The 123702-nt window shown below is 40.4% G+C and overlaps 1 protein-coding gene and 1 non-coding gene across 13 annotated transcripts; both read right to left on the bottom strand.

The window, feature by feature from the left end:
- Nucleotides 1–2801: 2801 nt before the first annotated feature.
- On the bottom strand, nucleotides 2802–120048 carry RHOBTB1 (Rho related BTB domain containing 1). 12 transcript variants are annotated; one of them, XM_041749967.1, is made up of 14 exons: nucleotides 119903–120048; nucleotides 105822–105923; nucleotides 64760–64810; nucleotides 62032–62224; nucleotides 60361–60492; nucleotides 40655–40856; nucleotides 40204–40307; nucleotides 23413–23598; nucleotides 19334–20313; nucleotides 17590–17708; nucleotides 11558–11708; nucleotides 8436–8524; nucleotides 5533–5638; nucleotides 2802–5009 (listed from the first exon to the last, which is right to left on the bottom strand). In XM_041749967.1, exons 6-14 carry the CDS (start codon nucleotides 40844–40846, stop codon nucleotides 4840–4842), a joined length of 2097 nt encoding a protein of 698 aa, XP_041605901.1. In that variant the 5' UTR covers nucleotides 40847–40856; nucleotides 60361–60492; nucleotides 62032–62224; nucleotides 64760–64810; nucleotides 105822–105923; nucleotides 119903–120048; the 3' UTR covers nucleotides 2802–4839. The 12 variants fall into 12 exon arrangements, with proteins under 12 accessions (XP_041605901.1, XP_041605902.1, XP_041605896.1 ...); XM_041749968.1 differs by lacking the exon at nucleotides 62032–62224; XM_041749962.1 differs by lacking the exons at nucleotides 105822–105923; nucleotides 119903–120048 and adding an exon at nucleotides 66808–67045.
- Nucleotides 20405–20595, bottom strand: LOC121488571. The gene has a single exon (XR_005987183.1). It is a non-coding gene; the product is annotated as a U2 spliceosomal RNA (small nuclear RNA).
- Nucleotides 120049–123702: the final 3654 nt, after the last annotated feature.

The following is a 123702-nucleotide window of genomic DNA, read 5'->3' as shown; positions in this document are numbered from 1 at the left end:
GCCTGAGATCGGGACTTGAGCTGAAACCAAGAGTGAGTCGCTTAACCCACTTTGCCACCCTGGAGCCCCCAGGGAGCCTTGGTTTAAAACAACAGTTCCGGGGATCCCTGGGTGGCGCAGCGGTTTGGCGCCTGCCTTTGGCCCAGGGCGCGATCCTGGAGACCCGGGATCGAATCCCACATCAGGCTCCCGGCGCATGGAGCCTGCTTCTCCCTCTGCCTGTGTCTCTGCCTCTCTCTCTTTCTCTCTGTATGACTATCATAAATAAATAAAATTAAAAAAAAAATAAAAAAAATAAAACAACAGTTCCTCAGGGAAGAGCAGGATTTAAGGTTGTGGCGGTTTCTCACTGGCTGCAAGTGGGAGGTTACTGCGCCTGTTGCTGGGGCAGAGAGGGATCTTCCTTGCTTTTCTTAAAAGTGGGAGAGGAAATTCCCATGTGAAAAGTGTCCTCTCTTACCAAGATAATTCTATTGTTTGTGTAGGCTGCAGATTGGTACGTGCGTGAGAGCGCCCCCTTCAAGGCTTCCCCTACTCCATTTCAAATGGTTTCCTTTATTTTCACAGTGGGTATCCAAGCAGAGAGATGTGAATCAAGTTCTCTCCTCACTGATTGCTGCAAAATCTAACCATTCTGGTCTCTGAGACTGAGAATGTATTCAGACTCAAAGAATTCAAATACTCTTTCCATGGGACCACATTTGGGCACCACCCATTACATCTGCATTCCACTGGCTATCGTGTCACCAAGATGTTGTGTCACTAGAAATTTCAGTGAGAAACAGGAGAGATTGCTGACAAGTCGCATCATGTCTCCTACCGTTGTTTCTACCACTTTCATGTCTGTGAATGTACAACTACATGATTGATTGGTTTTCACCCAAGAGTTACTGCTCCTACGTTATTTCCATATTTTGTAGACTATGGTCTGATGGTATCTAACTGATGAGGTGCCTGCACAGGAACCCAGTGAAAAACCATGCACCAAATTGCTTAAGTAAAAATACCCTGATTTAAAGACACTATCAGCACGAGAGAATTTTCTAATCTAGCCAGCTTTTCCAGAAGTGCTGCTTTTACAGGTCACCAGTGCCTTTTCTTGTTGCATACATACATCACCTGCTTTTTTTTTTTTTTTTTTTTAAAGTAGGCTCCATGCTGGCAGCCCAACACAGGGCTTGAACTCAAGGCCCTGAGATCAAGACTTGGGCCAAAATCAAGAGTCGGATGCTTGGCCAACTGAGCTACCCTGGGGCCCCTACATTGCCAGTTTAAGATTTTATTTATTTATTTGATCGGGGGAATGGCAGAGGGAGAAGGAGAAGCAGGCTCCCCACTGAGCAAGAGGCTCGACAGACAACGATGATGTGGGATGATGGAATCATGACCAGAGCCCAAGGTAGATGCTTAACCAACTGAGCCACTCAGGTGCTTCCATTGCCTGCTTTCTAATCGGAAATTCAAGAGAGTAAAGTCTTCATCTGAAAATAAATTAAGTCATGAGAGATGGAGTAATCTCAGAATTTAGCATTTTGGAAGAAAGAGAGTACTCTGTATCTCAGAGTGCTTAATGAAACTTCTATGGCTTTGGTCAGTCGCCTTTCTTACTTTTCTTTCTGTTTTTAAATTATCCTTAGCTTTTTCTTTTCTTTGTTGTGCTGCTTCTTCCTTACTTATACATATAACACAAACACATTCTCCTTGGATAACTTTTAACTCTATGTTTTTTATGCAATGGTCATATTCTTTTAGAAAAGAGGACTTATTGATACTTGTCTAGTAGTGTCCAATTAGGACATTTGATTAAAGAAATACCCAATTAAGAGAAAGCCCGGTAAATCTTTAGCTTGCAGAAAAGCATTCAATTCAGAAATGCTGCACTCATAAAATACTTCCCAAACTTAGGATTCATTTCATTTTATCCTCTGACTAGTAGAAGTGAATGTCACAGTGATGAAATTCAACCATACAGTGAAAGCAAGTGTGAAAAAAAATTCTTAGAAACATTGGATTCTTGCTTATGAATCTCCATAAAGAAAATACTTGAGTTACCTTGAAACCGTAGGATTTATGCTTTTTTATCCTTTGTATAATGCCAGTGTAGGCTCTTGAAATCTTTGATGATTTGCAAGGCATTGCCATGGGAGAAACTTAGACCAGTGCTTTCTTTAGGTAAGACTCCACTCGTACGCATTATGTAACCTGTGCCATGATCTGGACCACTCATTTCTGAAAGGCCTGGGGAGTTGTTGGAAATCTCACTGTCTTTTCTCAATTATTTTCTATAGTTGTCAACCCCCTTCCATGGAGTTACAGGGAATATGCCTCCCAGAAGAGTGCCCCTATGACATCTCATCAGATGTCAATCTTGGTCCAGAGATTGTTCACAGATTTTCCCAAAGGCTTTCTTAGACCTGCTTCTAAAGAAAAGATTGGTCTACATGATCTTCATGAATTACAATGCAATCTTTCACTAAATTTCTGCCAGAATTGTCCAAAACCAAGATTATAATAAGCCCGTCAGGCTATGGACACCATTTGTATTTTTTTCCAGTGCTCTACTGGATCTAGTGATATAACTGTATTATCCAAGAGGAAAGAGCCAGATCCCACATCTACATGGTGGCATTGGAAACTCTGCTGACAGTATAGAAAACAGAGAGGACAGTCATTCAAGGTGCCTTGTTATGGAAGCACATGGATCCCCCATGACCAGCACCTTTAAAGTTTTGATAGTTTTCAGAAAAAGCTATGAAAATCACACACACGACATTTTGGTAGTCCTTAAAAAAAAGGAGGCATTTTATAGCTAAACAATTTTATTGGCTTTTTGTGAAATAAAAAACACGAAACAAACCACCATAGTTAAAGGCCATAATCAGCATCAACCAAATGAACCAGCCACTTGGTTACAGTAGCTGATAACAAACACTAGTGGATATTATTGCTTATACCCCAGGTTCATTTATGTGTCCATTATGTTTTGGCAAGATTACAATCACGTGGGAACTTTGGTTGTATAAATTCAACTCTGACCACTCACTAAAAACTCAACTTCTATCATTTTAGGATGGGATATATGTCAATTCTTCCTGAGTCTTGACATTTATCCTCTCATTCTGTCTCCTTTCTCCTCCTGTTAATGATTTACAACACTATGGACCAAAACTTAAGGTAGATGCATTTACAACCATCCATTTCTACTCTACTGCGCCCTCTCCTTTGCCAAGAGGCTGTGAATGCATTTCTGAGCCTCTCCAAAATCTTGGATCTGGTGTATATCCACTGCCAGTAATAAATGTCCATCTGTAATCTGGATAGATTTTCAAATGCGTATGGTTGTCAATAGTGGGGTTTGGACTCAACTGTCTCTTTTCCAACTTTCGAAAGCTAGAAAAAAAAATCAACAGCCTTTAGCATCCCCTGTTGACCTCCCAACAAAATCAGCCCCTGCCCCCGCCACACCACATCCCACAGCAGGTATGGAGCTGTGGCCTTAAAATGCCCCGTATGAGTGCTGTAGCATTTTAATGTGTAGAGAAGCAAGGGCTGCCTGCCTCTCTGAAGCTCCCCTGCTCAATACTTTCCGTTTTAACACTGAAAACTCAGAACAACAAAGGGTCAAGACTAACAATAGCACCATTTCCTAGACTCTTGGAATAAGGTTCCTGTCTGCGTTGGAGAATGCAGGGACCCCAGACGACCCAGCCTCCAGCATTACGCCTTCACAGGCCCCGCTGACCTTCGGCAGGGGTGGGTGGTCTGCCTCAGCCTGCTTCTACAGTGGCATGAATTTTCCCTGGGAAGAGTTAAAAATGCGTGTCTTACAAAGTGAAGTTGGCTGCAGGTAAGAGACCTGAGAAGCCTGTTTCCGTGGGTGAGATGTGACAAGCCTGCCGATGATTGGGACAAAGTCTGGGGATCCCTTCCCTTGCCCATCTCAGTTCAAGTCATTGAAGAATCTGCACGCAGAAGCATGGCAAGACCCAGGGACACCGGGAGACGCAAAGCCTCACACAGCAACTCAGACACTGGTGCTCTGAGGGCGTCTCGTGTGTTCGGGTCCCCCGGTGGGTTTGCCCTGGATACTGCTGGGATTTAATAAGCCCTTCTAATGATTATAAAGATTATCCTTTTGAATCTGGACATTTTAAACAACAGAAGACTTGATATCACTATATTTTACATGGCACATATAACCATATAATTACTAGCACTTACACGGCAAATATTGTAAATACACAGTCTTGGAGCTGACTTGGTAATTACACCAGTGTTATTCGGCAGAACAAAGATTAAACACTCTCTAACTTGCGCTTGGGGGAATTTCATTCCAACCCTGCACTTCACAACGAGAGGATAACCCTCTCATTATGTAATAATGCCTGGTGGTCATGTGGGCAAAGAGAATCACAGGGCGACTTCATGGTTAATTTGTGGCCTGTAAAATAAAGTAATACACAGTATTTTCATTTCAACAAAATACAAGAGACCATATAAAAATATTTTCCAATTTGGAATTTGAAACATGAAAGCTGGATTTTTTTTGTCTTCCTTTGTATAAAAAGAAACGAAGTGACGGACTAAAGTTTATTAAGCCTTCTAACAAAAAACATACATATAAGTTTAAGGAATGCTGTGAGTGTCAGCTTCCCTTTTTTGTCCAGGCTCATAGATGGGGAGCTTGTGCTTTGATCCCAACAAGGAGAAATGCACGAAAGTGGAGGAAGATCAGTGCCTGAAACCTGAACTACAACTTATCTCTAATAATAAGACTAATTTTACAGTAGTGCTTTTAACAAGTGGTGCGTCAGATTACTCATTTTTATCTCTTCCTCCTCAGGCGACTGCTGGAGACGAATTCCAGAAGCACCACTTTCGTCTCGAGTGATGTTTGTTTAGTGCAATGTCTTCCTTCTCCCGTTCTCTTTTCACTCGCTGGTAGTGGTCTTCTTCCTTCAGGTACCACACGGGGGGCCAGCGGTGCCGCTCAAAGTACTCCTGGTTGTCTGGTGAAGGAAAGATGCAGATGGTAACACCCGTCATTCGTGGATTGCTTCTACATTCTAGGTTCTGTGCCCAGCTGCTTCTGGTATCTGCTCTTGGACACCCTGTCCTGACAACCCAGCGTGGAGGGATTAGGGTAGGGGTAGAACCATTTGCAGATTGCAACGCTCCACTTTTGAGAGTTAGAATCACTTGCTAGAAGTAGCTGTGCACAGAGTACCTGAGCCCACGACCACTCGATTTCAGAGTGTGAGCTTGCCTTCGGCATGCCTCCTCGGATAAGGGTGAGCTCAGTGTGCCCTGTGGCAGGGAACCCTGAACCCCACTCCACCCAATCCTCCAGCTATGAAGCTCTTCAAAAAGAGAACCCCAAACCCACAATTCTTTGGGTCATGCCTAGGCGTGTGACCACAAGCCTATTTTCCCTGAGCTGCCTGCTGCCCACGGACCTGCTCAAGGGCACAGAGGGTCAATGCTTCGTTCAGAGGCCATGAGAACAAGACAGCTGGGAACCCACAGTCTCACCTGCGGACTTCGATTTGATCTCCTTGCGGAACTTGGAACAAACACTGTTGTAGTTGGTGCAGATGTGGTGCAAACACCAGGCGGCCAACTGGTGGGCGTTGTGGAACTACAGGGAAGTGACCAAAAGGGAGTCAGACTCCTGCTTTCTAAAGGGGGGCCACCGAGAAACAGTAAGCCACCGTTGGGGTGACAGAGATAAAGGGCCCGCGTGACTGATTCCATCAACCTCTTGTTTTGACTACACTGTTTTGACTTTGGCTGTGGCCCCGACCCCAGCCAAATATAGCGTTTGGCACACCTCTTCCTTACCCCTGTGACAGGTGCACCCAAAATACTCACTGTATCAAATCAGGAACTGAAAACACTCCTTGCCTCCCAGCCTCCCCCCGCACTGGCCCACTAGTGATAAATGACCGTGGCCTTTGGAAGGTGCCAGCCGGCAGCAGAGCAGCGACACTGACTCTGGTTAAGGGAGCCTCGGCCACAGAGCACTCCGTGTCGCATGTCAGAGCTCGGCTTGCGGAGGCCAAGGATCTGAAAGAGGAGACTGCAGACCGTATGACCGTCCGCGTACCTGTCCTTCGGTTACATAAGAGCGGGTGGTGTGGGCAGGGTGGCAGGGACCCGATGCTCCACAACATCTCCTTTCTGAGCAGATGCTCAGGGAGGTGGCAGCTGAGGCAGCCGTGACCAAAACAGACTTGGTGCTCAAAATTCAACAGTCACGTCCCATTCCTCCCCAAATTTGGCAAGTCTTCCCCCACCCCACACTCTGTCCTGTCCTTCTCAGACATCCATTCAGTGTGTTGGTCCTGAGGTTTCTTTGATCAGGTGGAACCCTGATACCTCACAGGCTGCTTCCTTTGGGGCCCACATCTCTGCTGAACAAAGGCCCATATAAAAGCTGAAGTCCTCAGAAAAAAACTCAAGAAGTTCTGAGAATTGCAACCTCGACATTATAGACAATTTTTACTGATCCTTTCAATCTCTCTCTTTCTCTCTCCTTTAAAGAGTTTATTTACTCATGAGAAGTGTTTCTTCAGAGAGAGGCAGAGACACAGGCAGAGGGAGAAGCAGCCTCCCCATGAGGAGCTCAATGTGGGACTTGATACCAGGACCCCAGGATCATGACCTGAGCCAAAGGCAGCCGCTCAACCACTGAGCCACCCAGGTGCCCCACTTCCAATTTCTCTTGATATCAGATTTCTTTCTGAAAGTAAGATTAGGGCATTGGTGTCCTGGAGTTGGCTTGTACCTGCCCAAGAGAGTCAACTGTGCACATATCTTCCCTACTCTGAGGTCAGCAATTTTATGATGTTAAAACTGGTCAGACAGGGGTATTTATACCATGAAACTGGAAAATGCAACAGATCAGGGTGCCACTGTCCCCAACCTGATTGTTAACTAAGCCCAGCATGCCACTAGGCTAAGGTCTAATGAATGAGCTAAGACATGGGAGGCTCCATCTTAAACTCTTCCTGCCAAGGCTTGTCAGGGCAGGGACCCAGAGCAAACAGACACAACTGCAAATCATTGCCTCAAGTAGACTGGCCATATATGCAATTCTGGGTCATTTGCTTTTCTCCAGGAGGAATACTTATGGAGAGAGCACAAGTCATGAACTGGGCCCCAGACCTGTTTTGAAAGACCTCAAATTCCAAATGTGGACAACCAACTTTGATGGGGCCTTTTGCTGATCCTACTGCAATAGGTGTTCTTTGTTGTTGGTTTTCACTGTAACCTCTGTTAAGGTGTTTTTCACACTAGATTTTAATAATGTTTGTTTCTATTTCTCTCACTGTCTATGATTGCCCCAAGGGCAGAGAATCTGCCATTTATAACCATGTGTCCTTTTGTCTAGCACAGTGCTGGATGTGTGGGGAGAAAACCACAAATACTTGTTGCACAGTAAGTCAAAAAGAGCAGGTTGCTATAAAGTCCTCTTCAGCCTTTTCCCCTTTTGAATCCGAGCCATTCCTATGGCCATGGGTGGAATGGCAACAGGGCCTACTACTTGCCTCCCTCCTCTCTCTGGAACTGAGAAAGATCCATTTAAATCACCGGATCTAAGACTTAGTAAACCACAGCCCTCGCAGAGAGAGAGAACAAAGACAAACCCAGTGGGCTGGAGAGAGAACTGAAGAATTTTTTCTTCATTCCTTCCCTCCATTCACCCAATGAGGGTGTCACCTCATTGTCATGGAGTCTATGTCAGGGACGAAGTAAGCATCCTGCACCCATGAGAGGGCTTCTACTCTTCCCTGCTCTTTCTTGAACATTCTCTCCCACTTGATTCTCAAAATAATCTGTAAGGTTGTCAGGACCTGGGTTATCATCTCCATTCTCTACAGCTAAGGAAGCTGCGGCAGAGCTTAGCTTTGTGCCTTGAGTAAAGTTATTCGTGACAACGCTGAGGCTGGATCTTGGGGCCTCTCTGGAACAGTGCAAGGGTGTGCCGCGATTATGGAATCACAATATTGATATTAACAAATACTGATTTTGGAAAAGCCCAAGAGAGCTGCAGTGAGATGGAGGGTATTACAGAGCTTCGTGGAGTTCTAGAAACTGTCTGATCTTGGCCAATATGTGTCCAAGAATTCAAACAAGGAGAGACAAAACCTTCCCCTATCATGCCCCACGTTGTTCTCCCACATGTGAAGCTGGTGCCTCGGGGGACAATGGGGCTGGCGTGGGGTAGGGTCCTTGTTGTTTTCTCAAACGAAGCCCAGCAGGGTGAATGGTGCATGAAACGTGAAACTCTCAGATCTTCTCAGTGTACACAGGGCCCTCTGTGACTCAGTGGTGACATCTTTATTTAGACAGATGCAACAGCGGAATGTTTTATCAGCATTAAATGAACTGGTTGAACACATTTAAAAGGTGAAAGGCAAATTGTTACAGACCTGGGCCAGTTCCAAATACGAGAGCACTTCCCCATCAATGCCCACACCACTCATCGCAGCCTTGGTCAGCTCCTGAACAGCATACTGCTCTAGGGAAGAGAGAGAGAACAGGAGAAAGTTGAACCATATCCTTGTAAGCCAGACCTCTCACCTAGAGAGACTGGTCTGGAACCACCTAAGAGGGGAGGAATATGGGAGCCAGCTCTGGCCGCCATCTGAACTGAACTCAGAGCCCATTGTGATGGGTGGCCTTTCAGCATGGAAAGTTCTGGTCACTGGCCATTGAACCAATGACTCTGGGACACTTGCTCACACTTTTGAAATAGCCAGAGCCCTCTAGATCCTTACTGTCTAGTACAGGAGCTATAGGCCACATGAGCTGATTGAAACTTCACTTAAAATTAAATAAAATTAAAAATTCATGCCCTCAGCCACATTAGTCACACTGAAGTGCTCAACAGTCTCATGTGTATTGGGCAACACAGACACAGAACATTTCCATCATTGCAGAAAGTTCTATTGGATGGTGCTGCTCCAGACCGTCCAGTGCCTTCCTAGAGTCCTCGAAATTCCTTAGTCTCTTCTTGTTTGACAGTTTGCCCACTCATCACTCCAATTCTCAATAATCTCTGACAGTGGAAGGACTGAGTAACAGATGAATGAATCCATATGGGGAATTACAAATGTGAATACAGATGTCTTTCTCAACAGCTGCAGATGGGTAACATATTGTTCAGCCTCTTAGATTCTAGAAACTGGGGGAACTTCAACCAGAAGTAACAAAAATCTAGTTGGGAGGGCCACTTCTGCCTGGGAGCTGTGTCCAAGGCTCCTAAGCTGAACTTAAACTGTGGTTCTGAGACTGAGTGGTCTCTTGCCTCTGTGTGGGCTGTCTCCGCTTCTAGGATTGACATCTGTGGGGACAGGCTAGGCCCACATTCCTACCTCCTTGAGATCAAGGCACTCTTTTCACCTCTAGCATTGAATCTGTTGTTCTAATCCAGTACATTGTCCCAGTCCTGCTGACCTTCTTCTGGTCTACGCACCTGCTAGTCAGCACGCCTCTATCTGGTCAATACGATATCTAGATTTAATGGTTTCTTTGGCACAGCTTTCATCAGCTGGATTGACAAAGAACTATTTGGAACCACATTTTCCAAAGAAGTCATTGGGCTTCTTAATTTTAGGTAACAACTTTTCTTGTTATTCATTTAACACTTTGGCTTGCAAAAATCACCCCAGAAACTGATTTTTAAAAACTATGTTCTGGGCAGCCCCGGTGGCGCAGCGGTTTAGTGCTGCCTGCAGCCCGGGGTGTGATCCTGGAGACCCCAGATCGAGTCCCGCATCGGGCTCCCTGCATGGTGCCTGCCTCTCTCTCTGCCTGTGTCTCTGCCTCTCTCTCTCTAGCTGTGTCTCTATGAATAAATAAATAAAATCTTAAAAAAAAAAACTATGTTCTGATTAAAAACTATGTTCTGAATACTCTATACTTACCAAACACTATAAATAATTAAAGGGATCAGCTTAGGCAGCTGCATATTAATCACAGTAGTAACAATAGCACTTAATAACAAAAGGAAACATACATAGAGGTCTGTAGGTGACAAAAGGACCTCTCCTTGGTTCAGTTCCTTTCACAAAGTCAGTCTCATGTTTTTATCACCATATTTAATATTTAAACAAAAATGGCACTGAGTTCAATCACAAACCTTGTTCAACAGATTTGGCTCCAAATTGTTTCTATTAAAAAAAAATCAAATTCATCCTCTCAAAGGATAAATACTTGTACAAGCTGGATAGACCAATGGATCAGAACCCATACTTCTGAAAAAAGGAACTGCCCATCACGGCCTCTTAGAGTTAACATTTAAAAAGCTGTTTACTCTTCTGGATCTGTGACTTCGGGTGTTTTGGTTAGTAGCATTTTTAAAAAAGTCCATAGCAATGCTTCAATGATCTCTTTCTATCCAATGGGGGAAGAGGTAAGGCAAGAAGAGGACTTTGAGCTCCAGTTGGATGAGTGTAGTAGAAACCTGGAGTCCAGAGAAATACCTTTTTTTCTAAAGACACTGCCAAAAGGTCAAGTGCAGATATGACCAGTTGGTTTGTTCAAACATTCATTTTCATTTACTTAATGATTCAACAGTTACTTATTGGGAAGCTAATATGCTCACTTTTCCGTGTGCTGGGGACAGGTAGGCCAATGCACAAAACTGGCACTACTTCTGCTTTCACGGTTAACAGGGGTCAGATAATGCAGTGACAAACACGCAGACTGCTAACTGACCCCTCTGGTAAATGAAGGTGAAGTTTTATATTTAAGAAAAAAGTATGTGAATACACATATCCTATTTAGACCTGTTTCAGCTTAACCACTGAACAAATCCAGAAATGATGCATAAGATTTTGGGAAGTGAAGCCAAGTCCCCCTTTTTTTTCTGTCTCCCAAAATGCTCTTGACAATGTCAGAACATTTTCTAAAATAGCTTTAAAAAAACCACTTACATAATGCTTACTAGGTGCCAGACACTGTTCTGAGAACTTTATATATATCTTAACTCCTTAATCTTTGTAACAACTCTACGGTAGAATAACATGATCCCCATTCTAAAGAGAGAGAGAGAGCAGAGACAGAGTGGTTAAGTGTGAAGTCATCCAGCCAGTAAATGGTGGAGTTGGGATGTGAACCTGAGCAATCTGGTTCTGTAGCCTATATTCTTAACCACTGCCTCCTACTGTGTCTTTCTTGAAGACTGGGCCCGAGCACACATTATGGGGATAATATGGACATAATAGTTTTATTTTAAATTCCATGGCCCACAAATGAGGCAGAGTGCATAGACAGAGCATGGGTCTCAAGGGCAGGGGTCATGCATTACTCATCTTGATAACTGCATCCTCCTACAGGGCCTACCACAAAGTAGGTGCTTAAGAAATATTTGTGGAACTGAATTGGGTTGTCTGATACATTTGATCAATTCATATCACCCTGCACAAGACATCCTCTATTGGGTGATAAAAAATTATTTTTTATTTCCTGGAAATGTTATTTTTGTTTAAATGTGATTTTGATAAATTTGACAGTCAGGCAGTGCATGGTCCTGAGTCGTCAGACTTACCTGCAAGGGCAACCAAGTGTGGCAGGCAAAATCTATTTGCCAAGGCAATTAATTCCAGTGGGTCCAGGTCCAAGTTAGGTGACAACTGCTTGGTATAAAGATAATCCAATACTGCTTGCATTGACATCTTGTTTATGTTCGGGAGATATACCTGAAATGTTATTTGAAAAGCTAAGTTCTGCAGAAGAAAGCAGTGGGTACATTTTCAAGCTATCCTGCTTATAAATATCCCAACCATACGATTTGATATTGGCGAGTCTGGGACACCTGCTCTGAGGCTGTACGTAGAAGTCATTCGCTATTTACTGCTTTAAACATAACCGTTTGATTTGTAGATGACAAAAGAGTGGGGCTGCCTGACAAAGCCTGATTTGGAATTTTTAAATGGCTATTTGGACTTATAAATCAGACAAATGGGCTGTAAATGTATGATGACATTATGGGCTCTCCTTGCCAAGTACCTTCTAATACTCTATTGTGGGGAAAGAAATCTCCTGGGCAATATGACAGGTGTTGGGGGGAGCTGCAAACCCCACTGTTGCTGACACACGATAGAGCCCTGCTCTCTAAGATGTCAAAACAGAGGATGAGCAACCACCTCAGTTGCCACACTGACTGGCTTGATTCCAACGTTCTACCAATATATGCAAACACAAGATACACACTTCATTATTTTTCCTATGGTTGTGCCATAGATTCCAAATTTTTGGAATATTATCAGGTTATCAGTAGATTCTGAGAAGCCAAAGAAATCTTTACCTGTGGGGGAACAGTTGGTTGGGTATGATAAACTCTCCTTTATAGGATTTACCTAATCTTGAGACCTCCTGAGCACTTGTAGATCTTGCCAATATTGATACATGCTGGAGTTCCCTAGAGCCAGGGATGGATCAATGAGGATGTGCACAGATTAGCAGCACACGGACTCAAACTAACCCCACAAGATGGGCCCTTGTATAGTACAGAACAGTATCGTTGCCATTGACTACTGGGATGATGATGGTGATACGGTAACCTGAATGGAAGGCCTATATACAAGGTACTGTGCTAAGCTTCCCACACACATTATCTAATCTGATCCTTACATTCTCCCTAAGAGGAAAAACTATTATATTTGCCATTTTACACATAAGGAAATTGAGATTCATGGAGGGTAAGTCCCATATTCAAGGTCATAGAGCCAGTAAGTGGCTGGGATTTGGACCTAAGGAGTATAATTCTAAGGTCTATGCTCAGAATCGCTGTGCAATACAAGAAACCCTTCATGGCAAGGAAGCAGAGGTTTGGGTCACAGTACAATAAAGTACCATATTTCACTAACAGTTTTTAAGAATTAGATTTCTAAGCACAAAAGAATGAACAGTTATTAACTTCCTATTTCTGGTACTTAATAAACCTCCATACACCATATAAAGATAATTATGTATTATATTTGATTAATTCTGTATCACACATGATTATATCTATATTATATATCTAATCTTTCTCATTACATATATATTATTACCTCCACAATCTACATGGGGTTCATGGCCAAGGCATTCTAGTGTCATGGTTCCAGAATCATTTAAGCTATAACAATCTATATCATCCTCCTGCACAGCCACCAGCCACCTCAGAAAGAATATCCTTTCTTTTTTTAAAAAAAGATTTTATTTATTTATTCATGAGAGAGAGAGAGAGAGAGAGAGAGAGAGAGAGGGAGGGAGGGAGGGAGACATAGGCAGAAGGAGAAGCAGGCTCTTTGCAGGGAGCCCGATATGGGACTCATTTCCGGACTCCGGCATCATGACCTGAACCAAAGGCAGACCCTCAACTGCTAAGCCACCCAGGTGACCCAGAATATCATTTCAGATAGAGATTTCTATTAATGTATCAAAGGGAAGGCCTCCAAACCATCCTAGAAATAGTAAGAAAATCACATACCCACCTCCTTTCAGACATAGTCAATGAAAACAATTATGATTTGGTAAATAAGCTGCATGGGTTATTACCATCAAGGATTTAACAACTGTCATCATTTCAAGTTTCTAGCATGACCTTGACAATAGACAGAACTTGGCAAGTAGAAACTCTTACTGATATTATTTTAAAATAAAGAAGCCATAGTAGTATAATTAATTGCTAATCCAGTGAATCTAATATCAGTTATACTTGCGTATATGCTTACATATGTATATGCTTACATATACATAGATTTATCTTATACAGATCATGATTGAGTTAGTAAAATTTTCTAGATAATTGGAGGTTAAGTTCTGAAACTTCAAAATTTGGAACATTTTGATAGTGAAAGCATATATATTTTACAAAGTTGTAAGTGCTAGTGATCATAAATATAAAATATCCCAGAGCTTTCTGTGAACACCTGCTCTCTCAGCTATGGGGATATCTGCTGTTTTGGAAAATAATGGCTTGGCTGACAAGGCCAGAGGCTGGTGCAGGCCCAGGGGCTTGTCACTAAAATGAGTGTGACCTTTGGCAAATCATTTACCCTCCCTGACCCTCAGTGTCTTCATCTGTTAAATGGTGTGTGCGGTGGGGGATTTGGAAGAGGTGATACCTACAGCTTTTTCTTCTTCACTAAGACTCTGGAGTTTGAAGATATTAGCATTTTTTGGTAAGAGTATGTTCTAAGTCATGGTAAAATGAACATCCTAAGTGAAAAGAAATTATTTCTGGCAGCAAAATGACAGACTCCTGTAAGCAGCCTTGCCCCAATACTTCTAATGTCTTTGGAGTGTTCTGATGTTTGTAATCCTTCATGACTTACTCTTTCCATCTTGTGTAACATGATGCTAACAGTTTTTTGAAGGACAGCTTTCCTGGGTAAATAATGCTAGGGGACCTTTACAGTGAATGAGAATAAATGAATACCACATTCAGAACCTGCACCTTTTCTCTCATTTTCTTTTTAAAGTCTGTTTCTGTGATTTCAATGTTATGTGTAACAATGGAGAGACGTTTCATAGAACTTTGAAAAATAATATAAATAAAGCTACATAAGAGATAGAATTAAGAATTGGCATCCTACCTGCTGGATTGAGCTTAAAAGAAAAGTCAGCAAAGAGAATATAATGCTATCCTAAACAACGTTCCATATTCCAGTTTCGTTGGTTTAAAATTTTAATTGTGAAGATCAGCTCAGACTATTAGGCTTATAATTAGAGACGGTCTCATAGAGAATGAGAAAGTATTTCAGATCCAGAGCATTGCTTACTACAACCCAGGCATGCATTTTTAATGAACCACTTGCTGAGTACCTCTGGGGAGAGAATTATGCTTACTGCTACATTAAAAGTAATGAGAAAAATATAAGTAAGATACAATGGCTTCTTAAATGACAAAAAAATGTTAAAGTAACATCAATGTATATTTTATTCCTTATTTAGATATGCATGAGAATTCTATTAATGCAAAAAAAAAAAGGGCTGAATTTTGAGGGGAAGTCAGATTTTCACAGGATAGTAAAGAGTTAACAGATGCCCTAGAAAGGACAGATCCCAAGTGCTAATACAAGCCGTTTCAGTCATGGAATATTTACTGAGCATTTAACTGATGTTCCTCCCCACCCCCCATGACCCCTCTAACCACACTTTGCTAGTTTAGGAAGGGAACTGGGGGCTTTTTAACTTAGGGTTTTCAGAGGACAAAGATTTTTAATCCCTCATGGAAAGAATTTAACAAGAATTCTTCAGGACAACAGTCACCAATATTTCTTGAGCTTTGTATGTTCCAAGCAGCAAATTCTATGTTTACACATGTACTCTCATGACTTATCTGCCCTTTGAAGAAGGTTCTCTCATTATCCCCATGTTACAGAGGAGGAGACAAGGTTGGAGAGGATCAGTTGCTTGCTCAAGGTCAAGCCAAGACTAGGGTTCATAACAACATAACCCTTAAGTCTACATGGGAAATCCAGAGAAGGGGCAGGCAGGGGCACACATGTCAACAGCTCATGGCATTCTTGATACATTGGCTAAAGGAATTTGGCATAGACCTTTGGTTGCTTGGGTTCCCTGGTCTCTGTCTTCTAAGCTGGGTAGAACCTCTCCATACCCATGAAGCCTTAGCTACAGCTCTAATGCCCTAGCCTTTCTAGGGGGAGTGCTAAACAGGTGGCCTCTCCAGGAGAGGCTGTTAACCATATATGTGTGCATTCACATTCGCTGCCAAGTTTTTGTTTTGGTCACCTCTCCTGCACATTTTAATCTGGAGACGATTACGGTCCATTCTGGGAAGGGATAAAGGGGATTAGCATTTGTGAGGTCAGCTCTGACAGTGTCCCTTTGTGCCTGGGTTCCTGACCTTGATCAACTTCTCTGCTGGTTAACGGCAAAGCACTTGCTGCACAATGAGCACACATTTCAGTGAGCTGGAAAAATAAGGGAAGCAAGCTTCCAGGCCCTTTATCTCTGGAGATTACTCAAGTAAGTGAAATGCCATTTGGATGAAGTTTTATTAGTCAGTGGCTTCCCCAAAATTTCTCGGAAGTAAGAGTGAAAGAGTAATAACACTACTAACATCAAAATAAGACGAATGGAGGCTACATTTACTTAATGCTCATGGGGTGATTTGCAAGTATTGACCTTTACACCTCACTACCACACTGTGGGTTATTATCATGCTTTCCAGATAGGCAGACTGGAGCTCAGAAATGTGGTTGCTTGCCCAAGACCACACAGCTTGGAAGTGGAGGACTTGGGACTTGAGCCCCACATCCTTCACTGGGCAGCTTCCACTGTGTAGGCAGCTGTAGTCTCAGTGACACAGCGGCGCTGAAACCCGTCTGATGGCACAGGAACGAATTCGTTAGTTACAGCAGAGAACCTCCTGATTCATAAAGGCTGGTAGACACCAAGAGAGGTCATCGGAATAATTCTAACACTTTTTGCCTCACACAGCAGCCAGCCTTTTGCTGGGGGTTGGTTTAGGAGCAGCTGCAGTTTGTTCTGGAAGCAGGAGGTGGCCTAGTGACCTGCTCTGCCCCAGCCTTCCCTGCTTGTGACTCTGCTTCCCTACTTGGGGATGCAAATGCAGGCTCCTGGGTCACAATGGGAGTGCTCAGATTTCTGGTGTGAGTGCCCCTTTCGAAAAGTTAGCTATTGTTTTATTTCTTTTAAAAGTGTGGAGAGATGCTGAGATATGCAAAACAAAGCTCTTAGGACAATAAACTTGATGGGGTGTCCCCGCGGTTTTTTTTTAAAAAAAGATGGTTAAAAAATACTTTCGAAACTCAACAAAAATGCTTGCTCTTCTAGACTAAAGTTAGAAGTGCTTGATTGGAATTTATCTTTCTTTTCCAACCGAGTTTGTAAAAAAGATGAACATGTAGGGTCTTCAAGATACTGCTCACTCTGCTCTAAGAATATCCTTCCTCTGGAGACAGGGCCAGTGTCGGAGAAGTGGCTCAGTGGCTTCCACTAGACTTAAGAGAGGAGTGTTCAGAGGAGTGATCATTTGCTCCATTACTGTTTCCTTCCAGGTAACAAACCCTTGGAGGAGGCAAGTCAGGGCAGAGCCTCATCGAGTGTTATAGCTCAAGGAGACCATCAGCGCGTCCCTGTCCCTGACCGGGCAGGGCAGAGGGGAAGACTGCAGCCAAGGATGTGGCTTCTTAAGGTCATTGTCTGGGCAGGGGCTCAGCTGAGCCCAGGACTTCCATGATTGAAGAAGCTTCTGGAAGTTTCTGGAAGACAGATTCTGCCCCTATTGTATATGATTTTGATAGTATCTCCCTTGGTGACATTTGTTAAAAGGTAGAGCTGATCCTGTTTTACAAATGAAAACAGTGAGCAACAGTCAACAGCTCCTTGTAACTGCAAAATTAAGAGGCACTTGATGGGATGAGCACGGGGTGATATGCTATATGTTGGCAAATTGAACTCCAATAAAAAAAAAAAAGAGGCTAACTGACACTTTAGCACTGCCTAAGGAACTCGTTCATGGAAACAGTTGAAGAACTGAAGTCATCTAATTAAACACACACACGTTCATGAAGATACCACTTAGGCTTTTCAGAAGGCACATACCTCGCTGTTGGCGCTTTCCACAAATGAGCCCCCAAACATGGCAGCCATCCACCTGCAGCTACAGATCAGCAACGGTTTGTGGGCGCTGATGGCTCCATCATCCAACCTAAATGTCACATCTGCCCAAGGATTGAGGAAACATAACCGTGAGCCAGCTCGGCTGAGTCTGCCTTGTTCATCAACCTACATCTCATGCTCCTCTCTTCTGTATCTTTCCTTCGTGATTTTGTATCAACCTCCACCTCTGGAACTGCCAATTCCTTCTATGCCATCCAAGGATCAAGGGGTAAACATTTAAAATTGCACCTAAGATCCCAGCACAAATTCTCTGAACCATACAGTAACACAAAGGAAAGGAATATTTTTCTTTCTCCATACTCTGAAAAATTTCAAACATAATAAAAACAGTGGAAGAAATAGTACATTGTTAGTATTTTGCCTCATTTGCTTTAGCTTTATGTGTATGTGTGCATTTGTGTGTAGTGAATACGTGTGCATATGTATATATACATGTATATTTGGATATATATATATATTTGTGTAGACATTTTTAAACAGCATTACACTTCAAACTATCAAGAGTTTTCTAAAAATAAGAGCATTCTTCTAGATAATCATTATCACGTCTAAGAAAATTAGCAATGATTCCCTAATATCATCCAATATCTAGTTCATATTCAAAATTTTCCAGTTATCTCTAAATTGTATTTAGTTTTTTTTTTTTAATAGACAATCCACTTGAAGCTCCACACTGTATTTGGTCATTATGCCTCTGCATTAAGGGGAAGGTGATTCAATTCATTTCCTTTAAGGTCTATTGTTTAATTTACTGCAGGTTTGTAACACTGCTTTTCATTAGCTTTCAGGATGGCTTCTGTTTCATGATGGTCAACGTTTCAAGTAAGTATTATTTATAAACTTTAAAATTATTGAACAGACTCAGTAACTGATGACTAAATGTATAGTACTAAATGTGTATTATCATGACAGGCATTATGAAAGATAAAGGATGAAAGAGAAGTGTCCACATAAGTGTCCACAAAGTCAGAAAGTTAAATTTTTACAATGAAATACACACACGCACACACACACACACACACAAAGTCAATTGCAGAAGTTAGTAAAAGTCTGTAAAGCAATTATGTGAAGATGCTGTGGGTAGCGGACAACATCGTTATCAAGGACAAAGAAGAGGAGAGGAAAATATAGAAGAGCAGGGTAAGGGAGTGTGGGAAAGAAAAGGAGGGGAGGTGGACAAATGAGGCACTCCTGATAGCAGGAGAGTTGCCAAAATCACCTCAAGGATTTCCAGGCCAAAGCGTCAGTGGAGAGAGTAGACTTGGTCAGGGAAAGGACCCTGAAAGGGAATTGTGAGCATCAAGCCAACTGGCTCTGGTGCTGGCTCTGGCTCAGGGGTCGTGTGGCCTAGCTATGAGAAGCACTGGTGCTTTAGAGGGGAGCTTGCGTGCAAATCCTGGCTCTACCGTTTACTACCTATATAACCCGGGGCAAGTTACCTAACCTCTCTGTCCTTCAGTTTCCCCATCTGCAAAACGGAAAAACATCTAGCTCTTAAATCTGATGAGAATTAAATAGGTGGATATGTGCAAGCTAGAGGGGTACATGAAAAAAATAAGCATTTATACATGTTAGTGATGGTTATTCTCTCCCCTACTCATGTATGGCTAATGTTTGATGAAACAAGACCAAAGGGATCGATGCCTTTACCATTGGACCCACTTACCTGAGAATGTCCCTTTGCTGAGACACTCTTTTATCCGATTGGCCTTCCTGACGTGAAATGCTTTGGTAATCTCCTGGTTCATGAAGGCTTCCTTGTTCATGATGTTTTCCACCATCATCCTCAGATCAAACATCTCTAGAAGCTCTGCAATCTGAGCCAGGCCCACCAAATCCTTCTCCTTCTCATCCAGTTGTCCCGTATAAAGGAACTGGAGCAGGGTCCGGAAAGGGCCTGGCTGGACGGATGAGTCCATTCTGACCACGGTGATGGGGCTCAGCCGCTTCGAGACGGGATTGACTTGCATCTCCTTGTGCATGTCAAGGAACCCCTTGCTCCAGCCTGACAAAGTCTGCGTCTCTGGAATTGAGCTCTCAGCTTCCAGCCCCAGACTCTCCTGTTGGGACAGGCTCTGGCTCGAGGACTTCCACTGACTGGTCTGAAGTGTCCTTGGGGCACCTTCCTCCCTTTCCTCGTCCGGGTTAAGGCTCAATGCCTGCCCCTGGAAATCCCGGCTCTGCTTCTCTTTCTCACCAGCTCCTTCACTCGAATTTGGGGTTTCTTCACATTCCATTAAAAAAAGATCATAAAATTTGGAAGAGGAGGTAGCGAGGTAAATTCGATGTGCAAAGATGTGCTCCTGGTCCTGAAGGATGAACAGGACATCGGCACACAGAGGATTGTCCAGTAAACAGGCAGCTTCGCTCGTCCCCGTGGAGGGACATTCTGGAACTTTGATGACTGGTGGAGGGGCTTTTGGAGGTAGGAATGGTGCCTGAAGTAAAGGTTTCTGAACTTTCTTTAGGTGAGATTTCCAGAACTGCAGGTGTCGGCGAGAAATCAGCGCTGCTCGGATTGCATTGTCAAACACATCCTTGATGCCGAACTGGTCAAATACGCTTGTCTCATAGTACGGTATGCCGAGTTCCTTGGCAACCTCTCGGCCTTTTTCTGGGGGCAGAATATCCCCTCTCTTTATGGGCCTAGAATAGAGGATTTAAAAAATTATAATCAGCCTCATTTTATTTTATTTTATTTTATTTTATTTTATTTTATTTTATTTTTTTTTGTGGGTGGGGGTGCACCGTTCCGGGAAGTACTGCAATACCAGGTCGATGCGCGGAGTGGATGGAGCAAGCTCCTATTCCATCTCCCTGCTCCAAAAATCCATTTAATATGTTGTCCTCGGATAGAGGATGTATCCGATACTAAACTGATAAGAACAGATACTACACTTGATCTTAGCCAAAAGGCCGGGAATCAATAATCAGCCTCATCTTAGGGAAAAAATGGCAATGAGGGCCTATCAAAGTACCTGACTGAACTGTACCTTTAAAGTCCTAAGCATAGTTTAAAAAATTTTTATTTGAAGATTTTTATTTATTTATTTATTTGAGAGAGAGAGATGGAGTACGAGCTGGGTGGGGAGGAGCAGGGGGAGAAGCGCACCCCCCATGAGAGGGGAGGCTCCATCCCAGGACCCCGGGATCATGACCTGAGTTGAAGGCAGGTGTTTTACCAACTAAGCCACCAGGTGCCCCTCTATGCAGGCTTTTAAAAAGGCTCTTGCAAAACCTATCAACCTTAAGTCTTCCAAATCTAAAGGATTTCGGCCTGCAGGAAAAGAATGCTTTCAGCAGTAATTACAATAACTGAAGTATCAGCCATTTACTAGCTATATGGTCCTGGGCACATTACTTAAACTCTTTAAGCCTCAGTTTTCCTATCTGCAAAATAGGAATAATAATAAATATCCACATTTTAAAGGGCTCCTGGGTAGTTGAAACGAGACAATATGCTTAGCATGGGACCTGGCCCACAGTAAGCAGCTAACAAATATCAGCCGTTCCCACAATTACCACCATCACCACCTTCATCTTTGTCACCAACACCTTATGCTTACATTTTGCTTTATAACTTTGTGACGAATCCATATGCTTTTTCTCATTTGAGCCTCACAATAACTCTACAGGTGTGATTTTTCATTCCACCTTTGGAAGAAACTGAGGGGGTTTAAAAGGCTTGCCTGAGGTTACATTTGCAAGTTGCCGAGAGGCCTGTCAAACAATTAGGGTCTAGAATCCCCTAGTTCTAGACTGGTTAAATGGTCCACATCCAACAGCCCATTAGGTCCCTTCCATCACATCTGTGAGCCTCCTTTCACATCTAACTGCTTCTCTTCTCTTCCATGTCTGCAGTCTTACCCTCATCCTCTTTTGCTTGGACTAGTGCATTAGCCTATCTGTCTTTAGACTCTGCACATTTTAGCTCACAGAGCTCACTGCTGCATGGAAAATCCTTACATAACACAAGTATGACTTTAGGCTGGGATTCTTTTTAAAGATTTCCTCTGGATCCACGAAGCCCATGGAACAGTCTATGACCTTTAGGCTGGCACACAAGGCCCATTACAATCTAATCAAACCCAAGGAGGCCAAACCTTTGGACGCAGTGTTAAGCAGAAGAGTGCCATGACTATAGCGTAACATGGTAAAAGACAGATTCTGGAATATAAACAAGATGTGATTTGTTGTTCTCCTCCTCACAGACACAATCCCTTCTGTAGATTAGCTCTGAGATTTCATGAAGGAGGCGGTATTTGAGCTAAGCCTTGAAGAGTTTCACCACTTAGTGATTTTCAAGTCAGTCCCAGGAACCAGGAGCACAAAATGCCTGGAAGAGCCAACCTGGAAGTTCAGCCTTTCTCTCTGCACACCCTTCTGCTTTTTCCTTGCCTTCCCTCCAGGTCTCCAAGTACAAATTCTAACCAGTCTTATATTTCTCCTAAGACCAGTCTTCCAGAGCCCTAACTCTCCTCCAGCCTTCCACATGCCTGTGGTTGTGAGGCCCCACTATCTTAGCCTATTCTTTCCCACAGAAAGTTCTGGATGCCAGGGGCAGTCTCTCTTTCACCATGAGCCTCCCTGTGTGGCTTCTAATATGCAATGCCTAGTCTACACATTTAATAGGACTGTGAAAATTCAGTTTTCAGAAAATTTATCTGAAATGCATCAAGAACATCAGAAATTGTCAAAAGAAAGTATCATTTGCTTTTGCTGTGAGTGTAAAAAGTAAAAGTTGTCTCTACAAAATTTTTGTGATAAGCCTATTAGGCAAACATCAAAGGAAGGTATTAATATCAACATTTTTGGGAAACCCATGCTCTTCAGCAAAAATTTTAGTAAAACATAAAATATATATAAAACTATTTTTTATGAAGGGAATATGGAGGGGGCATGAGATTTTTTAAAAAGATTTTATTTATTCATGAGAAACAGAGAGAGAGAGGCAGAGACATAGCAGAGGGAGAAGTAAGTTCCGTGTGGGGACCCTGATGTGGGACTCAATCCCTGAATTCCAAGATCACAACGTAAGCCAAAGGCAGACGCTCAACCACTGAGCCACCCAGGCATGCTGGGGGCACAGGTTTTTAAAAACTCTTATTTCCCCCTCAAATTGATACCCACATTTTCTACAGAGTCAAACAAATCCTTAAAGGTGATTTTTAAACTTGTGACCCTTTAAAAACATAACTAATAGAGACATTTATAAAACAGTGTTGCTGTTTTGCAACTATGGGTCCATAGGATTTTTAAAAACTAGACACTGGCGTTTTGGGAATGAAATATTCTCAGAGGTTGGACTGAGGAAAATGAGAAGACTAGGATGTGTTTATTTGTATGAACCTGATATTGCTGGGGCCAGGAACTGTGGCTAACCCATCTCAAATGTTCATTAACTTTATTATAATAATCATAATTTCAAGAATGACATTATAAGGAGTAACCAATATTTTGCTCAGTGTTTTACTAATTTCAAGGCACTTCTATTCATACCATGTCACAGCGGAGGAATTCGCTTCCGGCACTGGCCAACCATTTTACAAAAATGGGTTCCTTACCTAAGAGGGGATGGGACAGCTACCATGAAAAGGGTCAGGATTAACAAGCTAACTTAAAGCACATGGCTGATTGATGGCATCCCAGAACCACTGAAGAGCACAACCTGAGGCTACAGAGACATCTGTTACCTCTGAATTTGAATTTGGCAAGCACAGCAAAATACTGAGTCCCTTGGCTTACCTCGCTAAAGGGCGTCTGGCTCGATTAACAGCTTCAAGATCAGCATAGCGGAGATCTAGCTGGCAGCCAACTAGAACAACAGGTGTGCGAGGGCAAAAGTGCTTGATTTCTTGATACCACATGGTTTTCACATGATTTAGGGAATTGGGATTAGCGATCGAAAAACAGAGGACCACAACGTCAGACCTAAAAGGAAATCACAAAAGAAGCTGGATTGCCTTAAAACTTTTTTTTCTTTTATCATTATGGTTCCTCCCCTCCCCCATCCATCTAAGGCTATACCATGTCACAATAAAAAAACAAAACAAAACAAAACAAAACACGGGTATTAAAATACATCTCGGAGTCATGCAAACAGCCTGAGAAGCCCCCACATTCCAGCACCAACACAGCCTGAATTTGTTTTCAAACTGCACTGCAGAACACCTATGTATTGAAGTTTCCAATGATGTTATTTTACAAGATAGATGATTACCCAAACTTGATTCAGTCCTGAAGCCACAACATGCTGAACTATTTCTGTTTGTCACAAGAAATAGTTTCAAGATAAAGTAAAACAATAAAACTACCTTTTATCAGTTTAAACGTAAAGGCAATGATGACTCAAACCCAATGAGATAAAGCAAACAGTTTAAACATTACTGAAAACATAACAAGTATTTGCTGTACAGGGTCAGCAAATACACAGAAGGATTTCTGCCCTTCTTCCCACTTCAGTATACATGTAGAGAGCACAACCACTTATCTGTTTCTGAAAAGAAAATGTCCTGAATTTGCAGGGATTTTGACTCTCTACTAGGTAGATGGCAAGAAGGTCGTATTTAACAGAAAGCCAGCAAGAGTCAGGTGGATGACTAATAAGAGAATGTTGGAAGCAGATTTCTCAAATGTTACATATGACACACAGCAGGTAAGTGGAGAAAAGAAAAAAGTACTTTATAGTCAATTTTGACATAAGGATCTTCTATTTTTATACAATAACTTACCATTCTAGGAGCCAAAGAACCGTTTTACAAAACAGTTGTTCAATTATGGTGTTTGACAGCTGCTAAATGGTATCTTTAATAAGAATTACAAGCCAATCATTCTAGGTCAAAATATGCTGAATGGTGACTTTGAAAACATTGAGGCAGAAGAACATAAAGAATAGGAAAAATTATGCCCAAGGATTCAAGACTATCTTGCAGCTAAATTCAGAAATAAACTCTTACAATATTATTAGATGTTAATTTATTGCCTTTATTGTTTATGTAATGAGAAGAATCAAGTCGATGAATCAAAACACCTTCTTTTTAAATCATTAATGAGCTTTCCCCCCTACATATCAATGAAGACAAACAAATATATCCAGGCAACCATAAAATTTCTAAAAATAATCATTTGCAATGCAGAAAACTGCAGGGTGCTTACATTAAATGTAATTCACAAGTTGAGTCTTTAAATTTATATCCCAGAAAAACTGCACCAGACCACAGCAAATAGAGGGGAAAATCCTGAGATTAAAATATTTACAAATTATAAAAGAGGACCTAGGACTCAGAGTAGATGAATGTATTAATCTGCATGTTTAGAATGTCCTTGAAATAGATATTATCAGAGATTCGTAGACACTGGAAAATAGATTATGTGTAAAAATATGCATAAATATATAAATGAAAGGGAAGCATGCCTTGTCTTCGGGATTCTGATTTAGTTAGTGGAATATTCTGTGCACAGCCTTACTTCTAATCAGCATAAATAACGGTGCCCAGGAAAGCCAAGAATGCTTTGAATTTTACATTTTTTAGGAGCTGAGTTTTCTATTATTCATAATCCTATTTATATAGGATATCTGATGCAGCTCCGCTCTAAGCTTCATCCTGATCATAAAACAAAGCCACCATGAATTTTGGCACAGTGAGATTAACATGGCAATCTGTGAGGTTCAATATTATAGAGGAAGAATTGAGGAAATGTATCCAGCACGTAAATGTGAGATAGCATGTATATGCATAAAATTGTTCTAATTGGTGCCTATTTCCATATTGAAGCACATGGCTATAAAGGAAATATTCTCAGAGCTTAATTTATATGACAGACATGTAGCTAAATGTCAATTCTGTTATCTAATTTTATGATACAGCATGTGAGGTTTTGAAATCAGAGCTGGCTCGGTTGCCAAGGTTACCGTGATAACACTCATGCCACTGAACACATACTAGTTACTATTCAGCTGACCTGTAAACAAGTACAGACAGGACCTTGGGGGTTGGAAAAAATGGAATCTCTTGATGGTAGTAGCATAATGCCATCACACAATACAGGTCCGGAGGGCCCAACCTCTAACTGTGTCGCATCAATATCTCAATGCATGAAATGCTGTTGGGAAACTAGAAAAATAATTCAGTGTTCTGTAAATATTTTGCCTCAAAAGGATGACAGTTAAAGAAAGAGAAGAGGCTGTATTGAGAGCAATACTACCTCTGAGGCTAGAATAACGTATTGAGTCAAAATTCTATTTGTATTTTCCTTTTATTAATGCTCATTTAGGGGCTCTGAGAGTGCCTCTCCATTGGTTTACACTGAAAGCAGCTAAAAATTAAGATCATATTTGACCTCCCAACTTGCTTCACTGTCTTCGGTTTAACCTTGTTGTTCTAAATACAAATGCAAGTGAAGGAAACATGATATACAAATTATGGAGAATCCCATTTTTCGGTCCTACCCTAAAAATATAGTACTCTAACCCTGATTCTAACCAAAAGGCTGGGAATCAATGGATGTAGTGACGGATGCTGTTTTGATACATTTCTCCTTTTCCCAATATTCCTTTCTAATCCCTAATTCTCCACACAGCAGGATCCTCTGCAATATAAACACCTTTACAATCAAGTGACTATTCTGAGAACGCCCTGTATTCCCTCTCGGATTTTGAGCTGCTTTTTTTTTTTTTTTTTTCCTATCTAGTCAAGGAAGGCACAAGACCTGCAGCTAAGAATATCTCCGGCTCTAGGCAGAATTCCAAGGAACTAGAGATATTAAATAACTTTTAATCAAAACATTCATTCCTGTGTGGAGACTGTTCAGTGTCTGACACAAGCTCGTGTTTAAAAATGCCATTCCTATGAAAGATAAAAAGGAAAAGGCAGGTTCTTGCATTTCCACTTCTGTGGCTCTGTTACATTTTTTTTTTTTTAACTCCGAAGAGTTGAGTTTAAAAATAATTGGGAGGGGGAGGTGTGATGAGGTCGTTCTCACATACTATGCAGCAGGGTTAGCCTAGAAATGACCTCAGGGTTCCTATTTCAGCTGTAAAAAGAATCTGGTAGGGTTTAAATGGCGTCCTACAGCTATTTGGAGTAGAAAGAACAAGAATTTGAGAATGCAGAAGCAAATCACAGAGTGGTCAAAACTCTGAACGCCAGAACTTCGAATATTGAGAAGGGGTAGGAAGAGGTTTAGATTTTTTTTTTTTTTGGACCCGGAGAAGTGGCTTTTTAAAAGAAAGCCAGTATTACAAAGGATTTATGAGTGCAAGGTCTCAGTTGCTTGCCTATGGAATGTTTATTTTGGGGAGAAAAATGTAATTTCTTTTCCTTAAGGGGAAGATATTAATATAAACATTTCTCTAGGGTACAAACACATCAAATAATGCCAGTGGAGTAATATTTTGAGTAGTTGAGTCAAAAAGAATCCACGGTCAATCTCTGTGTTGAAACAATTGGGAATCTCACTTCACAGAGAGGTGGGAGGTGGGGAGGGGATCAGAGAGAGCCCAAGTCCTCCCAAAATGCTGGAGTTGATAAAGCCAACCTCAGCTGTATTAGTTTTTCTTTAGATATTAAACAAATGACAGCATGTTTTTTTCAGTTATCTTTCAAGGAGACCACGGGCCAAAGACAGCATGTAAAAAATTGGCAAAGGTATTTGGATAGTATAAGGAGTGTGTGCAAAGTTGGGGCCAATCTTTGTTGAAGGATGAAAGAAAAAAAGATCTGAAAACAGTGCATCTTACCCACATATCTTAGCTCAAGCAAGACTTGAAACAGCAAAAGTCATACAAGTTCCCAAGGCCTCTGTAATGTCTACAGTGAAATAGAGCCAACGTGGTGGGGAATGGTCAGACGAGCAACCAGAAGGTAGACTGCTTTTCTGACGTGAAATACCAAATTCATCCTTTGAAGAAGTGGTTGAAAAGGGTAGAGGGCAATTGTGACACTGTGTTGTTAAGAATGGACTTCCCAAGTTCTTTCCTGTCACAGAAGTGCCCTCATCCTTCTTGGTTTATCTTGCCTTTTCTGGTGCCATTCATCCTGCCACCACCGTCCAGCTAAGGAGCTGCGTGAGGGTCTTGCATTTCCTTTACCTGAGAGCCCAACACTAGGCAAAACTCATGGACCCTAGTGAAGGTTCGTGGTTCCAGCTGGTCCTCCAGATAGCTGTGAGTGGGACTGCTGAATGCCCTTCTGCCATGGGCCAATTCTTGCTTTGTCTCTTGCTGACTAACACTTGGTGACCCATAGTAAACCAATGGTTTCATTGTCTTAAGTTTCACTTGGAAGTATCTCCTTATTAACATACCCTTTAAAGCCTTTTGTTCTATGGTAGGATCCTATCTCTTTACACATCAGTACTGCCTACCACTTCATTTTTTTTTTTAGTAGAGACTCCTATATCCTTCATACTGGTAGAGATCATGATCACATTTTTTAAAGATTTTATTTATTTATTCATGAGAAACACACACAGAGAGAAAGAGAGAGGCAGAGACACAGGCAGAGGGAGAAGCAGGCTCCATGCAGGGAGCCCTATGTGGGACTCAATCCTGGGTCTCCAGGATCACACCCTGGGTTGAATGCGGCGCTAAACCGCTGAGCCACCTGGGCTGCCCAAACCGCTGAGCCACTCGGGCTGCCCTCATGATCACATTTTAATGGGCTTCTTTCCTTTGTCAGTGTACACAGGTTCCCTTCTGGCAAAGACTCAAGTAGGAGACTCTGACCTCCCCCTTTGAGGCTTCAAGCTTCCTTCTCCCATTATAACCTATGTAGGTTCTTTACAGAAACATTTTCAAAACCATTCATGTCAACAACACACCTTTCATGCATATAGTCTGACAGCGCTATGCAAACAGATCAAAACAGCACAAAACAGCTGGGAGCATGGCAGAAAAAGGGAATGTGTAACATGTGGCTTTGGAAAATTTTAGTAGGGAAGCAGCCCGGTGTGTATGAGATGCAGAGGGAGTTGTCAGTGATCGGTGAACATAACCATTGGGAGATGAATGGCTCTGTAAGCTCATACTCATGGAAGATGGAGAGGTCTGTAGGGGAGCGCCTGGCAGGGGGTCTGGGGCGAGCAGGGCAGTACCATGCAGTGCCCTGGATGTGAGCAGAGAAATCAAGTCAATACTTTACCAATAGCAGTGAGGCTTCTTAAGTACAGATGTTATGTGGGGAAAACTGTCAAAACACCCTGCAATATATCCAGATTTGGGAGTGATTAGCATGCGCAACTATTTCTTCCAAGCCCGTAACTGCATGTTTAGTAGGAAGCAACATTTTAAACCAGTCTTCCCCCACCCTCCAAAACTGAGGCCAAAGCAGTGCTCACTCTTATGTGCAGGAAAGCCGTATCAACATCCCACCAATGGCACCAAACCCTGAGATAGATAAAACTTGAGTCTTAAAAAATGGTTGGTTCTTCTATCATGATACAAATATCATGGAGGACCTTGGTCCTGCCATAGAAGGTTGTGGGTTATCATCCAATAGGAACTGGCTGTTTTTCATTCAACTCACCCCATTTTCTATACTTAGCACTCTATGGTCCCTGTAATATACTCTTCCATCTCTCACAATCATCAGAAAAAGTTGAATGCATGTGAAATCGGGTGAAGCACAAGTAATTTATTAGAAGAAATAGCTTAAGCAACCTTATTTAACTCCTGGTCAATGACAGCAGGAAGCATTGACATAAAGAAGGCTTGCTGAACAGGAGGAGGAGAAATTGTGGTAATAAATTCCCTCCTAACACCATCTCTCATCCTCATTCCTCTTTGGCTTTTCCTGAAGCTAAATGACAGAGGAACTTCCTGCACTGTTCACTTTTTCTTCTGAGAGCAACACTAGCTGTAGATAGAAGAAAGCCTCCCTATCAGCTTGAATGCCAGATTGAAGGTCTCTGGGATTAACCTCCCTGACTCTTCTGAAACAAATGTAATTAGCAAGATCATTCCACCCCAACAGGAAAAGGAGTTTACCCAGACCGCTTGGCAATCCTCTTTGAATCTAGGTACAAGGACTTGTCAAGTCACTTATCCAATAGTAATAAGCGATCATTCAATCATTTCTTCCAGCAATATTAACTGATAATGTACTATGTATTGGGTACTCTCCTAGACATTGAGATATAGCAATTAATTAAAGATACAAATCACTGTCCTTGTGCCTGTTTTGTATTCTAGTGGAGAACAGAGACAATAAGCAAGAATATGTAAACTATGTAGTGGGTTAGGTACTGACAAGTGCCAAACAAGGAATATAGCTGGAAAGGGCGACAGAAATATTAGGGACAGAAGATGCTTTTGGAATGAGGTGACCAGGGAGAAGGGAAGTGAGGGAGCTAACATGCTATGTGGGGGGAGAAGGGAAGTGAGGGAGCTAAGATGCTGCTATCTGGGGGTGACATGGGGGTGGGGAACACTGTGGAAAAGGAAACAGCTGGTGCAAAGGCCCTGAGGCAGGAAGTTTCCCTGAGGGGGAGGCGATGGGTGAAAAAGCAGGAGCTGAGCTCAGGGAGGCAAAAGTGGACCAAGGTAGGAGGGCCTCATGGGATCTGGTTCTTACTCTGAACAAACATTAGGGGGTTTTGAGCAGAATGACAAGATATAAACCTTGTTTAAACAGGACTGCCTCACTGCTATAATGAGAAATGACTAAATGGTGTGTGTGTGGGGGAAATGTCAGGGGGAAGATGCAGAAGGATGGGACCAATGAAAAGGTAATCCCAGGAGAGATGATATGACTTTAACCTAGGAGCAGCGTAGGTGGCGAGAAGTGGCCACATTCCATATATATATATGTATGGGGTGGGGTGGGGGGAGCCAGCAGGATTTGCTCATGGACCGAGTGTGGGACATGACCAAGAGGTATCAAGAATGATGTCAGAGTGTTTGCCCTGAGCAAGTCTGTCTTCCCTGCTCCTGGTGCTGACGTGTGGAGTTGAGCATTTCTAACACCGAATTGTAATTATTTATATTGTTGACTTCCCCACTGTACCATAAGTTTCATTTATCAGGGCTTCTGTCCCCTTCCTATTGTGTGCCACACAGTGCTTGTGACAAAAGAAGCCCCTGATGACTGTGTATCAAAAAAAAAAAAAAAAAAAAAAAAAAAAAAAAAAAAGGCCTTATAGATACTGAAGGATAAAGGGCATAGATGTACATGTGTCTGTAGTCCTAAAGTCTAAAAGAAATGAGTTTAGGCCTAAATTAAGTCAGTTCAGGAATATGTTAGGGTTTTAATAAGGAGTGAAAACAGTATGTGAGCTATTATATTTCTTCAGACAATTACTGCTGAAAGGCATATAATATCTCTGGTATACAGCAGAGAATAACCAGTTAATATACATTTTTTAATTATTGGAATTTATCTAAAAAATCCATTTACCCCATCTAATTGGATACTTTCATAACACCAAGATAAAATGGATTAATGATCTCTTCATGGAACCAGATTATCTCTAGGAGCAAAGGAAGTGGAGAGAAACAGGCAGGTTACTTTCGGGAAGTAACACAGAATTAAGGCTGAAGGGAGTAAGTACCCTCCATATCACAGGTCATCTTATTTTTTATTTTTTGTTTTTTAAAGATTTTATTTATTCATTTGAAAGAGAGAGAGCATGCATGAGCAGGGGGAGGGGCAGAGGGAGAGGGAGAAGCAGAGTACCTGCTGAGCAGGAGGCCTGATGCAGGGCTGGTTGATCCCAGGACCTCAGGATCATGACCTGAGCTGAAGTCAGACACATAACCATCAGAGCCACCCAGGCACCCTGACCATCATGTTTTTTTAAAAAACATGGCAAAAACTAAAAAAATTTTAAAAACCCCAAACCCCCCAAAACAAAACAACCCCCCCCCCAAGTAAAGTAGAAAGATAGCCAAGGTGATAAGTTGAAAAGACTATTTGCTAATTTTCTTTATCTTTCTATAATTCAGCACTCTGTCCTTCTGACTATATTCTCTAGCCTGGGGGCATAGGGGGGTTTCCAGGGAGAGAAGAAAGTGGTGGAATGGTTTTGGACACCTAATGAAAGGCCAAAATTCAAATTGTTGATAAGAGTAAATGTCCTGTGAACCTTGCGTACCAATTATTGTCAAACACGACTGTGGGTTCCAAAGTCACCAAGGATGTGTCTTGCACGTTGCAGCTAATAAGAATGGCGGAACATTCTCATCAAGGGAGGTTTTCCTTTTGGCTTCCCAGCTTGTGTCCTTTATTGAAACGTTAACTGCTGAAAGCTAGCGATAGAATTATCCCCTGAAGACACTGCAGAATTACTCCACAGTCTCTTTCTTCTTACCACTTAATTTAAAAGGGAAAAACTGCACTGGCTGAAATATATTTCTTCATCACAACCTTCCAGTATAAAAACACCACAAACTGATGAAAAGTCAATGCACTTAGCTATTACTTGACCCAACTTGTCAAGCTTGCAGCTATTAAGCAGTAATAGAAAAAAAAAAAGGTAAAAAGAAGGCACAATGCAAGACATCAATAGATTGAACAATGCATATGTCCCTTACTCTCTCTACCCATGTCAGTGGCCTCATTATTTATGTTTCTATGGCACCTTGTGGGACATCAATGCTTTTCTGGCCTGAATCACGAGGGACTGTCTTTCCTAGCCATGTGACCAGTGTTTGGGCAGCAGCCAGCCTCCTTCCAGGTCCTGGAGCATGAGTGACCCCAGCCATCAATCCAAGACCTGTTGCTATCTCATTTGGCACTGCTGTTTCACAAGGACAAATTCATCCTGGGGACAGGGCTGGGTTGGATAAAGAAATCCCAGTTTTCTGGCGTTTTGTCTTCTGGTCACAATACAAGATGGACCAGTTCAGAGCAGGAAGGACAGTGTGGGACAGCAGGCCGAGGGTGGCACAGAGCATGGCTTATTTTCTGTGTGCCCGATGATATCACTGCAATCCTATGCTGATTGTTTTGGTGCAGAATCTATACATTTCCACCACATTTAAGTGTTTGAATCATTTGTATGCATTTAGTCTAATGCATTTTTGTTCATCTGTTTTGAGTAAGCCCAAAGCAGTAATAATGCACCTTCAATTTTTCTACTTAATGCCCTCGTCTTTGGGCAAATGGACTTAAAGTGAGCAAATATGTATATAGATATATCTATATACATATTTTATAAAATATATTTATAATATAAATAAATAATTATGTATATTACAAAATGATTCGTGTAAAGATCTTGAAATGACACCCAGAAAAGAAACAACCTACAATGGGAAAACTGTTAGTATGAATACAAGTTATCTTCTGTTTAAGAATACTCATTCAACCAAGGCTTTTTGAAAAGAACTTACAAACCTAAAAATCTGAGGGGAAGAGGTTGTATTGGGGATGTGGCTCAGAGTACCTCCTTTTTTTTCTGGCTTTTTCTCCTTTTTCTCCTGGCTTTACAGCACATCTTTTCATATGCTAATTCATTAAGGAGAGCCTAGGTACCAGTGTTTTCCATCCTTACCACCCTCATGGTGGTACTTGATTTATGATTACTATAAAAAAGTGCAAATATAAAATTCAATCTAGTAGAATAGTTTGGAGTTTCGTTACAGTGATATTTCCTTGTAAATGCCTTAGAAGATCCTGCCATGTATAAGACTGATTGATTATATACATTATAATTGTTAGTCAGCTAACATTTATTAAGCTCTTCTCATGTTCCAGGACCTTGGCATTGGAGAGTAAACATAAAATTCCTGTTCTACAGATACTAGGAATAACAGCATATGGGCAACAGAAGAAGATGATGAAGGAGCCCATTTTCAAACAGTGTGAGCATCGCTACGGTAGAGATTTGCCAAAGTGCCTGTGGAACATAAAGGAGAGACATTTCACCTGGATTCTAAAAGTGACAGGGAGGGGGAGAGAGTATGGAGGGAACTTCTGGGAGTTTGTGACTCTTGTTCTAAATTCTTAGAATAGTCATGGTAATTAACTAGGTAAAGAATAGGTGGGTGGGGGTGTAATTTCTATGTGGATGTAGTGTGTGTTTGTGGGCCTACAGGCTACAGAGAATGCAGAACTGAAAAGAGTCTGTTGTGTCTGGAGCAAGACCTGAGGCTGGACAGGCAGGCTGGGACTCAGTCCAGGGAAACCAAGCGGGGTGGAACCTCGAACCTAACAGGCAGCGACCTAAACCAGGGAAAGGACACCCCTAGCCCACCTCTGCACCCAATTCTCAGCCAGGGTGACTGCTTACAAAATGGACAAGGTCATTTGTATACTCCCACAGGTTATCACTGTACTCTCCAGTTCCAGAAGGAACCAACTACAAAAGCCCACATTGTTACTATTTGAGGGAGAAACAGGGAAACAGAAAACTTTCAGGGAACATGGTGTCCTCTATTCAGCTGTCACAGGGCACCTGGTCCAATGTATCTTCCCTGAAAAAGATACAAACATAACCACAGCCAAAGACACAGGCCTCTTGGTCAGACTGATGCACACAGCTGAGGGAAGGGGAGTTAGCATGATTTGGGGAAAATCTGATAGTGTTCCATCACTGAGCTTTGAGATTCTAGAGCCATTCCATTTCTCACAGTCATCTCTTCAGGAACTGGTCCCATTTTTTTCCTCCTAAGTTCACACAAATGATTTGTATTTTCAATAGGAATTAACTTTAAGTTCTTTAAATAATTAAAACATATGTTGTCTACCATGCACATTTCATAAATTACTTTGCCCATAAAATACCTTCATTAAAAAAAATACTTGAGGTATACCATTTAAATCCAATAAACCTTGTAGACTTAAAGGGTCCAGTCTGATTAGTTCTAACATCCATGTGCACCCCAATACTATCATACTATCATCCCAATCAAAGCAACAAACATTTCCATCACCTCCAAAGTTTCCTTGTGTCCCTTGGTAATCCATTTGTCCCCCTCCCTCTTCTTTCCCAGGCAACCAGTGATCTACTTTCTGTCACCATGGATTGCATTTTCCAGAATTTTATAAATGGAATCACACAGTCTGTGCACCTTCCCTCTGCTTTCATTCACTCAAGAGCTCTGTCTCTAATCTTAAAGATTAGATTCTTCCCTTTTGGCTGAGGTTCAGTAAACAGCATCATAATCATGATGATTCCATGACAGTGTGTAACAAAGCATGGCTTGTGGACCACCTGCTTTATAATTATCCAGGGACTGGCTAAAATTTCCTGCTTTACCTCTCCCTAAAACTCTGACATCAGAATAACCACCATGGGCAGGCATTCTCAAACCTGTAGTTTAGTCTAACTTCTTGGGGAACAGCTATTCCTGATCCTTGGTCTAGCTAGCTCTTCTCTCCTTCCAAGTCTTTCTACCTGTTTTTTTTTTCTTTCTTTCTTTTCTTTCTTTTATCTTTAAGTGGGATGTTTGGGTTACTTTTCCATGTATTATGTGCATTGTAAACTTTTGTCCTTATGCTGCTTTGCTACCTATTTCTCAAGTCCACCATTGGGGCCAGGACTTAGGTGAAGAGAATACTGAGAGTGAGTAGGGACTCTTTTATCTCTGATGCAAAATTCAGCGAGGTGCCAAAAAATTGCAAACCAGATGCCTACTTTATTTTTCAAAGAATGAATAAGGCAAAAAAAAATCTGTGAACAAAATGTCAAAATTTTAAATAAAGTCAGGACCAGTCACAGTGCCATGCTGAGCCTTACTGAACTTGAAAGAAAAAATCAGTGATCCTATCTTTTAAGAGTTATTACTATTTTTATTTTATGTCCAAGGTGAGAGCTCGTTGCCTTAGCCTAGTCTTGGCCCAGGCTCACCTCTGCTTGATAGATTTCCCTGTCCAACAGGCTTTTTGCTGTCCTGAAATCATCATTAGAATGTTACTTCTGGCCCAGCGTTTATAACGTGCTGTGGACAAGAAGAGCTAATTCAAAGCACTCTATGTAGACCCATTAGATGCTTCCTACTTTTCCCCTTTCCATTAACCACAAGTACAGACAATCCTAGACAAAGACAAAACACTGGTCGCTCACAGTCGTGAATTTTTAAAAGAGCCTCAACCGACCATTCAAAATGGAATGTATTCGTGGTAAATCTGATTACATCTGCCTTCAACGTGGAACTAGACCTATCTCACCTAAACAGACACACAGAAACCATAGCTCTGATTAATGTTATCATTTAAAACATGTACTGTACCTCCCATAGGAGCTAACAACATTTGAGAAAAATCAATGTGGAAGAATAATCTGTATTAATAAATGAGTTCAAACTGAGCAGAAAATATGTCTAGAAACGGTGGGGTATGAGGGTAAGGTTCCGGAGACTTTAGTTAAATGTTTAGGGGAAAGCATGCCATGGAGAGTACTCATGGCTCCCACTCACTTTCAAAAAGTTCACTTGGATGTATTGTGTTTACTGAAAGTCAAGCACTTGTGTTTAGCTAAAGAATGAAGCCATTTGTTATGTATTAAAGAACTTAAGGGCCACAATGGCACACGAGAGCTGGTGACAGATGGGGAATGCTGGTCTTCACTGTCCACATAGAACAGCGTAAGAATCAGACTGGACCAGGAATAAATTCAAGGTAAGTTTGTCATCAGTCATCATTTCCAGCCATAACAGCATGGTAGAAAGGGAAGTTATCGGCTCTGGAGTCAGAGAACTAAAGGAAAAGTTCACTTCTAGTCTTTCCTAGCTGCCTGACCTTGGCCCCTTTCTGCGCCTGTTTGCTCAAATGTGAATGAGCCTACTTTGCAGGGTCACCACAAGAATGAAATGGTAGAGCATCGGGCACAGGCCTGGCTCATAGGAAGCCTTGATCAAACTGTAGCTGTTATCACCACCTCCAGCACTGTAGGCTGTATGACGTATTTGAAGGTTATCTGATCCGGAGACAGATCAACGGTGGAGGTTTTCAAGGAATCAACGAAATTTGTAGTTATTTATGTGTGGTGTGACTATAGGAGAGGGGCAGAGGGCCCAGATGTCCTGTGGGAAGCAGAGCCCATCCTCTCTGTCTGCATTCTTCGTGCCAGGTATGTAGCCTCGAACATTTCATTCTTATAATGGCCCTGGGGAAAAATATCTGGAGCCATAGCCCTTTAAAAAGAGGCAGTCTACTTGCCAAAAAAGAGCAGTTAATCACAGTCACGGTTACTAGGTACAGTTTTGTTCTTGATATTTTAAAAGACCCAGAAAAGAGCTTCAAAGGTTCATCCAAAGTGGACAGAAAGTAGGTGGTGGGAAGGAAGGCTAGAAGGAATTGGAGTCATTCACTCCAGGCAAGAGACGGTTTGACAGATGCCAGATGTGTTAAGTGTTAGGATGCTCACACTGCTCTGCTACCTCTTCTCTCCACTGAATAATAGAAGGACTCCTATGCTCAATGTTTTTCCTTGGATGGATGATTTCCCTTCCTGAAGCAAAGGGGTCAACCAGGTGACCTTGTGAGATCTCTTTTAAGCCTTTGCACAAATACGGAAGAGCAAAGAGACACCCGGCTCATCGATGCGGGGGTGGGTTCCAGCTGCCTCTGTGTAAAGTGAGGTTGAGGGAGCTTGGCACAGAAGAACGGGTAGGAGCCAGGAGTCAGGCAGAGGTGGGTTTGACTCTGCCTCTGAAACTCACTCTTGGAGAAGTTATGGTAGTAAAAGAACTCAACTCTGTCCTCAGCTGTAGCTGGAGATAATCTCTGCCTTCTAGGGTTCCTGAAAGGATTAACTGAAATAATGTTGGCAAAGCACCTAATATTTTGACTGGCACATGTAAGCCTTTGATAAATTGGAGCTGTTATTCTGGTTGGTTAAAAAAATGGGTTGAAAAAAATAATGCCCTTCGGCTTATAGTTATATCATGCTAGGATAGTTACAAATTCAGGTAGGCAGACCAACACCATGTTGGCCCACAGGATCCATGCTGCCAAGTAGAGCCTGTCCATTCCAGAGGATGTTTGAGGGGACACCTTAGTAACTACCCTGGTGCTAAGAAGCAGAGGACGCTGAAGACAAGGTCTTAGGCATCTTCCTAGGACTCTGGTTTCGATCACTCTCATCGCAAGAATCAAAGGAATTATTTTAAAGAGATTCCAAATACATTTCCTACATTTCCAGGTCTAAGTAATATACCATGTCCTACTGACTTGTCATTCACATCAAACGCAGTAAAAACATTCATCAAAAAGCAGGTTTGCAAACCAAACTGATTGTCAAAAATGTAATTAGGATTTTTTTCCTTCACGAATGGTACAAAGCTAAAAATGGAAGTCACAAAGAAGTTAGCCAGCACTTGCAAAGCAGTGAAATACAGTGACCAGCACGCTATACCAAGTAAAAGGAACTCCTTTTATGATCAGACTCTTCTACAAAATGTAATTTCTTGGTGCTACATCAGTGTGTAATTACATATTTAGTGTTACAGAAAGATGCTGGAGGCTGAGAGAGAACAGCTCTGGTTTCTGTTCTTGACCCGTGGTGGGGTCTGTGGCAGGACGCCTGCAGGCTGTGGAGAACCAGAGAAGACAGAGGAAACACAAGGTACAAACAAGCACAGAAACTGAGGCCCATGGAGAGCTCAACCAGAAACACAGGAGTGTTTCCTGAAGCCCCTCTGTGTCACAAGGAGAATCGAACTTGGCTTGAAAAACGCATCCTGTTTCCATCAAAAGGGGAACAGGATAGAGCTGATAGAACCAAACACCATAGACAGGAGAGTAGAACAATGCAAGTTGAACTGATGGAGTCGCATGAACGAGCAGCTTATTTTTGTTGGGAGTGAACAAACACAGGCATGCCACGTTGTAAAATGACTCCAGATACATCAGGGAGCTGGCTGGACGAGGCCTAGTGGAGGTGCCTGTCAACGTGAGATCTATGCAGGCCATCGTGCCATGAAATCAGTCCCAAGCAGGAATCTCAAACAATGGAGCAGCCCTTATATAACCAAAAGATAAGAGTTACATTATGGGGCCAAGTGAAAACTCGTTCTCTTAACTGCATAAAATTCAAGTGGCAACAAGCCTTTGAGCTGGTTACACAGTCCGTAGCTGTTAAACCCAAGCACCTAAGTAAGTTCACCACCAGGTCCATTGTTTTCAGAGAGCTTTTTAAAAGTGAGGATACAAAATGTCCACAGAAATCTATTGCATCCATCCTTACTTTGCTTGAAGTCATCATTTTATGACGCTTTCTTACAACCGTAGATGTTATAAATCCGACTGCATGGTACTTACATACATGGTACTTTATCACAATTTTGGGTAAATGTGGAATAATAGGGTAAAAGAAAAAAATAAAAATGGCATCAAACAGAAGAATCAAGAACACCACAGAAAGAAAAGAAATGATAAAACAGGAAGTTCGAGGAGAAGAAAAATATCTACAACGCTGTATATTAATTAGCCTCAAAATCCTCATTACCAAGGGGACATTAAAAGCAATGTTTACTTGTCATATGCCTCTCTCTGAGTCCCTATGAACAAACTGGTCTAAATGGCAGATTCTTTCAGTGAGTAACTTCTCAGGAATGGGACAAACCCTTTCCTCAAGTTTATGCAGTATTTTAGACCATGTGGACAAATGCCAATAAAAGTCCATTCAGAGCCCTCAGAGAGCTACCACCTTGAAGAAAGAGAGGTACCTTTAGAAATGCTTATCTCAGTATGGAGGAGGAACTCATGGGATGGAGTATCTAATCCAATCCTGTGAGGCAGCATGACATTCGATGTTAACAGGGGGCAACTTATCCACGACATCTAAATCTAAACTTAAGATGAAATGTGTTCATTTACAATTAAGGGGTAAGAACATCTCCTCCTTATCTGGATTTTGATAGCTTATAATACATTCACCAAAAGAGATCTTAAGTTACGGTGACAAAAAGAAGTTGCTAAATATTTTAAGGCACTTTGACATGTTCCTAATCATATCGGTGTCCTTCTAGATTTACTACAGGGATTTCACCGGATTTTTTCCTTCTTCTGGGTTTTTAGTTGATTTTTCATGTAAAATAGACATTAGCACTTTGGTTCATTTTGGAAATGTGCCTCATGAAGGATTTCAGAGATATTTTTCTTTCTTTTTAAAAACGACCTTCAAATAAAAATAATAGACTTTTCAGATAACAAAGCCCAAAGCAAATAACATCATACTCTGCTAATATGGTCATGAAAAGACCAAAGAGACCTTCTGAAGTGGAGTGGGCAAGTGCTAAAATAACTTAAAACATTCTAGCAAAACGTAAATAAAGTACCATTCAGGAAAACAGCAATCAAAGCAGCCCAGGGCTAGAGAGCACACCAGAATTCTCCAAAATCTTCCCAAGTTAACTAACAGTCATTGTTTTAAAGGAGGGACTCCTAGGAGGGACCTAGTGTCAAGGCAGACTGCTTTTTTTGACATCAGAAAATACCATTATTTCCCCTTTTTTTCTTAAACGCAGCTGCAGAACCCAACACGTTTCAAGGCCATATGATGGGACTTTCTTTCGTTGATTATGAAGCAGCTGCCGGTTTTGGAAAGGAAATTGTACTCAAGCTTAACTGCACTGAACTGGTCTTGGTTTACCTGCCATATGCAAAACGCCTGTCTTTGTGATGATCTCCAAAAGTGTCCCAAAGCCTGAGAGAGACGCTCACTTCATCAACAACATCCCGGGAACGCTCCAGGACCTGCAGGAGAGACAGGGCATTCCTGCTCAGTGACATTCAGAGGCTCCTCAGGAAAAAGACACTCAGCACCTTCAACCCCACTTGTTCCACATGCATTTAGTTTTCTCCTTCCCTCTAACAGGACTTGAGCTAAGTCCTAATTCTCTTCCTGGAATCACATGACTCAAACCCTCCTCATTCAGGACACTGCACCCCTCCTCCCAAGTGTGCATTTTGCTTTTGTTTTCTTTTGTGGCAGTGAAAACACCAGCTTCATTTTGTGTGCACAAATCACCCCTACCCCCTTTTGAAATCAGACTGGCAATAGCAGTGATGTGCCCTTGGAAGTGAAACTCAGCCCATCTTACCTCCTGGCACACTCGGTACTGGTCAATCGCCCACACGGTAGGCACATGGGTAGCCAGCAGCTGATACTGCGTTAGCGTCGTATTACACGCTCTGGCACAGATCAAGCGTGTCTTCCCCACGGCGTTGTCTCCCACGACCACACACTTGATGGTTTCAACGTTCGGTCTTTCGTAGTCCATGTCAGTGTCCATTTATAAAACTCTGTAAGAAGAGAGCGACAGAGCAATCAAGGACGGGAGGGGTCCAGGCCCTTCTTTGCAGGTACCCAAGCATAAGCAAGAAGTTTGGAAGTTCATACGAAACCTAATTCAAAGTCAAGTTTTCTATTTATGCCTCACACAAGTACAAAAACATCGCCGGACTGTTATTTTGACCCCAAACGGTTTATTCCGGTTAACATGTTATTTTCTCCTTGGTTTTCTCTAAACACAACCTGCCTACTGAAAATCCATCCAGGCAAGTCAGGACTGCTGGCACACATTTAGAGCTCACTAGCTACTCGTGTCGACCCACTAAAGAGACTGGTCAACTGCAGGTTTAACTTAGACATTGGGGCGTAAGCAATATTAGCGTCCCTGACAATATTAGCATCCACACCATCACAGTCTTCCACTGACTCAGTATCTCCCATTGAAAAGCAGTTTACTGTAGGTTCTACGCTATCATGGTGACCTAGAGGAGGATCCAAAGTGCAAGCAGAAAGGATTACTTGGCTTTAAAGAAGAGTAAACTGTAAAATTGAATTTTGATACATTCATAAAATTTATATTTCTTCATCTATTTTTATTAAACAAATTCATAAAAACAGTATCCTCAAGTGGGGCACCATAAAGCAATATATTTTTGAATTCCCTTTCTCTCTGTGTTTTCATCAAGAAGTCTGGAGCATATGGCAAAAAATGATTTTACTGGGATGGGAAAGCTAGTTTGGAATCCTCCTGAAACCATCAAAAAAGGTTTAAGAGGGTTTGAATGAAGGGTCAAAAGGAAGAGAGAAAGCTGCTGCCAGTACTGTCTGCCCCCCCTTCCCTGACCCCACCCAACGGCAGTGACCTCCAGAAATGCAAAGCAGAGTGCTTCCCCGCAGCAGCTGGATGGGTGACCAACCATGTAAGACTTTTAAGATTTTAATGAATTATAATTGCTATTTCAAGGAAGTCTATTGTTAAACGAAGAAAACGGGTTAGATGGTCAGTTTTCTAAAAGATTTATTTATTATTTTAGAGAGAAACAAAGAGCTTGTGTGTGAGCAGGGGAGGAGCAGAGGGAGAGAAGCAGACTCCCTGCTGAGTGTGGAGCCCAATGGGGGACTTGATCTCAGGACCCTGAGATCATGACCTGAGCTGACATCAAGAGTCAGAAGCTTAACTGACTGAGCTACCCAGGCACCCCTGGATGGTCACTTTTAACAAGTTGACAGTGATTTTAATGGCCATAATGGTCAAGAAACTGTCCAGAGTAGGGCTTCATACATAACTGGGATTCAGAAAGTGTTTAAATCACCTGATTTGAGAAAACTGATAATTTGGATAATATGAGATTAAAGAATATATAGAGAGAGACAGAAAGAAGATTATTAAATAGAATGAGTGCCTTTTCCCAGTTAGGACCACCTGAACACGAGATTGTCTCCTGTAACACCATCACAGGAGGTGTTAAACCTGAGGCTAGAGACTATTTGGCAAGAATTGAGTGAAATGATTCAAAGAACAGATGTGTGGTGAGGTTAGGATCTGGTCTGTGGTTCGAATGCTGCAGAGAGGCTTAAAATAGATACCTGTTCCCCACCTAGCAAATGCAGACTCTGAAGGTGCTGGGTGGAGAAAGAGGCTTAAGAAAAAAACCTTCAATTCTGATGATCATCCAGGTGAAGTGAGATGATTCCTCAAATTGATCTCTTCAAAATCTGGCCTGTGGTTTACTAGTTCCTGATTTCATCATATAATGTGGAATTAAGCCTGACTTTGGCATTAGATCAGTGGTCCTTAAATATCTGCCAGAGAACATTTAGCAAAGTCTGGTTGTCACAATGGGGTTGGAGGAGTGCTACTGGCTTCTAGTGGGCAGAGGCCAGAGATGCTTTGAAACACACTACAGTACAAGGGACAGCCTCCATGACAAAGAATAATCTGGCCCCAAATGTCATAGCGCTGAGGTTGAGAAATCCCTGCCTTACAGGGGATGTGGGTTTGAATCCTGGTCTCCCCATTTTCCAGCCCTTTGCCATTGGGCAAGATATTTGCATATTTAGCCTCAGCTTCCTCATCTGTTAAATGGGAACTCTAGTACCAGTCTCCTCAAGTAGTGAGGGCTAGGTGAACTGATGTACCTGACATAAGGATGACCCCAAAGATGCTAATCATGAGGGTGAAGGCCAACACTTTGAATTGACAACAAAAATGAGTTCAGGTGAAAGACCAGAATTAGATGCAAAATCATAAACCTAATAACCACAGACATCTATTAAGAAAGGATACATTTTTAGTAGAGCAGTTAAAGAGTAATTCATTGAAAAACAAAGAATGTTTAGTACAAGATGGAGCATAGCTGATATTATGCAAAGAAGGCATTAAAAGTTCTAGGTGGGAGTTGGACGTTGTTAGCTAAATGACAATGCAGTTGGGAAGGTAGGTTAAAAATATTTTTCTAGGGTATTTCTCGGTTCTAGAATAAACATGGTAACACTTGTTATTGATAAGAAACTTGATATGTTTTTGGTGATACTACTATGGGGTACCCTGTGTCAGAAAAACAGGATCTGTTTACAGCCCCACAACTCTGGAGGTGGAGTATTTTGATTGTCCTAAGTGGTGGAAAACCCTTCTCTTTTTTTTTTATTTGTTTTTTTTTTTTTTTTTAAGATTTTATTTGTTTATTCACAAGAGACACACAGAGAGAGAGAGAGGCAGAGACACAGGCAGAGGGAGAAGCAGGCTCCATACAGGGAGCCTGATGTGGGACTCGATCCCGGGACTCCAGGATCATGCCCTGGCCCGAAGGCAGGCTCTAAACCGGCTGAGCCACCCAGGGATCCCCTGAAAACCCTTCTCTTTTGGAAGCAAATTTTATCTTTTTAGGTAGATAAAAGTCATAGGGAGCCAGTCCTTAAAACTTGAGGGCATGTTTGGAAATAGACACACAAAAAAATGTATGGTTGGTTTTCTTGTTGGCTTGCAACCTACCTTGGAAAGCAGCCTCCCAAAAGGAATCCCCCAAATAATTTAAATCATGGCAGCAACGGTGGCATAGCTGTGTAGCTTTCACAGAAGACTACTTTGAAGGGGATAAAAGCCTTCGGTTTGATATGAAGACTATGATTACAAAAATATCATTACTTATTTATAGACACATCTCATGAGTAGTCCTAAAAAGAATTTGTGTGTCAAAGGTGAGAATAACATCCGTGGATCCTCTAATCTTTAGCAATCGGCTCAAAACCGAAGTGGCTGCCAAAGGTGCTGAGCCTTGCAGAAAAGGGACGACAAGTAAGGGAAATAAAAGGCAGGGCTGAATTCAACACTCGTAGCCCAGTTCACCCACTTGAGAGATGGAAGTTCCAGGAAGGGTTTTCTGGATTTCCAAAAGCTGAAAAATCTCAACTTTGGGGTAGAGATTTTATTCTGTGGTAATCTAAAAATACATCTACACGTGTATTGTGAACTGATTATCTGCTACACATAAACAAACATGAAATTACGGTAATTATAAAAGTATGCAATTTTGTCCTTCTTTACTTGTTATGGGCTCTAATTTATTCATATCTAGCACTCTTATGGTTGAATGAGCTCTGAGGACCATCTGCTTAATGATTATTTGGTTTCTGATTTTTATTTACCTAGAATGAGAGCAATAAATATTATTCATTTAACACTGTTACTAAATTTCACCACTATGGTGGATACGCATTTGTCTTTAGGTATCTATCTGAGGAGACAAAGAAAATAATAAAAGAAAAAGTCAGAAAGGACTGACATTGGTAACCTGTTACTATGGCAACTTTGTAATCTTACTCAAAACTGACATGAACATCATTTCATACATTCACTGAATCCTCAGGACATGGATGCTGACCATTAAGTGCTGAAGAATGTATCAGCACATTCTGGACGTCAGAAGTGGGACATTTATTTAAGACTGGCAAAGTGAACAGGACAATGTGGGGGTGTGGTTGGGAAGTGAGGACTTGGTGAGTGGCGTAGGGTGGCTGACCCCTGGGGACTGGGGCCACCATCCACCGGCTGCTTAGAGACTGTGGTTGTCCAATCACCCCACATGCCCATGCCACGATTACTGTCATCTTCTGGACTACAGGTCCCTGCTCCCTGTCACCACCAAGTCAGCCTTCCTGCTGTGTCCACAGGGTGATGGATGCATCTGACACTCTAGCCTCACAGACCCTCCACCTCTTTGGCACCAATGACCTTCCCCACACACTACTTGAGCCCTGCATACTTTTGGTCACGTGCTGGATTCTGTCAGCCAGAAACATTTTACCTTGGAAATCGTGTGTTTCAAAATCCTTCTCTCAAAGTAAAAACTCCTGTATCTTCACAGCCTGTCACGACAGCAACTCTCATCAGGAGATGGAATCTATTTCCCTTCATCTTGAATTTGAGCTAGCCTTGTGACTGTGTGGCCCAATCCCAAAGAATGTGGTGGTGATGTTGTGTGAGTTCCAGAGTCGGGGCTTCCAGAAGCCCTGCAGCTCCACCCTCACGCTACTGGAATGCTATCCTGAGGCTGTCATGTAAGGAAGCTGGCCTAGCCTAGCAGAGGAATGGAATTCACAGTGAGAATAATTGAGGTCGCCTTGCCTATGGCTTCACCGCATGCCATATAGAGGGCTACTTGAATCCTCTAGCCCAGACAACTCTCCAGCTGAATGAAGCTTTTTGAGTGAGCCCAGGTGAGGAATCCCCTAGCCAATCTCCAAATTTATGATTATTGTTTTAAACCACCAAGTTTTGGGATGATTTGTTATGCATCAGTAATTAACGGAAACACATCCATTATAGGGGAAAAATGGGAAAAATGGGAAAAATCACCAAATCTTGACTCCTCCTATTTTTAAAAAAATATCAGATTATAGGTCCCTTTTGGGTGGATGATCTTTCCTACCTAGGGTTGATGGATCATGCCAACTTTCTCCTCACCATCATCTTCCACACCTTTATTGTGTGTGTGGTAGGCAAAATAATGTCCCTCAAAGATTTTCATGTCCTAGTCTTTGGGATCTGCAAATATGTTCTGTTACATGACATGGAGGAAATAGAGTAGCAGATGAAATTAAGCTGCTAATTGGCTGACTTTTGTATAAGGAGGTCATTCTGGATTGTGTGGGTAGGTCCAATGCAATCACTCAGGTTCTTTCACGTGGAAGAAAGAGGTAAAGATCAGAGTGTGAGAAATATATGAAGATGCTACACTGCTGGCTTTTGAAGGTGAAGGCAAGGGCCATGAACCAAGGAATGCAAGTGACCTCTAGGCATTGGAAAAGGAAAGAAGACATATTTTCTCCTAGAGCCTCCAGAAGGAATGCAGCCTACCAATATCTTCATTTTAGTCCAAAGAAGCTCATTTTAGACTTTTAACCAACAGAACTATAAGATTATTTGCTTTAAGCTACAAAATTTTTGGTAATTTTTAAGAAAGGTTTTATTTATTTATTTTACAGAGAGAAAGAGAGAGAGAGAGAGAGTGCGGGCGCATGGGCACAATCAGGGGGAGGAGGGAAGGGAAGGAAAAGAATCCCAAGCAGACTGCTCGCTGAGAGCAGAGCCCAACTCAGGCTGGAAGTGGGGCTTGATCTCATAACCCTGAGATTGTGACCTGAGCCGAAATGAAGAGTCAGATGCTTAACACTGAGCCATTCAGGCACCCCAAATTTTCGGTAACTTTTTACAACAGCAACAGCATGCTTTTGCCACACAAAATGGCCTCCTAAATTCTAAATGTTGTTTGCTACCTCAGTGCCTTTACACAGACTATTCCCCAGCCAAGTCTCTACCATTCCTTGTCTGCCTGGCAAATTCTGTTCATTGCTTAAAACCTTATTCAGATCTTACCTCCTCCAAAAAAGTCTTCCTATTTGCCCTGCCTCCACAAAGACTATTTACTTACTTCCTCCTCTGTTTCATAAATGGTTCTAGTAGGATCAATCACAATCAGAAATACCCATATAGACTCAATTTTTTTCTATATTAGCAAACTATAGAATGGTGGTTTGTGAAATTTTTGTTTTTCCTGTGGCTATACCTTCAAAGTGGTCATCTCATGCCCTTAATGAATCATCACGTATTTCTGAGGTACTACTATGTGTCAAAGTGCTTGGAATATAAGCACATACCATGCCCTGCTTCTGTAAAGCTTTTTTTGACTATTCACTCAGGTCCACAGGTCCCCCAATTTATTTGTGACTCTCTTCTAGGGACAGTCATAAGCCAAACAGTGACATAGCCAAATGTGAGCCTAGCTGCCCTGGTCTCCTGTTCAAATCATTTCTCTTCCCAGGGTGGTACTCTCTTCCCACCTTCATTCCTTGAGATGATGGCCTTCCTGATGTCCTGTTCCTCTCTGAAGATACAGGCTCTTAGAAAGTGTCAGGCACAGCCACTATGGCTCAATCACACTATGGCTAGATGACCATCAGAGTCTTGTCTCCATAATTCAGTAATTGTGAGGCACTGTGGCTGAGGAAGTGCATGATATTCTTGTTTCCCCTGGATAGGTGCACTTTAGTACAGAGATTCTTTGAGTCCAAGTGAGTGTGTAAGTCTCTTCTACTATGGGAAATTCAGATATCAGGAAGGGTGGGCAGGGAAGGCTTATCACTTGTCTATGACATCTTACTAGGCATCTTCTTTTTTTTTTTTTTTTTTTTTAACTAGGCATCTTCTAATTCAAATCACCCCACCACTGGAATATGCCATCTCTAACCATCCCCTGCGTTGTGTTTCTTGTTACGTTTGCTATTTGAATCAAAGCATGTGAACAGTCTGCTTAAAGACAAAACTCTAAGGCCCAAAGAGAGGCCTTTGTACTTTCAGTTCCATTCAATTGTTCATAGATGGTTTGAACAATGCATTGCACTGCCGCTAAATTTTCTGGTCCTTTAGAAAAGCATGTAATCTGAACTTTAAGAAATAATTTAACCTGGTCGCTAAAAAATACTAGTGGAACAAATTTTAGTGTATTTGAAGAGTGAGCTCAGAAAGAAAAACTGGGAATTTTATATTGACAGAAACAAGAGAGAAATGTTAAGAGTTGCATAATAACCATAGCCAACAGCCAAGTTTCGACTGTGCAGATTTCATTATCCTGAGCTCTTAATCACCAGTCCTAGGCAGGCAGGAGCTGCTCTGTGCATAATATAAACATCTCAGCTGGAATGGAGAGTGGGTCCAGATCTGGGAAGAGACCATCAGGGTTGGGCTGCACTTCCCTAAATCAGAAGTTTACAGAAATGTATCTCCAGGATAAAATTGCCTTTCATTGTTCAATCAACAATATTTTTTTTCACCTGAGAGTTTTGATTAAAACAGAGAGGAAAAGTGTCTGAGTGACAGAAAGGACAGTGAATATAAGCCCAGGAATACAGATCATACAGAGGTACTTTTTAAAACATCCACTCATTATTCTCACCAGAGCCCTGTGATAATGGAGACCTATGCAAGATCACACTTTTCAATTTTTAAAAAAAAGCTCAATGTCAGTGGGGGAGGTGAGCCAGGATTAGAAATAAACTTGCTATATAGCCATTGTTCTTAATAAATGCTGCCCCAGTTGAAAAACAAAGAACAGATAAAAAAATCTTAGCTTAAAAGATGCATAAAAATTCAAGATAGTTTTAAAAACCACCACAAGAAAACTATGTGCTACATTCTAGACATACTGGTTGACTTTTATCTATAAATTTCCAGGTGATGTCTCCTTTGGTGGCTTGACTCATCACTCTGCTCAGATGTCCTTTCTCATGCCCCCTGATCTTCCACTGAAATTGTTCTGCATCTTTAGGACTCAGACAGGTTTAATTAAAGAAATAATAGTCTCAGCACCTAGTGCCAGGCCTACTGTACTGGTGTACGGTGGTAAGCAAGCCAGGTGTGGTTCTTGCTCACTTGGACCTCGCAGTCAGGTGGGGAGAAACAGGTAGATGTAGTCATAAACTTGATTGAATTTCCTTGAAGAAAAGCAAAAGGGTTATGAGAGAAAATAATGGGTGGGAGGTCTGCAGGAAAGACAAGGAAGGGAGACCTCTTTGAGGACGCCCAAGTTTCTTGATATCTGAAGAAGGAACAGGGTCCAGTCATGTGCTGGGAAAGAAGCAGGCCTGAAAAAGCTGGTGCCAGAGGAGCTGGAGACAGGAAGGTTAGAAAGGAGGCAGGGGTCACATCACACACAGTCTTGTAGGCCAAGCAGGGAACTGGGGTTTTATTCTAAATGCAATGAGAAGCCACTGTGACATTGCAGGCAGAGGAGTAACAAGTTCTGATTTGCTTTTTAGAAGCATCACTGATACCACTGAGACTGCTGTGTGGGGAGCAGAAGCATCCTAACCGATGCGCCCAGGTTCTCGGCGGGGGTGTGGGGGGTGTTGGGGAGGGGAGGATGCTTGGACCAGGAATCAGCAGAGATGGAGCAAAGTAGACAGACACAAGTTACGTTTTGGAAAAAGATGCACTTAAAACATTATTCCTTTATACCACCTCCTAGGGTATTTACCAAATTTTGATTTGTAGTATTGACAATTATGCTTATTTTCTTCTACCTCACTAAGATTATACATTTTTGACAACAGAGACTGTTAATTCACCTTTAAACCCTCAAGTCTTTTCAATGCCTTGGCCATATGTGGTTTTCAATTAATATTTATTCAACAGGATATAAAAGTACAGCCATTCCACCTTCCTCAGGAAACCTTCCACCTGGATCTGGCAGTGAACTTGCACTCAGCTATCTCTGGTGACTGATCACTAAGCCTGTGGCCTCGAGAGCAGCAGCATGTGGCTAAGCCCGCAGTCAGTGAGAGGAACACCTTGAGGGACATCTGTGTGGCCCATCATGAGAGCGGTATTTGACAGATGGCATCACACCAGCCGTGGCTCCCCATCAGGAAGAGCATCAGTAACCATGGGAACCACCAGGGACCAAGGTCCAGGCCCCTCCACCAAATGATAAGGCAAGGGGGCAGGAGGGAGTCCCAATATAAGCAGGCAGGAGCTTACAGCTGAAATTGATTCAGGAAAAAAAAAAAGGGAATATGATTATTTATTGTGCACTAGTGCCTAGAGCCAATTTATGAATCTTTATAATATTTACATTATAAGAGTCTCATAAAATTCCCACCAACTTTTGGACTTTAACATCCTCATTCAAGGGATTTCTAACTCTTTTGGTGAGGTCACTAATTGGCTGGGAAAGAAGGGAAAAATGGAGGCACACGTACCCACTCCCTATGGAGAAGGATTTATCATCAAAATGAAAGTGAATCTGGAATGAGGAAATTCAATCTCTGCTAAAAGACATCACAAGAGCCAATTAGTTGGACTTGAAGGAAGGACAGCATTGGAAGATTACATGCCTTGGATTCCCTGCTACATGGTCTCGCTGAAATTAACCTTATTCTCCACGAATTAGCAGACCCCATGACAGTACCAGAATATGGATAAAGAGTAACCATATATTAGAACTGGAAAGATTTCTGCCACATTCACTTCCATGGAGCCAACTGAGAAAGTCACTGAAGCCCAGCAGACTGCCCATGTTCACAGGGAAAAGAGCTGGGCTGGGAGGTAAGCAGGATGTCTATGGTCTGGAGTAATGGGAGCTGGCTTGACTTGGGACCGAGATGGGAGAAGCGGGCTGTGGAGCCCCTGGAAAGCCATAAGGCACCTGGTGTGCTGTCCTCAGAAAGGAGTGATCCCAGGGATTGACCCCTTACTGAAGACAAGCCAGGTAGACAGCACTGAGCAGGGGAAAGACTCATTTTGTTTTTCTTCCGCTAGCCTGCTTAACTAGACGGTTTCAATTTCAATGCTGCTACAGAAGTGATGGATCTTGTGAATGTGCGAGGGATGGGGCAGGAGTACAATCGCTAAGGCTGACCACTGGTACATCTTGGCGGTGATACCCCTCACTATTGTTCTTATGTCAAAGCTCCACAGTTCCCTGGGCCTGTACACTACTGAAGGGTGTGGCCTATCCACTCTGGAACTGGGTGGGTTCATTACAGAGCCCCAATCTGGTCTCCAACAGAACCCTGGAGATGCAAGCATCAGATATAATTCAGCCCTCGGCCACCAGAAATCTGTCTCTAGATGGATGAAGTAAACAGAGGACCATTTAACATATGATCTATTAAAAACCCTGACATGTAGAAAAGGACAAGCTGTTTAGCTAAAGACTTAGAAGAAAGGTCTTCTAGTTAAGTAGATGTGCTATAAGAAATAGCAAAAGAAAAAAGTTTTTAAAAAATATCTGAACCATGTAGTTGATCCTGCAAAAGAAGATAACGCAGTTGTGTAAACTTACAGCAGATGAAGCTCTAAGTAGGCAATAAGACCAGATAAGTAAAGGCCACGTATACATGAGAAACAAGATCGCCAAAGTAAAAGTCATACTGGCAACAGTAAATAGCCTTGAAGATGTAGTAAATTGGATTAGTGAGGCACAGGCAAAACATGAGGAACTCTAAGGACAGAAGGAAGGCCATCTGAAAATGATGTCATGGAAGATGAGGAGGAGGCTGACAGTAGATACGCAATCCCCTGGATGCTATGGCTTCTGGGGGGAACTCAGGGAGTAAAGTGCGGCTGAGTAGACCAAATTGCCCCAATACAAAAAGGAGGATGGGGCGGGGAGAAGAAGGAGAAAGTAAGAAGATGACTATACATGTCTCTATTTTTCAGTAAAATGTTTAAATATCGATGCCAGAGAAACTGTAATAATAATCCTGCAAACACCTAAGCAAAACATCCTCTAAGACTAATGGCCAAAAAACATTTTTTTATAAAGAAATAATAATATGAATGACCACACACTTCACCAATACACTACTTTAAGACAAGAGAAAAACACGTAGCCTTCACAGAAAAAGGACATAATAACAAGTTTCTGAATTTGGTCAAATTGTTATTTATGTAAAAGGATCATAAAGCTATTTTTAGATATCAAAGACTCAGGGAGCAAAAACTCAGATTTCTTTAAGGAATTAAACTGCTCAAAGATACTTGACAAAACACCCAGAGATAATTCAAAATTAAAAAAAAAAAAAAAAAAAAGAGGGTATTTCAGTTTAAAAGGACTATGGAAACCAAAGCCAACTGAAAATATAAAACTAGCCTTCAATGTTATTTTGATTTTGGTTTCAAAATGGCATAGAAAAATTATCTGTAAATGATAATTTGGAAGGTAAAAAAGAGGGCAATTCATAAAATCATTACAGTAATAACGAACCTTCACAAACCAAATGCATACCTCTATAAGGAGAAACTAATGAAAATAACTGACATGTATGAGATAAAAAATCAGAATCAACATCAGATTAAGAAAGCAAAAACGGGTGGGGATCCCTGGGTGGCTCAGTGGTTTAACGCCTGCCTTTGGCTCAGGGCGTGATCCTGGAGACCCGGGACGAGTCCCACGTCTGGTTCCCTGCATGGAGCCTACTTCTCCCTCTGCCTATGTCTCTGCCTCTCTCTCTCTGTCTCTCATGAATAAATAAATAATCTTAGAAAAAAAAAAAAGAAAGCAAAAATGGAAAACAACACGTGGAGGCCTTGGATAGCATAAAAAGTAGTGATAAATGAACAGATCCCACATAAAAAAAAAAAAAAAAAAAAACCTGAGAAGAGAGTGCACTTTCTTTTCAAGTGTTCTTGGCACACTTACAGAGGTTGACTAACCCACCAGAAGGACAAAAATCCCCCAAAGCAGAAGTTGTATCAACTAAATTCCCTAACCACAAAAAGATAAATGAAAAAGTTAAAAGGAAAGGTTTTATTAACAACAATAGCAACAAAAAACCTCAACCACTCGGAAATTTTTAAAAATATTTTCTGATATATCCACCTAAAGAAATGACTTCATAAACAGAAAATGTTTTAAAAGCAAATATATTTATCACATCTTTATTAAGAGTAAGAAAAAAAATGAAAACCACTCAAATCTATGACAAATGAGGGAATAATTAAGGCCTTGCTAACTGATCTTGGGCCAATTACTTAATCTCTCTAAACTTCTATTTCCTTATCTGTAAACTGGGGATAATTGCCTCCCTGGATGTGTTGTTGTAAAGATTAAATTAGATAATGCTTGTAAAGTATTTTAATCACTATACCTCCCATCAAGAGAATGTCCAACAAGTCTTCTCTATTAAGATTGTAATTATTTAAAATCATGTTTATGTTGAGTTTGCAATCATATGGAGAAGTGCTAATGTTACACTATCATGGGGAAAGTGCAGGATAGCAATCTAAAAAACAGTTGATGGGGATCCCTGGGTGGCGCAGCGGTTTGGCGCCAGCCTTTGGCCCAGGGCGCGATCCTGGAGACCCGGGATCGAATCCCACGTCGGGCTCCCGGTGCATGGAGCCTGCTTCTCCCTCTGCCTGTGTCTCTGCCTCTCTGGCTCTCTGTGACTATCATAAATAAATAAAAATTAAAAAAAAAATTAAAAAAAAATAAAAAACAGTTGATGAAAACTATATAAAATAAGCAAATACATGCAAGTCAAATAGAATTGGGCCTCCTTGTTCTTTCACTCTAAGTACCATCTAAGCACAGTGACACAGCTAAAAGAAACATGAATGTGACTTTTAGAAAGCCAAGAAAAAACGTGGGTACTTAAGATTAACAGAGGGATGTGATTACCATGACCTTTCAGGCATCTTGCAGCAAAACTCCTGACAGGGCTGGCTATGGCTCTCTGCTTCTTTCACTTCTATCTCCATCATTATTCCCCTCCATCATCTAAGTGGATCTCCCGTGGACCCACCCTTTTTTACTTTCAAGGGGAGGGGCAGAATGGATGGATATTAATACGTGAATACTTAAGATTTAATAGTTGTGTCTCCGTTATCAAAAGGGAAGCTGTTCTTCCTGCAACAGCAATATATGAAAGGTAAACTGCAAGGATGGACACTCAACAGATAACAGTGACTGTTGTTGGTAACAGGGCTATAACTTGTCATTTTTCCACTTTCCTTTAGTTTCCAAATTTTCAATGATGAAAATATATTACCTTTTAAAAAAATGAGATAAAAGTCATTGTCAGAAAACACACCCTTTTAAAGTATACAATTCCAGGATTTTTGTTATGCCTACAAAACTATACTACCCTGTCCACCATCTAATTCTGAAACACTTTCATCATCCCAGAAAGAAAACATTGTGCCCATTAGCAGCCGACCTGTTCTCTCCCTTCAGCTCTAGAAACCACTAATTCACTGTCTCTATGAATTTGCTTAATTTGGACTTTTTTTTTTTTTTTAAGATTTTATTCATCCATTTTGAGAGAGAAAGAGAGAGAGAGAGAGAGGGCATGAGTGTGTGTGTGTGTGTGTGTGTGCGGGGTGGGGGGGGGGACAGAAGGAGAGGGAGAAAAGCAGGCTTCCCGGTGAGCAGGGAGCCCGATATGGGGCTCGATTTCACACCCCAGGATCACGACCTGCGCTGAAGGCAGACTCTTAAACCAATGAACCACCCAGGCACCCCCGGATATTTTTTATAAGGGAAATCATACAATATGCAGCCTTTTGCGTCTGTCTTCTTCTATTGAGCACAACGCTTTCAAGTTCATTCATGTTACAGCATGTATTCGTGCTTCATTACTTTTTATGGATGAATAATATTCTTAAGCATATTCTTTAATTGCTTTTAAAAAACTAATGAGTACATAAGTATAACCATTTTGGCCTTTTAAAAAACTAATGAGTACATAAGTATAACCATTGATTGTGAATTCTAGTAAGACTACAGATACGAGCCAATAATAATAAATGATTTTTTATGATGTATGAACTGTTCTTTGAAATCATATATTTATAAAGCTTGTGATGCCGTTAAACTTGTTTTTTTTTCTGACCCAAGGTCTCAACTAAAAACAAAACAAAACAAAACAAAACCCCATAGGAATCTAAATGATAATCTAGCTGAATATCAGACAAAGAAATTTAACCACATAGAGACAGTGGTAGACACCCAAGACACCTATATATTTCAAACAGAAGATGAAAAATTCTTGGCTTTTAAATTTTGGGTGTTCAGAGGAAATACTTATAGTAACAAAAATGAGCAATTTTAAGAAATTCTTTGGAACCAAATCATACGAAATATTCTATGATAATCAATTGTAGTTATGATACTTTAAGCTTGGGTCAATATAGTATAATTTAGCTTTACATTCATTAAAAGAAAAAAAAAGTTCCAAATCTGTTTTTATGCATGCGGTATGTGTATTTGTATACCTGCAAATCACAAACATATAAATATTGATGCATGTTCAGTGCAAAAATTTAATGTTATAATCTTGACTTGGAGAGGCAGATTCTACATATTTTGTTACAAGGGAAATAGCTTGATCAAAATCACTGCAGCTAGCTCTTATAAAGTTAAGGGTTCAGTGAAAAATTAAATTCTGTAAATGAATGACTTACCCAGGACATAAATTTGGAGCATTTCAAAGGCACAGAGGGTGCAGTGAGGTGGTAACCAGAAATGGGATGCTTCTGATATCCACTTCTTGATCTAAGTGCTGGTTATATAAGTATGTTCGGTTTTCACAAACTCATCAAACTGTATACTTGTGATCTGTATACAATTCTCCCTTATGTTATACTTAAATATATTTTTCTAAGATTAAAAGAATTGAAACAACAGAAGATACTATGCATTGATTTTGGAGGGCCCATGTGTGAACCTCAGCTAAGGGCTGGATCAGGAAGCTTTGTCAAAAATTAATAATTAAATACTGGTTAAATCCTCAGAGACATGTCAAAGTTGTAAGTGCTCATTTGAGAAAGCTAATATCAAGTCTGCAGACTAGATATGCTTAAAAATCCATCCTAATGAAGAAAAGTCTCTGTAGTGTTCTGCAGTCACTTGTTCATTGAAAGCATTCTCTAAAGATGTCACTGGGTCAGCTTCTGTAGTACCAGAGAGACCACTAGCTGTGAAACCTTCACATAGGATGACAATGAAGCAATTGCATTTAATCATTTAGGAGACTATAATATGCCAGTTAGGATTAGGTTATGCTCTGATTCAGACAAATGAAGAAAATTGTCTCCCCTACTCCCCCAGGATTTCTTAGTAAAATTAGACCATAAATACTACAAAAGTGTTGGTGGACAAAAAAAACACTCTTTAAAAATCTTATATTTTATTGGAGGTTTCTGGCTGACATTAATGCATAGATCCCAGCTAATAATTTCAGGACATGTTCCTATAGCCTCCAACTCTAGGTAAGAGTTATTACATGAAAGATTGTACATTTTTAAAAAGCAGAATGAGAAACTGTTTGTGGGAGTGGAAAGTAATACCATTATTCAGTAGTGCACCTGACACTCAAAGACTTTAAAATGTCCATAACTTTCATCCAATTATAAGACTTTATTCCTAGATAAATAATTAGGGTATACAAAAAGATTCCATTAAAGTAATGTTATCATATCACTATTTGTGGAAACGAGATATTGGAAATAATTTTCGAAATCCAGCCACACAGTGGTTAAAAAAACCCCACAACACTAAATGTCCACAAAATAGGACAGTATACAGCCAACAAAAAATGTGTTATAAGTACATTTTTTGTCATATGTTCATGATAAACATTTAAATGAAAAAAGATCACAAAATAATATACAGAATAACATCATTCCTTAAAAATTATTTACCTAAACACATACTGCAACATCTGGGATAAAGAAACATTAAAATATTAATGCCAATTAGGATTATAAATTGCTTTAAATTTTTCTCCTTTTTTCCTATCTTATATATTTCATCTTTTCTATAACAACGAAGGAATTTTATAACAAAAAAATTTACAAAAAAGTGAGGATGGGGGGGATAGGAAAACCAGGGACTAGAATATTTGTGTGCAAATACATTCTTCCTTCATTATGTGGAATTAATACCTCATCTCTGCATACCTTGAGAGCTTTATGTGAAGTGCCTTTCAGTGCCTGCTGCTCCTGGAACCTTTCTTTAAATACTGAGCAGCCATCTCACTCATCAACAATATCATCCTGCAGCTCCTGGTCATTCAGCTCCCTTGACTGAAATCAAAGGAACTAACATCTCAATAGACCCAAATGTACACACACACAGAACTATGCAGCCACTCAGCCTAGAACAATGTAGCAAGAATACACCTGCTGATCCCCAGGTATAGGAACAAGCCAAAGGGAAAACCTTCTCTAATCTTTCCAGATCAAGTCATCAGACTTTGAGAGATTTCAGTTCTCTTTCAGATGAGAGTTGCTGGTCTACTTCAAATAAATGGATTTTTAAAAATATTAGAATCTGAAATATTCAAAGGGTTCACTGTTGATTTTTGTTTGATATACACAAAAGGAAACAATTCCCCTTCTTTGAAGCCTCTTTCCAGGAGCCTTAATGATCAGCTGCCAAATTTAGCCTTGGCTGCATCTCCACTGTATCTATTATTCCTCTGTGCTATTGATGTGAGGCCAAATCTCATCCCTATTTAGAGTGCACAAGAGCCGGTGTCTTGATGAAAGGGGGAGTTGGTGAACGTAAATTGAAAAGAGCCCGGAGAACATACTGTAATGAATGGAAACACACAGCTTCATGGCTTATGGTCCTAAAATTACATTCACACAAAAGAATCAATAGCCTTGGTCATATTATATGAGAAATAAGAGAGGAGGGGGAGTTGTAGAGAAGGCAATCAAGAGATCAGATGCTTATTAAAATTATTGGGGGGATTTGTTTAGTTTTGCTTTAGGTACTGCTGCCTGTAAAATAATATTCTTTTTTTTAAAAAAAGGTTTAATTATTTTTTTTAGTAATCTCCACACCCAATGTGGGGCTCAAACCCATGATCCCGAGATCAAGAGTCACACACTCTTCCGACTGAGCCAGCCAGGTGTCTCAAGAATATTCCTGACAGCACTATTCATAATAGCGAACAGCTGGAAACAACCCTCCAGCAGTAGGATGGATAAATAAATAATAAATTGAGCTCCAGGATACTACACAGACTATAACAAAATGGATGAACTCCTGCTACATACATTATGAATAAACCTCGCAAACATAATATTGAGGAGAAGAAGCCAGACACTAAAGAGATTTTGTTTACGTAAACGTTCAAAAGCAGGCACAATGAGTCCATCGTATTAGAAGCCAAGCTAGTGGTTACCTGGGTTGGGAAATGACTGGTTAGGGATTTAAAAAAGAGTATCCGGGCGCTGGTGATTTTCTGTTTCTGTGTGCAGGTGCTGCTTATGTGTGTCTGTTCAGTTTGTGAAAATTCTTTTAAGTTATATACTTCTGATTTTTGTATTTTTCTTTAATAAGACACATGTCAATAAAAATGTTTTAAATTCAGATTCCTAGGCCCTAACAAAAATTTACTGACTGTAGATTATGGTTTTCCTGGGGGTATTCTGATGCAAAGGTTGAGAATCACTCAACTGGATGATCTATATCTAGCGGTGTGCTGGAGCCAGCCCCCACTAGCTCATGAGAACTAGTTGTTCAATTTTCAGGATTTTTGCAAGCCTGTTAAAGCATAATGTATGGAGCTGTCAAGTCACTATGTTGTACACCTAAAATTAATGTAACATTTTGTGTCACTGTACTTCAATAAAAAATAAATAAACATAAATAAAATAGGGTCAGTATTAAAAACTAAATTATATAAAGTTTCAATTACATAAATTATACTAAAGACAAAGGTACTACTGAATACTCAATCTCATCTTTTTCTAATTATTTTATTGCATTTCACTGTTACCTACATTTTGAGGTTATTGATCCCAATTTTATTTGTATGGTGGAAATAGTATGCAGCAGTGGGCTACTGGGCCATCTCTCCCCAGCTTCACAATCAGTCACAACAATAGACTGAAATTGGCCATGGTGGGAGTCTTTATACCACAGAAACTGGCAAGCAGTACAATTTAGGGCTTGCTTTGTTGCTTGTCTTGATTTAAGAAAATGATTAAAAAATGTTAACAATGCAGATTAATCTTAAAAGTGTATTACATGTGGAGCTGTTACATTGTCAATAGAAACTTTAAGGAACTATCTTTACACTATTTAGAAGCTATTATCTCGTGCAGCAGGGAAGAGCCTATCTTTGATAAATGAGTAGAGTTCCGACATGTCTTTGTTGTTAAACTTTTTTATCTTGCTCATTAACATAAGGCAAAATATCAACCAACATTTACATGGGAATTACATCCCTTCATCAATTGTACTGCAGATAGGTTATGGATAAAACAGTTCAGCAAAACCCAACAAGCATTCTGTAAAACCCAACTGGCTTTATGGAATTTACAATAAAGAGTATTGTGTATTTTTTTATTATTTGCAAAGTGTGTGCTACATACATTCTTTATGTCACTAAAATTTATAATCGACTTATGTATGCACATAAATGCATTTTTCCCCCCAGAGAACAGGTTGATTTACTAGCACACTGCCGTGTACATCCCTTTCATGTTTAAGATTCCATGACTGTCTATTATGATTTAAGAAACAAGCAAACAAAATAAGGTGGGAGTCTAACAGTCTGTAAGGCATGAGTTCCAGCATAGGCTATAGTAACACCTATACTTTAGACCTTCACTACTCAAAATATGGTCCTCAGACCAGCAGTTTTGGCATCGATGCGTAGCTTGTGAGAAGCGCATTGTCTCAGGTCCCACCTGAATCAGAATCTGCATTTTATCAAGATGCCCCAGTGATCTGTATGCACACCGAAGTCTGAGAAGCACTGCCTTAATAATAAGCTCCTCGATATGAACTGAAATTTATATAACCAATCTAAGACTAGCAGTCAGGTTAGGGGCAATCTAGCAACTGGTCATCTCGAAGCCGCTAGCACCAGCTTGTCCACTTCACAGCACAGGAGACAACACATAACTGCCAGCCCTACACCCAAAGAAAAGGATATACATCTTGCAATTTACCCTCGTCACACACTCAGAGGGAAAGACTATGTCACTAGGAAAATAAAGGCCATCCTGGGCCACTTGGGATTATAAGTTTTTTAAAAAGGGGGAGAAAGTACAAGTAAGAAAAAACCACCACAGTGGCTTTCCTCCATGTATGTGACGAATAGGATGTGCTGCCAAAGACTTGGTTCCAAAAATCTGAAGCAGGGCAGCGAGTGCCACATGACACAGCGTGGCAGCTGGGGAGAGGAGTGTGATGAAACACTTCCCAGAGATGTAATTTAGGCCAGGGTAGTTATCAAGCGCTGAGGGTGAAAGGGGAAATTGTAGTGCTTATGTTTTTCCTATCGAAAGATCCGTCAGCAGCACACGACGAAAAGACAGGGCCAGAGCACAGACAGTACTTAATGCTTGAGTTAATTGAAATGACGGTAGGCAAGTCTCACGTATTTTGAAATTAAAAGCAAGAATGTTCTACTGGCAATAATATTCTCTGGAAGTATTTCTTCGTTACTTGGCTGAAAATATAGTAGTTGCTCTGAGATGCAAGGGTCTACCTGGAGAGCATGTCCGATACTTCAACAGCGTCTGGAAGGAAATGGGAGCCACAAATCTCCAAGAGGAGCCTGGTGTTACTTTTGTGGCAGATACCGAGGCAATTAAAATTATTCAAGTACATTGTGGCAACCCTAGAGTGCAAGGGAAAAAAAAAAATGTCATTGTGACTGGGCCACTGGTACCCCAAGAGACCACTGGGCATGTTTTTTACCCAGGAAAAAAAGGTTACTCTAACAACCCCTTACAATATCAGAATTCAAACAGCTCTAGTTCATTTAAGGGGAAAAAAATGATAACATTTTCCTTTGAAATACTAGGAAGGCTAAGAGGAGAACTATCCCTTACTGAGTACCTACTATATGCGGTACATGTATGATTTCATAACATCTGTCTGCACAATTCTCTAAAAGACGTGATATGGTTCTTACTTTATAGGTTAGAAAAAAAATGAGGTCCAAGAAGTATTTCCCTGTCACAGAGTTAGTGAGAAACCAGAGCTCCACAGACAAATGGAAAAGCTCCATACTTAATTAAGACAGATGGTTCACGGAGACAGGGTGGAAGGGATGGGAGTGGGGCTGCTTTAAGTCAGCAGGAAGACTGCTCTGCATCCACATCAACGCAGAGAAGTGAGCTTTTTCTCGGTGCTCACTGTATCTTTACACTGTTGGAATCCTCTTATCTCCCATTTCTGGATGTATCTTAGGTTTCTGATGGATTTCATACTTGATAGTTGTAATTTTGGCTACGTGGGAGGGTTTGGAAGACTTGGCACTTTTCAGGCAATGCTTTATATTAGAATCAAGTCCTGCGCTGGGACTTGGGAACCTGGGTTCACTTCCAGCTGTGTCAGTTACTAACTAGGAGAGTGGGTAAACTAGATCACTTCTCTGGGAGGCAGTTATTTTCACTTACATGAATTGAGAGATACGTCTTACGTATCTCTGAGGACCTTTCTGGATCCGTGATTCCACACTCTATGACTCAACTGCTTAAGATTTGACTTCAGTCAAAATGTATTAGAAATGACCTGGAGAGTTAACAAATTTGTCCAGACAAGCCTGCTACGTGGTTCAAGTTAGATTAAAAATAAACAAATAAACAAACAAAAAACAAAACGAAAAACCCTCAGTAAGAATAATTATTTGACTCCTGTACTCTACCATCTGCAAAAGTAACCTGGAATGAAATGGTTTAAAGTGTTTCTCTCCCCTGCCTCCCCAGGAGTTCATTTAAAGCAAATATGTATTCAAGTTCTTGGGCAGACCTGGGTGCGAATCTCTTTCTAACTCCTGTTACCTCTTTGACCTTAACATATCTGAGTTCCATTTTTTGCTTCCATAGAATTGGAATGGATAATGATAATTAGTTGAAATGCAGTAAAATGCCTGGCATCTAGTAGGAGCATAATAATCGCTGGTTATTATTCTTCCAGCGCTCACTGGGGGCTTGGACTATGGTTGAGTAACAATTCAAAGGAACCTTATTCACAGAGGGATGGAGCCTGAGATGGTAACCTCATTAGCACTGGGAACTTGGCATTAACCTGTGTCTATGCAATGAATAAACACAGGTGCAGAGTGGAGAAATGTAATTGTTTCTTCTGGACCTACTGGCATCTCTTTCTTTATAAAACTTCCTAATTCACCCCTTAGTGGATAAAACCTTACCAAAGATATGATAATGTGCTTGATGGGACAGCTGGAGGGAACATTTGGAGACAGAAGTGTCCTAGGACATCTGGAAACAGTGGCTGCTATACCCAGTTCATTTCAGTTTTTTTATTTGCCTATTTCCCAATTTCTGCCATGTGCACAGGGAACACAGGATTTCAGGAAGAGTGGTGATGACTTTGTTTATAAACTAAAAAAAAAAACAACAACACTTCTGATGCTGACATATAATTAAACAGTGTATACACATCCCGTCCATTGAGTGACTGCCTCTTGGCCTCCCCTGCCCACCTCTAACACAACAAAAGCCACTTCTTCTGACTTCATTTTCTTTCCTTCTTCCAGTTTTGTTTTGGTGTTGTGAGGTTTGTGGGGAGCCTGAGTGGAGTAAAGAAGATGAACACGAAAACCAAATTCAGATTACCTGTACTCTTTAAACCCTATTACATGAAGCCAGAGTGAGGCCTGCAAATAATGAGACTCAACTGCCTGTTTTCTAAAAGAACAGCAATAGAAAAGATTTTTAAAAATTCTGCTGTTTTCTATAGGCAAACTTCCTGAGCGAAAAACAATGAAATTTCAAGTGTTTCCACCCATGTTTCGAGATAGGTCAAGCACATTAATTAACCAAAGCCTTCTGAAGTTCAATACAGCAAACGGATGATTGCTAATTAAATTATTATTAGGGATAACATGCTAATTATAAGGTCTTGTTAACATATGACTCACAGTATAATTTTACTTTTTATTTATTTATTTTTAGATTTTTTTTTTTTAAAGTAAATTCTATGCCCAACATGGGGCTCGATTTCAGGGCCCCAAGATCAATAGTCATATGCTCTACTGACTGGGCCAGCCAGGTGCCCCTAATTTTACTTTTTCAATAATTACAGGTTTCGAGTTGCTATACTGATATTTTTATGACATAGCACTGGCACAGCTAACCAAATATCAGTTGACGGTGAGGTCTTAACCTGCAATGGGATCTTCTCAGTGTTCTTAAGCTCTATTCTGTAATGATACACTGTGTAACAACTTGTACAGGACAAACCTGTTGTAGGACAGCTTATAACAACCCCTTAAATGCTTAAAAGTATCTCTTAGCTAAGTAACCTTTTTAGGGCTATTAGCGTGAGTTGGGGATATCAGTACATTTTTTTTTTAAGGATGATATATTAAGGTTTTCTTTACTAATTTGTTCCCCATTTCATTTTCATATTACTCCTTTATATAATACCCCCTAAGAAGGATTGACAAACGTTAGAAATTATTCTACAAAAGGTAGGCGAGATGGGAAGAGAAGGCCGTCAAGGTGGGTCAAAACTGAAAATGTCCTGCTTAATCTTTACTGGCCATTTTCAGGACTTTGGTTGGGATTTATCTATTATGCATCTAAATCTATCTACATGGCACATTTTAGACAAATTAAAATTCCAAAAGGAATTGAGTACTTTAAAGTATCATGCTAAGTAGTAATGTTCTCAAAGATGCTGTCCAGATTCAAACAGCTCACAATTTTGTTACAATGCTTTTTGAAGCAATAACACCTTTGAGCTTTGAGATACTGTAATTTAGCAGTTCTAGATGACTGCATAATCTCTCCCTGTTGGGTTGAAATTCTACCTTCTGTCTTTTCCTAAACTCTCACTCATTTGTCATCTATCCAGACAAAATATGTGCTTGAAATTTCTTCTATGCATACACGGAGTTGCAAAGTAATCCCATGGAGTGGAAAATGCAGAACTTCTTGTAAACCGTACCACTGACCTTCCAATTCAGCCTTTCGACATGTATGATCTTGATTTATCCTTTAATTTTTCATACATGAATGTTTAATATCTTGCCTTTTAAGTCTTTTTGTAAGATCTTAGGATGGGAGATCCCCTCATAAAAACTTTCTTAAATCTTAGACAGTGTTATTCCAGAAAGTACACACGAAAGCTTATTATCACACCACTTTATTTAAGAGAAGGGTATTTATTCTTTGCACTAGTTGGGCCATTTCATGTTATTATATGAGCTGTAATTACCAAGTTATCTTATGCAAGTCACTTAACCTTTCCTGGCCTCAATTTCCCTACTAGAGAAGAATTTTTCAACTAGAAAGTCTAGGTTTTAGTGTAAGACAGAATTTTTTTTTTAAATCCTATTTCTTCCATTTCCTAAAAGTAGGAATTGAATATATTATCTAACCTTTCTGAATTTCTAACTCTTCACAAGTCTTTTGGGGATCAAGAGAGTAGTTAAACTCCACAGGGTTTTTTTTTTTTTCTTTCTTTTCCAGATGCACAATGAGAACATAAATGTAAAGAATGCAACACATTTTCCCAACTTTGATTCATGCTAAAATATATGTGCTATTATTATATCAAGTTTCTTCCAGCTCTAGAGTGCCAAGATTAGGATAGAAGTAAAATCTTAATTATCAAGCACCCAGATCCTCAGCATCCTCAGTGATTCTGGCATCCCTTTGATCCCCACACCCCTCAAAAAGTCATAAAGTACAAACTGATTCAAGGTCCATTTTAGTACCATTTTACTCACAGAGTAAAGAAAATAATTTTATTAATCATTGAACTTGTGATGTTCATAACTGAGTCCATGAAAAGACGGTAAAGACAAATTGTTTTAAGACAAATGACTGGGAAATCTGTTCTGAAATCCATGTTCAGAATTAGATACAAGGTGTCATCAATCGGTCATAGGTTTGCACAGAGACACTGACCTGGCTTTCTGGAAGTGAAGAACAGAACACCCTGCTCACAGCTGGACTTACCTACATAAAAAAAAGAGAAACACCTGTTAAGTCCTACCGCTGCCCAAGAAGGAACACGTAGAGAGCCACTAAAATTTTCACCGCACATTTTTCCCCCTCCACCCCCAAAGGGCAAGAGTTTGCTTCGCTTTTGCTAAATACCAGTGTTAAAGTGGCATTTCTTTGGGTCAAATACATCCCGAAATAGCTAGGTTAACATTTTGTAGCATTTGTGAAAATATATTTCTGAACATTTGGGGATGATACAAAAAAAGCACTTGGCCCAGACCCACGGAAGGGAAAAAGGAAAACCTTCCAGGCATTTTACCATACAGAAGTCAGAGAAGTGGACACACTAACCCTCCAAAATAACATTTGGGGGCAATATTGGTTTAAGTGAAAGGTCAAACGGTTCTAGTTTTTCCTATTAAATTCTATGTGTATAGTTTACAAGTTGTGTTATTGGGCCAACAGCATCAGATTACCTGTGCTTCTATTTTCACCTCTGTGATCACATACAGCCTTACGTACTTAAATTTACACTACCTTCAGAATTTGGGAAAACAACCATCAATGGGCACATTTAGAAGAACGCTGACCATGATTTTATTGCTTCCCAATGATTTTTTCAGTGTTCCCCACCAAGAGGAGCTGGTTAAACCCCTTTCCCACTAGTATGCCTAAATAGGATCCAGGAATCTCAGAGGCAACCTAATATAATAATTTACTGCCTACTCCACCTGCAGAGCAGTAGGCAGACCTTATTTACACTGAAAAGAACTTGTGTTTATTTTCTAGCAACCAGCGACTCTTAGGAATCTACAGTTATTGGAAAGTTAATGTAATCCCAAATTTCTAAAGAGTGTTTGTAAACAAACTTACGAATGTATGTTTAGAAAAGCCTAGAGCTTGCCGAGGTCACACAAACACAGCCTATTGGCTATTCATATCTGCTGATAGTGAGAGGACTTTATACAAAGATGAAAACTACTGATAAGGATATTCTCTTCGGTTTAGAGAGGATCCACAGTACGGTGGAGAGTGTGCAGCACAGCCCTGGTCGAGGATGGGGGAGCCCCAACCGGAGAAACCTCAAGTTGAGCATCTGGCCGGGGTCCAGCAGAACTGCATGAGCAGCACAAGCTGGGGCGAGTTCAAAGTCAAAAAGACTCTTCGTGTCTTAACTTCCTAGAGTTTCCTGGGTCTGGGTGCCTTTGTATATATATCAACCTTCATGCATTTTCTTCATGCATTTTTTCCCCCCCGGCAAATGTGTACAGTCAGCTCGAAAGGCACAGCTTGTGTGCTGACGTGCAAAGCCAAGTCAAAACCCTGCGCTTGGCGCTCCCTTCTAACTTTCTGGCTTGTCCAAGTCTAAATATTGACATTGCTCCTCAGTTGAGATGTTTGATACTGCTGAGGATAGAAGAGGCGCAGCTAAAAGTAGGATCTAATGATATATTTTTGCATGGTTGTGCCTTCCTTCCACTTCCACTTCCTTTTCTTTTTCTTTCTTTTTTTTTTGGAGAGGGCGTTGGATTCCCTAGTCTGCAGCATCTCCCCTCTCCACCCCTCACCCCATTGTTCTCCCCGAGCACACAGACACGCAAGGTAAGGTGTTCTGCAAGCCCCTCGTGGCAGCTCCTACTGTTGTCACGGCAACTCACAACAGACTCCGCGGACACGGGGCTGGGGGTGGGGAGCGCCCGGCTGCTCCCGACGGCGGGTGCAGGCGCCCCGGGGTCCGCTCCGCGCCACTGCTCTCGGCCCCGCGGCACCTCCCCCGCCCGCGCAGCCCCGCGCGCTGAGGGCGCCCGCGGGGCATTTTCTCGGCTCCGAGGAGGGGCGCGGCTGTGCGGGCGCTGCTGGGAACCCCGCGGCCCGCCCGGGTGCGAGCGCCCCGGAGCCGCTGCTCGCCGCCTCGGGGCGCCGCCCCTGGGGCCCGGGGCCGGGGGCTGCGCGGCCGCCGCTCCGGGAAGAAGTTTCATAGCACAGCGCACTCACGACACGGAACCTACCCTGGAGCCGAGCGAGACGCGAGCTCTCTCCGCCTTCGAGGGCTGGGGGCGCGGGGGGGTCCCCGCCACTCAGCAGCAGCCGCGACTGCGCGCGGCCGCGGGCGAGCGGGACCCCTGCGCGCCGCGCGCCGCCCGCCGCCCAACTTTGCACAAAGGCTGCATGGCACGGCCCGGCTCCCGCGCGCTCCCCGCCCGCTCCCCGCGCGCTCCCCGCCCGCTCCCGCCCGCGAGGGGCGCGCCCCGGCCCCCGCCCTCCCGGCCGCTCTCGCCCCCGCCGCGCTCCCGGGCGGGCCCGCCGGGCGGGACCGAGCGCCCGGCCCCAGCTCCGCCGCCGCCGTGGCGGCCGCCGCTCGCGCTGTGACGTCAGCAGCCTCCGCGGCTATTTATAGCCACGCGACTGGGTTTCATTCATGAAACCGGGGCCTGGCGCGCCGTGCGCCGGGGCGCGGGCGGCGAGGGGGCGCGGCGGCGAGGGGGCCCGGCTTCGCGCAGCCCCGGGACGCGCGGCCCGGGCGGGGGCGGACCACGCGGGACCGCGGCGGGGGCCCGACCCTCCCCCCGGGGATCGCCGCCGCGCCCCGGCCCCCAGCGCCCCGCCCGCACCCCTGCAGCCGCCGGCCCGTGGCCCCAGGCTCGGGAGAAGTGAGTTGGGCCACTAACCGGCTGGGCGGCAGGGCTCGTTCCCCCAGGAGCTGGCCGGCCGCGGACTCCGAGGGAGGACATTGGCTTTTGTTTCAAGCGAGCCCAGCTGCTGACTCAGGGCTGCGTTAGCCCAGCCTCCTCCTCTCCTGGGAGGCTGCACGTGCCGGCGGGCTCCCCCCTCTGGGTTACCTTCCCCGGTGACTCGGGGCCCCCGCAGCGGGCAGGGGGCAGGGGGCGTCAGCACCACCTGGCCGCACCCCCCCCCCCCCCCCGTGCCCAGAGGGGATTGACAACCTTCTGCAAATGGCCGAGTGAGGGAGTGAAATTGGCTTCGGGCGCTCTCGGCTTGAGAGCCCAGGACGGTCCATCCCTCCTGGCGAACTTTTCTCCCTCTTCTAGGCCGACAGTGACCTCTGAGGACAGGCCCCGGGGTCGTCTGCACGTTGGCATGCATTCACACAACAAATACTCATTGCCTGCCCGCCTGTCAGGTACCCTGCTGAGCCCTAAGAAGGTGACCCTGCACCCAAGCAACCCTTGTCCTGGCCCTCAGAGGGTTTCCAGACAGCCTGCCGACATTACTGTGCCTTAAACCTCCTAACCCCCAGCCTGTATAGAGAGGCAGCTGGGGCATAAAGGTATGGATGTGTCCAGCTACCTCAAGGAATTCATTCACTTAGTGAACCTGTGTACCAAGGGGTTACACAGATGGCAACAATGTGTCCTCAGTCCCCGAGGAATTCTCAAGGACTGTGTTCCTGAGGTGTTGGAGGGCTGGAGAAAAGGGAGCCTTTAAAGGGCCCCCTGGTTGGGTTGTCATCCCCCACTGAACCGTCTTTGGAAATGGGAGTTCTGGGTCCACCCTCTTGGATGCCCAGAAGACGGTAGTGAAGAGGCAACCAGAAAGGTCTACTCTAAGAACTTCAAGACACAGACATGAGGGGGCAATCATTTCCTTGGTGCAAAACAAACTTCTCTTGGTTTATTTAAAAGGTGACCCCGTTTAAAGAGGTTTAATCAATATAGATTCTTTTCAGGAACACATTTCTTCAGAAAAGTTAATTAACCCTGCTCATTCCTAGCAATCACTCCTTTTAATTGCAAGCTATTTCTCTTCAAAGTGCCCTGGGGCTAAGAAATAGGGTAGAAATCCAGAAGAAATGGGAATTATTGGGACGCCTGGGTGGTTCAGTGGTTGAGTGTCTGCCTTCCGCTCAGGGCGTGATCCCCGGTCCTGGGATCAAGTCCCACATCGGGCTCCCTGCATGGATCCTGCTTCTCCCTCTGCCTCTCTGTGTGTCTCTCATGAATAAATAAATAAATAAAGTCTTAAAAAAAAAAAAAAGGGAATTATCATGTATTACGGCACTCACATGTGGCAGGCAACAGTCTAGGAGGTTTAAAACAATCTTCCCAATTAATACAGCAACTGATGAGGTTCCTGCCTTTCTTCACTTTCTTTCATTTCCTCAGTTATAAATTTAAGAGTTAAGTGGCATGCCTAAGCAGCAAGCAGGTGCTAGGATCAAAAAGACACTTATACAAATACCCATAACTGGAAGGCTATCCTATGCCATCCACTCCCACGGAGCACCGAGAGGCTCACTTCTTTCAGACGATGCTTCTTCTGTAGGGCCCAAAGAACAAACAGTCATCACGGAACTACCCAGGTTGATGCCTATATCTGAGGGACACTGACAGGGTGAACTTTTAGGAGAATAAAGTGGTGTAAACGGTGATCCACATAAAGCAGAGGAAAAGTCACTGTTCTACAAAGTCCTTCCAAACAACAGTAGTGGTCTGAGGAATAGATTGTCTCAATGGTGCTTTGTAGCCCCCAAATATTACACATAAAACCCCTGATTCTGGAATAGTGGAAGAAAATGAGCATAAAGCACAGACTCTATTAATGCCTACTGGAAAGGAGAGAAAAGGAATAATACAAAGAATCCCCTGAGTCACTGCCACAAATGTATCCTTGTTCTCGTTATTACCGTAAAATAATCCACATTTGCATACTCAAATTGTTGCAAGCTAATAAAATCAATACCATTAGCTTTTAATAAATATTCAAAATTGGTACTTAAGCTTAATTAAACCAACACTGTGTATTTAAACACTTTTGGGATTGTGATGCACAAAAGCAGTGTAGAAACTTTTGACTAGCTTTAATGGTAAATATTTAGCAAAGTCATAGTACTAAAAAAAATTTCCCACAATCAAGACACAGGACTGTTCCATTATCACAAATGAACTTCCATATGCAATCCTCTTTGTATTTGCAGCCCCTCAGAACCTTAATCTGTTCTCAGTCTCCAGAGTTTTGCCATTTTGAGACTGTTACATGAGTGGGGAGCACACAGTTGACTTTTTTTTTTTTAAACTAAGCATAATAATGCCCTTGAAGTTCACCGATGGTGTGCTTGTATCACTAGCTCATTCCTTTTTATTATTGAGTAAATTTCTATTATATGGATGTAGCAGAATTTGTTCATCCATTTATCCATCGAAGAATGTGTGTTTCCAGTATTTTGCTATTACCAGTAACATTTCTGTAAACATTTGTATATAGATATTTGTATGAACATAAGTTTTTATTTCTTTAGGATGAACACCAAAGAATACATTGTTGGGTCATAGGCTAAGAAATTGTCAAGCTATGTTCCAGAGTACCATAAACATCAGTGGTGGCACTAATGTGTGAGTGGTCTAGTTTCTGCATATTCTCACCAGCTTTTGTTATTATCACTATTTTTTTAAATTCACTTGCTCAGTAATTTTGCAGGGACAACTCATTGTTTTAATTTTCATTTCCCTAATGGCTAATGATTTTGAACATCTTTTCTTGTTCTTTTTTGCTATCCACATCTCTTTTTGCTGAAATATCTGTTCATGTCTTTGGCCTATTTAATAATTGGATTATTACCTGGGTGGGTTTTTTTTGTTTTTGTTTTTACTATTAGGTTTTGAGAGTCTTAAAAAAATATATCCTAGGATCAAAGAATTTTCAAAATGCAAATTAAATAAGACCTCGAGATAACTCTATTTTCAATACTTGTTCAACATTTCTGTTGCCTTCAGTTTTATCGAGAATGTTCTCAGACACATAAATCATCCTCAAGTACTTACCTAAAAGTCCAATAGAGCGTTTTCAGGATTATTTTATACACCTGCACTTCAGCGGTGGGTAACAGACACCTACAGAACCGCCGGCCCGTGGCTGCAGCCCTCCCCCCCCCCGGGGGGGGGGCGAGGTCCCGCCTCCGCGCAGGCGCAAAGGCTCCTCCAGGGCACCTAGGCCGCTGGCTTGTTCCACAGGCCCCACGGAATAGGGCCACCTCGGAACTGGGTCTCTTCCGCTTAGGATGCAGAATTTGGTGTAGTCGTTGGCTGTTTAGAGGACAGTGTCCTGGGTGGCGAGGTCCACGGGCAAGCACGACCAAGGCTTGAGCACGTGGAAGAAAAGTTCAACCATGTGCCCGTTTTGAAGTATAGATGCATTTGCTAGAAATATCTTAAAACACAGCTGTTGGAGCAGATTCCTGAAGTTACCAAGGTGGCTTCTGTACAGATGCAGTGGGTGGAGGCAGAATTGGTCTGCTGGCCCACCCTTTTTTGGGGTTTTCTGGCTTTTACAGAACCCCTCCTGGACTCTAGAGCAGAATGAGGGCTCTGGGCCCTGGACTCAAGCAGTGGGTTGGTGGCCGCTTGCTTGTGCAGACCACCTCGCGGGCCAGCTCCAGAACTGCGGCTCCAGCTCCTACCGCCGGGCAGCGGGGCAGGTGTAAAGCGCAGTCCCAGCTAATGGTGACAGGTAAGTGAACTGACTCTGTTCCCAGCTAATGGTGACAGGTAAGTGAACTGACTCTGTTCTGGGGCTCTTCATTCATGCTAAGCATTGAAGGTTCAAAAAAGAAATGACCTGACCCTCCTGGGACCTCTGTGTCTCCCGAGACATGTCCTTGTATTCGGGTATTCTGGTGCTGGGGTAGCTGCTTCTCCTCTTGGAGGAGTCCAAGACTACTCTGGGGCCAGATGTTTTCCAGCATTCCATATGCAGAGGGAGATAGGGCCCTTCCCCAGCTTCCATGTAGTTGATATATCAACAGCATGGAAACACCTGCCATCATGAACGCTTTCTGTCCCAAATATGACAGGCAGGCAGGCTTTGTGTGAATCTGTGTGTTTATAGCTTTTTCACCTGGGTAAGACTGAAAACCCTTAAGTCCAACTGATGAAACTGTGTGGGTTTTTGACTACTTGGGAATTTACCTTGGGTGTTACTCAGACCAGTTCTTGAGATCTCTGAAACTTCTCTTTTCTGTTCACTACTGTTTTGGGGACTCCTGAGCTAGTCTTGGTTGTGGGAATCAACTGAAAAAGATGTCTTTTACCTGAAAACAGTAAGTGGATAGGAACTCTTAGTTTTGAGTTTGTAGTTATCACTGTCAGTCCTAATTTAGTCTATATGAGAACCTTTTTCTAAGGCACCATTTAAGTATAGATAGATTTAGAAAATATGGATAGATGGATGGACAGATGAATACATGGATACTCAAGATAATCTAGTGGATCCAATCTTGGGATTCTTGTGATTAGCCTTTTTTTTAAAATAAATTTATTTTTTTATTGGTGTTCGATTTGCCAACATATAGAATAACACAGTGCTCATCCCATCAAGTTCCCCCCCCTCAGTGCCCGTCACCCAGTTGTGATTAGCCTTTTAAAGGCAAAAACACTAAATGGTGTGTGCATTTTAGTTGTTCTATGATGGCAAAAAGATTTTTCAAATTGGAGTTCCTATTTTACCAGGCACTAATGGATATAGGTTCTGTGCTGGAAATTTACACAAAGGCATTCTTTTCTTCTAGTAAATGTATTTGTCCAGGTTTCCATAAAAATCTTTTCTGTATGGGGGCGCCTGGGTGGCTCAAGGGATTAAGCATCCTGCTCTTGATTTTGGCTCAGGTCATGATCTCAAGGTCCTGAGATCAAACCTCGAGTAGGGCTCCACGCTCAGCGGGGAGTCTGCTTTTCTCCTTCTGCCTCTCCTTCTGCTTCTCCTTCCACCTGCTTAAGCATTCTCTGTCTAAAATAAATAAATAAATCTTTAAAAAAATCCTTTCTGAATAGATCCACTTCATTATGTTTTCTGTTGGATTAGGGTGAGTTTGGTAAAAATGTAATTTTGCAAGCTTCACAAATCTAGCTACATTCTTCTTCCTATCAAAATTTCTCTTACCAAGATGGTGTTCCACTGGGCTAGCTCAGCATGTGTAAGGGGAGGTAGTAAACAGCTTTTATGGTTACCCACATGTTTTTGTTTAGTATGGGGTTACTAATTGGAAAACATGTGTCACACCTTTAGAAAGAAGAAAAACACAACAAACTAATGCACAATGTTTATCTTTGATTTTTAAAAGTAAAATATGATTTTTAAAGAGAAGTATAATTCTTTCATAAAAATATGAAAACATATATCTCTAGAAAGAAGGAAAACACAGCAGTCTAATGCACAATGTATATCTTTGATTCTTTTAAAAAGGAAAAATATGATAAAGAAATCTGCATGTGAATGGGACATTTGTTTCAGGAATAAGCTCTATTCCTGATATTAAAAATGTGTTAATTTTACCTAATTAAAAATAAGTGACAAGATTTATGTATCATAGCATATTTAAGGCTATCTTGCCTGACCAACTGTTTCTTACAAAAAATACCAAACTGTGTTTCTCTTTGTGAAAAAGGTGAAAAAAAAAAAAAAAACTCCTCAAAAATAAAAAAAACAAACACATTAGGTAGTGGAAACGGTAGGAAAATAGAATTGTATTTTGGTTACCCCACTAACTATATAATTTTATAAACCATGTAATTCTGTGCTAGTCCCTTAATCCATTGCATCTCAACGTTCCATATATAAAATGAGGCTAAGAATCATAACTTTCTAAAATGTTGTTAAGAGGACTAAATGAAAAAATGTTTGTGAAAAATGTAAACTGTGAAGCTGTACACATGCTGGTAAATGTGAAAATGGAGTCATTATGAGGCCGTTTAAAAATACTGTGCCCCATGGGGTACCCCTTGATTTGCAAGTATCAAAGATCAATCATAGAGGAACTATATCATTCCCGTAACTCATCTCCCAAGTGCTGACTCTAAGTATTATACATAATAGCCTCCACCAAATTCTGTCTATAAGATAGAAAGTTTAATATTTGAGATTTGACTTTTTTGCTCTGCCAGTGACTTGCAATTGCTGCATTTTCTCCCATCTGTAGAAGTGAGCTAAACTACATGCAGAAACTAGAAAAATAAATGGAGTAAACACACACACACACAGCCCATTTCAGAAGAATAATTCCAACCTATGTGCATATCACATTTTTCTGCTTACCCAACATCTCTAATCTACGTGTCACCTAATCTTCATGACAAGCTTGGGAATTATCATCTCAAGTATGGGAGAAGGAAAATGAAGTTTCCTAGAGAGTGACTTGCTATCTGTGAGTAGAGGGAGAGCAAGAATTCTTTCTAACTCAGACTTCTAACCCTGATTGTCAGACCATATGAAAGTAACTATTCTGAGGTAATTTAGTGCACGGTACACTAACTTATGTATAGATACCCACTTTATTTTTATTTTTTAATTTTTTTTAAATTTTTATTTATTTATGATAGTCACAGAGAGAGAGAGAGAGGCAGAGACACAGGCAGAGGGAGAAGCAGGCTCCATGCACCGGGAGCCCGATGTGGGATTCGATCCCGGGTCTCCAGGATCGCGCCCTGGGCCAAAGGCAGGCGCCAAACTGCTGCGCCACCCAGGGATCCCCTAGATACCCACTTTAAAAGGAATATGATTATTTTAGAAACACCAGTGACTGGAAGTCAACTCACCAGTCAGCTTCTAGGAAAAAGCTGGTATTTTTTTTCTTAGTTGGTATCAGCTGCCTTTTCATAATGGTTCCTTATCTGAAACACCGAGGGGCTGACTTTTTGCCCTGGAGACGAGAACATCTGTCCTCATGCGCACAACCAAGTCTCTCCTGAGTTCTGTAAATATTTAGTCCAATGATCTTTAATTTACCACATGGTAAACCCTTTATGGACAAATAGTTAGCTGTATCACATGTGAGTGAAATAAGCAGTAAAACAGGTTAAGATCAATATTGAAGGAGCGCAAGCCCTGAGTTTATAAACATACCCTGAGGACTCCTGGGGTCAGACACAAAATCTCACTTCCTATCCTTGTGTCAGTCTTAAAAAAAAAAAAAAAAAAAAAAACTGAGTTGGTGCAGATAGGCATAGAAGTGTCATTATGTTTCCATCCCCACAGAACGTGAACAGCAGTGTGGGCAAGAAAGCCCACAGTGGAGGGTTTTTAGTGATGATAAATGATAAAACTTGTACAAGACACCTTAGTTCTTACTTCTAACTACTTATATATACAGGCCATCTAAGTTACTTACAAAATAGCTGCAATTTTAAGGGAAAACTCTTCTTCACGGTTTCATTTGTTCTACTGTAATCACTGCCAACATTCATGAAAAGGCGCTTTGACATCATGAAAATGTTTTGCAAAGATTAAAGTGTAATAATAAACAAGGAGGGTACTAGCATGCACAAATAACAATAATAAACACCAAGATCGCCACCAGACCTTTTAATCCATAATTGTATTAGTGAGTAGTGAGTAAGCACCCACTATGTGTGGGGCATGGTGCTAAATGCTTTCACTCTCACATTAACTCCCTACAATGACTTTATGAGGGAGACATCACTATCAGCTCCATTTTATAGAAGAGGAAACTGAGGACCCAGAAAGGTCAGGTCTTTTGGCAGAGGTCAAACTCTTATTTAAGTATTACTCATTTTAAAATAGAAACTCCTGATAGAGAAAGATTCTACTTTCATATAATTAGCACATCACACTTAGGACTCCTTATTCATTCAAAGTAATGCTGATTACAATGTAAGACATTGCATTGTGTAATTGGAACACTGATAGATTACAGCTTCTCTAAACTTTGACATCAAACTCAGGTAAACTACCTCAATACTTTGTATTTTAGAAACCCCTCGTAGGTTAAAGGTTGAGTAGAACTGAAGAAAGCTCATCTTTATGAGATGACAACTTTGGAATTCACGGGGTCCTTGGCCAATACCTGGGGGTCAGGTGTCTATGAGAGATATGACCTCACCACCACAATGTCACAGAAAGCACATAATTTATGGAAAAATACACAGTGCAATCTCTAGTTCATTTCTTGATATTTCTTGAAAGTAAATTATTGCTCTACTTCCTAATGGAACGTGCCATAATGGTTTCACCCTGTGCCAGCAATGTCATGTTGGTGAGATAAGAAGGGAAGTTTATATAGAAGAAAATTCAGCCCATTTTAACAGATGATGTGATTATGAAGGATGATTTAAATATATGGGTAATACAGATAAGGCAGAGACTTAGACTCCTAGTAAGCATATCATTCTCAATTACCAAGTGATATTGATGTTTGAATATCCACATCTATCTAGTGTGGATATCTATCTCTATCCACATCTATCCATAAGAATTCATTAGTTTGAAAGTAATACTTCTTTCTTCCTAATTCCTAAATCTGGAATCCCTGTTGAAGACCCTATGTCCCTCACTTGTTTCTCTAAGTTACATGACGCCTGAAGGGACAGTGGTATTTGTGTGGGGTCCAATCCAAACATCTCCTTTTACTAGTAAAAGTGATATATCATCTACTGTGAATATAGGTAGTTCTGCTTTCTATAATACAAAATTATTGCTCTTATGAGCACTACTGCTTGTACCATTAGATTATTGCTGGGCTTGAAGCTTTTTCCCAACAACGCACTTGAGGTGGCTTATGGATGAAAACAGGCATATGTATCCTGCACAATAGTTTATAAATAGAAACACTAGGCACACAAAAGACACTCTGGTATTCTTTCTAAATTTGCACTCTTGCATACTATACAGTAATGGGAGACTGAGACCCTGGGAGATATTGAAGTGTCTTCTGAATGATAAAGGAAACATTAACTTCTATCTAGTATAGTTGAAGCTTTAAATTTATTCTAATGTATTCCATTATATTATGATTTTATTAAACTTCATTACTAAAATGTAGCTAACTTAATTAGGTAAACTTAGCTAACTATAAATCAGAACATTTGATTAACTAGTTCGTCATTTTTTTTTTTTTAGCACTGCCAAATATAGTGAAGAACAGTAAAGATGGCCTTGTTGTGAGTCCAGTCCATTGGTTTTGGAGTCAAGTAACAAGAATTCCAGACTATAGTTAATCAACTCTTTGTGGGAGGATTTCCTTGGGCAAGGCAAGTAACCTCTGTCAGGGCTCAGTTTCCTCATCTGTAAAATCAAAAGTCTCAAACTGGGTGAAAGTTTATGTTAGTCTTGAGTTCTATAGTGATGCCACTATTCATGTTGAAATTATTATGAAAAGACCATAGTTATATTTCAAGAAACAAATTTGGCAAGCATTGCATGACTTCCTTGCATGTATTTATTATTAAATTAAATTGAGTTTTTTAAATTGCTAATAGCCCTCATTTGGCTCAGAGTTAGGGTTGCCAGATAAAATACAGGACACACATTCCAGTGTGTTGTGCAATATTTGGGACTTACTTATATTAAAAAATATTCATTGTCTGAAATTCAAATGTAACTGGGTCTCTTGTTTTTATTTTAATTAATTAATTAGCTAAATCTGGCAATGTAATGGGTTGGAAAGGGTGAGGAACAGGGAGAAAAATTAGATGGGAGGAAACTAGACGAAAGCATTTTTGTAATTATCGAATAGTGAATTTAATAGTAAATAGGAGATAAATTAATCAAGCAGCATTTCCCAAAGTATATATATTCCTATTGGACCAGCCCTGAGTGAAACTCTGTTAATAAAGGGGACTAGTCATTTATTTAGTTATAAATGATCAAGTAAGTTTGGGAAATACTTTGTATTTTATCCTCTTCTTTAAATTATGGTTCTTATTGCAAGACTTCTCAAGATGTTTATGTGTGACAGTAAATAATGTATTGATAGGAGGGAAGAAGTCTGTGTTGAGCTGTCCATACTTATTTGATGAGGGAACCCTTCTTTTGATACTAGAATATCAGCAATCCAGTGTTCCACTGAATACAGTTTGTGAACATCACAGTAAATAATAGAAAACAGTGGGTAGGGTCGTTCATTCCAAAGAACTTAACTTGGAATCTTCCTTCTGATTAGGCAGACATGTGGGTCACTGTGGTCAATTATTCAAGGAGTAGCTGTCCTGGGTTACCCCAAACCACAGATAATTGCCAGCTACCATTACATAGCACAAATAAATTCATTGAAACTGCCAGTCCAGTGTATGCCAGCAGTGCTGATTATAAAACATTGTAATTATTTAGGGAAGCATAGAAGCAGTGACCCACTATTAGAAAGCATTCTTAGTCTAAATTTGTGGTCGATAACTTGTGGTCAGGGATAGATACTCAGAAGGGTCTAGTTTTTGATTTCAAGGGAGATAGGAACCCATATCTGCACCAAGTTTGTCTGTTGTTTGAAAAAGAATGTTGCTATTTTAAACATTTAAGTGCATGCTATCATGATTGATGCAGTATTTTTCATTTAAACATGTTTTTAAATTCATAACAGTTTTTAGCCATTAGTTTTCTCAATGGACACACTGAACAACTCTCATGTGGGATTCTACAAAAGTTTTATAGTTGGAACTCATTTGTTTATAGGCTGGCAGTTCTCCTTTGAGTGACTTCAGTTGTTCCCAAACAATTTGGTGCTGTGGTGTAACCGCTGCATGTCTTAGGAGTCAGCTCAAATTCTGTCCTCCTTGCATCTTCAGAGCCAACTGGAATCAAATGCTAATTGATATTGAGAATGCTAAAATGGAGGTCCAAGTGAGTAAGCAGGTAGAAAGGAAAAAAAAAACACCACAAAGTTTTTGGATTGTCACAAATTTAGTAGTCTAGTTCTGAGTAACGGAAAGAGTATTCTTAATTTGTCCAATGGTAATAACACAACAGTATTTATTGAACGTTTACTCCACGGCTACATACTGTTCAGTAAACATGCTTTGTCTCATGTAACCCTCACAGCAATCCTAGGAGGTACTATTCTTCACTTATACAGGTGGGAAAGCTGCAGTATAGAGAGGTTCAGTCACTTGTATAATCATGTCCCTAGGAAGAGGAGTTGGAAGATTGACACTCTAAGTCTAAATTCAATCCCAAATTTAAAACCGTAGTACAGTATTGCTGCAAAGTAGGACTTACTGTGAGCAGACACCACTTGTGAGTGTATTTTCTGTGCTTTGCCAGACCAGACACAGATTTCACTGTTAATCGGATTAAAAAGTCGGTAATTGGATGCTCAGAACATGTGGTTAAAAGACTCAGTACAGGGAACAAAAAGGCTAATGCCAAATTAAAGGAAGTGGAAAAGTCAAGCACCTCTGAGGAAGAAATCATAAGGAACTTGACTTGATTCCATTTTTATATGCATAAAGCTGAAGTCTGAAAACATTTAGTTTCAAGCACAGTGTATTACATATTATAAAGAATGCTAATGCAATCCTAAGTTTTCTGAAAAATGTTAAACTCTCTTTTAAAAACCAACATTTCTGAACTGGCCATCTTGCAAAGGAAACTCAATAGCTCTTAGTTTTAAAAGCATTTGGGGCTTTGATATTACACAGGTCAGAGGAGCTACATTATTTTTATTTGATGAGTAAGCATAACTAGATCTTTAAGGCAAAACTTGGAATTAAATATTGTCTAGATATGGATTTCTAAAATACTTTTTTTTTCAGAAAAATCTCACAAAATATTAACCAGTGACCATATCTTCAACAGAGAAGGGTGGGAGTGCCTACTGAAATGGCAGCACACAGAAGGGACCACTCCTGCCTCTGAGTGGGGGAGGGCATCAGAATCTTCCAAGAAATGTCCTAGAAGAAGCATCATTTATGTTAAGTCTTGAAGGATGAAAGGAATTCTTGCCATTGGAGAAAGAGGTAAGCAGGAGAGTCATTCTGTGCAGAAGGAAGAGCATTCGGAAAGTTCTGACAATATGAAAGAATACGATAGTTTTAAGTAATTAATTAAAAGTAGTCTGTGTGGCCATGGTGCAAGGTGAAGTAACAAAAGATTGCCCAGCTATCCAAGCAAACAGAGGCCTTGGCTATCACTCTAAGAATTTTGCTTAAGGACACAGAAGCCATATAAATGATTTTTTAATTGTACTTAAATGAGGTATAATTTACATACAGTAGAAGGTCTACAACTTATGTTCAATTACTTTCTCAGAAAAGATTTATTTATCTGAGAGAGAGTTGGGGGAGGGGTGAGGAGAGAAGGAGAGAGAATCTCAAGCAGACTTCTCACTGAGCATGGGGCCCAACTCGGGGCTCGATCTTATAACCCTGAGATCATGACCTGAGTAGAAATCAAGTCATTGCCTAGCTGACTGAGCCCCACAGGCACCCCTACTTTTATTATATGTAAATACCCTTGTGACCACCACCTGAATCAAGATGAGGCCAGCACTAATCCTCATGACAAAACCTGATAGGACATCCTGAGCACAGACCCACATATCCTGAACAAAATATTAGCAAATAAAAAATATTAGCAAATCTAGCAATTTAACAAAGGACAATAATACATCAAGACCGAGTGGACAGGAATGCAAGGTTAGTTTCACATTCAAAAACCAATAAAGTAAATGACCATATTAGTAGAATTGAAAACCATAAGATCATCTCAATAAATACAAAGTAACTGATAAAATTCAATACCTATTCATGATGAAACTTTTTATCTGAGTATTTAAAGTAAGGGAAAAGCATGGCCAGATCAGTGTTGTTAGAAGACTTTTTATGAAGCAATCACAGTTCTTGGCCTCAGAATAGGGAGAATGACATTTTCTAGGAGAAGTTTCTAGAGATATGGGAGAAGCAAAATCTGCAGACATTCAACTTCACCATTTGAGGAACTGTGCCAAATGCTGACTGCCAAGTGAGCAATAGATTTACTCCAGACCTCTTTCAGAGCTATGTAGACCAGCATAGGACTCAGACAGAGTCCATTGAAAATGTGATTGCTCTACACATCACAGGCAGCAGTGCTAATGGATAATGCTTACATGTCTCTGAGCTTGGTTGTTGCATGCTGAAACAGAAATGAGACAGAATAAAAAGCTGAAGAGCTCAGGTCTATAGTGATGGCTCACAGCAATAAAGACTCAGTGCAAACCTGAGTCCTGGTTTTGTCCTCCACTCTTTAGCTATGTGCCCTGTAGAAAGACAGGTTCCTCCTCTAGGTCTGTTTCTGTGTCTGTGAAATACATGGATTAATCTACGTAGGGCCACAGAATACATTAGATCTAGGTGTCAGTCCTGACTCTAGCCTTTACCATCTCTGTGACTAGTGCCTCAGTTTCTACATCTGTATCATGAAAAGAAACCTCAAAGTGTTTCTCTGGAGATTAAATATGCTCATGTAAGTGGAGCTCTTAACACATTCACTGAACATATTGAGCTCTCAATAAAAGTAGGTGTTATTAATGTTTTTAAGAATTAGCTATTAGGCTTTAAAATGCCATAATGATAAACAGGAGACTGGAAATACTAATTTGTTCTGACATGGAGATTGGTAGGTGTTGTGGAAAGCTTTGAAATTCTGTGTAGCCTGCCTGTCATCACAGGTGGTACGGTAAGAAGCTTGATAATTTTAGCAGGAAGGAAAACAGAAGGGTAGATATTCTTTCATGATTTAATCTTGGTAATGTACCAATGATTTCATTACCATGTGCAAGAAACTATGATGGCATTTCTTATACTCTGATAAGTACTAAGTGAAAAATCTAATTAAATGATGCATCCATAGCATTTCCATAGAATGTAATTAATGTGACAACCAGAGTCCCCTACTGATTATGGTGGTGAATTTAATCAAATAGTATGTTTACCTAAGTAATCCAACAAAGTTTGACATCCATGGACAGACATGTGGTTTTTGCCCAGTTGTAAGTAAGCTGCTCACAAGAACTAGTTCTCTAAGGGGAACTAGAAACTTAATGATCTGCATTTGCAACTTTACATACTATATCAAATAAATGACTGCTTTTTCTGAGAGTCATTTTCATAGTGTCCATCTGAGAGTTTGAACTGCTTGGTTGGACCATCTATTCAAACTGAAAATATTCACAAGAGAGATTTAAATAATATTACTTTTGGATCATGCCCCTATCATACATTGGATTCTTTCTTATTTATAGGCAGTCGTAGCCCAAGTCATGAAAAACTTGTGATGACTACAGTTGGATGGCATTTTCTGTGGTCTTTTGGGCAGTACTGGTGGCTTGGCGATTTCCACAGGCCCGTACCTTGGGTGCTGTTGGCTCCTACTCCCTTGCTTATCACTTGCACTAACCATGAACTTGCCATTTCAGGAAGACACCCTGTCACCATCGTGTCCCGGCTCTGAGAGCAGGATTGTGGAGTCTTTTTCAGGCTTCTTTCTGTAGCCCTTCCTCATTTTTTTATTGACTTGGGATCAGGTTTATGGGTAAGGGAGTCATAACTCTGTTCTGTACTCAGAGAGTCGAGTGTGCTTTACTCAGGCCCTCTTTTTCTTATAACCCTTCAGTCAACCCAAGAATGGGGAGACGCAGCTGCCTTTCTTAGAAAGCCCTGGGGCTTCCTAGTAATCCAGGAAGCCCCAGGGCCTTCTACTCCTAGACTTTCACACAGTTCACTGTTGCCACGTGATGTATGCCAGAAGAACCTGTTACTATGTGGTATACACAAGCAAGGTACAACTGGAATCATGAAATTTCAACAGTGAGCCTTTGGGATCCGTGGGTGGCTCAGTGGTTTAGCACCTGCCTTTGGCCCAGGGCATGATCCTGAACTCCCATGATCAGTCCCACATCGGGCTCCCTGCATGGAGCCTGCTTCTACCTCTTCCTGTGTCTCTGCCTCTCTCTCTCTCTCTCTGTGTCTCTCATGAATAAATAAATAAAATCTTAAAAAAAAAAAAAACCTAGAGGACTTCAGTTATCCTCTGTCAATGCTCAAGGGGCACTGTGCCATGCCATGCAAATTACACTCAAAACAGCACACACCAACATCATTTGGGGCATGTAGGAAAATTTATATTCAATGAAAATATGAAACCGTGAGGCAAAAAAAGTCAGCATGGAACTGCCTGACAGAGTTTTAAAGTAGAACAATTAGGGAGTGAAAAGCCCAGATTAGAATAGTGGAAAGAAAAAGTGCTTTTCTGGCAGCAGTGTGACTTTGGAGCTGGGCACACCTGGATCAGAACCCTGACTCCACCGCTCACTAGCTGTGTGATTCTAGGTGTGTTGTTTGGCCTTGCTGGGGCTCTGCTTCCTCCTCCCTAAAAAGGAGACCCATGCGTTGCCTGCACAGAGTACTAGCACTGCTGTGTGTGTGTGTTACATCAACATACAGGCTACCTTGTGAGAAAATGAATGCAACCATTAAATGTAGTGATCATTTATAATGTTTTTAAAAGAACTGGCCATTTTTCTGCACCCGAGATCCAACGGTAGGACTACTGTGAATAGAAACTTTCAAAATAGCCATGTGGTAGAAAAAGTCTGCTGATTATATGCAGTTAGTAGTCTAATTCTTGTTGAAGCCAACATGAAAATCATTCAGTTATCTCTGGCATCCAATATAACTCTTCCCAATAGAAAAAGGAGACAATTTCCTACAACAGATAACATATCAAAATATACACAATGGTTATACATTCCTTTTAAACACAAGCACACAGAAAGAGCAGAGGAGAGAGAAATGATTAATGTTTACCAGTAGCCATTTTATAGACTCCTCTCAAACTGCAAATGCAAAATAAAGTTAGAAGTCTAAATTGGCTCTTATACCTACTCTTTCTACAAACAATTTTTTTTTCCTTTTATGGGAAATTTCCACACCCTTGGGAAGAAGCAAATTACATAGTGCTCTTTCTCCTCCTCGTAAAATGTCTACTGTAAATGTCTAGATCTTTTTCAAACAGTTAAAATTTTCTGTTTTCTTCTAAAGAAGTTTTCCACTTGACAAGTATTTAGAAGCTTATCTGTCCTTTGATAGGTCTTAAGATGATTTACTATAGCTCTGGAAATAACAGTTTGCTTAGTCAGTTCTGGGCAAATAGAAATAGTTTTAAATATGTTATGGTTTCTGGTCCGATTCTAACAGTTTTACTCCCTTCCTGGGTTGGTCATGGCTTCATCATCCTACCTGACAGTACTATGATTCTGCTACTTTTACCTCTTCAAAACAATGTCACTTAAATATCCACCAGTTTCAGCGTACTTAAACAAATTGTCCTTCCTAATCTAGAGTCAGAACATCATAAATGATTATCACACATTGTTAGGACTAAAAGTCCATTTTCTGACATCTCAATAAAGTCTTGGTTGTAATGCAGACCACAGATACAGATATGATGGCAGATTTCTCCCAGGAAATATTGCAAATATGTGTAATTTCCAGCCAAAGTGATCTGCATGAACAAGCAATCACGTAAACCACACCATTTGTCTCCCTAAAAGTTACGGCAGGAATGTTCTCAGGGCCACTCACTGCTGTATAGGTAGACAATTTGCATTACCCTCTGTTCCATACAGAAAACCCAAATGGCTCAGCAAATATTGACTGAATTATAATTCTGACATCATTAATCTTTTTCTTCACATACCTGAGGTGCATGTTGCTCCCAATTTCACAAGATGAAAGTGAATAAATAAGTTTAATCAGCAAATAATCTGAATACAATAAAAGAGATCCCAGAAGATAGATTCACAGGTATTATAAGAGGCTTTTAGGGAACCTTGCAAAAAAGTCTCTTTTGAAAGTTGCACCCTTTGCATAAAAATGTCTCTGAGCAGAATAAAATATTTAAAAAGCAACATTAACTAAAAAAGAAAACTCAGCATCAGAAAAGTGCACACTCAGGCTCTCCCTCCCTCCTTGTTTAGGAAGCTTCCTGTGGTTCGTCATCACCTTTTAAACAAAAAGTTATGTGTTCTGTTGCAACAGGACAAGGATTTCTTCAGACCTGTGGGCCTCCAAAAGAAATCCAGAACATTTGTAAAAGGAGCAAAGATTTTTATGTTACACCACGGCCAGGGTTCGTAGCTAGTTGGGTACATTCCTGTGTCATCCTTCCCTGTATCACGTAATTTAGTATCCCTTTCTTAATTATAAGTTCCCTGCAGTAGTTTCTCTGTTCCACACATTATTAAATGCAGCATCTGATACATGGTTCTTACACAGTTGGTAACTCCTGAGTGCATAAATGAATGAATGAATGAATGAATGAATGAATAGGCATTCAGCAATACTGTGGTTTATTTCAAACCAACTAAAGGAAAAAAACTTTGACTTCTTATCTTTGACACATCTTATAATTTTATCCCAACTGTCTCAAGCCATCGTCCACTCCAAAATGCATGAAAGATGCATGAAAGGACAGTTAGGATGAGTATGTGTGTTAAGGGACATGCACATTCTTTTCTTTCAGTTTGTGCAAAAATATTACTTCATGCAACATTCTTTCCTAATATGTAATGATTTTGCTAGTTAGGTACTCAGAAATAAACACTCAGAAATACCACTGCCAACTGGCTGACAGAAAACAGGTCTGTGAGAAATGGTAAAGGTAGTGGAGTTCAGGCTGGCGCCAGAGGGGATACGGGACTGATGGAAAAATCCTTTCCTGTTTGGGCCACCGCTGCCCTCTAGGGGTCACATGGAACATGAGCAAAGTCTCCACAGCTGCCAGAGATTTGAGCGGACCTTGGAAAATCATCTCATCCATCCACTTTTTATTAAGGAAGACATAATTAAAAACTAATTAAAGTCACGTCAAGGATAGCTTTATAATCCTAAAAAGATGTTTGCGCTGCATGCTTTTCTAGAATTACCTGAGTTAGAGTTACTTTCAGCAGATAAGAAATTCTTTTGTCTCTCCTAATTCTCCTGCAGCATTTTAAACATGTTATTTCTTGTCCTATTAAGAAACAGCTGCTTACTATGACTAACATGTTAGTAACTGTTTATACTTGCAGCTTTTGGGTTTCAATGCCGCAGAAACCAGAAACCCCAGCTCCTTTAGCCCTTTTTTATAAAGTTAGTTTGCTTGGAGGAGAATGTGCAAACATTTCCAAAGTTGTGAAATGGTTACTTATTTCTGGACAAAGAAGCTTCACTAATTCGAAGTGAAGAGCAAAGACCAACTTGTGATTTTTTACATGGCAGGTCCAACTTAAAATTCTCTCAGGTCATTCAAGCTTCTTTATTTAAAACTTGAAACATTGGGGATAATATCTATTATAATCCTACTTTATAGGCAGAAATTAATCTGTTGTTTCATTTCTCAAACTTAAAGGAGAATTTACATGATTAAAGCTAAAATGAAATTTCTGGAAGTAAGTATTCTGCTTTAAGAGAGAATTTCATCATTTTAGGGCAATATTCTGGAAGAATTACTTGTAAAACATCTATTTGTCATGTAGTTGACATTTGTTGAGTGCTCCATTACTCATAAGATACTGCAGTAGGGATTATAGGTGTACAAAGAAGGGTACCATTTAGTTGAGAGTGTAGTTAGAACTACACTTAATGTTATGCAACAAGTACTATGAAATGCCTACATAAAGTATATTTTGTACTAGACATCAGGTATCTTGAGAATAGGGAATTTTGCTCATCTTTGGATTATAGTACCTTGGATGATTTAATTTCTTTTTTTTGATGATTTAATTTCTTAAGTCTAATAGTAGTCCTTTAAGTCTGTGTTATTATTCTCAGTTTATAGATGAAGTAAATTATTCAGCAATTTCTAAGCTGGCACATAGTAGAGATTTAAACCCAAGTGTGTCTTGTATCTGTGACATTACGATTCTTTTCTGCTTATGTGACTAGCATAGCACCTGGCACCTAGTAGGTGTTCAGTAACAATCCGCAAAATAATTAATTGGTGTGTTTTACCTCAGTAGTGTACAATTGACAACACAAGTTTGAACTGCATGGATCTACTTAAACATGGCTTTTTTTTTTCAATAAGTATAGTACTGTAAATGTGTTTTCTCTTCCATATGATATTTTTAAATGATTTCATTTATTAGAGAGAGAGAGAGAGAGAGAGAGAGAACAAGCAGGGCAGAGAGGGGCAGAGGGAGAGAGAGAAGCAGGCCCCCCGATGATCAGGGAGGCCAGTGCCAGGCTTAGTCCCTGGATCCGAGATCATGACCTGAAGCGGAGGCAGATGCTTAACTGACTGAGCCATCCAGGTATCCCTCTGTATGATTTTCTTAATAACATTTCCTTCTCCTTAGCTTACTTTATTGTAAGAATATGGTATATAATAGCTGTAATATACAAAATATGTATTACCTGATGATGTTAATTGGTAAGGCTTCCAGTCAGCAGTAGGCTATATGTGGTTAAGTTTTTGGGGAGTCAGAAGTTATATGTGGATTTTTGATTCTGTGGGGTGTTGGTGCCACTAACTCCTGTGTTGTTCAAGGGTTAACTGTATCCTTTGCCTTCACTTTGGTATTTCAAGTGCTTCAAACAGTATTTGGCACATAATGGTTCTTCAGTAATTAACTGCTGAATGGATGAGTAAATGAAGATTTCTTAGGCAGTCTTTTTTGAGCATTTTCCCACTACCTTAATTGTTATGGTATATCCATAATGGTATAAAAGTCCTAAGACCAAAGGACAAAGTTATTTCGTGAGATACTATATTGACGATAGACTTTCACCAGCTATCCTGGAATTCATTTTCAGGTAAACTCAGGACATCTGATAGGTTATTGACCTGCTTTGTTGGCAATTTTATTGTCTAAAAAAATTGAGAAAATGAATGAAGGAACTGATATTTCAAAAAAGTCTAATTCATAAGGGTGACACTTGCTGGCCATGCAGAAGTAACAGGAATTTTATAGAACAATAAAAATGTAGTTTTAAAAACTGTGATGGGGATAGAAAGCCTGAAAAGTATCAGACAAATATGTCAAATTTATGAGAACAGATTTTTAAAAGTTCAGAGAACAGATTAGAAGAATTCTACAGCATAACAATTTGAAAGTGAAAATGCTTTGAAAAGATTAAGGAGCTTGCAGAAATTCTAAACATACCCCAAACTCTCAAGACCAGTTTTCTCTAGTATTAGGATTATGAGTAATTTCTTTTCAGTTTTACCTCTCTATATTTTTAATTTGTCTATAGAGTAATTTTCAGATGATCAAAGCAATTCTGATTATATTATAATCTATGAAATAAGGTTTATTTTAAAACATGCCATTTCTATCCTGTAGAAATGAGTTGTACATAATTGCGCAACTAAAGATGAAAGAAAGTTGGAGAATACAAAGAAGAAACCCACTCTGGTGATTTTTAGGTGGCCTTTTTTCCAATGTCTGTATTTCTGTCACTTCATTCACTGGGCATATATTTATTGAGAACCTTCTATGTAGCAGCACAGTTCTGGGCACACTGATGTGACCAAGGGCAAGTCCTTGCTCTCAGAGGGCTTATATTCTAGTGAGATAGAAGGACAAATAAACAAATTCCAGGCAGTAGTGGTGCTTTTAAGACAAATACGGCTGAGCAGGAGAGAAAGAGCAACGCAGTGTGGTTTCTTCAGGGAGGTCAGGCAGGCCCTCTTTGAGAAAATGGCCAGTCTTGATCAGAGGCTCAAGTGCTATGAATTGGCCTTGGGAAAAATCAGGTGAAGAGTTGTCCAGAGGAGGATAGCAAATATGAAGGGAAACCCGCAGATAACCTGAGACCTACTGAGAAGAATGTCAGGAAACACATGGTTTCTGTTTGTTTGCTTTCTTGTTGTTGTTATTGTTGTTTTGTTTTTGTTTGTTTGCTTGCTTTTTAAGCTCAAGGAGCATATTGTTCCAATAAAAAATGGATCCACAACTTAGAGGTGATGGTAACACTGATGTATCAGAAAGAGAACAGAATAGTAAGACTTCTATTTTCTTTGTGTCAAGGAGAGACTGGAAATGATAGACTACTGTTGCTGAGAGGGAAGAGAAGATGAATAAGGAGAGGATAAGAGGTTGCTGACATTCTAGATGTTTTCAAGGATTCTCAGTGGTAGGAACCAAGTCCCTGCGCATCACCTTTTTTCAATCCCTTAGAAATGACTGCAACCGTGGGGTAAAGAGATAGTGTTGGTGTTTTTATAATTTTTTTAAAGATTTTATTTATTTATTCATGAGAGACACACACAGAGAGAGAGAGAGAGGCAGAGACACAGGCAGAGGGAGAAGCAGGCGTCTCGCAGGGAGCCCGATGTGGGACTTGATCTCAGGAGTCCGGGATCATGCCCTGAGCCAAAGTCAGATGCTCAACCGCTGAGCCACCCAGGAGTCCTATAATTCTTTTGAGTAATCTCAATTAATTACCAGGATTTTATTGAAATGTGAGATTTGGTCATCATCACCTACTTAATAAGCTTGTTCCACCTGAAATTCTCCTTTCCTTGTGGCTTAAATTTCGTTAAGGAGTCTGATAAAAGGAGAGGTGTAGGTTATATTATGCTAGTAGAGGAGGGACCAGGTCCTAAGAGAATTGGCCCTGGCGGAAAAACAGGAGCAGAGGAACAGAAAAAGGGAGCAGTGCTAAGGGAGCAGAGGTATGAGGCCTCAAGGAACCTACTTGAAAACATCCCTCCCATCCCCAAAGCCCTGCTTCACCTTCCTCTTATAATTTTTAATGTCTCCACCCGTTTCTCTCTCCCCACCCCCAAACAATTCAACTATGGTTTTCTCTGAGCCTCAGCAGGAATACTCATGCCCAGATGTATCCAGGTGAAATCCAAAGGGTCCTTCTGGAAACCTGGGGCATGTCATTTAAAATCACAGGAATAAAATTTGGAGGGGTGTTCAGTAAGTGTGGCATGTGAGTCAAAATTCTGATGTAATGTATAAATGAATATGGTCTTGAGACATATGTGATTCTTATTTCAGAGTTTTATTTTTTCCTCTTTTTAAAATATTTTATTTGAGAGAGAGAGAGAGAAGTGAGTGTGTGTGTGGGGTGGGGGAGAAGAGGGAGAGGGACAAGCAGACTCCACGCTGAGTGCAGAGCATGAAGTAGGGCTTGATCTCATAACCCTGAGATCATGACCTGAGCTGAAACCAAGAGTTGGACGCTTAACTGACTGAGCCACCAGGCAACCCCCATTTCAGAATTTTAAAACATGAATATAACCACCAAAATACCAAGTTTTGAGTGCTTTGATTCTTGAAAATAGTAGGATTCCTCTTATGTTCTAGACACTGTGCTAGGTTCTAGGGACAATGAATAAGCTGAGGTCCCTGTAGCAAATTAATCCTGCAAAATCACTGTTGACCATTTTTGAGGTACTGCAGAAAATAGGAAAAGTGTAAGTTGGCAAATTGGCAGAAACAGAGGATTGGCAAATGTGGATCTGATTTTCAAAAGGGGGAGGGGGCAGTTTCTTAAAACCTACATTTCAGTGAACCTCAAATAACTGTGGTAAGGCTCACAGCCAGATTCCAAATGATTTACCATGGAACAGAAACAAGATCGTATAGATAATGAACATCATTTCCTTCTCTGAAGGGTTAATGGACAAACCGATGGGGGTAACTAGGATATCTGCTGAGGCATTGCAGAGCATCCTTGTCGCTAAGATGGAGATATATGTGCTAGAAATCCAGGGTGTTGGCAATTTGTTGAATAGCCATACCTATAAGGTACAAATGAATGATCAATGGGTGTCTGGAAGGACATTTCTAATGGTGATGCCTCAGTCCTTTTATTGTCAACACTTAAAAAGATAGGTATTAAAATAGAGAATATGCTAGTCAGGTTTACTGATGACACAAGTTAGGATTTTACATAGTGAGATGACAGGATTAGAATACATTCTCCATTCCAAAAGAACAAAAAAAATCAAAGTTGATGGGATGGAACAAATTTGGTGGCGTAACATTAAAGGAAATAGATGTCAACTATGATGGTCAAAAACAAAGAGACAAAAGCCCAGCTACACAGGTAGAGGATGGGGTGCATGTGATTTTGCTTAGATATTTGAGAAGCACTTAGGAATTTTAAGTATCATTCTGATAGAGTTGCCACAAAAGCAAATTCAGTATTAACAGCAAGACAGTGCTTGGAATAAGGCTATTTATTGCTAATTGTATTTTATTCTGTGCGAGTCCAGTCATACCTTGAATTTGAAAAATATTTAAAAAATTGGACCATGTTCTGAGGAAAGTGACTAGGGCATTTAGGGAGGAAACCAAAGGGAATGAGGAAGCATCGGAAAGGAGCTTCTTGGGGTATCAGAGGACATAAACATTTTGTTAGTCTCAAAGGTTACATCTAGGGCCAGTAAGGGAGATTTACAGCCACAGTAGAGTAAATGTAAGGACTTTCCATCAACCAAGGCCATTTGAAGTTGGGAGGCCAAGAGATTCATTCCTATCATCAATGGTGTTTCAACATCACTTAAGTCATCAGTGATCAGTGGAGTATAGGGTCATTATGTATGACCTTTAAGGTTCCTCTCAACCTTGGGAGTCTTTAGTTCTAGAGCTGCTTGCTAACTAGGAATTGTACAATGACATTGACTTAGCTTTTTTGGCCACTTTCAGGCTGTGCCTTTAGAAGCTGGGGAATCGGAGTAATTGAGACTTTATAATCCCTTCCTGTATCCCAAGGTGAAAGCCCCAGAGAGCAGATTACAGGACTTCCAACATTTTAAAGATCTTAGATCTGATATCATCGAGGAAAGAATTGGAAAACTAGGGTAACTGCTTGATTGATATACATAAGGCCAACTGGGTAAAACCATCGCCCAGAAACTGCATTTCCAGTGTGGTCTCCAGTGGTATTTGGCACAGGGATTATTCAGTGCAATGGATGAAGCTTGTTGATTACTATTTAGCAGAATGGCATGGTGATCTACGTTTGTTTGCCTGATACAGTAAATACCAACCGTTCTTTCATTGCTATTATCAAAAAGCCCCAGAGGTTGTGGTTATTGGCAGTTCTATTCCAGTTATGCACATTGCATGAAAAATGCTTTCCACGTTTGAATAAAGTGAGGCTTAGGTGATGTGAGTGGTGGTCATGGTTTATATTTGGCACAACCAAATGCTACCCTCTTTAGGTATATAATCCCACTACTCGATGCATGAGATGTATATTTATTTAAGACAAGAAATATGATGATGATAATATAGGGCTTAGGGCTTTTCCTTTTTAGCACCTTATATCAAATATTTGCTGATCAATACAATTCAGGTACATACTGAATATTTATTCTATATTTCTTGCTTCTTAATTGTAATTGTATAAAGTTCAGTACTGCCCATTTACTGGAGGAACCAATGAATTTTTGTAAAAATAGTTCACTATGAAACTTGAGGTTTATTTTGGAGTCTAGACTAGTTCTTTTTGCACTTGTACACATAATAGAAAAACTACCAAACAAGAGTTAAATATTTCCTAACAATACTAAGCTCAGAAAAGAGCTTACATAGCACTTTTTCTGCTTGCTTTACATTTATATTTGTGTCACAATACAAATAGGGCTTTTACAGTCTAAGATTAATGCTATGGTTTTCTGTGTTCATTCTCTATCATCCAAACTGCAGTTGGACCAAACAACAACAAAAAATAATCAACCAAATGCTGAACAACTCATTGTGAAAATATTCATGGATGCTCCCAGTCAATACCAGAAAAAAAAAGAAAGTCCCAGAATATACGCATAAGTCACCATTTTTATTTTGGTAAAACTTCAGGGAACTGTTGTGATGATTCTCTATAAATAATCTATGGACAGCTCTGTCAGAGATTAGCTCCAGGCAGCTAATTTTTATGGAACATTTTTATCATCATCATTAGTAGTAGTGGTAATGTAATTAATAATATTAGCACCTAAATCTAGAGTCAAGGAGATCATCCATTTGATATGGGAGAGGGCTGTTTTTCAGTTTACATCTAAAGTTTTCCACCGGTTCTGAAACAGCTGATTAAAATGTAATGAAAACTAATAACCTAATTGCTCTGCCTCCAAGTATCATCATTGGCTTAGCACACACAACCAGTTGTGGGAGATTAAATGGCAGGCTCAAGGTCTGTTTAATCTAACTACTGCTAATCTTTACTTGTCAGATGTAATTTGCTCTATGGCAGCTCTGCTCAGAAAACCACCTCTTTTGGAAGTAAAATGTCTACTGGTGTTAACACAGGTCTCCTTTTTAAATAGAAACAATTGTGGTACAGAAAACAAGAATGATTTTAGGTTTAAGAAAGTAGAGTTCATGAATCCTTTAACCATGTCGATAAGAGTAAATGTTTCCAATGCAGAGCAATAAAGGCAAAAGTCAAGAAATAAATTGCATATCGTTATATAATATGTCTGCTAATTTTTCTTTTATGATTTTCTTTGGATTTAATGATTCAATATAGGCTGCCTTGAATATAAATGTAAGCAATTGTTAAGAAAATTACTTCCAAGAAAACAAGCAGAATCTTTCCTCCATTAAAAGGTTTTCATCTGTTAAACACTCTCATATCTTAAGGCAGATTAGATTTTAGTGTTTCAAGAAAATGAGATGCCAGAAGCTAAGATTATCACAAAATGACAGGGCTGGGGGATCATCAAGAGGTCATTTAGTTCATCTTTCTGCCTCCATTCAAAATAGCATCCAAGAGAGAAAAGTGTTCATCCTTTTGTTGAAAATTTTCAGCATAAATTGCATTTGAGTCTTGTCTGACCTAGCCCTCTTTTGTTTGCCCTTTGTTTTTAGTAAGTACTTCATTTCTGGGGGAATTTTGAAAAAATTATTTAAGGGTTATATCCTAGAAACATCGGAATAGTGAGGAGGACAACACCCTTTGGGTTTTATACCTAAAAGAAACAACCCTGACATTTGCAAATACAGGGAAACATAAAGAAAGGAGGCCTGGGTGAATGGGAGAGAATGTGGCTTCAAACCAGCATTAAAGGGATGAAAAACCAAAAGTAGGGAGAATGACTTGCAGAGGAGAAAGTATGGGTTGTTTTGGGAGAGACTTTACTTAAATATTAGGAAGAGTTTATTCAAATTGAGGAGGTGTCCTAAACACTGAAATGAATTCCTGTTTGTGTTTTATAGTGTCAGTCTTCAGTGATGGTCTTTTCTTAAAGAAAGGTTTTCATGTTGGAACTAGTTTAGGCAAAATAGTTTACTGGAAAATGGAGGATAGCCTCATTAAATGAAATCAAACTGACCTAATAAATACCATTTGATACTTCTGATTCTTTAAGATGAAAAAAACATCTCTAGCATTTTATATCCATTTTCATAACAGGAAATAGGATACTCCTGATACCTAACATGCATGGTCAAAATCCAAAATATTTCATCTGTGTATCACTAAGCTCCTAATTAGTTAGGAGTGCCTTCGCCTCTAACCCTACTAGCTTCAATTAAATGGGTTTAAGACCTTTTTTCAGATGAGTTCTAGGTAAGTAATATAAATGCATACTTGGAAACAATTAAAACTGTATTTCAATTAACAAAATATAATAATGGGAACTGGGCTCATAACATAGTTATGAGCCAGACCAAATAAAGAGGTATGAATAGACAATGAAAGACAGCTATGAAACTGCTTGGTCAACTAATTATCATTTCTCTTTGCTTTTCCAGGTCCCTGGTAGGAAGTATACAATGAATTTTTAAGTTTACTATGAACAAATGTCTTTGTATTACATTAATTTAAAAATCTGTTTCCAAAATATATGTACAGCTAAATTATCAGATGAGGTTTCTCCACATGTCCACGAAGATAAAAGTGCCAGTTACAGAACGCTAACTTCTTGGGCATGAGATTTGAGTTTAGGCCTATTTAGAGGGAATAGCCAATAGGATCAGTGTTTATTCTCAAGCAGCCAGTGGACATTTATCTGCTTCTAGTTAGGCCTGTGTTGCTATTAGTGGATTCTAAGTAAAGACCTAAGTTTAGAGGATCCCTGGGTGGCTCGGTGGTTTAGCACTTGACTTTGGCTGGGGGGGCGGGGGAGGTGATCCTGGAGACCCAGGATCAAGTCCCATATTGGGCTCTCTGCATGGAGCCTGCTTCTCCCTATGCCTGTGTCTCTGCCTCTCTTGCTCTGTGTCTCTCATGAATAAGTAAATGGAATTAAAAAAAAAAAAAAGACCTAAGTTTAGTTAAGGGGCATTTGTCAGACCTGAGTTTTATCTCTATTACTTACTGGCTGGAAAAAACCTGCACAAGTAACTTTATTTCTCTGAGGATAGTGTGTAAGACTAACATTTCTCACAAGCATTAGTTCCGTTTCCTAAGGGGTGGGGAAGGCATTGTGATAGGATGTATGGGAGTGGCTATATTTCAAAAGCAAATATGGATAAGAGATGACTCTCTTTAGTCTCATGTTCCAGAAATGGAATTTTTCTACCTTGCTATGTGTGGCTGAGAGTTTTATGATTTTAAAATGATCTCACTGACAATATTTACATTAATTAAAAAGCTTCTTTATTGCAAAATGCCAGTATATTAACTTATAGTAAGAAATACATTCATGAAACTAATGAGTTATATTGACTCACTGCTGTGTTTTCTCCCTGTAGCTCTAGATAGATAGATAGAAATACCTGGCAAAAAGGATTCTAATCAGTGAACTGATTACCAAGTGAATTTGTGTTCATAACTTGGAACATGTAACTGGCTGATGTTTCAAAGCCATGACAACCTAATGGGTTTTTCTGTCTTCAGGGATACATTTGCTGCATGGTCTAGAGATCTGTGTTCTTAGGCCAGGATCCTCACCCGCTTAGGGCTGGAAAGGCACCTCCCATATTTGTCCTTCTGATTTTTTTTTTTCTGTACCAACTTTTGATGGGCAAGAATGCTTACTTGTAAGAGTTTTTACTTGTATAGACTGAAAGCTGAAATTTTAAGCTGACATACTTTTTATTAGTTTTCATGGAAATGCTAGATAATGATTGTATAAATGCTGTGTTGATTTTATCTAGAAGCAAGATGGAGTTTTATCAACTTATCCATATATACAATTCTGGAAAATCATGATATTTGGTGAAAAGTTCTCTCTTTAAAAAAGAATAAGTATTTTTACTTAGCATGAGCATTATTTTTCAGTTTTTTCCACATAAGGATCCCTCCTCGAAATGTTTCTTTTTGGCAAACGCTAACAGAATTACATAAAAAGATGACAATCGATGAAAACAGAAACAACATAATAATGGATTCTGGGATTACAAGACTGAGAACTGGGAATCAAGCCCAGTTCAACATTTACAATAATGGGACGTTCACTTGTATTTCATGTCCTGTGAGGGGTGGTGGAAAAACGAGGGGGTGTGAGAGAGTCTTCTCTGGTCTTATGCTCATTTAGTTCATTGTTGCATCAGAAAGTGATATAAATTCACAGTTCTCCTGTAAGGCTATGTGAGGACACTGAATTCTCAGGGGAAAAGGATATATCCAAATTAGAAGCTGCAATATGGGGCAAATAAATGTAAATGGGAATAATAAATGCCACCGGAAAAGTCTTGGACTGGGAAAAGCCATGGGGTGTTAGATATTGGAACTGCAGCATGTAAGGAAAGCTATAATAGCATTTCATTTGGATATTTTATTAGTTGGAAGGATTTTTAAAAGGATGGAATTTCTATACTTCATACATTTAACTTATATTCTAGTATTTGGAATGTTTCTTTTGATTACACATTTTTTTTCTATTTTTATAGCAGAGAAGATGGCTAAAATCTCTCAATTTATATGTATGTATATACATCAAGTTTTCATTATATGAAAATAATCCACTCTGCTCATTTAAGGGCCAAGTGCATCTAACTCTGAATTAGGAAGCAGCACACTGGAGTGTGAATTCCTTTTCTAACTGGTCTATAAGCAGGAAGCCTGAGGACAGTATTTCAATATCTATTTCAATATAGATATTCCTCTATACAAATGCTCTTTGTTTTATTTATTTATTTTTCTTTAAAAAAGATTTTTTTCCATTTATTTGAGAGAGAGAGAGGGAGTGAGAGAAGGACAGTACAAGTGGGGGGAGGGGGGAGGCAGAGGGGAAAGGAGACTCCCCACTGAGCAGGGAGCCCGACATGGGGTTCGATCCCAAGACCCTCGAATCATGACCTGAGCCAAAGGCAGAGCTTAACCTACTGAGCTTCTTGTTTTAAAAAATTTATTTTTAAAATCTCTGCCCTGATAAGTAGACACTGTTTAATAGACTGAATAACAAATCACACAAATTAAAAAATATTACCTCATAACATATTATCTTACTGGTAGATCTGATGTGATGGAGTTTATATTTAAATACATACAAAATTTTTAATAATAAAAATATTTTCACAAAATTGGTATCACTTCCTGGATCTTTAAGTACCTTTTAATTTTGAAAGAGATTCTGGAAGCATTTAAGTACCCAACATACACAGTGTGTTTTAATCATCTGCCTTTGACAGCTAACATGCCAATATTTAGACTTTATCAGAAACTTTTGCATGTGAAATTAGGGCTGGAATCTTTGCCATGAATTTTAAAAATTCCTAGCTTTATTGGCTACGTTTAAGAGTCTTGAGATCAAAAAAAAAAAAAAAAAGAAAAAAAAAAAGAGTCTTGAGATCAATCAATAAGGGTAAATTATATGCTATAAATTATCATGAAAAGAAAGTCTATTTCTAATTAGTTAAAAAATTTGACTTATGAATGAGTGAACCTTCCAGTGCTTTGTCCTCTATGGGATTGAAGGATGAAATGATATTAGAGGGGCACTCCTGAGTCAGTGCTGAGGGAGTGTTTTGAGAACCTTGGACTTCACAGACCACAATCACTGAGAAGCAGTTCTGCTGACATCTCAGTAGCGTGCAGTTTGAAGAGTTAATGCAAATGATAGAGTTGTAGAGACATTATCCTTTTTATTCAATCTTAACACATACCTCATATGCGGTTATACTTCTCCATACTAGCAGCCACAATCACCATTTTAGTGACGCAAAAACTGATGAAATGATGGGCATTAAGGAGGCCATGTGATGTGATGAGCACTTAGTGTTATATTCTATGCTGAAAAATTGAGTTTAAATTAAAAAAGAAAATGAAAGGAAGAAACGAAGGCAGATAAGAAGGGAAGGAGGAAACAGGCAAGACAGCAAGGCCACCACTGCAAGCTTGTTCGTTCCACAGGCAGATAGAAATAATCGGATTGGTTTACTCTGCCACTTTTGCCAAATGTAATTATAAACCTTTGGGTTCTTTATTTTACAGTTAAGATTTTAAGCTCTGAAAAATCTCAACACATCTTTTCCATGTCGCTGGACGAGTGCCACGTGATCATTTTTAGAAGGGCCAGTGCTTACCCACATGGATGAGAGCAGGAGGGAAGGGGGCTGGTTGATTTAAATACCCTCACTCAGAATTTACTGTGGATTTAAAATCTCTGACTTAATGTTGCATTAACTACCGGTGGCTGCTTTACTGCCTTTAAAACATGCATATATAATTGGATACTGTAATGCTTTGCGGGTAAAATAAATACCAACTCACACTAAAATAAATACTCTGCATGATGAAGTTCATGCAGACATAAATTAATCATTTACCAGTTAACCAATATGCACAAGAAAGAAATAGATCACTTATTAAAGGTTGCTTCATCTATAAAATGGGAAAAATAAAATGCTGATATATTTTACAGTGGTGCTGTGAGGGGAAATATATAAAATTATTGCTAAGCAGTTTATAAACCATAAAATGCAGTATGAACATTAAATTAATAATATTTGTACTAATTCAGATTCAACACCCTCTGCATTAAATATATCTTTTTGCCTATTGAAGCATACACAAAACCAAGCTGAGGCTCTTTATTTAATTTTTAATGTCTCTTCGGAATTCTGCTAAGCATTGCAGAAGTTATTGGTTATGTTAAAAACTTTGTGGTGGCTCCCACAATTTCTAAGATAAAGTTCTTGGCCATTCATATCCACAATTCCATTTTAAAGCCCCTTCCCAAAGAGCTTTATGTCTTTCACTTGCATGGACATAATAGTGATGAAGAGAACACAGGCTTGAATTTTATAATCAGGCGAAAGTTGTTAACATGCTCTTTGCTTTGGTTTCTTCTAAATTATAGGTTGAAATAGGGAAGCATTGTTAAACTGGGTGGAGGACGAGTCCATTGGGTCTCTGCATATTGCTAACCACAGTGTGATCCTTTGCTGGGAGAATGGTGTGGCCTCAAGTAGCAGGGTCTCAAGGCCATCATTTTGCTCAAAATGTTACAGGTTCTAGAGATAAATCAAGTTTCTGTTTCTCAGTTCAAGTCCAGAAATATCATTCAGGGACACCGGGGAGAACTAAGCAACATAGAACATAGTTCCTTTCTTCTTCTACTGCTTTTTTTTTTTTTAAGGAGTCTTATTGTTTAGAAGACCAACTTGCATAATACCTGTAATCTACTCAGCACATTTTTAACATTGTCAATGTTCCTTTGACTCTCAATGATAAAACACATCAGATGTTTCTTCACTCACTTCCTTTTATAGGGGCTGTTAATATAGAAATACCTCCTCATCTTCCACTATGAAATGATAAATGGCTGCCTAGAGATGTCTGAAATATTGCCAAATCTCCCCAATGTATCATGTGTCACCAGCAATAATAAACAGTGACTAATCTTTGGTCATGAACTATATTTATGACTTTCTTGTCATCAGGAAGTACCTATTTTCTTGAATCAGGTTTAAGGATCTAATATTTATGCTAGGAACATGTGTGCTAAGAAAAGTAGACCTAGGTCCAAAGGAAAATAATTCTCCACATTTTCTTTCAAATAGCTATTTATAGAGCTTAGCATTTCCATCTGTATCTCTCTCTCTCCTTTTCCCTCCACTCTTTATATTGGATCAGGATTCACCCAAGAGTGCTCTGATCAGGAATCTAGTTTATCCCACTCAGTTCACTATTTTAGTGATAAAAGTCTCCTCATCTAATAGGAAAGGAATACGGCTAAAATGCAAACTTATCCCAGTTACAGTTTATCGGTGATTAAAGGGAAACACAGTAAAAATGTTTCTTCTACTTCCAAAATCTAGGTGGGATCAAAGTTTTCCTGAAGGAGCTATAATGGCAGAACAACAGAAGATAAAGGCTAATAGAAGGAGAATTAGGCTTTGCAGGAAATGCAATAAGGTCAATAAGTGTGTAATTCTACTTCAACTCATTTAATTAATGTATATCAAGTGCCTGCCAGATACCAGGCATTGGAGTAGGTGCCTTGGGATACACCCGTCAAAACTAACAAAAATTGCTTCCCTCATGACACTCGCATTCTCTTGGAGGGAGACAGAAAATAAATAAATAAATAAATAAATAAATAAATAAATAAATAAATAAATAAATAGAAGTATTAGAAGATTACAAGTGTTATGGAGAAAAATAAATTAGGGAAGAATGGTAAGTGTGGGAAGGGACTGAATTTTTAGAAGGCTGGTCAGTTATGGAGAAGTTGACATTTGAGCAAAGACTTGAAGCAAATCATGTGGATTACTGGGGAAGACAGTCTCAGACAGGAAATAGCAAGTGTGAAGGCCCTGAGGCAGGGATACGTCTGTGTATTGGCAGAACTATAAGGAAATCAGAGTGATGGGAGTGTAGTGAATGAGAGAGTCTGGGCAGGAAATGGTGGTCACGGTGGGCTAAAATATATATGGCTTTGAGGACAAATGTTAGGCTCTAGCTTTTAATCTGATTGAAATGGATCTACTGGAGAGTGTTGAGTCAAGGAACAAAATGATCTGACTCATACTTTATTGAAAATTGACTGCAGGAGGAAACGGTGAAAGCAAGGAGATCAGTTAATTAAAATGAAAAGTTCACCTCTTCTCTCTGCATACGTTTAATGGATATGAGCCAGAAATTAATGAGAGACAATAGTGTACAATTATATGCAAGCACATTGAAGTTATAACTACACGAAGTTAAAGCCAGTTGCAACAGAGAATTCAATAAAGCAATCAATTTCATTTCTATAGCACCAGTTGCTGAGTTTGAAAACATTTTAAATTAAGGTCATGAGCAACTAATGATAAAAAGTAACCATTAGGGTTTCGGAAATTCAAACATCTGTTGCTAAGGAATAGACTAAAAAATCTCCCTTCTTAGCATGATCTTGGTTGTGGAATTAAGCAAGTGTGGATTATGACATTGAGATGGTCTCCTCTCATGCCTTTCAGTCCCTTGCTTCTTAGGAGTTGGAAGTAAGGGAACCTGGAATTAAGAAGAAGGCAAACCACTAAGAAAATGAAGGCAACCATAGTTTGGATTATATGTAAACGTTTTCATTTTCACATTGAAAGCATTTGAATGATGGGAAGATTAAAAAAAAAAAGAGTGGGTCTTCTCCAGGGAACAAAGAAAAGAGAAAAATAAAAATACTAATAAAAGGTGAATTTAGCCTTATAATCAACCTTCCTGGCAGTCAGAATTATTAGGTTATGAAACAGAGCTCTCCCCATCTCTCCTGGGCCAGTTAGGCTTAGAACAAATTGAACCTGAAAAAGTGTCAAAATTCACAGTAGGAGCACCCACTCAGAGCTCCATTTCTCTCTCTGAAGTAGGTTACTACATTCACCTAGGGAAATTTCTATTGAATTGTAATTAGGTGGCTAATTAAAAAGTAGATTACCAACTATATTAAAATATGCCAGAAAGATGTGTACATCATTCATTCTTTAATTTAGGAAATCCACCTTTTCCTTAAAAAAAATTCTCACTGGGAAATTCCAGATATAATATGTACCTTTTCTTTTTTCTTCTTACATCACTTTTATTGAAGTAAGTCTAAGATTTTTTTTTTGTTCATTGAGGCAATGGATGTATTTGGAGCTTTCTTCATTAATAAAAAGTACCTACACATAGTTATGATTCTTACAAGAACCAACAGCTATGATAAGAACCCCAAGGCAATGCAGGGTCTCTAGAAGAAGTAATAACTACCATTTATTCACTGCTAATATATGTCAAATGCTTTATCACTTAATTCTCTCAATAACTCTATGATGTAATTGTCTGCCTATTAGACAGATGAGGAGACTGAGGTCAGAGAAGGCAAATTATTCAAGGTCACACAGCATGAAGGTTATAAAGCTGAAATTCAAACTCAGGTCTGTTTGACTCTGCATTAAGCAAGAGTTTTCACTCTAAACTGTTTTAACATGAAGCTAAAACCATTTTGTTGCATTCAGTTGATTTGAAATTGATAATATTTGTGTATGATATTGTCAAGATCTTCTGTTAATCTTCCTTTAACCAGAAGACCATATTTCCTAACCATTTGTCCATATATCAGTTTATTTTCTAAAGTAAATTATCATCAGGAAACTCTTGAGTCATTTCTAACAGTAGGAGTTAAAAAGTAATAGTCACCTGTTACTTGTAGGTTACTTTTTATTCAACTCTTCCTATTTTGTTCCTAATTTCTAAGAAAGTACATGAACTTTTGTACAATCTTGTCCATTAGTTTGGTAGACCAGTCAAGTATTAAGTGGGTCAGTCCATTCCTGAAGGCACCTAACAATTGACCAGTCCATCTAGATGACCAAGCAGATAGGCATGACTGACTATCCTTGCAGTGGGCTTACTGAATTGCTTACAGGACTCAGGCCTGATACCATGAGGGTGATTCAGAGTTCCTTGTCAAACAAATGACAGCAGTAACAATGTAATTATACAAATATTTTATGAGGGCCTCCTGTGTATCAGACATTATGCTATTACAGACATGATGTCAACATACTCCAGGGTTTCTTAGCCTTGGTACTATTCACTTTTTGGACTAGAGGACTGTGTTGTGGGGGTCTGTCCTATGCATCTTGAATTGCAGCATCCCTGGATCCTACTCCTCCGACGCCCATATCACACCCACTGCCTCCAGTTGTGACAGCCAAAACTATCTCCAGACATTACCTAATGTCTCCTGGTGGTGGTGGTGGGGGGGGGGGGATCACCTCTACTTGCTACAGATCTTTCTTTTACCTCCTTAACAACTCCAGGAGGTTGGAACTATTAGACTAATAGCATTATTGGTGAGGAAACTGTGGCTCTACGAATTTCAAGTAAAATGCCTAAGGTCTCACAGGAAGGAAATTACAGAGCTGGAATGCACAGAGACTGCCTGCCTCTTTGAAGGCTGTTACGGTGTGATTGGAACTCACAAATGTGAGATTGGAACTCTCCCACCCTCCTCACTTCTAGATCTCATCGTGGGGGTGCAGCCCAGGGAAGGAGGAAGGCATGCACATGACATAGTACATGGAACTTTTATTGTACCATGGCCTTTTATTTGGCAGAATAATTCCATTTTAATTGGAATTCTGGAAACTAATGAAAAAAAATTACCAGTGTTAGATGGTCTTTTCTCAGGGTTTTTGAATCTGTCTGATTTAATTCTAACCAATTAGCATGCTATTATGGAGGAGTATTATGTTGAGAATCAATATTACACTAAACACTAATATTTTATTCAGTATTAAAAATTTATACAAGTGGTAATACAAGTGCTTTATTCCTATTTTGTCTAAATGAGAAAAAATGCTTCCTTAGGGCAATTCTAGCTACAAAGAAAATGTTATCTTTTTAGGATACTATTGGCATTATACTTTACATAGATCATTTGTTAAGTGAATTAATAAGATTTAATTGAATGAAATTTTGTTTATTTTATTATAAATATATGAGGTTTTCAGTGTATCAAAACGTTTTCCATTTTATACTCGTATCACATGTTAAGAGGTCAACAAAAGTGCCTTATTGTTTAATACTGCCAAAAAAGGTCAAAATAATTCATACTCTTCCTGGTTTTCAGATACCCTTCTTCTTTCTCTCCCTTTCTTGCTTCCTCTTCTTTTTTCTCTACTTGGATACTATATCCTTTGTTGATTCAGATATAATCTTAGGCTGGAATTAGAACCTAAATGTATCCAGACTCGGCATTCTGTGTTTTTTTTTTTGTTTTTTTTTTTTTTTTTGCACAGAGGAACTAATAAGCCTAGATAAATTGTAAACTAGATTAACATCTAATAATCACTAGAAATAGCTCAGTTAGGCATTTCAAAACTGGATTTCAAGTCAGCTTTCCAGATGGTGCCTCTGGGTGCCTTTCCCGGCATCTGGCCTTGCCCCGCGCTTTCGTTTTAGACTCTGGCCCACTGTGTGGATCCCGTGGCTCTCCCTGGCATCTCTTCTGTATACTTATACTCTCCTAAATTCAGGAGGTTTTTCAAGTTTCCAAGCCAGGGCAGCACTGGAAGATTTCTACAGTCTGGATTTAGTGGAGATACTTAGTTTTTATCACTTATGTACTTTAATTCACAACTTCTCAAGTATTTGAAAGCTATGGGAAAAATGATACTTTTAAAAATATCCCTCACTTTGTGAATTAGTATACTCTTGTTCTCCAGTATTAGATTTAGCAAAGTTTTGTCTTGTGTTTTAGGGATCTACCCACTGGGTTGGCAAGATCAATCAGTTAATATGCACATACCTTGAAAAAGTTAGTACTCTTTGGGAAAAGGTTGCTTGTAATTCTAAAGGCATATTAGAAGTTAAAAAACTGCCATGCAAAATCAAAGCAAAAAAAGAAAATCGTTGAATAAATTAAGCTAACCGAAAAATTAGAAACTGGAAGTATGTTCAGCATAGTAATCACCATTACAAATAGGAAAATTTAAACTAAAAAAAAAACATTAAATGGGTTGACTTTTCTAAAATATTGATTGGATTTCATTAATAAGCATTTTATGCATATGGCTATTCTGAAAGTTCCTTTAAAAATGAAAGACTAATGCCTTAATGAGAGGTATTATTACATGAACATATTTGAATCTGGCTTATGAAAAATAGGACTTGAGAATTTAAAATGTGTGCATAAAATGCAAATGGATTTAATTAACTGAAAACCCATAAGACAGAACTTCTTCAAATAAGCAATTACTTTGGGGACTAATAGAGTAAATAGGATCCTGATTCATTAGCACAAATATCCATATGAGAGAAGGATCAGCAAATTTTATTCTTTAAGTTATTTATGCACACATGGTAATATCTCATTAATTTACAGCTTCAGTAAATTTAAAATCTTTTGATAATTTTTTCATGAGCTGGGCCGACTTTTACCTTTGCTTTGCAAACACTTTATTTATAGGTAGATAATATATGGTGTTTTAAACATTTATTTTCAATCTTGCGTACACTTTTCAGACACAGAATAAAGTATTTTCAGTGAACCTCAGGCACTTTACAAGCTCCTACATACATCCAATCTATATGCTAATAACGAAATGTTCATATGATTTATTATTACAGGGTCTCCTTAAGGATTTCTACTTTGTAATGTTTTGTTGGAGTTACTATATGTAGTTTAAAGAATAAAGCCCACATTTGTTTGAAAGTTATCTATAATTCAGTCTGCCCACAAATTCAGATATGCCTACTTTCCTAATTTGTTGGAATAAATGAAATTTATTAATGAATATTCACAGCTATACATACAGAATTTTTCTTTTCAACATGCATTAGAACATATATATAAAGAAAAGTAAAATACAGTGTAGAGTGAAAAAACAAATGATCTTGGGGGAGAACAAAGGAGTTAACTGTCTCAAATCATTTTAAGTCCTTCAGGCATAATATCCTGGTGAAAGAACTTAATAATATCGCCTTTTCTTTAAAAGTGGATTTTGCTCACGTGGGGTGACTCAGTTCTAATCATTTGCAAAGTGATATGTTTTTCTAGTTAAAGACAGTTGGTGCCCAGGCCAAAAGGGGTGGATGCTCCAAACTAGGGCTTCTGGAATGAAGAGAAATGCCACTACACAGCAATCTGGCATTTCTAAATCTTCCTTTTATGTATCCATGACTTTTCAGAGTCCACATGTCAATTTGCACCAAAGAATTAAAAGGGTGTATAAAATGAGTAGAAGAGTTATGTTATCAAACTCATATGTAGTTCAAAATGACTCCAATCCCAAGCCAGATAAAACCTATTAAACTGGAGTTTATGAAAATCACAAATGCACTAAAAAATGGAATATTCCCCCTTTCAAGGAAATATTCCAAAGACAGATCTGGATATTATTTATAAATCATGCTACCTTCACACCAGAAACATTTCTTTTGTGAATATTGTGAGGAGATTAAAAGGAAATTAAAAGGCAAATCTGTTACCCAAGTTAGTAGTTACTTACCATACGAAGGAAGAGAACAGGCTTCAATTCCATTTTCATAACTTAATCAAGAATACTTGATGAGAGAGGCCTCTTTCATGTGCTTCTTGAATGTTATAAAATCTGGGGAGGAGATAGAAGCATGGACTGTTTCATCGTCAAGAAGAAAACTGCTCAAAACAATACTAATTTCTAATGTCAGTGGTTAGTTCTCATCTGGACAAGAGCTATGACAGCCAACCATATGCCATCTAACCATCAGCCTGCTGCCAACAAAAGTTTGAGCCAGATAGGCTGAAATGACCACTGCCCCTAGAGAAAGAAGACCCAAAGGTTGACTGCCACTAAGTACTTGTCTGAGTGAACTTTATGTCCTTAACTTCACTGAGGCTCTGCTGCCTCATGGCTCCTGTGGGAGTAATAATACTAGATAGTCAGTGGTTTGTTCTAGCCATCATAGGAGATGATGTCTGGAAAGACTTTTAGTTAAGAGTGAAAGTATTTAATTTATTTATGCCCTGGCTCTTCATCTTAAAGATTCGGGGTGGCTTCCAAATAGAAAAATAATGAAATATGAATAAAAAGAACAGGGCTGAGAGTAAAAAAAACGGAGGAAGTTCTCATGCTGCCTATATTGGTCGACAGTTGAAATAATTGAAGTTACCATTTGGGTTGGAATTTTTGGTAATTTAGGTAAAAGGAGAATACAATTTCTTCTATAACTTAGAAAGGAGAAAATGCATTACTTCCCCCAAAGAAATCTTCCTGATACAAAATTAATAGGGAAATTTTTCATGGACAACATAATATACGGACAGTGAAATAAAATGAACTATTTCACAAAAGTGGAACTGACTGCCTACCTGAAGCTAAAGGGCAAAGCAGTGTTTATTTTTGGAGGTAGTTATTATCATCATAAAATTCTATTACTCCTAGAGACAAACATGAAATTTGAATTAGGGAAATACTATATATAAACCCACTGACTCCCAATTAACAAATCATCCAGCACTTCTCTCTGATTGTGCACATGCGCACATGCACACACATGCAGTTTCTTTCCTTAAATCATGTTCAGTAGTGGGGAGGAGCTTCCGAGGGAAGTCACTGATGGTGACTGTAGGCTGGCCACCGCTCATTCATAAGTAGAGGATAGAGCTGCAGGGATGAAGTGTGAACCTAGATATGATACAGAACTGACAGCTGCACCCCTTCCATGGGGCCTATTCAAAAGGAAAAGGAAGGGAAAAGAAGATACAACCAAATGATTATATAGCTGACCCTTGAACAAAGCAGGGGTGAGGAGTGCTGATGCCTCAACAGTTGGAAATCTGCATATAACTTCTGACTCCCCTCAAAACATAACTATTAATAGCCTGTTGCTGACTGGATGCCCTACTGATAGCATAAGCAGTTGACTGACACATATTTTGTATGTCCCATGGATTAGATACTGTATCTTTACAAAAAAGTGAGCCAGATAAAATGTTATTAAGAAAATCATAAGGCAGAGAAAATACATTTATAGACTGTACTATATTTATAAAAAAATCTGCTTATAAGTGGACTCCTGCGCTTCAAGCCCATGTTGTTCAAGGATCACCTACATAAGTGAAACAAATCACAGTCCTCATCCTTGAAATCCACATGTTTTTTCATGACTTCTTTGAAATTTCACTTCCAATCTTGCAGGAAATTCCTCTCAACTTTCCTCTTCTCCCTCTTCTTCTCCCTTCCTTGAATGTGGGCCTTCATCAAGGTTCTTCCCTTTGCAGCAATTTCATTTACACCAATGGCTTAAATGTCTTAAATTAACACTTTTTTTCATGCTTTCTGGGCTAGATCCTTATCCCCATCATGTTCTGAATTTGCTTTTCCATACCTAAAATCAGTGGCATTGTCACTCTCCCTGGCTTGATAATATGGCATCCCCTTCATTCTCCCCCATCACTGCACCTTCCAAACACGCACAAATAACTGACTATGACCCTTTGTGCACAAGAAGCTCCACTTCCCTTTGACATGTCCAAGGCCATCATGATGGCAGAAACTCATCCACCGTCCACCATCTCCCATCCAGGCAGTGGCCTCCCATCTCATGTACTCCCTGCTTCCAGTCCCTATCACTTCCCAGCTCTCCTGATGATCCCGGTTTTCTTCCTAAACCTCATGCTTCTCCACTTGCTTGAAAACTTCTGATACTTCCGGTCAGTGTAGGATCGAGTCTAGGGACTCTTTAGCAGAGCTTCCCAAGATCCCAGGTTGGTGCATTTACTACTTTGCATATAATCTCTTTAAATATTCCAAACCATTTCTCTTTATTCTTCCTCTTCTCCAAGTGATTTCATGTCTCTGTGATTTTGCTTGCTAGCTTCCTCTTGTCTGAAATGCTCATTTTTTAATACACAGTTCAAATACTACCTCTTTTAGGGATTTTCCTGAATTCTTGTCTAAGAATTTAGTGTACCTTTCTCTTCAAACCCAAGGATCACTGCAACCTTACTACAAGAATCCCATTTATAGTAAACTCTTTCTTTTCTTTTTTAAAAAATATTTCATTTATTTATTTGAGAGAGAGTGTGCAAGCAAGAACAGAGGGAGGGGGAGAGGGAAAGGGAGAAACAGATTCCCTGCTTGGGGATGTGGGGCTCAATCCCAGGACCCTGAGGTCATGACCTGAACTGAAGGCAGAGGCTCAACCAACTGAGCCACCAGGCTCCCCTGACTTTATTTTCCAAAGCTCTAAACACAGCAGTGCCAAAAGCCCTCATAAAGCTTACAGTCTAGCTAGGGAAGCCCTGATTTATTCACATTTCTAACTTCCTTGGTGTAATATTCCATATTTCATTATGTAGGTGCTCTATAAATTATAGATTAATGATTTTGAAACATCAATTAGCACTATGAGAGGCTCTGAACAAAGGATTAAGAAAACCATTCTAGAAAATACTTTCTGAATAAGTGACAATAGCAAGACTGTCCAAATTTGGGACACTAAAGGAATGAAAGGAAAGAGGATGAGAAAAATAAAAGTAGACGTGGACATGTTATTTACCTCTCTTTTATTTTAACACAGATTTGATTATTTTATAAAGCAAGTAAGGTTTGTATCAGAAGGAAGATGTTGCATTTGTTTCAGTGAATCAGATCGCAAAATATTTAGTCACTATGCGCTTGAGATTATCACATGAAATCTATTTTATAGCAGATCGCCCATGAGGGCTGGAAAATATCTTCCTGGTACCTCTCTTAGTGCCTGGCATATATATTTTAGTATTTGTTGACTGAATAAGTGTTTTTCTCCAGCTGCCCTCCAATCTCTTGCTTCCCTTTTTTTGTAGCCAAACTACTGCAAATAATTACCAATAGTCATCTTTCTTTTCTTACCTCCCATTGGCAGCTCACGCCTCTGCAGTCTGACCTTTGCCTCGTCACAGCGCTCGCTGGCTAAGGTATTAACTGCTACTCTGCCCTTCCCCTTCAGACGTCTGTGTCGTGGCAGGTGCTGGGAGGGAAGTTGAGGCTGCAGTTCACCTCAGAGGGGTTGCTGAGAATGTGCTGTGCAATGCGTCAGCCCACAGCCTCCTCCTCTTTCACGGGATGCCAGCAAGTGGGTGAGGCGGGTTAATACTGTTTCATGAACATCTGGTTTATTTACCCTGGTCACACAAGCACCACTGGGTGGAGGAACACGCAGTGCTGTGCTCATAAAATTCCTTGCTGTCAGGTTCACATTTTCTCTCCAGTTCAGGCCGCAGGGCCTCTCTGCTCAAAACCCACCCCAGTTCTACTCTATACTGGTCACAGACATGCCAAAATGGCTTTCTTGTCTATCATGCCAGCTCCCCAAGTATCTTTGTTAAGAGAGATGTAAAATATGAAATGTGAAATATTCTCAAACAGGCACGGCCCCAGATAGAAGCAGTTAGAACTCTAGTTCCCATACATAACACTTGGCAATCTCTCTTTATTTTCATTCAAAACAATTCTCTCCTGATTGGTGCTCTCCACTCTTGCTAAATAAAATAAACAGCTCTCAATCTTCCACATCCAAGCCAACTGACCACTCCCACCCTCTTGAAATGAAATCCTTGCTCCCTTGCTCCCTGTGATCTGACAACTTCCTGAGTTTCCTTCTATTTCATTCCTCCTTTCATCCTTTCCAAGCTCATCCTTCACTGCTTGGCTGTTACGGATTTGAATTCCTTAAGACTTTGGTCCTAGCATTCTGTTCCACCACTCACTTTATAATCTTCCTGTAGATAGTCTCATCTATGGGTCATAGCCATCATAACCAGAACTATGGATTAAAGATGAGTCACAAGTTTACATCTAAACCCTAGAGTTTTCTGACAAGCTCCACACCCATAGTCCAATGTCTTTTGGGTCTGTCCTCTAATGTTTTCTACAGAACTCAAACTCTATATGTCCATCTGAACTTAGCATCTTCCTCCTTCCGTGTTCCCTTATACTTCCGTATGGGCTCTCCATAAATACTGCAGAAGACGGCCTGTCAGCTTATCTCCTCTATGCCTCTTGAATCTATTCTCTTGTTAGCAATCACCAGCATCTCATCCTTCCTCCCCTAGGCCATACTATCAGGATCTCGGTACTGTTAATGTTCAACTGGGCTGTGTAACTTTCTCCCCTGGCCAACGCATACTTTACATTGTAGCCAGAAATATTTCTTTGAATTATTGAATTGATGATGTGACTAATTATGATCCTTCCATTCGCCTCTCCCAACCTCCTCATTGGTTCTGGGATAAAGACATATTTTTTTGCTATGGCTAAAAAGCCTTTCGTGGTGACAGCCACTGATCATGTCTCCAGACTCGTTCTGTTCGCCCTTGCTCTCTGTACTCCAGCCACTTAATCTCCCTTCAATCCCTCACGTTGCTTCCATTCTCTTCTTCCCATACATCGCGAAGCTTTCCATACCTTCCACGACATGCCTGCTGCCTGTACTCCTTGTCTAGTTGACTCCTGTCTGTCATTTAGATATCACTTTCCAGAACCTTGTGGCTCTTCTCTGTGGCATATTTATAACAATTTCAGTTTCATACCTATTTGTGTAATTTCTTCACTGTCTTTTCCCCACCCACCAGCCTATGGGCCAAACAAGGGCAGGGATATGGAAGCAGTTCATTGTATCCTAACAATGTTTGATACTTAGTGGGTACTCAGTAAAGTTGACTTTATTGAACACGTGTATAAAATGAGCATGGAAATAAACACATATAAATTCAGTGTGAAAAATGTACCCATTGCGTAGCATTTAAAAATTCTAAAGATAAGCACAGCATTGAGATCAGTAACGGGAGCACTGGGAGCTTTTGGAGGATATAAGAAATTAAAGTAGGAGGGCTTCTTTTCTCACACAGATTTAGTAGTGGGTTGATGGGAGTGATGGGGATTTTTTTAATGGAAAATTTTACCTGGGCTAAAGCAACTGGTTTTAGCATATAAGAAATATGCTAAGGTATGAATATAGTGCTTTCCAACCCTACTGCATATATTGAACAAGAGCCACTGAAAGGAGAGGAAGATGATTGAGACCAGGGATGTGCTAGGGAGGCAAAGGAGAGAAGAGGTTTCAAAAATGTTTTAGTCTCTGGATTGTGGGTATTCTGCTGGGTATGCCTTTTTATATCCTTGCTTCTAAAATCCATGTCATTACATGCAATATAATTGTCTCTGCTTCCATATGGCAACAGAATTCTAGCAACTATATCGGGATCTCAATAAATAGGCAAAACGAAAATGTTGCATAAGTTGTTTTCCCTCAGTTACTTTCCAAATAGAACCCCCCCAATAATAAAACACAAATTTTGTAAATTAGAATAGTATCAGTTATGAATGCAATTTTGCAATTATGAGAGTAAAAACATTCCACATTGAAATAAGAAATGCCATCTGATTTTGATTTAACTCAAAGGGGGAAAAACACACTCCATTTAAGAATGACAAATAAAGCTGTCAATGTGATCCATTTATATAGACCCTCCGAGAATGCCACAAATCCACAGAATGTTCCGAGAAGCTAGTTATTGTATTTGCTCTCTCAAAGAGAGAAGGCGTAGAAGTTCCTGACAGCCTGTTATCCAAGGAATATAAGGTGAAGGGGAATAACAATGTTAGTCAACATCCTAGGTGCAGACGCCTTGAAGGGAAGAAGGAGAGCTTTGGGCATCTCTTTTTAAATAGCATGCAGTGGCAGAAAGGGTGGAATGGTGAGGGAGCTGATGGGTGTAAGACAATGGAGAAGGACCGTTTGTTTTCCTCATCGCTCCCTGACCCCTCCTCCTCTGAATTCTATGAGGGTCTTACTGACCCACTGAGGCCTTGTTCTGCAAGGCCTGTTGACAGAAATTACGGAAAACTGTAACATCTTCATTATAAACATCCCCGTGCCAGTTATTTTTGAACATTTGTTATAGGTTATTTCAGGCTCAGGTACAAGGACACTTTCCACAAATGAACATTGGAAATATAATCTCCATTCTTTATTATGACACTGAAATGTTCTTCTTTTAAGAAGCAGTTTGCTATTAAATACACATCCATGTATTCATATATAAGTATATATAAAACATGATCCTCTGCAGGACATCACTGATTATATTTTTCTCTGCATTGGCTACTAAAAAACTGAGAACAAAATTTGTTACTATCTTCTAGCAAGAGTGTTGCATTTCATGGCATAAATTTTGAGTATGAATCTCTCTCCTGGCCCCATCTTATGTTCTTAGCCTTATTTTTTTCCTTTGGCTCATTTTTTCTTACCTATTTGAAATATATTTTATACTGCTGTACAGTATGTATTTTTATTAGCCTTTCTCTATAAGCCTTAAATCCTTTCCAGCATATAAATAAAACATTCAACATTTGTAGATGCCTTTTTTCCCTTTGGAGGGTTGCAGAATTTTCCCAAGGCAGCATATAATTTATTACTATAGATGCATGAATATTAACACATTGGTATTTGTAGTAATTAAAGTTTTTGTGATATTTAGTTTAATATTTCAGTTAGATTTTCTTAATATTTATATATATTTTTAGAACTGGGATTCCTAGCGGAGGTCCATGGACTCAAATTATGTGAAAAATTCTGAGCATGTAAAATTTTATTAATGAGGTATTTCATGATTTTATCCAATTCTGAAAGATGACTTTGACCCAAAAGATTAAAAAAAAAATATTACTGCTTTGCAGTGGAATAATCAGAGCTTGGTCTTCTAACATTCAACTAATTAACAGACTATTTAATGACAACCCACTAAGTGCCTGGCACTGTAATAGATGCTAGGTAGCTATTAGAGCAGTAAATAGTGATAAATGTGTAGGCTTGACCTCTAACCTCAGGGTACTTCTAGTCCAGTGGGGGAGGGTGAAGGTAGACAATAAAAAAATGAACATAAAACAAACAAGCAATTATCTGAGGGGAAAATATTTGAGATCGAGGGACCAGCTTAATGCAAAGCCTCTAAGGGACATGTTATAATCCACAGATCTTCTAGGAAATAGGAATGATACTCACTTCAGTACTTCAGTCTAGAAATATCAGACTAATGATCTTATGCACAGAAGTTTGTTCCTTGTTTTCATTTTTTTTTAAAGTTAGATTTCCTAAAGTGAGGGAAACTTATCCTCAGAAAAAGAATGCTATGTATTTTATTATACATTAACTTCATTCAAGAAGTACTTGAATCTACCATCTTCAAGGCAATATGAGAGATGCCCTCAAGGTGCTCAGCACAGACCAAATAAAATATAACTGCCATACATGTAACTATAATGTACCGTAAACCAATCCTGACTTGTTCCGTACCATAGGTTTATGAGCCAAGTAAATTCTATGGCCCAGACGCTTTAATATACAGTTTGAAACCCAAAGCTCTTTAGAAAGGCACCAATCACCCTGTAAAAGTTGAAGATGGATGAGCTGGGGAAAGTGACACATAATGAAAGCTAGGATTAAAAATTCTTGGAAATAAGAACACTGTATTCTGTGGTTTGGAAAATGCTCTAAATAGCCCTGGCTGTGTAAATCAATAAATTAAGATGTGACTAAAGATCATAAATATCTCCCACATTATTAGTTGCTTTCCTGAATTAAATTCTTTATGCATATATTAAAGGACATACCGATAAAATGAAGATGACACTGAGGTCGTAGAATTCTATGGGACGCTTAGTGTGTACAGGAAACCACGTGAGAACTCTGTGCTCATGCCCTTGGAGGTAAGGGCTATTATTAGTTCTGTTTTATAGATACGGAGAAACTCAGGTTAGAGAAGCAAAGCCATTTGCCTGGTCACAGAGCTAGTCACAAGAGACAGCTGGGATTGGAACCTAAACAGTCTGACTCCAGAGCCCCTGTGATCCCATCTCCAGTATCATCAGCCAGCTCTGGGAAGGCAGGTTGTTGTGTGAATTATCTCTGATAAACTCATCTGCTTTGTGGTTTAAATGGCTTTGGGGAACAACTTTCTGAATGATTAGCCTGAGCTTATCATGTGCAAATTAATTTAAATATTAGCCTAAACGAAACAGTTAAGATGGCAAATCTTCTATTTAAGAGTAACACATGCAATTAAAGGTTCCTTGACTTTGGATCAGAGTGTATGATTTAGATTGTTCACAATATTCCCTCTCCTAGGAAAAATAACGAAGAGTCAAATGTATTTAACATCCTCCATTAAAAGTACAAACATTATTTTACTAACTTGCTTCCGTGCTTACTGTCTTTTGATTACAAAATTCTAACTTAGAAAAGGGAGATTTTAAAAGTTTATACAAATCCAGACCAAACAATCATTTTTTTTCTTTTTTTTACTCCCTCAAACCATTTTTGGAGGCTGCTGGGCCACCCATTTGCCCTTAGGCAGTAAGGGCGATAGTAGCAGTGGTAGCGTATCCTAGCACTAGATACCACTGATTGAATATTTATGTGGTATCTTCCACTGTGCCAAGCACTGTACAACTTCATTTTATCCTCACAACAACCCTGTTGATAGCTCCTATTATTATCCCAAATTCCCAGCTTAGGAGCTTGGGACCCAGAGAAACTGAATACACCCTGAAGGCTTCTTAGCTTGTTAATGAAGGAGCTTGCACCAGGCCTGTAGAGACTAGAACCCAGGCAGCCTACAGTTTCACTGTGCCATCTCCCATTGTCTGATCATCTTCTCATCTCTAATTGACACGTCACGAAGGACACACTGTTTCCCATATAGGCAGTCTAAACTATTTAGAATTTAAGGTTGTCCATAATCTGGACTTTTAAAAAACCAGTCCAAGCTAATTTATCAATATTCCGTACTAAATACATCTAAGGGAACCTGCCTTCTGTCAAAGCTTTAAGAAGTCTCCTAAACCCACAATCCAGCTAAATTCCCCTGCTCTTAAAGGCCAACTTCACATTCCACTTTTCCAAGCTACCTTCTAGAGCCACCAGCCCAGAGGAAGTAGTTTGAAGAGCTGGCCTCTGCTGTCTACGTTGCGGATGAATCGGATGTCCCCAAGGGCTTCAGCAGCCTGGGATCCTTGGAGTAGTATGATGGTTCTGTTGGAAAGTGCCATTGGGTATTTTTTCCTCAGGATTGTGTTCAGAGCTTTTATCAATTTCTCAAAGCTTAACAACCACTCAGCATTACCAACCCCCAGCACCCTGCTTCCCCACCCCCCGCCTACCCCCAAGTTCTGGAAAGTAATGACATTAAATGTTAATGTTCACTGAGCAAGGTTGCCAGATTTAGCAAATAAAAATATTATATGGAAAAAAAATATATTATATGGAACATGCCTATACTAAAACATGATTTGTTGTGTATTTGAAATTCAAATTTAAGCGAGCATGCTGTACAGGATCTGCAACCCTTTATTTGAATGTTTTGTGGATATTAATCTTCTCTTTCTACTATACTGAATGTAATCACCTAGAGGGCAAGGGGCTTCATTATTGCTCCATAGAACTTAACACTGAACATTTATTGCTAATTGACTTACTCTTGTGATCCAACAGAAACATTTTGTAATATTCTTGATTTGGGACTGATATCTAACTCAGTAGGTATACCATTATTTTGCTACAAGGAAACAGAGTCCCATCATACCTAGTGTGCTATTTGCTAGCTTCAAACACATCAAGCTTTTCTCCAATTATCTTTGTTTAAAAAAATCCTCTTATAAGGAACCTGGAAAAGTTCAAAACATACTAAAATTATTATTGGATCTCAAAGTAATCTCAAAGTAAGGTCTTCAGACTATTTGAGAAAATCATGAAAGGTGTTAAAAATGCAGTTGTCTGGGTCCAATCTCAGACCTATTAATTCAGAAATGTGCAGAGAGGCTCTAAGCAATCTGGGTTTTTAAAAGCCTTCCAGATGATTTTTATGCCCTCTAAAGTTTAAGGACTGCTTTTTTATGGGATGTAATACTCTAGCAAGGATTGCACTTTAAGTTAGAGAAGAAAAGTTATTTTAGTCCTTAAAAACAAGCCATCATCATTTGGAGTTCAAAATATCAATCATCTTTTAAATGTATCTTGAATCTATCATGGTAGTGGTAAATGCTCAGCTCTGTAAATTTGCCATTTGGAGCTCCCCAGCCTTTAAACAGAACTGGTAAACTAATGATAGGTATTAAAAGGCTGCCTGCTGGATCATTAAAATAGTAAATGAGTCACTGAAATTTATACAGGCCATACGAAATTTTATTTTATTTATTTATTTTTTCATACGAAATTTTAAAATAAGATTATCTGAAGTAGAATATTCTTCTGTGTACTAATGCTACTATCTAGGATTGGTCTGGGAAACCTAAGCCTCTTTGGAGTTTCTGGAAAAAAATGTATCATTGCCTAAAGCTTCCTACCCCTGTTGACTGGGTTGTCCCTGAGATTTTTGACTTCTTGGTGAGAGGTGTGCTAGTCTGGAAATCAGGACGCATAGGTTCTATACTTTATGTTCTGTGTGTCCTCATCAATAAAACAATGGTTTGGACCATCAGTTGGTCTCCAGTGTGTCTTCTGAACCCAAGTTCCTATTATAATTTTGAGGTTCAGTTTTCTCTGTTGTTAAATATGGGGCTTGGGCCATGTGTCTGTTTATCCAGTGTGTCCCAGGATAGTCAGGTTATCTCCGTTACTATGCCTAGATCCCCATTCATAATTTAGGCTCAACTGTAATGGTGTAAGATCGATGATACTTCATTGGGGTTTTTCCAGGGATAGGACAATATATGGGCCATTAGCACATGTCCTTTGTAGGAGATAATTATTCATTATACAGTTATAATCATATAATTCATAATTATTCAACACACATATTGATCACAGCTATGTGCCATGTGTCACTGTGCTAGACCCTGGGAATGCAATAATGACAAAAGTCACACAAATGGAGATCTGGCCTCATGCAACGTACAGTCTGAAGATAAAAACAACAGCCACATATAAACTGGTGAGTAGGGAGATCCCTGGGTGGCTCAGCGGTCCAGCGCCTGCCTTTGGCCCAGGGCGTGAGAGTCCCGGGATCGAGTCCCGCGTCAGGCTCCCCGCATGGAGCCTGCTTCTTCTTCTGCCTCTCTCTCTCTCTCTCTCTCTCTCTCTCTCTCTCTGTCTATCATGAATAAATAAATAAAATCCTTAAAAAACAATAAACTGGTTCCTTAAAAAACAATAAACGGGTGTGTAAATAAAATAAGTGGTTTGTTTGTAACAAGTGTTTTAAAGGGATCACTGGGCCTGAGAGAGAAAATATCAGAAAAGTGTTTGGGAAAAGCCTCTTGGAGGAGGCAATATTTACTTGGACCTGCAGGAAGAAAAAAAGATAGACCAGGGAGGGGGTTGGAGGAAAGACCCAGGCAGGGAAGAGCATATTATGGAATTCCTTGAGAGGAGCAGTTTATGTGCTTGGCATCTAAACATCCATCTCTGAGAGATAATTTCATCCAAAACTAGAGAAAGGAAATCAGAGGCCCAGAGGGCTTAAGGGACTCATCTGAGGTCAAATGGCCAGTCAGTTGGTGGGAGAACTCTTCCACACCTCAGTCCAGAATGTGAGCCCTTCTGAGGGGTCAGGATCATAATGCAGCAGGAAGCACCACAATGCTTTGGTTCAAATCCTAGCTCTTTGACTCATAAACTGCTTGTCCATGGGCACCAGAGCTTCTTCGAGACTCAATTTTCTTTTGTGTGAGACACAGATGACATCGACCACATCAGATTGTTACAGGGATTTAGTGAGAAAATGTGGCTCGGTGCCTGGTTTATCACAGCTGCCCAATAGATGCAAACTCCTTTGATTCTTCACCTAGTGGTCTCTCACCCATACCACATTGCTGGAAAATACGTAGGGGCAGAGGTTAAGTTATTTGGATAAAGGAAGAGTGTAACAGAGAGGAAGTTCTGGAATACAGGGCCAGTGCCCAGCTGAGCAGCTATCCATCTGAGGGCTGAGTGGAGGAAATGAGGAAAGGCTGCTGACTGGGGAGAGACATCAAGGAAAAACATCCCCAAATTCGTGGTTCTGCTCACGACTTAGTCTGTTAGTGGGGGAATCTACAGTTGTCTTCATAAAACAGAAAAGACCATCCTTCGTAATATTTATACTTACAATTAGCGTATAAGAAACAGGTTTTACTCTAGGAGACCAGTAAGCAGAAAAGTGACACCCTTTATTATTAAATTCACATGAAGAGAAAAATGTGATGCTAACATGTCACTCAATCCACTGGGAACAAATTAATTTAATTATCTGCAGGATATTAAAATGATTGCTGGTATTAAGGATGCTTAAAAACCAAGCCCATGAAATTGGAGGAATGAATAATTTATCTAAGTAGCTATGAAGATTTTCTTCATTGTGAGCAAAACCACAGATTGAACTTCAGCCTTAAAATATGGAGAAGCATATTTCATGGATTAAAGCGGACAGCCAGCTCTAAGGCCATCCCACAAAACCTGTTTGCTTTCCCCTTAGACTTATGCAAAACGTAAGGGAATATTTATGGTTCTGGCACACTGAACTAGGGCTGAATATTTCTTAGTTTCAGGAGTTCACTGGGTCCCTTTTCCCCCAGCCATAAGGTAAGTGCCATTCCATATATAACTTTTGAAATGCTGCTTGCTTTATGATTCTCTGCCGATGGTGCCTTATGGGAAAAATTTTATTTCAAAGTTTCATAGGATGTGAATTGAACTCATTATTTTTCTCCAAACTCATTGTTTAATTGACAGGAAACATGCATTCTAAATCATCTTGTATGCACGGCAGAAGCAGCTACATAAATTTAACAATGGGTGGATTATTACTATTTTGCATATTTATGGAGTTTTATATTCAGGAAACATTTTACAAATCTTTTATTAGTTAATCCTTACACTTACGAGTGAGGCTGACAGGTGGTAAACAATGCTTTGGGTTTTAAATTGCCAATACGTGAAAACTTTAATGGGGGAAAAATCTACAGCATTCCTCCTTGCTGCCTCCTTGCTAAGAGCACACCTTTGATACTTTTTTCCTCCCACCAGAGACCAAGGCTAGAGGCCGGCAAGTAGGTTGGTGCCCTCCTGAAACACAAGAAAGGAGAAGGGAGCCCATCCCAAGTCAGGTGGCCAACATCGGGGGAAACTTCACAAGACACCAAGGTGATATTGACAGCATTCCCAACAAAGACACATCCCAGGAACAGAGCACATAAAAATACACATTAGGAAGCCTTTTTTTTCTGCAACTATACTGTAAATTTGGTTTTCAGTTCTAACGATGCCATACATACTGGACCCACACTCTAATGATATCACCAATTCTCTTAAAACGAATGCATGTATGTGAAAGAAAATCAAACCTAACTCAAACTAAGAAAGTCTGTATTTTCTTTTCTCAAAAAGTCACAAATCAAAAACACTAAGCAACTGGGAACACTCACTACAAACTTTTTAGGATCCTCCAATGTGCCCCTCCTCCAGACACAAGAAGGTGTGGGAGAGCAGGGCCCAGAAAGCCTCGGCGGACGACCGTCTCATTGTTGACCCAGACCTCTTAGAGCCTGGGCTTTCAGAGCCCCCGCACCTAGGAAAGCCAATCACGCATCACCTGAGGGTTGGACGCGAGGAGCCGCAGACGCTGCATCTACTTTCTGAAGACTCCAGCAGGGACACGTCCTGCCCAGATCCTAATCTCTTCTGAGTGACAGTGTCTCTATCCCTCTAATCCCTCAGGCCTCCGCCTCCTCCTGCGTTGCGTGTGTGTGTGTGTGTGTGTGTGTGTGTGTGTGTGTGTTGGAGGGCAGTTAGGTTGGAGGGTGCAGAAAACAAGCAAAGTACCTTGGCAGCTCGCACCCTCTGGGGCCCTGTGCTTTCTCAGTGCAGCTGGGCAGCTGTCAGGGGGTCAGCGTAAGGTAACCAGGTCACCCCTCTTCCGGGTGTCGAGGGATGCTCCAAGCCCTCGCGTGCCCTGAGAGGGCGGGTGACGGGCGGGGGGCGCGCCCCTCGGGGCCCTCGGAGTGCCCGCCCCCGCCCCCGCCCCGGCGCGTCCGGGTCCCCCAGACCCCGCCCCGCCCCGCCCCGCCCCGCCCGCGCCGGCTCTACCTGCGGACGCTGGAGGCTCGGCGGCCGCTGGAGGCTCGGCGGCCGCTGGAGGCTCGGCGGCCGCGGCTCGCGGTCCCCCGGCGGCCGGGCTGGCGCTCCGGCTGGGTAGAGCCGCCCCCCACCCCCGTCTCCGTCCCCGGGCACCCCCGCCCCGCCCCGCCCCGCTGGCCACCCGCTGCGGCTCTCCGCGGGGCGGGGGCTGCGGGGCCGTCCCACGCTCGCCGCCTGCTCGCACACCCCGGGCGGCGCCCTGCCCCCCCAGCTGGCACCCCGCCCCCCCAGCTGGCACCCGCGGCGCCGCCCTCCCCGCCACCCGGGGCCCCCCAGCCCGGGTCGGCCCGAGTGGCCGTGACCCCGCCCTTGCCTGCGCAGGGAGGGCCGCAGGGGCCGCGCCCACGGTCGGCGTCCCCACGACCCACCTCTGGGACTCCCGGGGGGCGCCACGAGGGGGGCGACTCCTTCTACCAGTGGAGGCCAAGGCTGGGGAAAGTTTCTGGCCGTGTCAGGGGTCAGCCTTTTCTGGTAGGGACGTTCTCTAGCCCAGAGATAGGAGCCCAAGCGATGCTATCTGCGGTTTCTGCTGACATCACGAACTACACATCCCTCGGTGTCGCGTGGGGGAGTTTACACAAAGCCTCCCTGTCACCGCAGCCGCCCGCACGTTCGCCTTCCCAAACCCTGGCCAGAGTGACATTTCCGTGGAAGGGTTAAAGGAACTTCATTTTTAAATAAAAAGTTAATGCTGGAAACCAATACATTGCGTGCTAGCTCTGCCCCAAGCTCCAAGGGTGGTCACTTCTGGTTAGTTGAGACCTTCTAGTGACCAGGATTACATAGGCCGCTCCTTACTTTGCACTTTCGAGTCTCCAGAACTTTCCCCTCTTTAAGTCGTCTTTTTATCTTTTTTTAACTTTTATTTCATTTCCCTGGCTATATGGAGGAGGGGCGAAAATGAAATGCAACAAAAACAATTTGGAGAGCTTTTAACAGCTGGTATAAAAGTTTATGGGAGAGACAGTCTGCAATCATTGGCAATAAGATTTGAAAATTATCTGTAGACCTCATTCTTCAGTTTTACCATTTTGCTTGAGTTTGAATTATGGAAGGCTAGTGGTATCTATTATTTTTAGCAGCAATAACACTTTTCTAAGAATTATTAAGCAGATTAAATGTATAATATGGTTATCATGTCAGATCAGGGTAAAACTCTTCTTTACAGAAGAATGTGTTAACCAGCTGATAGGAGACACAACATCTTTTTTGGAGTAGTAACATTGGTTTTGTCTTGGAATTTAAATGATACAGAAAGATAAGAGAAAATATAGACTCTCTGTAGACCTACCTGCTACCTAATGAAAATATTGCCTTTTTAGCCTCCCCGTTTCTTCCAATTGCTCCTAAGAAGCTGTAATTTAAAGATTGCTCAAAGCTTTGTTTATTCATTTATTCTTTAAATTGTTTAATGGGGATGTCTGGGGGCACAGTAGGTCAAGCATCTGCCTTCAGCTTAGGTCATGGTCGCCAGGGCCCTGAGATGGAGTCCCGCATCAGTCTCCTTGCTCATCGGGGAGCCTGCTTCTCCCTCTGCCTGCTGCTCTTCTTGCTTGTGCTCTCTCTCTGACAAATAAATAAATAAATAAATAAAAGCTTTTTAAAAATAAAGTATTTATCAAGGACTCAAAACTTGCCTGGCATTGAGCTTGGTGCAGGTGATATAAGGGTGCACTAGAGAGATAGATACAAGTCCTACCTTCCAGGAGCTCACATTCTAATGGAAGTGGGAGATAGCCACTAAATAGGCAAGTGCAAACATAATTAATTGCACCTGTGAAAAGTATGTGGCAGTAAGGAGTGCCAGGAGAGGACACTCTCCAAGTGGTCTGACTTTTAGATTCCTGTTTTGTTTTGAACCCTAGAATTATTTAAATGCTGTAAAGATTTTTTTTTTTTTTTTTTGCTAGCCTTTCTTTCAGGTCACACATTCAGTCTATCAGGAAACCCTGATATTTTCCAAATCTAACCCTAACTACTACTCTCCCAAACCAGTATGGCCTATATGATTTCTGAAAAAGGCTCTGTACATGTCTTCCTGCTTTCAGTCTTGCTCGTATGGTCTATTATCCATGGAGAATTTAAGGTTACTCTTTAAGAGTGTATGTGTTAGCTCAGACCCGCAAATTCATATATTGAAGCTCTAACATCCAACGTGATCAAATTTGGAAATAGGGTCTTAATGGAGGTAATTAAGATTAAATGAGGTCATAAGTGAAGGGCCCTGATCTGATAGGATGAGTGTCTTTATAAGATGAGATGCTGGGGAGTTAGTTCACTGTAGTACTGATGAAAGGGTGTGAGAGCACATGGAGAGATGGCAACTGTCTGCAAACCAGGAAGAGAGCTCATCAGGAACCAAGCCCACAGACCTCTTGATCTTGGACTCCCCAACTTTTAGAACAGTGAACAACAAATGTCTGTTGTTTAAGCCATCCCATCTATGATATTTTGTTATGGCAGCCTTAGCCAACTATGATAAATTACAAAGAATGTAAGAGAGTTAGATACAATCTACATCCATACATTATAGTCAATCATTTCAAGATTACTAATGTAAGAAATAGTGTGATGGTGTGACCTTTAGTCAATTAACAAACTTTGCGGCATCTCCTAGAATAATTGAGGCTTGAAGATTAATCTTATCTGGACCCAAGAATAGAGTAAGTATTTAATGTAAACAAAAGTCTTTTATAACTTTATTATTTGTGTCTGAGGTCATGAATGACTGAAGCTCAGAGGAGTAAGAATAGTCTGGTCACCAAGGTGAAAAATGTTGTCTCAAGAGAGCACAGCCTCTACACTCTATAAAAGTTTACTACTAGTCAAGTTGAAGGACTCTTATGCTAAATTATGCCATGAATGTAATCACGGCCCATTGATATTCAAGCAAAGTATTAGATACTTCAGATAATAGCTTTCCTTGCCTATGAAGCCCGCTTATACCCTTTATTTCCAAAATAGGCTGTAGGGAGTAAACTTTGAACTTCCATTTATTTTTTTTATTAAAAAAAAAACAAAGCTTTTGCAAATGTATAATATACAGACTAGCACCCTCAGTTGCCCATAGATCAGTTGGCCTCCTGTTCTCCCTTGCAGAGATATTTTGAGGATGTACTGGGAGATCTACAGCTAACATGTGATCCCTGCCCTTTTTTTATTTCCATTGTGTTGTGTCTTATTGATTTTATGTGTGTGCACTTAAGGATTCTATTATTCAGTATTAACCAAACCAGCAGTCACAAAATGGAAAAG

Source organism: Vulpes lagopus, chromosome 3, assembly GCF_018345385.1.
Source record: "Vulpes lagopus strain Blue_001 chromosome 3, ASM1834538v1, whole genome shotgun sequence".
NCBI lineage: Eukaryota > Metazoa > Chordata > Mammalia > Carnivora > Canidae > Vulpes > Vulpes lagopus.
This window is presented reverse-complemented; position numbering and strand designations above follow the sequence as displayed.

Excerpts from the sequence above, each read along its gene's own strand:
- RHOBTB1 (XM_041749967.1), bottom strand. The coding sequence starts at position 40,846 with ATGGACACTGACATGGACTACGAAAGACCGAACGTTGAAACCATCAAG. Across the intron at positions 20,314-23,412 it reads GCCAGACGCCCTTTAGCGAG|GCCCATAAAGAGAGGGGATA; the intron begins GTAAGCCAAGGG and ends CCTCTATTCTAG. Across the intron at positions 17,709-19,333 it reads CAGCAAAGGGACATTCTCAG|ATGTGACATTTAGGTTGGAT; the intron begins GTAAGTGGGTCC and ends ATCCTTGGGCAG.